General features: G+C 50.2%; 8 protein-coding genes, 1 long non-coding RNA gene and 2 other non-coding genes across 37 annotated transcripts in view; 4 read left to right on the forward strand and 7 right to left on the reverse strand.

Annotated features, from left to right (window-relative positions):
- Positions 1–2176: 2176 nt before the first annotated feature.
- Positions 2177–2340, reverse strand: LOC116657699. The gene has a single exon (XR_004312895.1). It is a non-coding gene; the product is annotated as a U1 spliceosomal RNA (small nuclear RNA).
- Positions 2341–4689: 2349 nt separating this feature from the next.
- On the forward strand, positions 4690–25917 carry STX1B (syntaxin 1B). 3 transcript variants are annotated; one of them, XR_004312683.1, is made up of 11 exons: positions 4690–4979; positions 13060–13134; positions 13333–13432; positions 13524–13598; positions 16189–16262; positions 16643–16751; positions 16944–17017; positions 18904–19041; positions 19142–19252; positions 19506–19887; positions 20449–22894. XR_004312683.1 is itself a non-coding variant. In XM_006181495.2 (10 exons), the coding sequence occupies exons 1-10, from the start codon at positions 4950–4952 to the stop codon at positions 19584–19586; spliced, it is 867 nt and encodes a 288-aa protein (XP_006181557.1). In that variant the 5' UTR covers positions 4690–4949; the 3' UTR covers positions 19587–22894. The 3 variants fall into 3 exon arrangements, 2 of the variants coding, with proteins under 2 accessions (XP_006181557.1, XP_032316310.1); XM_006181495.2 differs by having other exon boundaries at positions 19506–22894; XM_032460419.1 differs by lacking the exons at positions 19506–19887; positions 20449–22894 and adding an exon at positions 25802–25917 and having other exon boundaries at positions 4691–4979.
- On the reverse strand, positions 23003–26896 carry HSD3B7 (hydroxy-delta-5-steroid dehydrogenase, 3 beta- and steroid delta-isomerase 7). Of its 3 annotated transcripts, XM_014556561.2 has the most exons (8): positions 26389–26434; positions 26224–26285; positions 25857–26028; positions 25482–25637; positions 25068–25176; positions 24890–24989; positions 24537–24699; positions 23003–24052 (listed from the first exon to the last, which is right to left on the reverse strand). In XM_014556561.2, exons 3-8 carry the CDS (start codon positions 26020–26022, stop codon positions 23637–23639), a joined length of 1110 nt encoding a protein of 369 aa, XP_014412047.1. In that variant the 5' UTR covers positions 26023–26028; positions 26224–26285; positions 26389–26434; the 3' UTR covers positions 23003–23636. The 3 variants fall into 3 exon arrangements, with proteins under 3 accessions (XP_014412047.1, XP_006181556.2, XP_014412048.1); XM_006181494.3 differs by lacking the exon at positions 26224–26285 and having other exon boundaries at positions 26389–26896; XM_014556562.2 differs by lacking the exons at positions 24537–24699; positions 26224–26285 and having other exon boundaries at positions 23865–24052; positions 26389–26896.
- Positions 26897–27036: 140 nt separating this feature from the next.
- On the reverse strand, positions 27037–48383 carry SETD1A (SET domain containing 1A, histone lysine methyltransferase). 4 transcript variants are annotated; one of them, XM_032460407.1, is made up of 19 exons: positions 48365–48383; positions 47452–47616; positions 47138–47233; positions 45102–45372; positions 43892–44013; positions 43443–43672; positions 42309–43155; positions 41366–42151; positions 40668–40844; positions 40441–40528; positions 40002–40159; positions 39758–39845; positions 37609–37947; positions 30823–31872; positions 30230–30402; positions 30026–30136; positions 29739–29858; positions 27951–28088; positions 27037–27863 (listed from the first exon to the last, which is right to left on the reverse strand). In XM_032460407.1, exons 2-19 carry the CDS (start codon positions 47599–47601, stop codon positions 27690–27692), a joined length of 5118 nt encoding a protein of 1705 aa, XP_032316298.1. In that variant the 5' UTR covers positions 47602–47616; positions 48365–48383; the 3' UTR covers positions 27037–27689. The 4 variants fall into 4 exon arrangements, with proteins under 4 accessions (XP_032316298.1, XP_032316296.1, XP_032316299.1 ...); XM_032460405.1 differs by lacking the exon at positions 48365–48383 and adding an exon at positions 48193–48321; XM_032460408.1 differs by lacking the exon at positions 48365–48383 and adding an exon at positions 48193–48320 and having other exon boundaries at positions 37609–37893.
- Positions 32593–32665, forward strand: TRNAP-AGG. Its single transcript has one exon. It is a non-coding gene; the product is annotated as a tRNA-Pro (tRNA).
- Positions 48384–50540: 2157 nt separating the features above from the next.
- Positions 50541–55939, reverse strand: ORAI3 (ORAI calcium release-activated calcium modulator 3). The gene is made up of 2 exons (XM_032460418.1): positions 55121–55939; positions 50541–52006 (listed from the first exon to the last, which is right to left on the reverse strand). Exons 1-2 carry the CDS (start codon positions 55346–55348, stop codon positions 51347–51349), a joined length of 888 nt encoding a protein of 295 aa, XP_032316309.1. The 5' UTR covers positions 55349–55939; the 3' UTR covers positions 50541–51346.
- A 1281-nt stretch (positions 55940–57220) lies between these two features.
- FBXL19 (F-box and leucine rich repeat protein 19) lies at positions 57221–78078 on the reverse strand. Of its 7 annotated transcripts, XM_032460411.1 has the most exons (12): positions 77976–78078; positions 77525–77694; positions 73643–73843; positions 72103–72246; positions 71895–71981; positions 71585–71803; positions 70894–71055; positions 69241–69752; positions 62761–62924; positions 62506–62667; positions 57904–58122; positions 57221–57795 (listed from the first exon to the last, which is right to left on the reverse strand). In XM_032460411.1, exons 3-12 carry the CDS (start codon positions 73817–73819, stop codon positions 57617–57619), a joined length of 2025 nt encoding a protein of 674 aa, XP_032316302.1. In that variant the 5' UTR covers positions 73820–73843; positions 77525–77694; positions 77976–78078; the 3' UTR covers positions 57221–57616. The 7 variants fall into 7 exon arrangements, with proteins under 7 accessions (XP_032316302.1, XP_032316301.1, XP_032316304.1 ...); XM_032460410.1 differs by lacking the exons at positions 77525–77694; positions 77976–78078 and adding an exon at positions 75114–76008; XM_032460413.1 differs by lacking the exons at positions 77525–77694; positions 77976–78078 and adding an exon at positions 74803–75083 and having other exon boundaries at positions 70892–71055; positions 71797–71803.
- A 19823-nt stretch (positions 78079–97901) lies between these two features.
- LOC116657651 (cardiotrophin-2-like) lies at positions 97902–101855 on the forward strand. Its single transcript, XM_032461062.1, has 3 exons — positions 97902–97917; positions 99687–99823; positions 101397–101855. The coding sequence occupies exons 1-3, from the start codon at positions 97902–97904 to the stop codon at positions 101853–101855; spliced, it is 612 nt and encodes a 203-aa protein (XP_032316953.1).
- Positions 101856–102628: 773 nt separating this feature from the next.
- On the reverse strand, positions 102629–108054 carry LOC102510683 (cardiotrophin-1). Of its 14 annotated transcripts, none has more exons than XM_032460420.1 (3): positions 107451–108054; positions 105430–105548; positions 102629–103828 (listed from the first exon to the last, which is right to left on the reverse strand). In XM_032460420.1, the coding sequence occupies exons 1-3, from the start codon at positions 107533–107535 to the stop codon at positions 103217–103219; spliced, it is 816 nt and encodes a 271-aa protein (XP_032316311.1). In that variant the 5' UTR covers positions 107536–108054; the 3' UTR covers positions 102629–103216. The 14 variants fall into 14 exon arrangements, with proteins under 14 accessions (XP_032316311.1, XP_032316312.1, XP_032316317.1 ...); XM_032460421.1 differs by lacking the exon at positions 107451–108054 and adding an exon at positions 106704–106802; XM_032460426.1 differs by lacking the exon at positions 107451–108054 and adding an exon at positions 106704–106801 and having other exon boundaries at positions 102629–103687.
- A 1104-nt stretch (positions 108055–109158) lies between these two features.
- Positions 109159–112981, forward strand: BCL7C (BAF chromatin remodeling complex subunit BCL7C). The gene is made up of 6 exons (XM_032460436.1): positions 109159–109478; positions 110006–110084; positions 110402–110510; positions 110604–110765; positions 112150–112235; positions 112786–112981. The coding sequence occupies exons 1-6, from the start codon at positions 109387–109389 to the stop codon at positions 112909–112911; spliced, it is 654 nt and encodes a 217-aa protein (XP_032316327.1). The 5' UTR covers positions 109159–109386; the 3' UTR covers positions 112912–112981.
- Positions 112982–137074: 24093 nt separating this feature from the next.
- The window catches only part of LOC116657556, a 6476-nt gene continuing 5953 nt past the window's right edge, over positions 137075–137597 (reverse strand). The window contains exon 3 of the long non-coding RNA XR_004312684.1: positions 137075–137597. This exon is cut by the window's right edge and continues 950 nt beyond it. This is a non-coding gene — a long non-coding RNA (uncharacterized LOC116657556).

A 137597-nucleotide genomic window follows, 5' to 3' on the forward strand; every position in this document is an offset into this window, starting at 1 on the left:
AGGGGTGCATATTATAGCCCATTTTTCAGATTTGGAAACTAGGGCTTAGAGAAGTTAGGTAACTGGCTCCATGGGGACAGGCTGCTCTTTGCTCTGCTCTCCACTGTGTCTCTAGCCACAGAATGTAGTCCTTTCACAAAGAGTAGGGCCTCAAGAAATTCCGGTTAATGGATGAATAGGTCAAATGGGTATTCATTCTTTTGTTCCTAAGCACAGCAGGTGTGATACGTCCTGTGCCAGGTACCATAGCAGAGCAAAGATTAATCAGATAGGATCCTTGAATATGAGGCACTCAGAGCCCAACAGATTAACCAGCTGTGTGTACATTTTGCCACCTGAAGCACTGAGGCTTCCTTGAAGGGCAGGTGCTCTGGGAAGTAACCCAGACCTACAGCAAAAGTAAACCTTTGTTTATTAAGTCACTGAGATTTGGGGGATGTTTGTTATGTAGCATAACCTAGCATTAGCCTTGGCTAGCTGATATTCCATGGTTCTCAAACTTGACTGAAAATAAGAATTGCCAGAGGTAACTGCTAAAAACCCAGATTCCTGGGCCCCAACCCGGATCTACTGACTTAGAATTTCCAGGGAAGAGACCTGTATATTTAATAGGCTTGCCCTCCAGCTTCGGGAGGGTCAAGAAAGACTCCTGTGGCTAAACTTGGAATGGAAGAGTAGGAACTGGGCTTGGGGATGGGAGAGGGAAGGGTATTCCAAGGCTCAGGAACAACATGAGAAAAGGCATGGATTGGGGAATTGCAGGGACTGGCTTGGGACTAGGTATGTGGGGGATGGTGGTATGTGCTAAAGTGGGAAGTCAGGTTAGGAAGCCTGGGCTTTATCTCATTGGCAATGGGGAATTGGAGTGGTTTTCTGAGCAGGAGCTGGCTTTGTTATATTGATGGTCCAGGTGATCCACCTCCCAGGGTTACTGAGTGGACTTTTAAGTGATCATAGATGTGTTGAGTTCAAATCACTGCCCCATGAGAGGAATTACCGTTGTTATCACATGGCGTGTATTTGTGACCGTCCTTAGAGCCGCAACCAGATTTGAGTTATGCGTCTTTCACTCATTCATTCATTCAACAAATATTTATTGAGCACCTACTATGTGACAGGTGCCATAGTGCCACTGGAGAACCAGCAAGAGACAAAACAAGCAAAATTCCCTGCCTTCAAGTCCTGAACAGACATTGTTCCAAAGAGGACATGTAGAAGGCCAACAGGCCCATGAAAAGATGCTCAGCATTGCAAATCAAAACCACAATCACCTCACTCCTGACAGAATGACCATCATCCAAAAGAACGCAAGTAACAAATGTTGACAAGGATGTGGAGAAACGGGAACCCTTGTACGCTGTTGATGGGAATGTAAATTGGTACAGTCACTGAGGAAAACAGTATGGAGGTTTCACAAAACACTAAAAATAGAACTACCATACAACCAGGAATTCCGTTCCTGGGTATATACCTAAAAAAAACAAAAACACTAATTCAAAAAGATACATGTACCCCAATGTTTATAGCAGCATTATCTGCAATTGCCAAGATATGGAAACAACTTAATTGTCCATCAACAGATGAAGGGATTAAGAAGATGTGATCTATATGAACAATGGAATATTACTCAGCCATAAAAAGAATGAAATTTTGCCATTTGCAACAACATGGATGGACTTGGAGGGTATTACGCTAAGTGAAATACATCAGACATGGAAAGACAAATACTATATAATATCACTTCTATATGTAATCTAAAAAATACAACAAACTAGTGAATATAACAAAAAAGAAACAGAATCACAGATATAAAGGACAAACCAGTGGGGAGAGGGAAGTGGGGAGGGGCAATATAGGGGTAGGGGATTAAGATGTACAAACTATTATGTATAAAATAAGCTACTAAGATATACTGTACAACACAGGGAATATAGCCAATATTTTAGAGTAACTATAAATAGAGTACAACCTTTAAAAAATTGTAAATCATTTAAGTGTACACTTGTAACTTATATAATACTGTACATCAATTATATTTCAATTTAAAAAATCCCTGCCTTCATGGAACTTACTTTCTTTGTCTTAATGCCTGGGTAAAGGTGTGAGGGAAGATGCCATGCATTAATTCAGCTCTTCACTCAGATTATTATTATTTTTAATTAAAAAAAATTTTTTTCTGGGGAAAGCTCGAACACAGTCCTCCACTATCACAAATTATACAGCTGAGCTTCCCACGTTTGGGGAAATCGCAGGGTTCAGCACATCCAGAGCACAATGGGTAAGCCTCGCCCTGGGAAAACCACCTTCCTGATCATGGCATCTCCCCTGCCAGGCAAGTATTTCACTCAGATTTTAGTGAGCGTCTACTTTGTGCCTCACCCATGTTGGTTGCTGGGGAGAAGCAGAAATGAGTCATTCCCAGGCTGTTCTAGTGTGGAAGTAGAATGAGCCCACACCGCATGAGGCTGTCTGCCTGGACCACTGTGACAGGCTTGAACTGGGCCTTGAAGGATGAGAAGTCTGTCTATCAAGGAAAGGGCAAAACAGCGTACCAGGCAGAGGAAACAACGCAGTGAAAGGCTCCAAGCTGTTCAGGGTCTATGATTCCTTGGTGTTGTTAAAGCGTGGGGTCCACAGAACAAGAAGGAAAGTGATAGGAGAGATGAGGTGATGGGGCTGCGGACCAAATGCTATTGAGTGTGATCCAGGAGGCTGAAGCAGGGTGGCTTTGTTAATGTGGGGGGTTGACGTTATCTTATTTGTTTGGTGGGCAATCACACTAACATCTGGGGAGAAAACTGGACATGAAGGAAAATGGCTGCAGGCGGGAAGACCCAAAAGAAGGCTGTCAAAACAGAATTCATCCTGATTAGGAGGGGAGTTCTGGTGCCCCTGAAGGTCCAGTTATGCTCCATCCCGCCCCTAATGCCCACCCCTCCTGCTGGTCCAGGTGAAAGCTCATGAGAGTCTAGACTGACCAGAGGTGGTGGGGATGAGGAGACCCAGGAGACAGCTCTGGGTTTGGCAGTTGAGGGAGGAGCTAGAACATTGTGGTTTTATAAGAATGGGCTTTCTAATCAAAAGATGCAGGCAAGAGTCCCAGCCCTGACCTTTACTTTGTTTAAGCAGGCCAAGTCTGTTTCCTGATCTGGACACTTGGGATAATAACAGTAGCTGCTGTGAGGTTGGGAGGATTATGGGAGCTACTCAGTGAAGCACCTGGGAATTGGTGGATGCTCAGAGCATGGTAGCATTAATTGGATGGGGGAGAGAACCAAGGACAGCTTTCTGTCTGCTTTGGGTGACTGGGTGGAGGAACATGCCACCTCTGATGGAAAGCACAGAAGGGGCACTTTGGGGGGAAACGAGGCCACCACAGTCTTGGAGGTCAACGTCAAAGCCCCGCTCACTCACGGCAGCGATGGATCCCCATGTCTCTGATTGCATCGTTTGTCTCTGTTCTTGGGACCCAGCTCAGTGCTTGGGCACATAGTAGGAGCAGGACCTGGCTTGCAGGTATAGATGTGGCTATTGAACGTATGCACAGCTGAACCCAGGGAGGTGAGAGGATAAAGAAAGAAGAGAACCCGGGATGGGGTCCAGGAAACCCTGACGCTGAGGGAATGTGAGAAAGGAGGGGGTCTGGAAGGAGGCTGGCTGATGACATTCAGAGTTTGGAGAGGGAAGGAATGGGAGACAGGAGTCAGGTGGGAGCCAAGGAGAGGAGGATTTCAAGAAGAGAGGTCATCAGGGTCACATATCGCTGCAAGATCATGGAGGATAAGGCCGGACGAGTGCTCGATGGATTTGGCATAGAAGAGGTCATTGGGTAACTTGGCAAAAGCAGGTTCAAGGCCTGTTGGAGGCCAAAGCCCCCATGGCAGGGGTAGAGGAGTTGATGTGATGTTAAGACGTGGAGATGGGGAGAGGAGGGGTGGACATTAAGGAAAGGGATGCAGAGAAATTGGACCCTCAGGGGTACCAGAACTCCCCTCCCAATCAGGACGAATTCTGTTTTAAGTCAGAGCCATGGAAAGATAGGCCAGGAGGTCTCCGGAGGTGGTGAGCACCCTGTCTCTGGAGGCAGAGGAGCAGAGCTCTGAGACCCATGCTGTCCAGGGACCCTCACACTGAGAGTGGGGAAGGCTGTGTTAAAAAACAAGCTCCATGGCCTTCTCAGCCAGACTTGGCTGATTCCTTGCATCACAAAAGAGGGTCACTTTTGCTATTTCTAGTGTCCAAAGAGCCTCCTGCAGAGACCCACACACAGAGGTGGTCGTGCACAGACTCACACAGATACTCTCAAACACAAAATATAAAATCTATCTATATCTCCTGGTGTAAAGGGATCCACAGCACCTCTCCTCGGGATATTTCCTTAGTTCATTCCCTTACCCCTTCTTTCTACCATTCCACCGCCACCCCCACCCCGCACCAGCATCTCTGTGCCTCCAGCCGCATCTCCTCTGTCTCTCCGCAACTCTCCCTGCTTCTCTGGCCCTGCCCTTCCCCACCCAGCTCTAGGCCTCTCCAGTCCCCCTCCCTCCTGGGTCCCCCTCCCCGGACTACAACCCCCAGGCGCCCCCAGCCCGGGGCGCTGCGCATGCCCCCTGCTCCCCGCCCCCTCCCGGTTCCCCCCTCCCTCCCTTCCTCCTTACCTCCCTCCGCCCCCCTCCCCCGCGCTTCAGCTCCCGCATCCCTCCATCCAAGCCTGTGCCGCAGCCGCATCGCCACCGCAGCCCCGGCAGAGCCGAGCCCGGCCCAGGCCCCTGCCCCTGCCCGGCCCTCGGCCCGTCGCCCCCGGCCCCGCTCCCTCCCGCGGGCCCCCTCCAACGGCACCGGTGCCCCCCGGCGCCCCCAGACTCCAGCCTCCAGCACCGAGGCAGGAGGCAGGGAGCAGCAGCAGAGGCAGGAGAAACAGGAGGAGGAGGAGGAGGAGCCGTCGCAGGATGAAGGATCGGACTCAAGAGCTGCGGAGTGTGAGCTTGGGGGTGGAAGAAATGGGGGGGCGGGACCCCAATATTTGGGGAGCGCATGGGGATGAAGTGGAGGAGGTGCTGGGACATGGGGGCAAAAGCTGACTGGAGGTTGGTGGCAGGGGCACCCCAACATGTGAAGGCACCTGATGTCTCCAGTGAACCTGCATTTTAGGGACAGGGGCTAGAAAGGGTGGGAGGCCATTAAGACACAAGGGGGCAGGAGAGGTCCCAGGGGCCCTGGACACCCCACATTCCCGGGAGGGCCCTAGGGTCTAACTTGGGGATGGGAGAGAGTAAGTGTGAGGAGAGAATTGGAGGGTACTGTCATCCGCTGGGCAGATTTGCGAATTAGGAGGATGTGAGCTACTGGGCCAGGCTGAGCCTAGTGGGACCCAGATTTGGGAGATGGTGTGGGGAAGGACAGGTTGGGACTGAAATGCCAACACCTGGCAGTGAATGAAGTGTGTGTGTGTGTGTGTGTGTGTGTGTGTGTTGCTCTCCATGGGGAGGGGGCATCTCTCAGAGACCCAGTGGGAAGGGGTGGTCTCAGGAGACAGCCAGAGGGCCAGGGCCTGAGATAGGGTGATCCCAGAGGTGGGAGATGGGGCTGTGGAGGAGACCGAGAGGAGGTTCACACACAGGGCCACGGAATTGGGTTGTATGACATGGACTGTGCTCTGCTGGGGGGAACTGGGGCACCCTGCACGGTCAGGGGCAGGCTGACAGGAGCCCCTGGTCTGCAGGCCGGAAGAGGCCTGGCTCCAGGAGTCCAGCCAGGCAGTTAGTTGTGTTTGGGTGACGGGGGAGGAGGGTGGCACTGGTGTCTGCAGTGAAGGCTGCCATTTGGAGAGGCTGGGGAGTGGGGGCCTGATAAGAGTGGTTTCTGGGGTTTCTGTGGAAGGATGCTGGAGGGGTGGGAGAAATGACCTGGGGCCCAAGGAGGCAGAGCTGACAGCCTGCTGTGTGCTCAGAGCCTGTGGTGTTATGTTAATAAAATCCTAGCCCCAGCTGATGTGGCCTAATGCACTTGACCAGATGCCTGTGGGTCATTACCCTGGTGGTTGTTATCCCATTTGACAGATGAGGAAACTGAGGTTCTGAGATGGGCAGGAACTTGCTCAAGGTCACCACGCAAGTGGGTGGGAGGATCAGACTGGAATCTGGGTTTCCCGTCTACCAAGTTGACATGTGTCTCCACTTTTTTAGTCTTTGAAAGACCAGTCTCAACACTGGGGGGGGGGAATCTCTGTCTTTGGGGAGTCCCTGGGATTTGGGGGTGGGGAACCAGGTTACAAAAGACAAGAGGAAGGGGCTTGGAGGCCAGTGACTGTTGTCTCTGGGAGGGATGGGCTAGCATGTGGGAAGGAAGGAGGAACTAGTGATTGAGGGCGGGAATGTTGAAGATTTCGTTTTTTTAATTAAACTTTTACTAAATACACAGGCATCAGGAAAACGACACTTACAAAAATACCCAACACACGTGTGCCAGACACTGTTCTAAGTGTTTTATATGTATTCGTTCACTCACAGCAACCCTAGGAGACTGGTACTACTATTCCCCCACTTTATAGGTAAGGAAACTGAGGCCCAGAGAGGTTAAGTAACTTGACTGAAGTCACAGAGCTAATTAAAGGCAGTCTGGCAGGCTGGCTTCAGCACGGATGCTCTAAACTGCCCTTCTCTCATGATGCCATTTTCATCCAAAGCAGGCTGCTATCCGAAGTCTCATTAGACCCTTACCTGGTCAGGTAGGTAGGCTGAGAGACTACTTCATTTTATAGTGAAGGAAACTGAGGCCCAGGGTAGTTAAAACTTGACCAAAATCACACAGCTAGGAAGTGAGGAGTCCAGGTTTGAACCCAGATCCGCTGCCGCCAAGACTATGCCATGGCTCTAAAACCCAGAGAAGTAGAGAGTGGGTTGAGGTGAGGTGGTGGTGGAATTTCTGTGTGATGAGAAGCGGGGGAGGGAAAAGGCAAAGGCAGGAGTGCAAGCAAGGCCGGGCATGGGGCCTTCGTTGGAGTGGGTCAGGGACCCTCCTGCTCAGGGTGAGGAATCCTGCCTGCTGGGGGCAGCCGGTGGGGGAGGTGGGAGGTGGTGTGGAGGGATGAAGGGGGCTGGGTGCCTGCTGATGGCTCTGATGTTAGTCATGGTTCAGGGAAACTGGAGATTTGGGAGGGCACGTATGGGGTGGAAAAAGGCTGCCAGGTGCCAGGAGTGCAAGGGTCACCCAACCAGAGTTGAGAACGAGGAGGCTGGGAGGCAGAGGGACTCAGCAGGGTGTGGGAGGCCTGGGAAAGGGGTCTTGGAGAGGCAGAGAGGGATGGAAGGGCAGTGATGGGAGGGGATGTCAGCCCGGGGGCCTGATTATCTTTTTCAACAGTACTTTTGAGGTCCCAAGGGGTTCTTAGGTCTGTTCATCACATAGCAGTCAAGGGCACAGATTTGGGAGTCAGACTGTCTGGATTCAAATCCTAGCTTTGTCACTTCCTGTGTGACCTTGGGTAAGTTGCTTAACCTTTCTGGTCCTCATGTTCTTCATGTGTAAAGTAGGAGTAATAATGGGTCCTGCTTTGGAGGCTTGTCCTGAGGACTGAAATGATGCCAGAAGCGCCTAGAAGGAGGCCGAGTGCACAGCAATGCTCCGTGAGCATTTGTTATTCCACAGCGGACTTGTTCATTTCTCTTGAGCCTCACATCAGCCCCCTGAGATGGACAGGATGTGACCCCTGATTTATTTTGGACTAAACTGAAGGCCAGGGCGGGAACCTGACTTGCCCAAGGTCATACAGCTATTAATGGCAGAGCCAGGGTGGAACCAGGGTTTTCTGTTTCCAGTTTACCAAGCACCTTCGGCGCTGGGCTGGAGCAGAGGCTGTGGCAGGGAGTTAATGAGCTGGATGGTTGTCCCAGGGTCCAAGGAGTGGGGCCAGGGATGGGGCTGAAGAGGGGTAGAGGGAGAGCAAGTGAGGTGGAGAGGAAGGTTGCGGGGAGAGGGGACGCATTGTGGGCTGGAGCCCGTGAGGCAGCTGTGGGGTGGGAGGGGGTGTGGGGGCTGGATGGGGAGATTGGGAAATGGGCGAGGGGGAGGCCTGAGGTGAGAGAGGCTGGAATTTGAGGGCAGGTGGAAATGGGAGCTGTTCTAGGACAAATCATGCACCCTGAGGGCAGGGGCTGGGTCCAACGTATAGCACTTAGGTATTGGGGCACAGTAGGTGCTTTGGAAATGCAGACCTGATGTAACAGAAGGGAAAAGTAGCCCAGGGTTCAAGAGAGTGGGCAGGGATCAAGAGAACCCTGGGTGATGGAGTGCTGTACCCCAGCTGCGCGGGCTTGTTTCTGCCACTCGAACACACCAAGCTCACCCTGCCTGAGGGCCTTGGCACTTGCTGGACCCTCTGAATGCAAGGTCCTCCCTGACCGGCCAGTCGAGCACCACCCCCGATGCCTTCTTCTCTCTATCACATCTCCTCCTTCATCTCCCTCCTGCTATGTAGCACCAACTGAAGTTGTCTTGTTCGTTTTGCACTGTCTGTCTCCCTCCCCTGGAATGTCAGCCCCTGGAAGGAAGGCCCTCTCCCTGTCTTGTTCATCACTGTATTCTCAGCAGCACTCAGAAGAGAACTTGACAGAGATCACACATATTTGTTAGGTGAATGAAGAACTCGGTGGGGCAGAGGGAGGATGAGGAAGGGAGTAGGTGGGGAAGGCGGGGAAGGCGGAGGAGAGAGGTTGGGGTGGAAGGCTGGGCTGGATGCTGGGAGCAAGCCGAGGTCCAGGTCAGGGAGACAGATGGACTGAAGCAGGGGGGTGCGGTGGAGAGAGACTGCTGCCTCTAGATCAAAGGATGCTTGTATCTCTGAGAAGCAGGTGTGAGCACATGTGTGTTGTGTGCTTGGGCATACATGTGTGTTTACATGCACACACAGACACACTCTGACTTTTCTATCATCCAGTTTCAGTCTCTTTCCACCTCTAGGTTTTTTTTTTTTTATTCAATAATTTACTGGGAATTGAACCCAGGACATTGTGCATGCTAAGCATGTGCTCTAACACTGAGCTATACCCTCCCCCGCTTCCACCTCTGTTTTAATCACCCTCTGGTTGTCTCTTTGGTGGACTTACTGGCTCACATTGCCCCTCTCCTCCCATCCACGCATCTGTCCCTGTTGTCTCCCCACCACCGACACACACATGAGTGCCCTTGGTGTCCCTCATGGAGAAAGATTGAAGCTAGAGGCTTAGATCTGATAACCCCTCTCCCCAGGACAGTTCCAGAAGGTTGCCAGGGCGGAGGCACTCTCACATTTAATCCTGTCAAACGCTTGAGGAGTTGGTGAGCCATAAAGAGCAGAGTACCTGGGTCTCTAGCCAGGCTCTGCCCTGTCAGCACACCGTCAGCTGTATGATCTCGGGCAAATGACTGAATCTCTCTCTGCCTCATCTGTCAAATGGAAATAAGAATGGTATCGACTTCATGGAGTGGCCATAGGATTAAACAAGAAATGCGAGGCACTTGTAACAGGGCCCAACTCCCGGTCATTAGGACCATGTGTCAAGTGTACATAATTCTTATTGTCTTCACTTTGCACATGAGGAAACAGGCTTGAGCCGTCCATGAGGTGGATGGGGGCACATTTGATCATCTTGTTGGAGGGAGTCTGCTTTCTTTCAGGCTGGCCGACTCCTTTCGGAAATGGAGGCTGTGCACATTTAAACACTCACACCTCAGAGCAGGGAGGGCCCCTCATTTCACAGAGAAACCGGGGCCCAGAGAGGGGCTGAGATTTGCCTAGAATCACACAGCAAGTCAAATGGAGGCTGAAATGCCTGCCTTCCGGTCTGGGCTCTTCCTACAGCCTGGCATCTCTTAGTAGTTTTCCGTCCTGGCTGCTGGAGTTCAGTGGTACTGAGGACAAAGCAGAGCGAACTCTTTGGGGGCCAGGAAGGAATAAAGGGACAGGAGGGGAAGAGCCTGAGATTTAGCACTGGATAGTTTAGGTCCCACCTCTGGCCTTATTTGCTGTGCAGCCTTAGGCAGGTCAGGCAACCTCTCTGAGCCTGTTTCCTCATCTGTAACATGGTAGGGCCACCGGGTAATAGTCAGCCCTCACCGAGCACTTATTCTCTCTGACAGCATCAGGCGTTTTTCCAGCCTGGTCTCATTGCCTCCTCCTGCCCACCAGTTAGGGACTTTATTGCTATTCAGCAAATGCAGAGACTGAGTCTCAGAAGGAAGAAGGTGTGTGGCCTTCTAGCTGCTGACCTGTGCAAGCTCTTTAACCTCTTTGTGACTTAGTCTCCCCATTTTTAAAAGGGGGCTATTGTAAGAACGAAATGGATCAATGAATGTGGTATGCATTGAACCCTACCCAGCAAGTTATAAAATGCTATGCAAATGTTCGCCATAATTATAATTATGTTGACCAATGACCGTTACAGAGTTTAATGAAGATTAAATGAGATAAAAAGAATGCAAGACCTACGCCAAAGGTGCTTTCAAATGCTCGTACTTTGCGAGGTTTTCAAAGGCGCAGAGCATCTCTGGGATTGGGCCTTGTCTGGAGGGGACCTGAGAGGGGAAATCGCTGGTGGCAGCTTTGCTGGTAGGAGGCTGCCTGGTCTCAAGCTTCAGAAAGGGCTATGGGAGGAGGCATGTCTTAGACGCCTCTGCTTTCCCAGCTCCCGTCAGCCTGGGTGCCTTCAGCAAGTCCCTTTCCTCTTCCCCCTCTGACCTCCTGTTCCCTCGTCTGTGAAATGGGGACATCTCTTCTCAAGGATCAGAAGGGATTATAGACGTAGAAGTGTTTGTAAACTGTAGTAGATTCTAGCTCTCAGATGTCTGTAATCATTATGCCAAATAAGTCATCCTCAGGCCCTCTACCTTTCTTCCTCTCTCAAGGGCAAGTAAACAGGCAGCCAAGGATGCTTCAGGGCAGAGACAGGGATCTGGTCCTGGGACCCCAGGAGAGAGAAAGAAGTGAGACTTCAGGAAGTCTTTAAAGACAGCGTGGGGAAGGGAAAGAGAACAGGAAATTTCCCAGACACCTGGGCCAGTGAGAGGCCCCACAACATGTGGGCAGCTGGGCTGAGGGCCGAGTGCTTGCAGAGAAGGGACAGAGGAATGGCTTTTGGCTCTAGGAGAAGGGGACCTGGTCGGGCAGCTGGCTTTTGAGGATGAAACATCATGAGAGGCTGGTGGGTCCTTGGAGATGAGCCAAGCATCCCAGAGCCTTTTGGAGACAAGGTCTATTGGTGTAGTTCCGGGTCAGGTGGAGGCTTGAGAAGCCAGAAATCTCATCAGGACCCCCAAGCACCCCCTGGGGTCACCCCTCCTTCTGGGGGCAACTGTGGACAGAGATGGAGGAGCCTCCCTTTCCTGGGAGATATTTGGAGATTAAATGTAAGTGCTGAGCATGAACCCAACTTGGTGCGGGGTGCATCACCTGTGGGGAGGACCCCTGGGGTCCATCTGAGAGGGGCTCAGTGAGGGAGTTGGGGTGCCTTCGAGAGGGTCCAGCTGGACATCTCTGGGCTTGCAGCTCTCCCCAGTGCTGTCGGGGCCCTCTGATTCCAAGTCACCTGGCTGTCTAGATCACATCTAGGTCCCATCTGGCTCTGTCTCGGTTCGATCTGAGCTGTCTGTGATCTGTCTGCACTGAGTCTGGTTGGGTCTGAGCTGTCTGGTTTTTGTCAGGCCCTGTCTGCGATCTGCTCGGACCCTGTCGAGGTCCCATGTGAGCTCTTCTCTTTAGATCCCAACTGGCAACCCCACCAGTAGACGCTGTTTGGATCCTGTCTGGATCTCATGCAGGCTCTGATTGTGAGATTCTGCCTGAGTTTTGGCTAGGTTTGGTTTTTTTCTGGAAATCAGGGTGAACTCTGTTTAAACTTCCTTTGATGCTGATTAGGGCTCCCGATGTAATTAAGCTTGATGCGCTCAGCTTTTGCCCTCAGACTCCTGTCCTGAGCTAAGAAGGATCTTGAGTCGGAGTGTGGAGCACGGGGGAGCCCTCCCTGCCCCACTTCCCTCTTTCCCAGCTCCGAGTGAGTGTGCAAACCTGAGGCTCAGAGAGGCTGGGAGAACAGCCCCAGAGGGCCCTCCCGAATGTCCCCGGGGGGCAGGTGCACCTCTGTGTGTCCACCTGTGTCAGCAGGCAGCTTTGCGGTGGGTCTGTGTGCGGGTGAATGTCAGCAAAGCAGTGTGTCTCCGTGTGGGTGTCAGTGGGCCTATTTCTGTGTGCCTTGGGTGTCAGCCCTTCTGTCTATGTCACTGGTCTGTCTGGTGGCGGCGGTGGCGGTGAGGGTGGGTAAATCCCTTTGTGTCTCTGAGCCCCGGGGGTGGAGGGCTGAGCAGCTGCAGGTTGCAACTGGGAAATCCAAGCAAGTGAGAGTAGGTGGGTGTGAAATTGGAAGAGGCTGGATGAAAGCAAGTGAATATACAGAGGAGAGTCTTCGGGCGGGGTGGGGGGCTGAAAGTGGGTGGGAGGAGGGAGGGCGGGGTGCTGCCTGTGTTTCTCATCCAGCCCTCCCCGGGCCTGACTGTGCTTGCTTAACTTGGCGCCTGCCGCTGGCAGTGAAGTGACCTTGTACAGGGTCGGGCTAGTCGGCTAGTCAGCTTGGAGGCTGGAGGGGAAGAGAAGGGGGCCAAGTGAGGCCCAGCAGGAGTGGCAGGGGGATGGTGGAGGGGGTCAGGCTCCTGGCGCTCCATTCCAGACCCCTTCTTGCAGCCTCAAGCCAGTTACTGTGAGTCTGACATTTGGCTGGTTGTGACAGTATCGAAATACTTGCACACTGCTTGGTTCAAGCAGCTGTCCAGAGCGCCACCCGCCTCTAGGGTGACTGCACTCACACGATCACTTCTACCCCTGAAAGTGTGTCTTTGGCTAATTCCCTTCAAGGTGTCCTTTGGGCCGTCAGCAACCCAGCCTCTGGGACCCTGTGCCCGAGATATCCAGTATTCGTTCTAACTGCTTGATGCTCTGGCCCCCTGCATGTGACCCCTCCCAGGACCCCTGCTCCGAGCCTAGAGCTAGGAGCATGAGGACTGCTCACAGACGCTGCCTTCCTTTCCTTCCAGGCGAAAGACAGCGATGATGAGGAGGAGGTGGTCCATGTGGATCGGGACCACTTCATGGATGAGTTCTTTGAACAGGTAACAGAACCTGACCCCCAGCCAACAACATCCTACTCCCTGGCTCCCCCACCCCCACCCAATCTCTTCTCCTCCATCCCCTTGGCCTTTTACCAACCCCTCTGGGTCTGGCCCATTTCCCTGAACCCTGACTGAGCCCCCTGAATCCCTTTGTCTGGCCCGACGACTTGGCTGGGTATAGCCGATTTGCTGCCCCAGGTGGAAGAGATCCGGGGCTGCATCGAGAAGCTGTCAGAGGATGTGGAGCAAGTGAAAAAGCAACACAGTGCCATCCTGGCTGCCCCCAACCCAGATGAGAGTAAGTGTTGCTGCTGGGCGGCCGTGGGCTGAGGGGAGAGGGGTTCTGGGGTCCCAGCCAGGCGTCTCACTTGCCTTGACCCTCCCCTCAGAGACCAAACAGGAGCTGGAGGACCTCACCGCAGACATCAAGAAGACGGCCAACAAGGTTCGATCCAAGTTGAAAGGTGAGGAATGCCATTCCCTGACTGAGGAGGGAAAAAAAAATCTGCGCTCCATTGGACTAAACAGGCCTTTCTATGAGAAATATCTCCAAACTTCCAGGAGCCAGATTCCTGAACAGTGAGAAAGTATAAAACCCAAGATTTCCCAACTTGCTTCAGATTCCTCAGAGAAAGATATGTACATGACAGGAAAATGAGGGAGAGGAAGCTTTCCGTCCGAACTGCATCTGAGCTCTGCTGGTTCCATCAGCGTGAAGGTCCACCAAGGAAAATACAGTCTTCCAGGTGGCTGTAGTTTCACAGAGGCCTTGTTTCTCCAGAACAGGTGCTGGGCATAGCGCTAAGCACCCAGTAGGTGGGCTCAGCAAATGCTTCTGAATTGGTATCCTTAGCTCAGGACAGATTGGACTGTGTGGCTGACATCAGGGGCTGGCAAGCTTTCAGGAGGGACTTGCCAAATGCTCATGTATTCACTCTAATTTAAGGACTTGGGTGCTGGTAATAACCACCTTCCCCCAAAGCATTGTGGGTTGGGAACCTCCCTGTCTGCTGGTGCCAGGGGACTAGCAGTGTTACCATGATGCTAATTGTATGCTCATGGTAATTCTGCATCAGAAAACATTTGCCGAGCATCTACTCTGTCTGAGAAACATTGCTGGGCTTTGGGGAAAAGGAGTCATGTCAGATGCCTGGCCTTGAGCATAATAACCTTGGTCCAGGGAGTTGAGGACGGGGACTCCAGGCCCTTCTGGACTCAACAGGAGGCCATGTGTGAGCCTCCGGTGCTGATCTGTAAGCCCTTTGCACTCAGGAGAGTGTGCTGGAAAGCAGAATGATCTAAACTGGGAACACATTAATCCAGGCAGAGGGAGTCCACTTCCATCATCAACTCATCCCGGACAAGTCCCTATCCTCAGCTTCCTCATCCGTACAGTAAGAACTGAAGTGACTTCAAAGCTGGCTTTTTTTTTTTTTTCCTTCAGTAGGAAAATCTTTTTTTTCCCCAAGTGAAATCTTACCCAAAATTCCAATATATAGAACACATAAAAGTCAGGCTGTTCTGGTTGAACTGGGGTTGGGAGACCGGGTCCTACCTGCCTGGCCTCCTCTTCACTCCAGGCAACAGCCCCTGAGGTTCAGTCTCAGAAGCAGGATTCCATGGAACACCATTTAAAGATCCCTGGGCTCAGTGATTTCTTTGAGCCCGTGGAGCCCCGACCTTAACACTCTCTGACCCTGAGAGGGGGTGGTGGGTGTAGCTCAGTGGTAGAGCACATGCTTAGCAGGTCCTGGGTTCAATCCCCAGTACCTCCATTAAAGAAATATATATAAATTATGTAACGGGGGAAAAAGCCCCTGAGGAGGGCTGTATGGTTTAGAGTCTGGGAATATACCAAGAAAGAAGCTAGGAAAAGCGGCAATGGCGTAGAGAAGCTGAGCTCCAGAGAAAGAGACAAGACTGGCTTCCCTATCTTCCTCCAGCGAGGTGGTGCCCCGAGCTCTCGCTTTGTGCATGACCCTGAATGAGTTGTTTTACCCATTTCCATCTAAGTTTCTAGTCTGAAACATGGGCTGAACTCCCAGGACTGCTGTAAGAAGTCAACCAGACCCTGTCAAGGATCCCTTCCTCCAGGGCTTGGCCCCAGCCCCAAGTCTGACAATAGGGTCCCAGTCTGGCCAGAGATTCTGACATCCCTGGGTGTGTGTTCCTGGGCTTATCCAGTAGCAGCAGGGCCAGAGCTGTCACTCAATCACTGGCCCACCATTGCTGGCAGGGGAGCGTTGGGGTGCCAGCGAGCCCCACACCTCCACCGCTGCCAGCAGAATGGAGAAGCAATGTTCTCAGGAACAGCCTGGAGGCCCTTCCAGGGCTGAGAGGGCCTGGTGATTCATCCCTGCTGCATTTTCCGGGCACAGTAGATCTTATCCTCAAGCTCTTTTTTTTTTTTTTTTTTTTTAATCTGAAGAAGTGTGGGTAGTGCATGATCTAGAAGCAGGAATCCCAGTTAAGCTGTGTGCTTTTCCAGAACATCCTCTAGACATGGGAATTCCTGGGACAGGGATCACCTTGTAAGGTAGGGTGGGAGAGCAATTTTCTCTGTTGGAACATCCATCCACTTACTACAGAATTTTCCAAGGAAAGGGTGTCCACTAGAACCTTACCCACCTGAAAGTTCTTGCCTTCCACCAGAAAAATCCCAGGGTGGGTTCCTGCTCCTTTCCAGAGGCTGTAGGAAGTAGAGAGTACCCCACATGTTGGGGATATGAACTGGGTGGTTGGGAAGGAGTTATGGCTGTGGGACTTTCCAAGACCCAATCCTTCCACCTAGCCCCCTTCTGTCCGGTACCGACTGACCCTCAATCTCCCTTCCTACCTGCCTTCCAGATCTCCTCAAATAGTCCCTTTACCTGCTGACCGCGTCCCCCTCACCCCGCCCCACCATTCCTGGAGTCTGCTGTCTGCCGTCCCCTGGGTGTAACATCGGTTCATGGGCCTGGTACTTGCCTCGGGGTGTCAACCCTTCCTACGTCCCAGACCCCCGCCCCACATGCCTCGGGTCCCCCACCCTTCATTGCATCCTCTCTCCCACAGCGATCGAGCAAAGCATTGAACAGGAGGAGGGACTGAATCGTTCCTCTGCAGACCTGCGCATCCGCAAGACCCAGGTAGGAGGCAGAGGTCAGGCACCATCGGGGTCGGACCGGGACCAGAAGCCCTGTCTTTTGGGGGTGGGCAGGGCAGAGCGGGCACAAACGTGGGGCACAGCTAAGGAGGAGCCTGGACAGGAGCGGGGCTTTGAGTGGGGGCTTTGGACAGGGCTACAGTGGAGGGTGGAACCCGGCCACATCTCAGTGTCCTAGCCGGGCCTTGGCTGATTTGGGCGTAGGATAAGGGCCTGGGGGTATGGGACTGCACACTTGTGAGGGGTTGGGATCGTGGCACAAGCTGAAGAAGGGGCCGTAGGCTAACTCAGTCCCTCCTGCCCACTACATCCCTCCACGGTCTCTTTTCCCTGCCTCCTGATGTGTCTGTACCCCGACCCTAGCACTCCACACTCTCCCGGAAGTTCGTGGAAGTAATGACTGAATATAACGCGACCCAGTCCAAGTACCGGGACCGCTGCAAGGACCGGATCCAGCGGCAGCTGGAGATCAGTGCGTGTGACACCCCTCCCCCCAAACTCCTGAGACCCGCCCCGTACTCCTTCCAGACCCTTCTTCTCCATGGAGGGGACGCCTGGCCTGGGGCTGGACGGGAGGGTGGGCTCCCAGGTCCCTGCCACATCCCACCACTTTAGGCACCCAGGTTGGTCCAGTCCCTGAGCAGGGAGTCCTTTCTCTCAACAGCCGGAAGGACCACGACCAACGAAGAACTGGAAGACATGCTGGAGAGTGGGAAGTTGGCCATCTTCACGGATGATGTGAGCCCCGCATGGGGGTGGGGGCTGTTTTTGGAAAGCATTTGCCTCTCTTCCCCAAGCTTGGGCTGAACTCAAGGTCCTAAGTCCGCCCTGGAATAACAAGCCCTCAAAGGTCTGGACCCAGAACTGGGGAATTCCATGCGGGCAGAGCAGGAAGGTACCCTTATAAAAAATGGCAAACAGGAGGGTGTCAGGCACTGTTCTAAGCACAGTACATATTTACATTTACCTGCTAAACTCATTTAGGCCTCACGTCAAGCCTTTGAGGGAGCCGCATTTCCCAGATGAGGAAATCTGACCCAAAGAGATTAAGTTACTTGCCGAAGTCACACAGCCACGGGCAGCGCCATTCAGGACTCTTCAGCACTAAGATACAATATTCTCTACTGAAACGAGTCATTTCACCAAATGACTAATTTGCCTACATTTTGAAGATTTGAAAACAAAAACACTTTTAGTTTTGCTGAAGTTTTGCACCCTGCCCTGCCCTTGTCATCTTGTATGTGAAATAGATGGGCTTTCCCCAACCGTAGTTCTTCTTTCTCTTCACTGACTTTTGCCCTGGCCTGACTAGTTCTGTCTTTCTGCTCTGGTGGCAGAATGACTCTGGTTATGGTTTCTAGACCAGGATTAAAGTATGTTCAGTGACTGTCTAGCAGTTTTCAGCGAACTGTTATTTAGAGAACTGATCTTTGTTAAATTAGCTTTGAGCAAATTGATAATGGGCCAGTTAGGCTGGCGCCCTCCCAAACAGTTCTGCCCAGGCTGTCTCCGTCTATCTCTCTGTCTGAGAATGGAGGGAAGCCTGGTGAGTGGTTCTAAGGGGATACAGCTGACCCTTGCCAATTAACTCACCATCATTGCAATGGAAATCCATCATCACAATGCAGGGTGGTTGGTATCCTGCCTGAGTGCTGAACAAGATGCAGCCAGGCCCTAAGGTAGTAACTTCTAGAGTCAGGGAAGGCGTCCTGGGGGAATTGAGCTGTGTGCCTTAAGAGACAAGGAGCATTTGGACATGGGGAGGTGGGCAAAAGGACATTCCAGACAAAGGGGACAGACTGGACAAAGACAGGGCGAGTGGACCACTTGCCCAAGAGCCACTGGATGATTTGGACTGTTTTATGATTTGGGGAGATAAGGACAGAAAGGGAGACAGGGCCTTGACTGCTAAGGTCCAGGTATGTAGCCTGTGGGTAGCGGGGAGCCCTGGAAGGTTTTAGAGTAGAAGAGTGGCTTGATGTGGTCTAAACAGTGAGTGGTTTGGAAAGTAAGTGGTCTGGCTTTTGTGGGAAAGAGGTACCTGATTGTGGGTTGGAGCCTCCCTTTCACTGATTCCTGAGGGCTGCCATGTATTTCCTTATTATTTCTCCCTGACCCATGTCATGGGGGATCCAGGAGATTTGTGGGTACACTGCCTTCTCCTGTGGGCTTCCTTTTCTGCTCAATCCTCTCCCTTTGCTGTGTCCCCTTCTGTTATCCTGTCTTTGACCAGATGGCGGCTCCCAATACTGGTGGGGGTTCAGGCCCCCTGTCTCCCTTCCCAGGGTTTCTCTGCTGTGTGTGGCAGAGGCAGCCCTGGGCCAAGATGGTGGGCCCAGGACAAGTTTTACTTCTCGTAGTTTAGCAAACTTCTCTGCTTCCTGTGTGCCAGGTACTAGTCTAATCTACACACATTCACTCAATCTTCACACAACCAGGTGGACATTGTTAGTATCCACATTTTCCACGTGGGGAAACTGAAGCCCAGAGAGGTTAAGTAATTTGCCCGTGGTTACAGCTAGTAGATGCCAGCCAGATTCGAACCCTGACACTGGCTGCAGAATCTAAATTCTTCTGGGAGCAAAGGGTGGTCTGCAGCTCTCTCCCTGCCCCCATCGCCCTAGATCAAAATGGACTCACAGATGACGAAGCAGGCATTGAACGAGATCGAGACGAGGCACAACGAGATCATCAAACTGGAAACCAGCATCCGCGAGCTGCACGACATGTTTGTGGACATGGCCATGCTCGTGGAGAGCCAGGTACCGCCTCTGCCCCAGCACTCGGGGGCCCCGCCCAGGTCCCCAGGACCCCCTCTTCCAGTCCAGCCCTCACCCCATCCTGGGCACATCTCCTCTGCAGGGCGAAATGATCGACCGCATTGAGTACAACGTGGAACATTCCGTGGACTACGTGGAGCGAGCCGTGTCCGACACCAAGAAAGCTGTGAAATATCAGAGCAAGGCCCGGAGGGTGAGCCGGGGCGGGCGGGCCTGCGGAGCAGGTGGGCTGGAGCCGAGCGGGCGGGGCTGGGCTCAGGCCAGGGCTGAGGTGAGTGATGAAATCCCGTGAGAGGCCTTATCTCACATTCTGACCTCTTCCTTTTTCTGTTTTCTCTCCCCTCTTCTTTTTCCTCACACCCTCCTCCCCCATCTGTCTGTCGGTGTGTCTGTCTCTTTCTGTCTCTGTCTCTCTCTTCCCTCCCTGTCGCCCTTCCTGCCTGCAGAAGAAAATCATGATCATCATTTGCTGTGTGGTGCTGGGGGTGGTCTTGGCGTCATCCATTGGGGGGACGCTGGGCTTGTAGGCCCCCCACCCCTGTCCCTCCCAGACCCTTCCCCCACCACATTGGGAGCAATACCCCCACCATCCCTTCACTCCATCCCCTGCTCCAGGCTCACCCTCAAGACAGACCCAGGCAGCCCCCCCCTTCACCTCCCCTATCAGACCCTGGAGTCCCTGGACCTCCCCCGCCATGGACCACCCTCGCCCCCGCACGTAGATAGCAGCAGGCGTGATCACACATGCACACCAACATGCATGCCGCCGGCACATGCTCGAGACGTGTGGACACCCCAGCGTGTGTGTGTGTGTGTGTGTGTGTGTGTGTAGAAGCACCAAGTCACTCTTCCTGACCCCCACCTCAAGTCTGTGTGTTGTCTGAGCTTTCCTCCTTCACCTGGGTTGTTGTGTAGACTGTGGCCAGGTGTAACACAGCAGCCCACCAAGCCCCGCTCTGTCTTCTGTGAATAGTGGTGTGTGTGTGTATACGTCTGTGTGTGGGTGTGGCCACAGATCTGTGGACAGTTTGTGTAGATGGAATTTTTGTGTTTGAGTGTTTAAATCCACTGCAACAGCCCTTCCTCCCATGACACCCACCCCCCTACCCCGTGTCTGCTGCCAAGTGGGGCAGGTTGTGAGTGTATAGATGCTCACACTCACTTTCCCAGAGGATCCAGGTGGGCCCAAGTCCTCACAGGCCACGGAGGACACCTTAGTGCAATGTAGAACAAACCCTTCTGGCTTAGTCATCCCCGCGGCCGGCGTGTGTCCTGGGGAGCGCATGTGTGTGCGTGTGGAGTTCAGCCACGGCGAGTGGAAGCACACTTGTGTGAATAACTGGCTTGGCCTGTATGTCCATGTGTATTTCCCAGCAGGTGATGCGAGAGGCGTGTGTGTGTGTGTGTGTGTGTGTGTGTGTGTGTGTCTCGAGGATGTGCCTGGCGTGTCAGTAAGTCTTCTCCTGAGGCAGCGCTCGTTGTGCACTGGACACCTGTCTGGGGTGGGCACAGAAATGTATGTTTCTGTGCTATCTCGAGTACACCTGCACCGATCTGTGTGTGTGTAGGACTTGTACGTTGTGTGTTTCTGCCCCCTGTATAGGATATGCACATACTCATTTACCTGTAAGGACGAGTACCCCAGCCAGGTTTGTTTCTCCAGATTATTTGTCCCCTCCGTCTCTCCCCAGAGCTGCTGACCACTATCTAGAGTGGCCACACACTGCTACGTCAACAATTGTGCCACGGAGCTTTCTGCCCTGTGTGGTCTGAGCCCCTGTGCACACATGCCCAGATGCTTATTTTCCTCTGTCTCTGCCAGAGGGTAGGCCTGCCCCTGTGGAAGCTGGGACACCTTTGTGTGCTCCTACCTGCCACGGTGGCCGAGGCCACACCCAGGCACACACATGAAGGAGGAGCAAGGCGCATGCTCACCCCGCAGGGTGTGGGTACAGGCCTGCACATGGATGCCTCCTGGGAGGGCTTTTTGCGGGCAAGTTACTGATAAGGGGAAATGTTTAAGGCTGCCCCAGGCAGATTGGAAATGAGGGCATTCTTGAGCAGTAACTTCAGAACTGGGAGAGGCCAGTGATGGTCCCCACCACCCCATCTGATACTCTGGGCTCTGCCTCAGGGACCTTGGGTTTGGGGAACTGTTTATTTCAGACGTGCTGGAGTGGGCTGCGTCCTAGGGCCCAGGCTCCTGCTGAAATACTGGCAATAGCTGTTCCCCAGCAGGGTGAGACTGAAGGTGGGACACAGGCCTGGGTTTCTGATGGTGAGGAAGGGGTCAGCTGCTCCCTCGCTGTGTAGACAACACGTGCATGGGTAGGTTTGTGCATTTGGTGGCTGGGGGGAGGTAGTCAGGCAAAGGACAGTGTTAGAAGCCTTTCAGTCTATTGGCCCAGGAACGTGGACCCACATGTGCAGGATTGAACATGCAAGTACAGGAATGCACCCTGCCCTGGGGTCAGGCATACGTGTGCACAGGATGGAGGACTTTGGTGTGAGTGCAGATCATCTCCTGGAGGGTCCCAGGTCCCTCTTCATGTGAAGCATGTGTGTGTGTGAATGAGAGAAAGACAGTGCAAATGTGACTTTCAGAACATAATCCCCCGCCTTCCCCACAGCTCAGCTAGCCAGCCTCTGCCCTGCCTGGCTGGGCCCTGCCTGTGTGTGGCCAATACATGTATGTAACCCCTAAGGTAGGCTCTCCTGAGGAGGGGAGCCTGCCTGTCCATTCCCAGAATGCCCTTCGTCAGGGCTGGAAATTTGCCCCCGTGTCTGACTGCAGCCCTCCTGCTCCCACTCAGGCTTCTTTGGGGACGTCAGAGCAGGCCCCAGCACCCCCCAACCCCACCCTTTTTCCTTCCTGCTGCCCAGGCAGGATACCCTTTCAGGCCAGGTGTTTCCGGAACTCCCACAGCCTTGGGGCCACAAGGAGAAGGGTGGAGCCATGGCTGGAGTGATGCTGTTGCCTCCTTGAGTGATTTTAGGCCTGTAGCTGTCCATCTCTGGGTCTCAGTTGGACCAGAGAATCCCTGAGGGTCTGTTCTGCCTCAGCTTCTATAAGTCCCACACATCATACGATGTGTTTGCTTGTTGGCTGCTGTGTCTGTGTGTGTCCTGGAATGTTGTCTGGGGGCTGGTGTCTTTCACACGTTCTCAGACAAGTGTGTGCTGCCCACCCGCCACGCACCTACAACCATCAAGCCCCTGTGTGCCCCGCAGGTGGTCCCGGGCTTGGCCAGGGCTCCGTGCTTCCCCTTCCCCTTCCTCCCTTGCCCTGCCTCTCACGAAGCACACTGCGTGTCCATCCCATGTGCCTGTGGGTTGATGCACGCTCTTGCCACGCCTTGAGCGTGTGTACATGATGTGTTCTATGCATTCACCCTGCCCCGCACCCCCAGCCTGCCCCGCAGAGGACAAGATGGGTGGCCCCCGGCTCCCTCCCCCCAATCCCGCCTGCTGTGCAGTCATGTGCGTTGGCGTGTGTTTGTGTCGCTGGCGTGTCACGTGATATAGCCGTGTTTGCTGACATGAGCCCCTGCCCCTTCTGTTTCTCCGTTGGTTTCTAGAGCTCTTTCCCTCTCCTCCCTAGAGGGGACAGGACTCCTGGGGCCTGGCTGGGGGCCCAGAGCCAGGCCACCCTCTCCTGTTAGCCCTCAGAGTCCCATTTCTCTTTATTGGTGACCAAGTTGCAAATGGATAAAACACAGAAAAATTCTGCCCCGCCCCCCACCCTGCATGTCCTGTCCCCAGAGCCCCCCACCCCTATCCCGGGCCGGGTTGGGCCCCGTGGGACGGGAGAAATAGCAACCAATCCAACAGCGGGCATGCTGTGTGCTCACTTCCTTCTGTCCCCGACCCGGGACTGGCGCCGTGGGGAGAGGGATGTGGTGGGTGGTGGGTGGGGGAGCTGGACAGGAGGATGGACACAGGCTTGGAGAAGAGTTTTAATGCGGGGCTTGGCAGGTACAGCATTACTGGGGCATCTGTGGGCAGAGATCTAACGATACTGCAGGCGCTGATTCAGGTAGAGGAGTGGGAAGAAGTGAAAGTAAACAGGTTTCCTCGGGCTTCATTGAAGAGAATCAAAAGATAAGTGTCTAAAGGCAATACATGTTTTTAAATAGGGGGAATATGACCCCCAAGGATGGACAGAGGTGGTAGGAGGAACCAGGAAGCATCTTCACTCTGAATCCAGGACTGAGAATCACATGGGGACATCAGAAGGCCAGCATGAGGCCTGTGGAACTTCTACCCACTCATGTTCTGCTTGAAAAGCCAGAAATGGGGTGGGGCTGTTGAGCATCAAGGGAATCAGACCCTCGCCAACCTGCCGCCAGGCCTGGGTTGAGAGTGAAAGTATGCCTGCCACCAAGCCCTGCCCTAGATCTTAGGGGGGTCAGGTCAGAGACTCAAGGCTCACTGGATTAAAATGTGGAGAGCCCTAGAACAGCCAGTCTGGCACCAGACCCCTCCTCCAGCTCTAGAATGCAGCCTTCCCTCCCCATCCAGGGTCTGAGGGCTCTGGATGAATGTGCTATGCTGGGCTCCAGGCCCCAGCTCCACCGTCACTGGGCTGAGCCCTCCATGGCCTGTACCCAGCGGATGGTGCGGGTCCGGCTCTCCTCCCAGGAGAACAGGGGCTCGTAGCCAAAATGGCGCTGAGCCTTGTCGGTGCTGACGGTGAAGGTGGTGTTGGCCACAGCCAGCGTGTAGGGGTTGAGCAGGGGCGCGTAGAGCAGCAGCGGCCGCAGCAGCCACTGCAGCAGGGCATTGAGAGCAGCCAGAAGCACCAGCAGCCAGTAGGGCAATAGCGGGCGGGCGCCCACCAGCCGCAGTCCACAGGGGCCCAGGAACTCCATGTTGAAGTCCTCGTAGCTCTTGTAGGGGGAGTTGTCATAGCAGAAGTAGACCTGGCCACCCATCAGTGCAGCTCGATGCTCTAGCTCCCGGGCCACCAGCACGTGCATCCAGGCCACGTTGCCTGTGGGGGAGGGGAGCAGGGCAGGATATGCCCGAGTGCCCTTGTCACCGTGTGATGCTGCTCGCTCCCAGGCTGGCGCAAGGACAAGCTACCCCTCTTTGGGTCCATGTAGGTGCTGCCCGTATGACTACAGGCCCTGGTGAAGGCCCCTCCCAGGCCCCTGTAGTCACTTGTCCCCCTGGGCCAGCCTGTGTGGATGCCAGTCCTTTTGCTCCTGGGCAGATGCTCCCCATCTCCTCTCCTGAGAAGATGCTGTTCCCATAACTGAAATCCTTTCCTCAGCCCATGACATATTTTTTATGTCAGCCTTCGCAGTTTGCATGGGTCCTGTTTCCTGTGCAGACAATGTCCGCATATCATAGGTTGCTCTGGCCCAACTATAGACCATCCTTTTTTAGCCAGAGTACACAACAACCCCCCCTCCCCGAACCACATAGGTCCTGCCCCGTTCTGAGCCTCCCGCACTGCCTAGCCCGGGCCTCACCCACGTAGACCCGGCCGTGCTCCACAGAGGCTGGGATGGCCCGGAAGAGCCGACCGCCTAGGCGCAGGCCCTGATGGTAGAAGTCCCTCATGATCTGGTGGCCTTCACCGTAGATGCCGGTGGGACGCAGGGCACATGTCACTAGGGGCAGCCCCCCTCGGACCTGGGGGCAAAAGGCAAGCACTGCTGAGACCTAGGGCCCCCGGGCCTGCCCTCTGCCCTGGCCTCCTCAAGCTGGAGATGGAAGGGAAGTGCCCAGGGCAGGAGGCAGAGGAGCCCGCAGGCCCCAGCTCTACCTCTGCCTGGCAGTCCTTTCCACCCCGTCTCCTACATTTCATCTTCCCCGGCCTCACCTTCCTTCCGTTGGCTTCTAGGACCAGCCGCTCAGCTAGGGCCTTGCTGCAAGGATAGGGGTGTCTGTGTGCTGCTTCATATGGGGTATTCTCATTTCCCCTAGTGGAGAGAGAGGGAAGAGTCTTAATGCTGAGGCGAGATGGGGCCCTTGGAGTATTGGGGGAAACCTCAGCTCACCTGTAGAAGGGCTGGCCTTTGACGTTGGGCCCCACAACTTCCATGCTGCTTGTGTAGACCAGGAAGCGTGTTCCACTCTGTACACAAGCCTCAATCACATTTTGTGTGCCTGGGGGAGGTGTTGGGTGAGGGGGTGGAACTGTCCAAGCTGAAGCTTCCTCCCGCTCTGCATCTTTCCCCTCCCTATCCCAAAGCTATGAAGGCATGTGCCTTCCTTCCCCAGACCCAGGGAAAACCATAGCAGGTCAGTGAGGGCTGGCCTGTCATGACAGGGGCAGGAGTGTCCACAGGCCAGCTTGTCAAAGGAGAATCAGAGGTCAGGGTCAAAGAGAGGGCAGGGGACAAATAGCCAGGATCAGGCCATGTGCCAGGGAGTACTGAGTAGTTGGTCAGAACAGGTGGGGAGCGTCTCACCCTGCACGTTGACCTCATGGATGGTCTCAGGACTGGCTCTCCCGAACACGTCCACCAGCCCAGCTGTGTGGATGACCACATGGGCTCCAGCCACAGCTGCTGCCACCTCATGGGCCTGGGTCACGTCCCCCTGGATGGCAGTCACCTGCACGGGCCCTGGGAGCAGGTAGGGGCCACCAGAAGCATTATCAGAGCTGAGGCCTCTGGACAGCTGCTGGGTTTAGCCCACACCCTCAGGAGCCACATGTTCCCAATGTGACTCATCCATTCCCATCCATTTGCACTGGAGAACATAACAGGCATCATCTTTTCCACCACAGTGAAGGGATCCACACCCTCCACCCAATCCTCCCCGACTCAGTCCCCACCAGTCACCTGTCTTCAGCTCCTCCAGCCAGGGATCCAGGTGGAGGTCAAAGATGCGCAGCTCACAGAGCCGGGGTTCCTGCTGCAGCAGCATGCGGACCACATGCTCCCCCAGGAAGCCACAGCCACCTGTGACCAGGTACACCAGCTTCTGGGCCTGTGCAGAGTCTGCCATGCCCGGCTGGGGAAAGAGACCCTGGCTCAACTGGGCTGCCTGCCACCCCTGCCCCAGCGGCAGCAGCCCACCTGTTACTCCTAGAAGGGGCCTCTGGCTTAGTGGAATGGAGCAGGGACACAGGGGCCAGAGCTGTTTACAGAGGCTGAAGCTGTGGGCGCAGCAGGCTACCTGCCCTCTGACCCTGCCAACTGCAGTTACCAAGACAAGGGGGAGGGCTCGGCCTGCTGGAAAGGCTCAGGGTTTGAGGTGGAGGGGAGATTCTGAAACAAAAAGAACAAGGGAGCTGGAGAGACAGGGTAGGAGGGTAGGAAGGGCTGGGACTGGGGGAAAGGACCCCTGGACCCTGGCATCACCTCTGCCTACCTGCAGCCACCGTCTGAGGGTGCCCAAACTGGCCGTCTTCTCTCGTCCCCTGGGCCAGCAGGCCAGCAATACACCATCCCCTTCCGCTTGCTCCTCCTCCCTCCTGGCCCATTCCAGGAACAGAGAGCAGCCCAGCCTCCACCTCTCCAGCCCCCACTCTCTTGCCACAGGGCACCCTCTGGTGGCTACTCTGCGCTGCACTGGCATCTGGTTCCAGCGAAGAACTTGGGGAAGGGGGATGGGGAAGGCAAAACCTGCTGGGTGGGCGCCGAGAAGGGGTTTCAGCTGCAGGTTGGAGCAGGCAGGGTGACCTCACTCCCAGTACATGACGTCAGTCTTTCCCTCTTGCTGGAGTTCCCAGGAGGCCAGAAGCCCAGCAGCAGCTGTGGTTCTGGGAAGGGAAAGGAGGCCTGACCTTGGCCCTGCTCTGGCTGGCCTTGGCAGGGGATTTCTGGATGGCTGTTCCAGCCTATCAGATGGCCGGGAGTGATGGAGGCCGAGTCTGCAGGTCTGGGCTCTTGCCCAAAAGCCCCTCTACCCATCCCAAACTTCGGGCCACCTATTTCCCCTTCTCTTCACTTGCCCCACCTTCTGTCCTTGTCAACCCTCATCCCACCATACTTTTCCCCAAAGATACTGACCAAGCACTTTTGTACAATAAAGTTTAATCACAATTATAAAAATGTGGCATTGGGTTTGCGCTATTAACATATGTACAGTCCAGCCCAACAGGAAGGGCCCGCCCCCCCACTGTCCCGGCCTGGCAGAGCCAGAGCTTCCAGACACCAGGGTGGGAGGGCGACCCACAGGGTCTGGCAGGAACAGAAGATGAGGCAGGGTTCCAGGCACGGAGTCCCCAGGACTGAGGGCGCAGGGCCCCCCTACGGGGAGAACATGGCCACTGCCCCTAGAGACCCCTAAACTGGGGAGGGGTGCACGCAGGGCACAAAGGGAAGTCCCCATTAACACAAAGCAAGGGGGCTCTTCAGCGCCCCCAAGAACAGGATCTGTACAAGCCGGCACCCCAGGTTTCCACAGGAAACAGCTGCTGGCAGCTACAAAACATTTACAGCTTCTTCTCCGCAAAGAAAAAAAAAATCGGGATGGGTAGGCAGGGGCACGAGGGGAAGCAGAAGTTGCCTCAAGGGACTGAGGCTCCCTCGCTGGGCCTGGGGCCCCCCAACCCCACATTCAGAGATGGGGCGTGTGGCCCCTGCTGAGCCCACTAAGGCTGGGTGGGCTGGGGAGCTCAGGGCACCAAGGGGAATAAATAGGGGTGGGGGCACCAGTCCTGCCCCACCTCAGTTGAGGGAGCCGCGGCAGCTCTCGGTGCCGCACAGACACGGGATCTTGTTGTCCTCCAGCGGGAACTTGTAGTCGTAGGTGATCTCCTCATCCACGCCAATGGGCTGCTTGGAGTAGATCACGATCTTCTTCTGGGACTCGATGGTGATCACCTTGGCGTAGCAGTTGGGCTGCAAGATGAGGGTCCAGGGCCATGTGAGTGGCAGCGGCCCCTAGGCCCCCGCCCCACCCCTGGCCCGGCCCGGCCCCTCACGCACCGTGCAGCAGTGGTTGATGAACCTTGCCAGGTTACCACACTTGGTGGCATCGATGATGGTGTCGTGGTCCACCCGGAACAGGTAGCTGCTGCCAATGCCCTCCTGCACATAGCGCTTCTCCCGCATGTCGGCCACCATCTAACAGGACAGGGTGCAATGATCAGGGAGCTGCCCCTTAGCTTCCTGCTGGACCAGGCCTGACCCCACCGGCCCCTGTGATGGGGGGTCCTGACAGTCTCCCAGCCACCACCCCAGGGGCCACATGGCCTGTCTTGGATCTGCAGCTCTCCCTCTGGCACCCACCACCCCAAGACTCTGACTCACCTGACTTTGCTTCCAGGACTCCCCTCTTGCAGCCACCTCCCTAAATCTTTGGCTGCCATTCTGACAAAGTCACCCAGAGAGGACCCCAGGGAAATCTGAAGTGGTCACTGGGCAGGAGAAGCAGCCACTGGCTCCTCCTGGAGTGTCTCCTGACCCACGGTGGAGCCCCAGACTGCTGGGTGCTAGGGCAGCTACTGAGATGATAATGGCCATTTCATGAACTGAACCCCTTCTCCGGGACCATCTCTCCAAAACAGGCATCCATGGCTGCCGCTGTCCACCTCAGGGCCTACATTCTTGTGTGAGAAGGAGCAACTCATTTCCCAGAAAACAGGACGATAAACCCTCTGCACCCTCCCTGGGTGAACTCACTCTATTCCAGGGCTTCAACTGCCAGCTAAGTGGTGAGGACTCCTCCCAAACTTCCATCTCCAGCCAAAATCCACCTCAGTGGAGCTGCGGGACGTCATCCTCTAGATGTCCCCCGGGCACTGCAACTTCACATGTCCCAACCAGAGCTCATCTTGACCACACATCCGCTCCTCCTCCTCACTCCCCATCTCACTGGCAGCCCTACATACTCCGAGCTGCTAAAGGCGGCGCCCCGAGAAACAGTCTGGCCTCGGCCCTTGCCCTCACTCTCCAGAGCCAACTCATTGCCTGGTCCTGCCAGCCACCTTGGACCCGGACTCCACTGTTACCCTGGACCCACCGCCTAGCCCAGGCCACCCGCCTTTGGCCAGGATCTGTGCAACAGCCCCCACACCCCGACCCCGGCTCGTCTTGGCCTCTAGTTCTCTCTTCACACTGCAGCCAGAGGGAGCTTATTAACCTCCAAAGTCCTCTCCTGCTTAACGCTTTGTAGCGAGTTTCCTCCTCTCATCTCAGTCTAAATTTACTAACGTGGCTCCCAAGCTCTGTGGGCCTCCATCGGCCCCTCTGGCCTCACGTTGCTGCCTCTGGCCCTAGTTTTTCCAACTAGCCATGCTGACCTCCCTGCCCTCCTAAGACCATTCTGCCTCCAGGCCTTTGTACATGCTCTCCCACAACAGGGAGCACCCTTCCCCTCACCTGAGCCTGTGAGTTCCTCATTATCCTTCAGCTGCTGGTTTAAACACTACTGTGCTCCCACTGCCCCCACCTCCCTAGACATCCCCTTTCATATCAACCAAACACCATTTTTTATTGTAGTTACTTGTTCAAAACCTGTCCTGTCCACTAAACTGTGAGGTCCTTAAAGGTAGAGATGTTACTGGTCTTGTTTCTTGCTGGATCATTAACATTTAGCTTACCAGTACCCATTACTAGTTGTTGAAGGAAGGAAGGGAGGAAAAAAAAACGGCAGGTCTCACTGGCTAAGCCTTAGAGCGGGCAGGGAGTGCGGGGTTTCACCAGAGGGTCAGGAAGTTCTCACGTCAGCATCCCGTGCTGCCGCCAGTTCAGGGCCTGGGTGTGGAGCCTCACCTGGCGGATGTTCTGGCCCACGTATTCGATGACCATCTCGTCAGCTGCAATGGGTTCCATGGCAAACAGGCCCCACTCGTGGATACGGCTCCGGCCGAATCGGAGCTTCTTCTTCCGGAACTAGAGGGTGGAAGGCAGACTGTGCTGCTGGACGCCCCCTCAGCCTCTTTGCCTTTCCTTGGACCTCCAGGGCTGGAGGGTGTTCTGGCCACTCAACCCAGCCCCACCCGTAGGGGGATCCACGATGCTGCCTTCCCACTGCTCCCTCCTCAGTCCCCACTCTTCACCTTGAGCTGGTTTAACTTTAGCAGATCGCTGTCCATGATGGCCGAGGTGCCGATGGCGCTCAGCAGCCGCCGCTGCTCGGACCGGCGCTCCGAAAGCACCCGGTTAGTCCCCTGTGAGAAGTAGGCAATAGAAGATGTTAAGTGATGGGAGAACTGATGAGAAGAAGATGCCATCAGTGGGCAGGTACCAAGGAGGAGCCTCACCTGAGTGTCCGCTCCTTCCAGCTGCCGGGCCGAGACGGGGCACACATCCAGGTACCTGTCCTTCTCCTTCTTGCTGATGGGGTAATAGCCTTCACTGCGGGCTGAGCCTGTCTGGTGCTCGCGGGGCCCGTCCTGGGGCCGCCGCTTGCGCTTTGGAGTGCTCAGGTTGGTGAGTGCAGGGTGTTAAGGAAGAGAATAGGGTCCTCATGGGCCAAATCCCTGAGGCTCCGCTCCCCTCTGCCCCCTAGTCCAGTCCAAGGACAGGGCAACTGACCTTAGCTGGAGGTCCTGAGCATACTCAGTGTGAGAACAGAAAGATGGAGGGAAATAGGTCTGCCCACCGTTTTTGCCAAAAACACCTCGGGAAGCAGAAAAGAGGCACCAGGCAGAGAGAAAGGGAGGCTTGGCAGTCAGAGGAGAAATACCCATGCTGAACATGGCAAAGAGAACTGGATAGGGAAGGATATAAACGCACACCCTAGGAATGATCTCAGGAGAACAGTGCCTGGCTGTGCGATCCCAGGGAAGCCCACCTACAGCCCCTTGGCCTGTCTCCCTGTCCTGAGAAGACCAGCCCCTCCGGCTCAGGATATTGGTGTGATGGACCCAGTGGGTGTCGTTAAGCCAGTCAGCCCCGCTCGTCTGCTGCAGCAATCGCTCATACGTGAGCCGCAGGTAGCTCATGTCCTCCAAGTCCAGGCCTGAGTTCCAAATGTCATACAGGATGGTCATCTGCTCAAACTCGCTGCGGGGCTCGAAGGTGGGCGGCGGCGGCGGTGGTGGGGGTGGGGGCGGCCGCCGGCGCCGGGCGTGGGAACGGAGGCTACGCCGCCGGACGGCACCCTCGCCATCGCTGCTGCTGCTGCTGCTGCTCTCCGAGGACTCCGACTCCTCCTCTTCCTCCTCCTCCTCCTCCCCCTCCTCTTGCTGCTGCTGCTGCTGCTGCTGCTGCTTTGGCTCCTCCGCCTCGGCCACTACCACCTCAGGGGCCTCCAAGACCTCGTCTGCCGGGGAGCTGAAGAGGGCTGCAGGGGCAGGAACTGGCTCCAGGGGCCGAGGGGCCAGGGTGGAGGGCGGCGGTTTGATGGCTAGGGCGTAGTTGTGCTCCAGGAGGATGTGGCTGAGAAGGGGGCTCGGGCGGTCTGACTCGTCCACTGTCTCTGTGGCCTCCAAGTCGTCACTGGGTGGCAGGGAAGGCAGCCCGCGCCGGGCTGGGGTCAGGGCCAGGTCGGCTAGCACCGCCAGGTCCACTTCTGTCCCTGGCTCAGCCTCTTCTTCCTCAGTGGAGCGGCCTCGGCTTCCAGCGCGGCTCCGACCTCCTCGGGACACTTCCTCAGGCCAACTCTTGACCAGTGACGCATGGTCCAGGGGCAGGTTGCGAATGGTCCGCTCCAGGCCCCGGGGGACTTTGCGGGAGGTGGGGCCCGGAGACTTGACCTGCGGTGGGGCAGCAGGGGGAGGCTCTGGGGCTGGCACCTCCTCCACGGCAGAAAAGGAGACGGTTTTCCGGCGTTTCTTGGGTGGGGGCAGGAGGGGGATGGGAGAGGAGGGGCGCTCGTCGGGGCGGGGAGCAGGGGCCGGGGGTCCAGCCGGTGGCTCAGGGGGAGGCTGGGGCACACTGGGAGGCAGTTCCTCAGTAGAACCTGGGGAAGGAAGCACACAGGTAAAGGGAGAGGGTCAGCTTCTTGGCCTAAAGTCATCAGACTGAGATTCATTATGGGCAGGAACCTCGCCAGCCTCCCTGGGGAGTCCACACCCCAGATGCACTCACTCCTCAGCCTCCGACAGACACTCCTGCTTGCTGGGGAACACACCGCCTGCCTCTTACACCTGCCATGTCCTCAGCACTACAGGCTCCCTTGACAGAATGGGATTTCACATTTGCTCATTCATACCTTCGACAAGCATTTACTGAGCACTAACTATGTGTCAAGGATCAGAAAAACACGTTGAACAGACACCTTCAAAGCCCTCAGAGAACTTACAGTCCAAGCAAGATGATTACACAAAACGAATGTGCAGCCTGAACTCTGAAGGGTGGGGTGGGGGCTCTAAGGAAACAAACATTTGGTCTCTAACCTTTTTATCAAGACTGGTGGTGACAGAACCACATCCACCAACCAGGCAGAGACAAGGCAACTTTTTGCCTCCTGCATTTTACAATGAGGATACAGTTAGCCATTTTTGAATTAAAGTATCCATTATCTCAACTATAAATAACATTCTTTGCTTAGCAAGGTGAAACAGATACAATGTAAGGAACTGAATCTTTGTATTAAAATATTTTACAGAATTGCACTGGGGATTTGCCCAAGTGAGAAAGAGGTCAGGAAGTCTCCCCTCAAGAAGCTGAAGGTGGGGCCGGGGGTATAGCTCAAGTGGTAGAGTGCATGCTTAGGATGCATGAGGTCCTAGGTTCAATCCCCAGTACCTCCTCTAAGAATAAATCAATTAATAAACCTAAACATCTCCCCAGCAAAAAAAAAAAAAAAAAGCAGCAGCTGAAGGTGAAGCTGAGGTCCCAAGGATGAGGGGTGGGCTGTGGAGCAGGCAGTGCTGTCTCTCCCTAGCTAACAGGGCCAGGGAGCACATCCTCCCTCTGTGGTGACCCCCAAGTCTGCTGCTGAGTCTGGGGGGGGGGGGGTCTGAACACTGCTCAAGACATACAGAGCCCTTTCCTTGTCCTGCAGAACTGACCATCCAGATGAGGCTAGTCCATGGCCTCACCCTCTCACCCTTTTAGCCACTCACACAGGCATGGTCTTTGAGGCCCCTGGCCCTGTGCTCACACGGTGCCCTTCGTTTGGAATGCCTCTCTCCTCTCTCCCATCCAAAAAGCTCACATGGACCTTTTAGACCCAACTCAATGCCACCACCTTTGTGAAGGCTTCCCCATTTTCCTCAGACGTTGGTAGTATCTTCCTTTCAGAATCAAAAGGCTAGTGGTTCTCAACTGCCAATCTTCAGATTGGCTGCAGCAGGTTAACAGCTAATATTTTGTGCCAAGTACCAATCCAAGCCTTTTACACAAAGTAAGTACTCATTTAATTCTCACAACCACCCTATGAGGTGAGTACTACTATTAACCTCATCTTACAGATAAGGAAGTCGAGGCAGAGAGAGGCTGATAACCCAAAGTCACACAGCTAGCAGATGACGGAACAGGCTTGGGGCAGCCTGTGTTGAGTTCGGGGTCTTACCGACTACCCCAAGTGGCTCTGGACCTTCTGCACTGAGACTGAGAGGCTTCACACCCGGCCCTACCACTCATGAGCACCAGGCCTGGCCCGAGCAGGCAGTGAGTAACATGCATCCACTGCCTTAACTGACATGCCCTCAGCCTCCTGTCCCCTGAGGCTCTGGACACCACCTGGGGTCTCAGCCAGGAGTAACCCACGCTCAAGCTAGTGAGCCTCGGCATGCCGGTCCCTGTTCCTCCAGTTTCTATGACTCCTCTCACCTCTTCTCCACTCCAGCATTTTGGGGCAGCCTTCTCCTCTGACCCATCCTCCCAACCTAGCTCACTGCGCCTTCTGGAAGCCTGGCTCCTGAGGAGAACAAATTCCCCTCCTGACTCAGCTTCTTCCCACAGATTTCCCTTTTGCTCCCCATCCTGAAGGAAAGCTGGTCATACCTTTCATTTATGGAGATAACTTTCAGGGGACCTGACCAGTCTATACAACTCCCAGAAGCCACCGTTTCTACTCCGTGACTTATCCCCCTCCCCCATTAACTGATGGCCACCTGACCCAAGCCAGCCCGAGAAACTTCCCTGAGGATAAGGATCTAAGGTAGGAGTGGGTCTGTCTGTGAGGGTGGCCATCTTCTGTAGAAATGGAGAAGCAGAGAAAGACCATTTGCAGAAAGACAGGAATGAACCAGACAGGAAGACAGAAGAAAAGCAAATCCTGAAGGTGTCCAGACCCTTGTCTTTGGGATCCTCCAGACAAGCCCTCTCCCAGGCTCCTGCGACTGGGTCACCCAGGCCTCCTTGGTAGCTCATTCTCTAAAAACCAAGGGGTCCACCTTAATCGTCCTCTCCTCTCCCACCTCTGCCATCTAGCTGGGCATCCCACCTGTTCACCAGATTCTCACATTCACTCATCTTCAGCTACCCTCCACCAGTGACACACATGACCTTGTCACGCCTCCTCCACCCTGGACAGTGACACTCCGACCTCTACCTTCCGACCACAATTCCCCAGGTCCCTTCAGTTCACCCCACTGCACCTGTTCAATTTCCCAACATCTATCACCCTCCCCCTAAATTAACTTCTTTGTCATTCCCAGACCATAGAGGCCCTCACTTCGTCTTCTCCTTTTTTTTTTCTTCTTTACATTTTCCAGGTGATTTTACTTATTTATTTATTTTAGGGTTTTTTTTTCGGGGGGGGGTGTAATTAGGTTTATTTATTTATTTTTTTGGAGGCAGTACTGGGGACTGAACCCAGGACCTTGTGCATGCTAAGTATGTGCTCTACCACTTGAGCTATACCCTCCCCCATCCTCTCCTTTCACAGTACTTTCCACAGTCTTCCATCACATCCACTCTGGAGACCCCTAAACCTGAATCCACCCAACTACCTGCCTTCTCTCCTCCTTCACCTCAAACCCCAGCTTAAGCAGGGCTTCTGAGTTGCTGGCCATCCTAGTCAGCTGTCATTCTCACTCCCCACCCTCCTCACCTTCCAAGGCTCCTACTCCACCCATTCCTCTCATGCTCAGAAATTTCCTGCCTCCCTACTGCAGAGAGAAAAAGGAAGCCTTCAGGCTGAAACCCCACGTCTCCTTGCCTCCCCACTTACAGAGAGATCTGCATTTAATCTAGACAGTCCATCTCCTCACCTCCCCAGGTGCGCCACTCCAGCAAGTATTCCTCTCCCCTGGTCCAGCTACCTGCTCCCTCTTTCCTTCAGTGCATGAACATGCTCACCTACTTTGAAAAGCTAACCCTCCTCCAACCCTGCATTTTCTTGCTGTCTCTCCACTTCCAGCTGGGTAACCTTGAGCATCTCACTAAGCCTCAAATTCCTCATCTGTAAAATGGGAGTAGTAGGGATGCTGTGAGGAATAACTGAGAAACTGAAATTTGCAATGTGCTAGACATAGAGCCTGGCACAAGCAATCTACTCAATAAATGTAACTAACATTATTAATAACCACCCCTCAATTCTCTTCTTTCACAAGAGTAGCCTACCCTTCCAAAAGACTGGTTATCGGTCACCTGCCCTCACTCTTTAAGACCTCCTAACTTGAGCCACACTACTGAAACTGGTAAGGTCACCAGTAACCTCCTAACTAACAAATCCAACAGACACTTTCTCTATTGTGGCCCTCTGAGAAAGACCATTCCCAAGCTCCCTGGTTTCTTCCCCACGTCTCTGATCACTCCTTTTCAGCCTCCTCTGGCTCCATTTTGCCCACCTACCTCTTATAAGACTGTAAGGCTCTGCCCCCTTCTCTCATTCCATCATCCTTCCATTCCGTACATCCATCTAAAGTATACAAGTATATTCACACCCACAGTTTCAAATATCTAACACATTTCCAGTCTACTGTTCTTTCTAGAGCTCCACAGCTATGGATCAAACTACCTACTAAATGCTTCTACTTGGAGATTCCAGAGACACATCAAACTCAACCCCAATTAAATGCATCAGCCTTCTTCCTAATTCTGGTTCGCCTCCTTGAGTTTCCTTTCTTGGTAAGTAGTTTAACCAAGTAGTTCTGTCTCCTAAATTTCTCTTAAATCCTCATCCCCACTTCTACTCCCACCACCTCACTGCAACCTCCCTGCTTTGGTTCATGCCCTTGCTTACCTGCATCCCTTCAAACCTTCTCACGGGTCACCCCACCTCCCTCCTCACCTCTTCCAAATCCCTCCCCACCTCCAGCCAGAATGACCCTTCTGAAATGCAAAACTGGTCACATCCCACTTTTTCTTCCTACCCTACAGAGAATGAGAGAGTACTACAACTGATGCCCCCTGTCCTGAGACCCCACTGGCTCTTCTACCACCAATGGACTTCAGAGAGGCTGGGAGAAGCATCTTAGGATTAATGAGCCTCAACTCCTCCTCTCATGGGGCCTGGACAAGAAGAGAGTGCACAAGCACTAGGAGGTCTTCCTGTGGTTCTGCCTATCTCAGCCACAGATTCTCAATAATGTTCAAGAGCGAGATCTTTGGAAGGCCACATGCATCTCTGAAGCATAACTTGAAAACTGAGTTAATTCCAACCCAAGAGCATACTACTCCAAGTTACCACCATCGCTTGCCTTACTTACTGCAATAGCCTCTTACTCTCCTCTCCCTGCATAAACTCTGGTCCCTCTCCAAGTTTTCTCTGCACTGCATCTTTTCAAAACACAAACACAAACACAATCACGTCATTCCTCTGACGGCATTCTACTGGCCTCAAGATAAAGCTCAAATTCCTAACGTGGCCTACTCGTTTTGCATGGTCCAGCCTTTGCGCCTCTCTCCAGTTTAGGCCTCCCCGGCTCCCGCTCACCCTCAACTCTCCAGAAGGTTAGCTTTCCTTTATGTCTGCCAATATGCCATGGCCTCTGCATGAGGGCCTTTGCGCATGCTAATCATACCCTCTCCTGCTTGTTTTGCCTTGATTTCAGCCCAAAGGTGGTAACCAGAGATTTCCCCTGAGATGTGCTCCGGTTCTCAGGGTACCCTGTACTCTCTTTCGTGGCACTTACCAAGTCTGTAGTCACAGATTTTCCTAAGTATCATCTTAAGTAGAGACTAAACTTTCTCTCCTCACAGACCATAAGCTTCACGAGGGTGAAAACAGTGCCTCCTGTGCATACCATTGTATCCCTTGTACCCACTGCAAGGACTCGATAACTAAGTATCTACTGCCTGAACAGTTCACTCAGCAGGATAAATTATGTACAATGTATTATGTACGTATGTTATGATATAAAATAACTGAACGTACAAATCTACAAAGGAAAGCAAAGATAGAATTAAGTTCTGAGTTTATGTTGCTAATAGTTACTATGTATCCAATTCGTCCATGTAATCACCTTCAGGTATACACTACACATTAAAGAACAGGCTAAAAGAAAAATTAGGAGAAACTAATTAAATTGGGAGTTTTCTCCTTAACTTATTTGGGAAGAGACCGTTCTATTTTACTTCAGTAGCCAAACACCAAGGTCTGGCTCTGAAAACTGTTTACAGCATCATAGTTTTGAGCATGTTTAGGCCATAAATGTCTCCAAGGGATAAGTGACAGGAGAAAGTGACTTCCGTCCAACTCTGTATGTTTTCCAACATAGTCACACACTTGTATACTGTCGACCCCACTGTTCCCATGGATACAGACACACAAAGACCAAAACAACAGCTCTACACTACCTACCTGCAGGTCTTGCTGGAGACTTCTGTTCAGGGAGAGGTGTGACTGGGGAGTCTGCAACCTGTTCTGGCTCGGGCTCCTCCGCAGGTGCTGGCTGGGGCACGGGGACATCTCGGGGGGGCGATGATGCTGAGGGTATGGTTGCTGGCTGCTCCTCTTCCTCTTCTTCCTCAGAGGAGGACTCAGATGATGATGAGGACGATGAGGACGATGAGGAGGAAGATGAGGAAGATGAGGAGCTGGATGAGCTGCTGCTCTCGGAGTCCGACGTGCTATCATTCTCACCATCTGAGTCAGCATACAGAGAACATTTGGAGGACGAATCGCTTTCCTCGTCCTCGCCTGGAAATCCAGAAGGGGCAATCAGGCGAGGTGGGAAGACCCCTCACTTGGTCAAGCTGTGGGCTCATTCACTGACTCACTACTAGGGATACATTAGGCTCTGCACTAGGTGCTGGGGATTCCTCGCTTCAAGGAGGTGGAGAAGCATGTAATTTGTCCAGAGTGTGATAAACCTCAGTATGAAGGGCTAGGGGAGCAGGCAAAAGGAAGCCCTGGATTCTGCCTGGAGGATCAAGCCAGGAAAGACATCCCTGTGAAGATGCCTGTCAACAAGGACAAGACGGAGTTCACTGAGCAGACACAGGGGCTAAGTGGAGACATCAAAGGTAAGTGAAGATGATGCCCTTAGGGACTGGCAAGCAGTCTGCTCTAATCACTGAAGGAAGCTTTTCTCAAAATGTGCCTTATAGACACTGCCTGGACAATGGTCTCTGAAAAAGGATTCCAGAGTAAATAAGCTTAGGTAATGTTACATGTCTACACCTCCAGGAGTGGTAATACACTAGATGGGCTCTAAGGAACTAAGAATTTTAGTCTTTAAGGAACATAACTGAGTAAATTAGAACAGAAGGTGATGTGGCAGGGAGGAGTGTGGAGAATGGCAGGATGAAGCTGAGCAGATAAGAAGGAGTGAGATCACAAATGGCCTGAAGCATCAGGCTGAGGAGTTAGAAAAGAACAGGGAGCCAGGAAGAGGCTTTATGGAGGGAAGTAACAGGGTCAGGTGTGCATTTTAGGAAGGTTAATTCCATCAGCAAGTTGGAAAATGGATTGAAATGGATAGGGAAGGATGGAAACAGACAGGGAAATAAGTCAAAACTGCTGCAGATTGTAAGTAAGAATGAGAGGAGAGCAGGAACAAGGGAGGTGACAAATTCAAGAAACAGAGGCAGTAAAACTGACAGAAACTGGTGACCAAGTGGATGTGTAGGGGTCTGCACCCTCTCACTCTTAGCAGATGATCTTGCCCTCTGATTACCTGAAAGACTCTCAGATCATTGTCCTCATGATCTTGGCCTCTGTTGAAATGGCACCTCTCAGAGGCACTCCCTCACCATCAGACAGAACACAGTCAATCTTTCCCCAGTTCCCCAGCCCAGTCACTCCCTACCCCACTAACCTATTTTATCTTCTTCAAAGCAAGTACCTCTATGTGAAGTGCTACAATCTGTTCACTTATTTTCAACTCCCGTCCTCCCCTTTGACTGATCGCAAGCTCTACCAGAGCAGGAATCACATCTGTCCTGGTCACTAATGTGTCTGTAACACCTAGAATGGTGCCTGGCACAGAGGAGGGGCTCAATATATATTTCTGAACAAATGAATGAAAAGAGAGACTAAACCATGTGCCCAAGCCTCATTATATGTGGAGGAACAGACAGGTGTTCAACTGAAGACAGAGTTGTGTCCAGTGACAGCAACTGCAGGGAGGGGAAGAAGGTACAGCTCAGTGGCTGGGCCTTAAAGGAAGAACCGTGCTCAAAGGGGGAAAGGCAGAGCCTGGCAGCATCAGGGGCAGTAGGAAAATGCAGACTGCTTATCTCAAGGACTTGGGAAAATAAATAGGCTCTCCTGGGTTGTCTGCTGGGGAGAGAGCATTTCAGTTGCAGAGGTAAGCAGAAGGGAGCGTTCTGGATCTTATTTACAGTGGGCCAACGGTTCCAAAGAATGGGCTTAAAAGACAAGTACTTTGGGGGAAGGCAAAGATGGCCAATCAATCCAGCAGGAAGGTTACGTGGGCTCAGAAAAGGGCTATGGGTGGCTGAATCCCTTCTTCCCCAGAATTCTGTTGTACACTGTGCGTGCTTACCATCTGATGCCTCTGTATCCTTCTTCGCAGCATCCATGGCTTCCTCACGCTCTTCATCTTCCTCATCTTCCTCTTCATCCTCCTCATCCTTAAGGAAAGGGACAAATGGGAATTAACAGGAAAAGGACGATGCGTCCTCCAGGAGGTATTATTACTTGGGCTCCAGCCCAGAGAAAAGCTAACTACGGGGACAAGAACTCAAGCCGTAAGCTCTTGGCAGGGACCAGGTGCCTTGGCCCCTCACCTTCTCTGAGGAGGACTCCTGGGATGCCTCCTCCCCCTCACTGTCCAGAGCAAAGGACTTGCGGTGCTTGCCCTGGGTCTTGCTTCGCTCTTCATCTCGCTTTGGGGGCTTGGTCCCCGGACGTCCTGGCTCTCCAACCTCCTTCTCACGCTCAGCGTCTAGGCCCAGATGAGTAGTAGTCAGTGTAATTTACCATCAGCCACAATTACCATTGCTCTATTCTGTGTGCACACCAGACACAAGAACCACAGCTAAAATCCAGGGACAGACCTACCTGAAGCTTCTCACATCTCAGAACTGCTTTATTTTAACCATTTCAAATTTCCACTTGGCTCCTTGCCCTCAAGACACTTTCACCCCTCGTCCCTGCCTCCTCCTTTCCTATCAGAATCTAAGTAGCCTTCTGTCCCCTTTCTCCTTCACCTGACCTCCCACTCACCATCTTCATCTTCTTCAGCTGGAGTAGAGGGCCGGGGCCTCTTTTCCTCACTGGCCTCTGAAATTTCCGAAGGCTCTTTCCGCTTTACCTGGGAAATGGGAAGAGATAGAGCCCATTCAGAATCCAAACACTCATGGTTCCCAACCACCCTTACCCCAAGGCAGGGGGCCCCCCTTTACCCCTCTTCCCTCCCAACTAGAACTAGGTAAGATCAGAATTCTGGGTACCTTGAAGGAAGGCAGCCGCAGGGCCCCTCGCAGCCCTGACCCAAAGGCGAAGGCTTCGATGCCGGTGGTACCCCCGCTCTTGGCCCAGTCCACGAGGGACAGCAGGCCTGGCTCTTTAAGCTTTGTCTTCTCTTTATCCTCCTCCTTGGCTTGCTGTTTAGCTGCATTCTGGAATGGCTGCAGGCAGTATGGGGACTGAGCCCCAGAACCCAGGCGCTCCCTCCTGCCTCCTGCCTGAGAACTACTCCCAGGCCCCAGGAATACAGAAATGCATCTACTCACTTCTCCATTTGACACACATCTATGCCACACCTCCCTTGCACCAGCCCCTACACACGCATTTCTCAAAAGTCCACTCATTAAGTCCTTCAACTTTATGAAGCTGCTACTATTCCTGCTCTACTAATGAAGACACTAGACATTGAAGCCCAGAGAGATTTAAGGGCTCTGTCCACTACAAGTAAGCAGTGGAGCCAGGACAAAGGTCTTCTGACTCTCGGGCTCACACTTTTTCTACTGTTCTGTGTGCCCCCTAACTCCCCTGTCCAACTGTGTCCCACCTCGTGTCCACAGACTCTCTCTCCACTTGCCTTGATCATCTCTCTTCTCTATTCTGAACTGTGCAGCCTGAAGAAGCTGGAGGCCTATATCCTCCAATGGAGCCCCAGGCCTTCCCAGTCCCAGGCACTGGCCCTCACCTTGGCCTTCTCTTCCTTGCTCTCCCACCACTGATCAAAGGCTCCAAAGGCCACATTCTCCACCATCTTGCGGTTGAGGTCTCGCTGCATGATGCTCTTCATCTCTTGGACGAGGGTGGCCAGCACACGACCCACAGTGCCTGCTGATGGTAGGGTCTTGCCCTCTGCCAGCTCTGCTTCCTCCCTGGGAGGCAGCCGGGCCTCTTCTCCTGAGACTGAGGAGGAGGGCAGGGGCTCGGCTGCCATGGGCAAAGGCAGGTGATAGGCCTCCCGGGAGTATGCCCCTCGGCCTTCTTGCCCTTGTGTGTACAGAGCATACGGTAAGCCATAGGCTGCCTCTTGGTGGGGCGGGAATGGGAGAAAGGCCTCCCCAAAAGCCCCACCGGGGGGACCAGCTGAGGCAGCAGTCAATCCTTTGCCCTGCCGCAGCTGGTGGAGCCGAGTTAACATCTGGGTCTGCATCTGGAAGGACATGGGCATCCCTCCCCACTGAGCCCCAAGTCGATCCATGAGCTCTAGGGAGTTCACAAAGTCATAGATGTGGGGAGGGGGTGGAGGAGGTGGGGGGTACTCAGGGGGCGGTGGCCCATCAGGTCGGGGTGGGAGGAGGTAGGCAGGCTGGTGGGGAGGATAACCAAGGGGAAGGGAAGCCAGGTACGGCGGAGGAGGGGGAGGAGGAGGAGGAGGGGGTGGAGGTTGCTGGGGCGGTGTTGGGGCCGGAGGGGGTGAGCCGCCCCTGTCATCGTCGGAGATTTCCATGTCCTCTCCAGAAGAGCATGGAGAAGCCTGTAGGGGTGCAGAGGATGGTCACAGAAAGCTGCTGCCTGCTCCTTGGGCTTTTCCTCAAATCTCTGTTCTCTTGCCTAGTTCCCTTCCTTCTCTCCCTAGGCCCAACCCTGCCTCCCGGATCCCAGGCACCTCCGCCAGCTGAGCCCAACCTCACCTGGTTCTGTCCGTTGGCCTTGGGCGACTCCCGGGTAGCCCCCGGTTCCCCACTCCCCGTAGGTGCCACATCCTCAAAATTTGCTGGGGCTGGAGGGGGTGTGCAAGGCCCGTGACCTGACCCAGAAGGCACCTCACTCCCTGTGTCTCTAACCCCAGGGCCTGTGGTGCTGTTCTCTTCCTCTTCCTCAGTGTCAGAGGCCAGGAAAGAAAACTTGGAGCGCTGCTCCTTCAACAACATCTCAATGCGGGAATCCAGGCTGCTGTGTTGAGCGAAGGGCACACTCTCATTGGTGGTCTCTGGGGCTGGAGAGCCAGAACGAGCAGGTGAGGCTGGGCGAGGGGAGGTGCGGGCTTCTTCTCTCTCAGGACTGGGCCCCCCACCACCCCCACCTCCACCAGGTTCTGGAGGCTCTGGGGGTGGAGCTTCTGAGGCAGGAGGCCGATAGTCCTGGTCAGCAGGCCGGCTGGGCTCAGGGGGCAAGTAGGAGGTATAGGAAGGTGGGAAGCGTTCGGCTGTATTTTCAGCAAAAGGTGCCCCAGGAGGCTCCTCCCGAGTTGCCCGGCGGGGTGGGTAGGAAGCATGACGTTGGTAGCGATTCCAGCTTTCATAATATGCTGGGTAGTTTGAGTCAGAACCACGAAAATGAGAGGCCGAGGAAGAGGAGGAGGACGAGGAGGACGAGGAGGAAGAGGAAGAAGAGGACGATGCGGCGGTGGCTGCAGTGGTAGCGGAGATGGCTGCAGAGGTGGTCGTGGGGGCCGAAGATGCAGAGAAGTGGCGGCGGGAGAAGGAATCTTGGTAGCTGTTCTCTGATCGCCGGGGCTTAAAGGAGGTGGAAGTGGTGCTGGAAGAAACGTGCAGGGGTTAGCTGCGTTCAGCTCTGTATGACCAAACCCCACTGTCCCGGTTGTCCATACCCAAAGACCCTCTACACTGTTCCCAAAGGAAGATTTAAGTGCTGTTGCGTTCCTAGCTAGAGACTAAATTCCCTGAGGACAGGGCTTTGTTGGCTGAATCCACAGAGAAACTAGGACAAATTACTCCCAACTCCCTCTTAGAGACACTCTGGGCTGCTTCTTCCCAGTGGCAACTCTCAGAATCTGGGGGTCCCAGAGGGTGCTTATGCTGTACCTGCTGGAGTAGGCAGAGTCCTGAGAGTAGGGGGTGCTGCCCCGAGATGTGTAGGGGGTTCCTTGGGAGGACTGAGGGGTGAACTGGCCGAAGGAAGAGGGGGTGTCTTGTCGGCCGCTGGAGAAGCTTGTGTCCTGGGAGCAGGGGGTGCCATTGCCAGGAGTGCCCACTGCAGCAGTGCCTGATGGGAAGGCAGCTGTGTCGGAGGAGGAGCGGCGGCGGGATTCAGTCTGGAGAGAGAGTGAAGCAGGGAGGAAAGAGATCAAGCACTATTTGACAATGTGCCCTTCCCAAACTAAGAATTCCAATTCTCCATCTTTTGAAAGCACCTAACATCTTTTTCTTGGCTCTTCCTATACTTAACAGTGAGTTCAGAACCTCCCAGACTACTGCTGGCATCCAAGCACTGGCCCACATGGCTAGGGCTACGGCAACCACAAGCTTCTCACCGTCTCAGTGGCTGCACCAGAGCCTTGGAACTTCTCACTCAGGGCCTTGCCCCCAGTGGGCACCGTCTGAGGGGTGTAGGAGCCATTGACTATTAGTTCATAGTACTTCATTCGTTGTTGTCCTGGAGGGAGGGAAATGGAAACCAACAGAGTCAGATGGAGGAAACAACACCTTTCTGATTTGCTATTCCCATTTCATTCAGGCCTCAAGTTTCCTAAGATTTCTTAGAAACCTGGGTTTGGGGTTTTCAGTTCTTCCACTTATCTCTATCTAATAACTACTACAAACCACAGACTGGACGACACTTCACAGTCCACAAATCACTTCCAATGTGTGTTACTGTGTTGAATGATCACTGGGAGAGAGAAACACCAGTACCCCTATTTTACAGTCTTAAAAGAAAATTCATCTGCACAAAGTCACAAAGTTGGTCGGTGGTAAAAGCAGAATTCAAACTCAGGTCATCTGATGCTAGATCTCACCACGGTCTTTATCCTATAAACTTATGTTGCAAAATGGCAGCCTGAAGGCTAAATCCAGCCCCCCATCGTGTTTTTTTGCGTTTGCCCCATACAATCACTTAAAATATTGAGAAGGAAGGGGGAGGAATGCAAGATTTAAAGCCCATGAGATTTCACACAAGAACCTAGATTTCCAGCTTAAAAAATAAATTATCCGTCAATACTAGTCATCATTGCCACTTACAAATTGGCTAATGCCAACTAACAGCTGCCTCCCTTAAATGGCACTAGACAGTATGCCATGGCCCCCACCTCTCCCTACCGCTCCTTGACACAAAAGCCCAGACTGTTCACTCACCTATACAGGTCCCAAATTCTTGACACAAAATTTCAAAACCCAAAAAACTCAAAATCCAGTGTTTTTGGAAATTTGGTGTCAAAACCTGACCTGAGGCTATTTACTATAGTTTTCATTCATCTTACCTAGTACGACCTTTCACACATTTTCTTACAAGCACAGTCATACACCAGACCACAGGGTGCTGCCCTAACCCAGCCAGAGATAATACACAAAAACTCACATATATGCCATAATCCCTCTGTAAAATTCTGAAGTCTAAAACACAATCTGGCCCAAAAGTTTCAAATGAAAAATCATAAACCTGACCCCTTGCCTGACCCCAACAGGCATTTGCGTGTACCATCTCTGCCTGAACCCAACCTCAGGCAGCAGGAAGGGAGCTCTCACCTTTGATGTCGAGCTGGGCATGAATAATGTTGCCCATGACAGAGGTAAGGTGGAGGTTTTTCACTGTTTCCTTGGCTCCCCGAGTGCTGGTGAAGAGCACACGGGCCAGGCCCAGGTGCTTGCGAGTGCGAGGGTGAAGAAGGATCTCTACCTCTTCCACCTCGCCATACTTTCGGCACATGTCCTTCAGGAAGGTCTCCCGCACGTTATCATTCAGCCTTGCGAAAGTCACTTCTTTCAGTGGGATCTGTCCAATATAGAACTCATCCAGCTGCAGAAGAGACAGGAGTTAAGCCTTGGGCCTCAATACTGATCACTGCTCCTTTGCCCTCTAGGAAACTTCAGAAGATCCATGAGGCCAAGAGAGAGAGAACTAGGAAACTAAGAGGGAAGGGAAGTGGGAAGGGGCTCCCAACAAGGGATACATTAGTCTTGACCCTTCTCTTCTCTAAAGTCTTCTCACCACAGGACAATGGCAAGAACCAGGAAAATAAATGTACAAACTGAAGACTAAACATACATGGAAGGAACTAGTTATGTGAAAGTAACTCACTACCTCAGCTTTTACTAAGTGATTACCATGGCCTGGGCATTAGGAATACAAAGATAGAAAAAAAAGGATTCTGATTCAGAAAAGCAGAGAAAACAAACAGACACACACACACACAATCACAACATGACACAAGTGTCAGCAAAGGTGCAGACAGGGTTCCTGGGAGCCCAGAAAAGGAAATCTTTGTTCAGAGTGGAGGCAAGAAAGAATTCATAAAGATGGTGTCATTCGTACTGGGCTTTTCAGATAAACAAGAGTTCACCAAAAATGACAGGACCCATAAGGCACAGAACTCTTAAATAACTTGGCATTGCCTGGAACATACAAAGCGCTCGGTAGGAAGAAAGACACATGTGCAATATCAAAGCAGATGAGGCTTGGCCAAATGAATAATCATACTTGTCAATGCACAAAAACGTGGACTTGTCAACAGAAGTAAGGTAAGAGAACAGTAAAACCAAAGAGACAAATGACAGCAATAAAACAGAGAAAAGCATGGAGGCAAGAAAACCAGGGGAAATGAATACAAGAGTCTGTATTAAAGGAATGGCAACAAAAATAGAAAAACCAAGGTAAAAGAAGAAACATGTTTATAAAAAAGATTCAGCACAATTTGGTGACAGATAAAAGAGAAGAATCACAGGATGACTCCCAAGTATCTAGTTTGTGCTGCTGAGTAGATGGTGCTGTCATTCATCAGTAGAAGGAAAATAGAAAAGAGAGCAGGATTAAGGGGGTGAACATAATTGTTTTACATCTCTCAAACTTGAGGTTTCTGGATGGAGCCATCCCTCCATGAGGCATGTTAAGTCTAGAGTTCAAGAGACTGATCTTGGCTGGGAACAGAGATTTCAAAGCCACCAACATTTCAGTAACAAAGTTGTGGAGCAGAAAGAGACTGTTCAGGAAAAGTGTATGAAGTGAAAAAAGAGGAGTGAGGGAACCAAACAAATGACTTATTCAAAAAGGAAGAATACAGAATTAATGAAGGAAACTAAGAACCACTAGTTTTCCAGGTCCAGTCCAAGGCCTGATGAGTATCCTGCCCAGTCAGGGACATAGGAATCCTCTAAGGACACAAGATGGAGGAGGGACGAGGAACAGCAGACCCCCAGGGATGTTGTCACTGTATCCAGTGGCCTTGTCATTCCCCTTAATTGAGAAACTGGGGTAACATACAGGGCACTGTTTTGCTGCATGCTGTCTAGAAGCACATGGTGATAGGTGTAGTAGGTAGACCTGTCTTCGTCCTTCAAAAAGTTAACACCCCTGCTTGAGACACTTCACCTATACCTTTTTAGAAGATAAACATCCCTCCTGTCCAGAACAAACTCAGTCTCACAGACTCAGAAATTATTAGATCTGGCTGTGATCGTTTCATTGGAAAACCCCCTTTTATTAGGCTACAATAAGACTAGACTGCAAGGACCAATCCTTCACACTCTCCAAGGGCCACCACACCAAGAGACCAGCAGACACGTACCTTAAACTTAGGGACTGGGAGGGAAAATTCTCTGTTTTTGGACCTGACGTGGCAACGGGGGTCTTGGAGGTCTTCGACTGGAATATACTTTGAGTCCTAGGAAAAAAGCAGGAACAGAAAGATAGTTCAAGAAGAACCACATCGTTGAGCTCTAGAGCCCCTTTGGAGACCCATCAGCAAAAGAGCGGGATGCTGGTTGCCCACTTTAAAGGAGGCAGGCTATGCGTATGGGAGTTCTTGGTGGTGAACGGAGGTAACAGAGAAGAATCGGGCCTGAGTTCCCTAGATGGCAAGGAAAGGCCTGGGGCACTCACGTTGACACTGAAGTGGATTCCATCGTATCTGTACACCTTTTGAGAAGGCCTGCGTAAGGCAGGGTCCAAGGCAGGATCCACGATGAGCTTGTAGTTCCGCCACTGGAAGCTCGGGGCTTTCTGCCCATCTCCCCCACCTTCCTGATCCATCTTTGCTCATTTACACTGTTAAGAAAGAGGGATACGTAAGGGGGTTCAGGACTTAGGCCTGACTCCCTTGCTGCCCCTCACCGACTAGCCCTGACTCCAGGTTCTCTCATCACCCCAGTTTCCACACCTCACCATGACCCATGGCTCCCCTAGATTTCCCAAGTACCTTCTTTCACCACAACACCCCATTCTCTCTCTACCTCCCAACTCTCCCCTCAGGCCCCCAGGCCCATCTCGCGCCCCCTTACCTTCCCGCTCTCCCTAGCGCGCGCCCCACTTGGCCTCGGCGCAAGACCCCTCCCCCGCCCCCTGGCAGGCCCCGCCCCCTCCCGCCTCCTCACCGGCCAGCGGCCCGGGCCAAGCCCGGCTCCCGCTCCCACACACCCGCTCCGGTCCCCGCGCCCCGATCGTCCAGCCAAGAGGTGGCACCTCTTCGGGGCGTTGGAAACACCGCGAGACCGAGCCCGAGACCCGGCTTCGGCCCCGAATCCGAGCGGGGGGTGGGGGGAACGCGCGCCGCTGCCCTCTCCTCCCGCCCCGGCGCGTTCTGCCCCCCCCATCTCCGCGCACGCGCGGCGCGGCCCCACTCACCCGCTCGTGGCGAGCGGCTCCCCCTCCCCCCACCCCGCGCGGCACCTCAGCGGCGCGAGGCGGCGGCGGCGGCGGCGGCGACAGCGCGAGACCCGGCCCCGCAGCGGTGGCGGCGGCGGCGCCCCCCCACCACCACCACCTCCCCGGCGCGCGCACCAAACACCACCGCCACCTGCGCGAGGCCCAGCGGGCACAGCGTCTATATTCGCACTTTCGCCACGGGCACAGCCGGGAGACCCACGGGGCCTAGGATGACGGCTTCGCCTCGGCCGGCGCCCTATAAAGCTCAAGAGTTGCGGCCCAGGAAGCCTGGAGATTGGCCGCATCCCCCGGAGAGTGGGCTTCACCACGACTATCCAGCTGCTCTGGCCTAGGGTCCTTGACGAATCGGCGGCGACGAAAGCAACGACTAATCCCTGAGGAAAAGGGGGCGGGGCGGAGGGGAGGAGGCCAGCCAGAGCTCGGGAGATTTGAGTGGCGCGTTGAACAGACGCAGATTCGTCAGGCGGGCGGGGCGAATCAGTGGACAGGATGCGAGCTTCTTTGCTCCTCTTTCCTGCCCCTTCCTCAGGAGGCCAAAGGTCTAAGAGGCTGCAGATTCGCCACAAGTCCTGGCCTCAGCTGTTGCCTCCCTTCACCCGCCTTGGTGGAGTCAAGAAAATAATGCCTGGTTAGCCAAGCCCTTTTGGCAGAGTCGGCTACTTTTCCTGGCTCTATCTTACTAGCACAACTCAGAGGACTGTTCAGTTCCGACCCAGGGGGAATAGCTACAGAGTCCGATGAGAATTTTCGGCCGAGTATAGAGCGGCCAAAGTGATTCTGAAAAGGAGCCGGCCTAGCGAATCTGCGAATTCTTTTATGGGCGGGGCCAAGGCGCTGCGCGCAGAGGGCGTGGTCAGAGTGTGCAGAGCCCGGCGTCGCGGGGGCGCTTCCTGTAGGACCCACCGAAACCCGGGCGGGCTGGGAGGGGCCCCCGGGAGGTGGAAAAATACTATCAATAACCGTGACTCAGGCTGTTTGGCTACGCACATAATGCCGGGAGCATTTTCCTCCCGTTATCCACTTTGGGCCTCTAGTTGTTTAAGATGCCCATTTGACAGATGGGGAGACTGAGGCCCCCAGAGGGTGCGGCCTTTTGCCCTTACTGGCCTACCATTTAGTGATTAAATCTTAGTCTGTCTTAAAGCTATGCCACAAGCCTGGTGGGTCCTCAAGGCCCTTGAACCTGTCCTCTTAAAAAATGATAAACTAGATCGTACTTGAATTAGGGTGGACGGGTCGATTCCACAGGCACCATGGTCCCGGTGGTGTTTTTTGGCTGCGCAACCCCTGTCCCTCCTCGCTAACGCAGTCCTGCCGCTCGAGGGCAGCACCAGCCCAGTTTTAAACGGGGCCCTGAGACTGCGATCTCCCTGAGGCCGGGCACCCTTCTACTCACACTTGGACACAGTCATCCTAGTCTCTGGATAACAGCAGTCCCAGGAGGCCCCTCTGCCTGAACTGAAGATGCCCTGGGTTCCAGACATCAGTCCTCGATGTATGACCTTGGGCAAGTCATTGACCTCTTAAACCTTAAGATTCTTTTTAAATGGATATTAATTACTGTCATGCAGGACTATTGTAGGGATTAAAACAATGTGGGGAGAGGCCCTTGAGACCTAGTTCATGTAAATTTACAATTTTAAGTAATAGGAAAAGAGGGATTGGTTCAAAAAGTATCCTTCTGAGAGAGGAATAGGACCCTTTACAATTTTGAGGAAAATGAGGCTGAAAAATAAATTTACAATAGAAGCATGAGTGATGAGATAGATACCTTTCTCTCATCCCAGTTGAAATATACTGCTTCCTGTTCTCAAACAGAAAGATTCCCAGTGTGATGGTAAAGGTAGTCCAAGTTTTCACTGACTAGCTGGGTGGTTTTGGGTAAGATCCTCAGCCTTCTTAGGCCAAAGGTTCCTTATCTCTGAAATGGTACCGATAAATACTTGTCTCCTGATGTGATTGTTAAATAAGTTAAGTGGGTTAAATAAGATTACCCATGAGAAGCCTCTAGTACGTAGTAATCACTCAAGGAAGAAACTTACACTAAAGAAACTTATACTAAAATCCTCAGTGGAAGAGAGAGACCCAGGAACAAGAATGCAAAAGCCTTTAGCCTTAGAATAACTCAGTCTCCACATTCAGAAGCTACTGGCCCCTGTCAGCACCAGAAGGGGGTCATACCTGGAACCCACTCTCCTCCACCCCTGTCCTACTCCCAGGTACACTTGCCTCCACTTGAACTCTTAGAAACAAGTCACCTGTTCCCAAGGAGGTCTCCCCTCTCCCCATTCACAGCCACAGGGACATGTGTGAAACACAATTTATTATACAAAACCAGGTACATCAAAAATTCAGTGTCAGAATAGCTCTGCATTCCAAGGGCTATGGACTGGACCTTCTCCCTTAAGACCTTCTCACCCCAACCCCTGCTATGGAGTCAGGCTGCTATGCCCCAGCCCTGGACCAGGAGAGTGAGAACCAGATATAGAAGGATAAGTGTCGGTCTAGGGCAGTGGGGCAGGCACTTGAACCTCCTCCAAATAGGGAGGCTCGTCCTTGGAAAGCCTGGACCCATGCCTGGGGTAGAAACACCCAAAGCCCTCTCTATGGAAACCAAAGCAAGTGTGTGGAACCCATCAAAATCTGAGAATGGGGAAAAGCTTCCAAAAAAAAGAAAAAAAAAAACCAACCATAAAATAGATTCAACAAAAGTAAGGACTGGCTGCCTTCTGCGGCAGCTGGGTGGATACGTAACCTTATGACCTCCACATCCTGTATAGGAACAAGTGGATAAGGGTCAGCACCAAAGGTCTGACCAGGGTCTCCCTGCTGCCCCTCTACCTACCGCATGAGGCTTGGACTGAGGATGTTTTCGTGCTCCTCCTAGCCCAGGTGTAGGGTAGAACTTATAAAAGCCATGGGACAAGGAAAATCCCTGGGAATGTGGGAGCTGCCCCAAGGCCCAGCCCCAAAGGACCTTGAAGGCAGGAATCTGTTCTCCACCTTAGTGACCACAGAAAGCGGCTCCAAGCAGGGAGTGGGGTCTGTAGACCTGAGGCCTCTGGCCGAGCCCTGAGGGAGGCAGTGTTCGCAGCTGTGGCTAACACCAGCCTCACACAGCCTGCAGCTCCCCCTGCAGGCGACTCAGCTCCTCCAGCTCTTGCTTGTGGCGGTCTGTCTTGTGTGCCACCAAGGAACGGTAAAAATGCAAGGCAAAGGCCACAAACACAAGCCCTACTGGTACCATGATTGCTGTGGAGGCCATGGCTGCTTGCCAGCCTGGTCCGTGGGCCCCACCACCGCCACATACTTGCTGAGGTGGGCAGGCCCTAGGTGGCTCAGCCTGTGAGGGGGCTACAGAAGCAGAGGATGGCTTCGAAACTGGACTAAGGGAGGTGGCCACTGGTGGCAGAGTCCCAGGCACCTGGGAGACAGGTACCATGGGGGCCGATGTGTCCAAGGGAGCCCCGATGGGCACAAATTTGACCCAGCCAACCAGGACAACTTCAGCGAGGAAGAGGAAGGTGCCCAAGGCAGTGGAGAAGCCCCAGGCCAGCTCCACGTAGCGGTGGAGTCGCTGGTGTGGAGACTGGTGGACAGAGTTGAGGTTGTGGATGTTGCTAACGGCTTCAATGTGAGGCAGCAGACACGTGGAGACCATGAGTGCAAAGAGGTGCACAGCCACTAGCACGGTGGTGCAGGCACTAAAGGCCACCAGTAGCCCCGGCGGGTATTCGTGGTTGCTCTCCAGCTGTACCTCTACCATGGCGACCTGTGGAGATAAGAGGGGATGAATTGAGTGCCCATAACCTCAACAGCAGAGGGTTTTTTTGCCTGTTGGTATACATCACTGATGTATCCCTAAGACTAGAACGGTGCTTGGCAGAAATAAAGCACCAAGTCTTAGTTGAGTGAATGAATCGGAAGGCTTGGTAAGGCTCTGTCCTGTTATGGACCTCAGTTTCCCCACTTGGCTATCGAGAGGGCTGGAAGGCTTTCTGATGATTTTTTTTTATTGAAGTATAGTCAATTTACAATGTTTATTAATTTCTGGTGTACAGCATAGTGATTCAGTTGTATTCCTTTTCATGTTCTTTTTCATTATAGGCTATTACAAGGTATTGAATATAGGTGCTATACAGTAAGACCTTGTTGTTGGATCTGTGTTTCTGACAGTCTTATCTCATTATAACATAGGGGTTAAAAAAGATTCTGGAGTGGGGCAGTCTGGGTTCATTTTCAGCTGTGTAATCTTGAGCAAGTGGTTTAGTTCTCTCTGTGCCTCAATTTCCTCATCTGGAAAAATAAAGATTGGTAACAGCACCTACCTGACTTACTGGGTTGTTGTGAAAATTTAATGAGATAATATCCGTCAAGTGATAAGAATAACATGAGGCCCAGAATATGTTCAGGTGTTTGCTGTTACTATTAGAGTTAATGCTAAAGTCCAAGGCCAGAGTTTGCAAATTGGCACACCAAGAATCCAAGCCAGCTTGCAAACATGTTTTGCATGGCTCGGACAGTGTGTATTTTAAAGAATTAAGTTGCCAATTTCTAAAACTCGAGATGTCATATAAATATCCCTATTTCCAGAGCCTCTTGAAAATGTGGAAGATCTAGTTATGCCAAGCCCACATTCTCGCATGGCAGCTCTCAGCTAGAGTCATGAGTCATAGCTGCTCCCTTTGGATAGGTCATGGGGGTCTCTTGATAGCCACAGTCCCCACCCAGCCGACTTGGCATCCATACTGCCTGTGTGGCCTTTGCAAACATCTGAGTTGATGATCCTGTCCTAGGCTTGTATAAATTTAGACTCTAGAGGCGGACTGCCTAAATTCAATCCTGCCACTTACTTGCTGTGGAACCTTGGGCAGGTGTCTTAATATCCCTGATCCTCAGTTTTCTCATCTGTAAAATGGTCACAGTAGTCGTACCTGCTTCATAGGATAAAAGAAAGATGATATACAGGAAAGCCTTAGCATAGTGCCTGGTACTTAGTGATAGTTCAATATAATTTGTATAATGTTATTCTAACCCAGGCCACCTGGATTCCAGAATCTGGATCTTTCCCCATGCCTGGTTCTTGCAGGATCCGTTAGATTGCTTTGGGGCTGGGGGAAGGAGGAAGGTACAGAGCTGGGGCAGGGGTGTAGGTAGTAGTGGTAAGAGGCAAGGCTGAGTATTTTGGGAAATTGGGCCATGGCGGGTGTTAGCAGATGTTTTCTACCGACAGGGATCTGGGCCACGCCTAGTCCTGGTTTCTTCCAGAGTCTGACCCGGTCTTGCTGTCCTCTGGCAGGACTGGGGCCAGTCCTGCCCCCAGAACTTACTCATCTGGCCTCTTGATCCTGCAGAGATCCTGGCCCTTAAGCTGTCACCCCAGCAACCTGCAAGTTGGGCAGCAGGCCCAATTGTCCCCTTGGGAACAGGCTGGACCATGGAGGGGTGGGGGTGGGGCACCTCCCTCAGCTAGGTCCACAGGGCTGCTCCCTTCCCTCTGCAGTCTGTACAGGTGAAGGAGGAGCCAGCTCCCTGTCCTGAGATGACACCACATCAAGAAGGGTGCGCTGGCCTGTGGATCCCACATAGAAAACCATAGACCTAGGTTGACCCTTAGGTATAGAAACTTTCCCTCTCTTCATTCAAATACAGAGGCTGTGGCACAGAGAGGGTCAGGGACTAACCCAAACCACCTAGTGCTATGCCCCCTTTTATCCCCATCTTGATATGCTCCTCATGTTTCTATGAGGACCTCCCTCCAGCCCATTTTCTCCTTTTTCCTATTATGACAATGGGAAACTCTGGACCAGCAGTTCAGCAGCTCTGGGTCCTAGTTCATCCTATATCCTTCATCTGCTGAGTGTTCTTGGCAGAGCCACTGCCCCTTTCTGGGCCTTGGTTTCCATGAATGTCCAATTAACAGGTAGTCTGAGCCATCCCTGTTGTATGTCTTGCTCTGACATGCTTGGATCTAGCGTTTGATGACAAGAATCAGCTCATCTTGGGGTGGGTACTTGGCAGGCTACGGAGGGCACACCCTCCATGATCTCACAATTTCCCACTGGCCTGTGAGGGGGTGGAAGCCTGTCCAGGGTCACACAGCTGACCACAAGCAGGAAGGATCCAGGACTTATGTCTGCTGACTCCTCCTCACCCTGGGACCTCCCTCAGTCCCACTTCCTATGAGGCCCCTGCTGGACCGTTAGCTGACATCATCTGCCCACACTTGGAGTTTATCATCTCCAGAATCAATTATCATCTTCCTAAACAGCTTCTTCCCCTAGGGACTCCCTCACAGGCATCCTCTCTCGTCAAATCTTTCCTGGGCTACACTAAGCACTCTGTGTCTGCTGGGGCTTGGCCACCCTCCTTGGCACAGGCCCACCTTCTGTTGGATGACCACTCTATCCAATTTATACTCTCAACTCCCCATCCTACCCTGCCCCCTAGCCCTATTATACAGCCCCCATCCAGCTCCTATTTGCTTTTGAACGTCTCCTGGGGATCTGGTAACCACTTCTGCTGGACTATGCTCCTTTTGGACCTCTGCTCTATCCCTGCAAATGTATCCACCTTAGTGATTTGTCTTCCCCCATGACATGTGTCCCCCATGAAACCCTTAGGATTTATTTATCCTCCCTATGGCCCAGATTATGCTGGGTGCCTGTTCTCTCACTCACTCTCTCTCTCTCTCTCACACACACACACACACACACTTATTTGTGTAAGTCCCTTGGGACCTTGTTTGTGCCCCTCCTTAACCTCTTAAAAACCGGTCTTTCCCTTCCCTCTGCCCTGTCTCCCTTGGGTACCCGTTCACTTCGCCCACGACCTGTGCCCCCCATGTGCTTCACCCCCACCCCGTGCGCCCCTTCCCTCCCCTCACCATGGCGAAGCCCGAGAGCAGGGCAGACGTGCGGCTGGAGGCTTTGAGCTTGGCCCGGCTGAGGTAGAGGCGGCGCCAGCTGAGCGCCCGCAGCGAGTGCTGACTGGCCCCCATGAGGTCCAAGTAGCCGCGGTGCACGAACTCCCGGTACGTGGCCGAGCCCGCGGGGCTCTCGGCCTCCGGGTTCAGCGGGGCCTGTTCGCCCGCGTCCCCCTCGCCGCCCTTCATCCTGGGGGTCGCGGCACCAGGCGGGCTGGCCGGTCAAGGCGGGGCGGAATCGCCTCGGGGACCCCAGCTGGGCCGTTCCAGGCCGGAGTAAGACCCCATGCCCCGGCGGGGTGAGCGGGGATGTGGGCGGCGAGCGCCCAGGAAGAGGTGGCCCGGGCGGAGCAGGAAGAGCAAGCGTCTGTGGGGAGCCCTAGGGGCTGAAGCAGGACAGCCGAGGCCGAAACAGGAACTGGGGCGGAGGCGGAGCTGGAGCGGCCACATGATGGGGTGGAGCCGGGGGACCGTCGGCAGAGATCCCAAGGGACCCTCACCCTAGTCTCCCTAGAATGTCATCTAGGCGCCCAAGCCCCGCAGAGATGAACGCCCAGCCCTGGCCAGTGACTGGGAGTTCCTGGGCCCTGGACCACTCAAGTACACCTGGACACCTCCAAAGTCCATACTCCAAACCCTACCTAAACAGTGAACTCAAGGAAGTGAGCCCATCCATCTGTAGGAACCACAGGGGGGCCCTGCAACCTCACTTTCGAGAAGCCTAGTAGGACCTAGTTACCCTCGATCCACCCAAACAGCACTCCCACCTCCGTCTTCGCCCAAAGCCCCAAAGGTTTAACACTTCGGTCATCCCCACCCTACCCCCACATCCCCTACGCCGAAGACAGACACACGAACTCAGCGGCCCCGGCTGGAAGATTTTGAGTTTTATAGCAAACCGTATTGTACAGACCTGGGGCCCAGGGGCCCAGCCCGGCTGGGTCCCCCACTTGCCCCTCGCCGGGCTGCCTCATCCTCCTCCCCCAAGCGGCCCCATCCTCAAGCCTTTCGCGATCCCCAGGACCCCACCCCTCTGGCCTTTGGTCCGCCCAGTCCCTCCCCCCACCCTCGCACCTCCCTGTTACCTGAGGTATGTGGATAGAGTTCCCCCCCTCCCCTACATGGTACAACCTGGCTCCCCAGGGAGGCCTGGGCTGAGGAGCGGGACCTGGCCCCAACTCCTCCTCCTGACTCCCAAATCCCGCCCCCGCAGTGGAGGAAGGGGCCGGGGAGGGCCAACAGTCTGTTACTAAGTTCCCATAGCAACTAAGAGGGGCCATTTCCAGCCTTAGCAATGGCTTTGGGAGGTGTCCATTGGCTGCTAATTCCATGGCAACCAGGAGTGGCAGTTCCCTGGGCAAATGGGATACAAGTTTCCATGACGATGAAAGAGTGGGTTAGCCAAGCTGGAGGAGTCCCATCTTCCCCATCATTGGGCTGACACCCCCCCCCCACCCCACCTCAGGTCAGGAGGGGTGGAGCTGCTCAATACAGTAAAGCAAGAGAGAGCCTGGGGGTGGGTGGTACAGTCCAAACTGGGTGCCCACCGGTCCAGTCTCAGTCCAAGCTGGTCCCGTCCCCTCACGCTCCGGCTCCCCCAGGTCCGAGGTTACCCCGGTTCAAGTAACACTTCAGTACAGATGAATGTTCAAGTATAGTGCGGGGAGGCAGGTAGGGGGCTGGGGTACCCCTCACCACTCCCCAGGGCCGCGATGAACAGCAGGTAGGCCCGCAGCCCCCACTCCTCACAATAGCTGCCATTGTCAGTGACATTTCAAGGAGTCAGGGTTGGGGGGAAGGAACTGAAATCTGGGGAGGGAGTAAGGAAGAGGAGTGACCCCAAGAGGGTACTACCGCCCCCACACCTGCTCTTGCTCCCCACCCCTCACTCAGCCCTGGCTTTCCCCTAGTTCCCCGAGTCCCCTCATCTCTGACACCTGGATCCCCAACTGCTCCTCTGGTTTCCCTTTTTGGCCCCCCACCCCACCCACCCCAACTCCAAGTATCTGGTCTTTGTTCCCTGAACCCTTGGTGGTTTGATTTCTGCCCACCCTCCCACCCCCTAGCTCATCCTCTACCTCCCCCAGCCCTCTGGGTCCCAGTATCCTGTGTGCAGATACCCTTTCCCCATTCTCCCTCCCTCAAATTTGCACCTCAACCCCCCTCCCACCATCCCTTTGGCTCAGCACCCCCAGTACCTCTGACCCACTCCCCCCAGGGGATGGACAATGAAGCAGGTGGAAGGGGGAGGGGATGGGAAAGAGAGACCCCCAGAGATATCAGTGCAGGGGGCAGAGAAGGGGAGGCTGGCTCGAGTCTCTGGGCAGAAATCCTAAGTCATAAAACTCAGGAATCCCAAGTCATGAGGTGGGTAACCTGGCCTCCCGGCAGGGGTGAAATGAAGGCCTGAGGTCCAGGCTCCTGATGAGTCCTGGGGGAGGGTGGGGGGGCACCCAACTAGCTGTCCTTGAGAAGTAGCTTCTCCTCTGGGCAGCGGAAGGGGCCAGGGGGCCCGGCAGCTGCCAGCCGGGCACAAGCTTCAGGTGAGAGCTGGCGGCAGGAGCGTAGATCTAGGCGGCGTAGGCGCGGGCAGCGGCGGAACAGCGGGAGGCAGTGGTCCGTGAGGCGGTGGCAACCTGGGGATGGGGTAAGGGGAGCTGAGACCAGGAATGTGGGTGGGAGGTAGGCACTGACTACGGAGACCAAGAGGCTAGCAGGATGGACAGACTTGGGACCATGCTTACCAGCGAGATTGAGGTGGACCAGGGTCTCTCGGAGAGGGGAGGTGGGGGCCGTGAGGAGGTGGACGCTGGGATCCCCAACGTGGGCGCAGTGGCTCAGGTCCAGGGCGCTCAGCTGGGGTGCATGGCGCAGAAGGAGCCGCAAGGAGGCATCCGTCAGCTCCAGGCCTGCCAGGCGCAGCTCTGCTACTCCCTGCAGCCGCCCTCGGCTCTCCGTTTGCCCTGGGCAGGCAGAGAAGAGGTCGGCACTCCAGCTGCTCCCATCCCCGCACCAGCTGTCTCATCACACATTCGTCACCACTCCCTAAACCTGCTGCCACTATAACGAAGCCTCGACTTGCATTCTCTGCGTGGCCTGTGGCTTGTTCTCCCCAAACCCCACACAACCTGACCTTATCTCATCTGTCCATTGCTCACACTGCCTCCTCAGGGAGGCCTTCCATGATTACTCCGTTTGAAGCTGTAACATTCCACATACCCAAGCCCCTTCCCACCATTTTTTCCCTTTTTCCTCACCATCTGACACATTACTTTTTTTTTTTTTTCTCTCACTAGAATATCAGTTTCATGAAGGCAAGAATTTTTGTCTGTCTTGTTCTCGCTCTATGCCCAGCAATTGGGACAAAGGTGCTCAAGATACAGTGACTCTTGGATCCTAATCCAAACAGTTCAATTATAAAATTAAACTATGGGAAAACTGAGGAAATTTAAACATTAACTTCATATTAGATCATATAAAGAAATTTTGTTAATATTTTTAGATGTGACAATGGTTTGGCGTTTATATTTTTTAAAAGGAGGGGGCAAGTCATTATCTGATCTCTGAAGTTTTTATGGATAAAATGGTATAACATCTGGGATTTGCATTAAAATAATGAAATGGGAAAAACAAAGATATAGTCATTCATTCAACAAATGACATCCCTAACCAGACTGCCATCCCAGTAGGCTCCTCTCCCACATCCCACTCCTTCCATGATTAGGAAAGTTCCCATCTGGCTCCCTTTCTCTCCATCCCCTGGTCACCACTGGGTCAGTATCACTCTTGATTGAACTCCTGCCCCAGCAGCCTCACTCACTCGGGTCTCTCCTCTTTTTCCTGGCATCCTAAGAGAGCCATTCTCAAACCCAAATGTGACCACATCCCTCCTCTGCTAAAAACTCTCTGAGGACACCTCAGAGAAGTCCGATTTTCTTGGTAGAACAACCCAGTTCCCACAAAGTCTTGCCCCTGTCTCTGAACTCCTCTCCCTCACTCCCAAACACTTGGGCCAAACTCCACAGGCAACCCTGTCCTGAGAGACTCTGCCTGTGACCACCGGTGCTCAATCCCCTGCCTGGCCAGGGTCCCTGGCTTTCAGGTCTGAGCTCAGAGGCCTCCTCTTCCTCCATCTCTGGGGAAGAAGAGCTCCCACCTTTCAGCACTGTGGTTTGTGTAACTAAATGCCTATGATGTAGCAGCAGCCCCTGAGTGAGTGCTCACAGTGGGCCAAGCACCGGCTGAGTAGCTGCTTGCCCCTCAGCCAGTGGCTATTCAACTAGAGGGGCTTCTGCAACCCCCTGGGGAGCTGGTTAAAATGAACTGCTGGCCCCACCCCCAGAGTTAGACAGGGCCTGAGTTTATTCTCCTAACAAGTTCTCCAGTGATGTGGACACTGCTGGTCCAGAGACCACACTTTAAGAATCACAGCTTTGGGAGACAAGTTCTCTGATCACCATTCCTATTTACAGATCAGAAAACTGAGGCTTAAATCATCAAGAAATCTAGCCAGGATCACATGACTATGAATTAACAGAGCCAGGACACAATGTCTTGTGACTCTAAGTCCTAACTCTTACCACAATGCTATCTGCTTCCCAGGCACCAGCCTAGCCTCTAGATAAACTAGATTAGATGTCACCAAGTCATGGAACTAACCTACATAAGTTTTATAGAGTCTGCATAGTGCTACAAATTTTTTTCATGAATAATGTTACAAAAAAGGACTTTTTTAATAAAGAAATTTAAATATGGAGGTTTTCCTTGAAAAACTGTACAATCTGGCATCACCTGGCAATGCTGCCAAAGCCGGGTGGCAAGGTGTACCTGCTAATGTCCCGCACCAAGCCCACCACTTCTGTAATCTCCCAGGCCACCTCTGTGGGCACCTGCCTTGGCAAGCTCTGAATTTTGTCCCTCTTTTTTTCCTTTTGAGCAGCTAAGAGCCTGGAGAGGGGATGTATCTACCAATGCCCTCCACCCTGGACCACAGCTAAAAGAGGGGGAAAGAGAGGTCACTTGTGGCTTGGGCAGGAGAAGTGGGCATCAGCAAGGATTTCACTGAGGAGGGCCTGCGAGGATTTGAACGTGCAGAGGAGGAGCGCGGAAGGGAAGAGTAGCCAGGCAGAGGACAGCAGGGGAGAAAGCAAGGAAGTAGGCAAACTTTCAGTTTTGCTCCAGGAATGCTGCACAAAGCCAGGGAGTCAAGATGATAAAGGTGGGTGTAGAGTCCCAGTGAGCACATTGGGCCTTGAGGGCCTGGAAGGCTGATCTTTGCAAGCTCCTGATGAAGGGGCTTAGACTGAACTGAACTCAGGCAGAAGGAGATGGAGCCAGTCTGCCAGCCAAGCAGCACCTTCTCACCTCATGGCATGTGCCAGTCCCAGTGCTCAGTATGAGTGGGCAATGAGTGCATGCTCTGGTCTGGCTCTGCTTGTGTGACTTGCAGAAGTCACTCAACCCCTCTAGACCTCTGGGGCCTCATCCAGAAAATGGGAAGAATCCTAGTTCCTTCTCTACCCCACCTTCCAAGACTGCTGTGGAGGGGGATGGGGTAGGAAGACAGGAGCTATGAAAGAGAGCTATGAAGCAAGGTGCTGGGGTGGACAGTCCTTGCCCTCACAGAGCACAAGAAGCTTCTGGGAGGAAATGGATTTTAATCAAATCACTTCACAATTGTACAGCGACATGCTGGGAGGGAACTGCTCTCTGGAAGAGGGACTCTAATCTCAATGGGGGAGAAGATCATGGAGGGCTTCTAGAAGGAAGTGGCATTTACGCTGAGGCCTGAAGGGTCATTAGGTATTCATTATATGAAGAAGAGAGCATTCCATGAAAGAGGAGTGGGCAAAGGTCTTAGGGCTAGAGGAAACTTGGCAAGGAGTATGAAGTGGCTGAAATGGAAGGACAGCATAGGTCAGTGGAAGCCAGACCAGGCCTTATCGATAAAATACTGATCTTTACCTAAGGAGCACCAGGGAGCAATGAGAACGAGTGTGGAGCACAGAGGTGACATGGACAGATCTGCCCACTGGATAGTTCCCCTGGCTTCATTATGGAGAACAGACTGGTGGGGGCCAGAGAAGATGCTGTGAGCATCCCATCTCCTGGTGAGAGCCAGACAAGGACCACCAGGCCTCAGTACCCCTACTCCACACCTCCATATGACCCCCCCAAGGGACCAGGCTGGTGCTCACCTGACCAGCCTCAGTTGCCAGTGTCCCCCTCTGCCAATATGGGAGCCACGCCCCACAAAACTGTTCATTCTTGCCTCACACTCCCTGGGAAAATCCTGTCCCTTTCAGGACTCAGTTGAAAGAGCACCCCCTCCAGGTGGGCTTCTCTCACTGCCCTCCTGCCCCTACTCTCCCCTCAACCACAGCCCTTCTCATGCCATAACCTTCTACTTCGGAGTCTCTTGCATGACTGGGGTTCCACCAGGGTGAGGAATGGGGCTGATTCAGTTTGAGGTCTCCGGGGCCCCACACAGGGTGGGGCCCATAGTATGTGTGCAGCAATAAAGCTGACGTTACCTGGCAGGGTACCTGGGCCTGACTAGGGGGAAGAGGTGGCTAGTCTGAGTTGGGAATGAAACCACCATCTCCCCACAACCTTCCACGTCAACTGGCTCCCTCCATCTGCTCTGCTCCCTCAGGAAAATCCTTAACCTTTTACTGTAGAGCAAGGGGACCCAGGGGCCAAATGTATTATTATTGCTCAGTCATATTTTTGCTGCGTTCACACATGAATTTTAAAAGAATCTGAGGGGAGAACTCAGTGGTAGAGTGCATGCTTAGCATGCACGAGGTCCTGGGTTCGATCCCCAGTACTGCCACATGCAAGTGAATAAATAAATAAATAGATAAATAAACCTATTTATCCCCCTTCCCCAGCAAGAAAATAAATAAATAAGTAAAAGATATGAATTCACTGCCATCATTTAAAAACCAGGCTATGTCACAGAAAATCCGTATTTCCGGCTCCTTTTGACATGGAACTGACTAGCTACACTGGGCCACACTCTTTCACAGCAGTTACCGCTGCTCCCTTTGGAGAATGCTCTCCAGTAGTGCCCACCGCACACAGAGACCTCACTCAGAATCCCCTGGCTTCTCTCAGAATTCAGTGTCATCCTCCTCATCCCATTCCCTCAGCTCCTATGGCAGGGCCCACAGCAGGGGACTGAATCAGTGAATAATGGCCAAGCAACGCCTTTCTATTCAAATTCATGTGCTCTATCCTTTCTTCAAATCCTTTAACACCCAGCATGAGTCAGAAGAGAACTTGGAGGCCTCATACCCTAACCTATCCAACCCCTTCTACAAATGGGCTAACAGAGTCTGTACCTGGTTTGGTGTCTGGCGGAGGCAGCAGCAGCTCGCGGAGCTGGGAGTCTTTAACATCCTCGATCCAGCGGAGGTCCAGAAGCCGCAGGGCCGGCAGTGGGGCAGAGCCCAGGGCAGAGACAGAGAGCCAGGAGCAGCCAGAGAGCACCAGCTCCTGCAGGCCTGGGGAGGGGTGGGTTGGGAAATGTGCTAGGAAGGCTCGGTCCCAGATTTGTCCTTCTCCTCACCCTGTCCCGCCTCACCACCCAGCACTACCTTGCAGTCGGTTCAGAAGCCACATGAGCTGCTTCTTGGAGACACCTGTCCAGCTGAGGTCCAGGGCTCGAGGCTGGCGTCGAACCACACCACTAAGCATGGGCGGGGTCAGTGACTTCCGACGGCTCAGGTCCATTCGTGGCCACAGACGCTTGTCGTAGCACCTGCCGGCCACAAGGGGGAGACAGAGACCTCAGTCCTCAGCTCTCAGGGAGCCTATAAGCCTCCCCACACTCATCGGTTCACCCCAGCTCTCTTTTGGTCCATACAAGACCAAGGTGGGTGAGGAGGAAGCCCCAGGACCCAGGCCAAGAGCACTGGGTTTGAGGCTAAGCTCCAGCACTAACTGGATGTGGGACCTTGGGCAAGTCCATTTCTCTCTGATTATTACATGAAGATGATAGCCCAGTCTCGGCCTGTCTATAGGGTTGCCATAAGATCAAATAGGGTCATTGTAGTCGGCAGGCATTATAGCTTCTAAAGCTCTCTGCCAAAGACATACACACACCCCTACACATTGTATCTGAGGGAGTGACAAATGGATCTGAAGCACCTTGGGCTTCTCGCTAAGTTACGGTGGCTGTGGGCACTTACCTCCTCTACCAATTTCTGCCCCATCCTGACGACCAGCTGCCCAAGGCTTGACTGACAGCCCTCAATCCTCTTTGACTACTGTGTTCCTCCAACTAGAAGGTAGACTCCACAAAGGCAGCTCTGGCTTCTTCCCCTCAGCATCCCCAGTGCCCAGCACCATGCCAGGTGCATGGTATGTGACTTGTTGCACATCTCTCAAATGAATGGATGATGCCAAGCCAGTGTGAACCACTCAAAGCATCCAAGGAGCACCCCCTACATCACACCTAACTTATGGCTTTTCATATTCACTCACTTAATGCTTAGGGAAGGCCTAGAAGGTCCCAGGTATTGAAACTACAAAGATGAATGAGACCTGAACCAAGTTAACGGGTTTCCTGATTCCAGCATTTTTGAGAGCCATGACTAGTCTGGAGAAAAGATCCCCAAACTTATTGTACCAAGGAATATTTCCTCATCTCTCCCAAGGTCATCTACTAATACTTTGTGGGACACTAAAGTTCCTGAAGACTCAGTCTGAAAAGTCTCTTCTAGTGCAGTGGTCCAAAGGCATGGAGGAAATTCCCACTGGGCTGGATGAACTGTGTCAGCAGCAGCAGGGGTGGGGAGCGATCCAGGAAGCTGTATCTTACCTCCCTCCCACCCCTCATTCTGAAGGCTTTCCCTTCAAGAAGCCCTGGGCTTGGAGCAGTGATCCCCAAACTCCAGTCATTTCCTCTCCACTTACCTGCAGAACATGACTTTATCTTTAAATTGATCCCCTCTTTGCACTTAAAACCAGTATTGTTTTACATAAATGTGTTAACCTTAGAAATGAACACAATAAAACCAGAGCAGGGTTATTAAATTCCAGCCAGGTGCTGTTGTGGCTTTAGGCTACCATCTAAAGACTATTTTTGTTAAACACGGAGTTAAGTATCAGAAAGGTGTTAAAGATATAATAGCACCCAATGGAGACACTTCCATTTCAAAACTAATAGAAGAATTAAGCCATGTTTTTGTGCCACTTACAACTGCCAGGCACACTCCGGAACTCCTGGATGACATTTTAGGGAAAGCTGGAAGCACAGACACTAAGGCTTCAATCTGAACAACTCCACCCCTCTGTCCCACCTGCCACTTCCTACCACTTTCCCCTCTTCTGGCACTCTAGCCTCTCCCTCTCCTGGTTCCATTCACTCAAATCACTCCAATTCTAAAAAGGAAAAGAAAAAAAAAAACAAGAACAAACTACCTTCAACCCATCTTCTGCCCCCAGGTCCTGCCCCTTTTCTCCTTCCACTCAGTGAAATCCTGCTCCATCCAAAATCTCTCCCTGTTCACTCCTACCCAGTCTTCAGTTCTATTTCAACTGCTGCCACCACCTTGAAGCCCTCCTGGATCGACCATGGGTATAAAGTAACCCTTTCCCCTGAGGGTACACAGGCCACCAACTGTTTCTGTATCATACGCCACAAGAGCCAGGCCAAACCACCTGCCTGCCTATAGAGACACGCTGTCTGGTGCCAACACACTTTGGCACATGTGCACCTCTGCTGGAAATGCCAACCAACCCAGATCCTTCAGGGCTCAGCTCCAGTGCCTACTCTTCCAGGAAGTCTCTCCTGACTTTTCTTGGCTGGAGTTAATTTGTCACTTCCCCTTGGATGACCAGGATACTGGGTTTAAACCTCAGAGTAACAGCCAACAGTCACCGAGGGCCCTATTGATACTATGTGTCCAGGCATGGGGCAATCAAAAGTCAGGGGAGAGAAAGCCAAGTCTATAGTACCTGAGGTGACAAGGGACGTGATAAGAGTCAAAGAGAGGACTTGGGTGGGGAGCTTCTCAGGGAGATGATGCCTGATCTGAGACTTTAAGGGAAGCAGTAGTTATTCTGGTGAGGGCAGGGAAGAAGATGCTGTGAGTTCCAGGTGGGGAAGAGCCAGTGTCCAGCCCAGGGAACAGAGAGCAAATGGAGAGCTCTGAGGACCTCAGGCAGCAGGAACAAAGGGCAATTCATAATCTCATCTTAATAATGTGAATGATGACGGTGACTCCAGCACTAATAACTCGTATTTACTAAGGGTTTACTATGTGCCGCTACCGTTCTATGCATTAAGCATTTAACCTCACAACAGCCCTAGGAGGTAAACACTATTATCATCATCTCCTCTTTAGAGTTAAGGAAAATCAGGCCCAGGGAGGTTAAGAGACTTACACCAGGTTCATACCTATTACACGGCAGTGGAGCCAGGTCATAAAACAAGCAGGTCTGGATCGAGAGCCTGAACCCTTAAGTGGGGAAGAGGCAAGGATGAAACTACAGAGAGGCCCAGGAGGACCGGGCTGCCAGGCTGTTCTGTCGTGGGCGCAGAACCCAGAGGTGGGGAGTGTGAGCTGTGGGGCTCTAAATCCCAGCTCTGCCACCTCTGTGTTTTGAGTGACCTTAGGCAAGTCACTTGCTCTTTCTGGGCTTCCATTTCCCTAACCTTAAAGTGCGGTAAAGGCAGCACTTATTTCAAGGTTTGCTGCAAAAAATGGAGGAAGATAGTACAGGGGAAGTGTTTAGTGCAGTCGCTGTTCGTGTCTAAACATCCATTAGGACCATGAAAGTTCACTGTGAGGATGACAGGGAGCCATGGGTGGGTTCTTTCCAGACCAAGGAATGACACTAAGGCAAGAGGCCAGAAGTCCGAGGCCAAGGCATCCATCCCCCAGAAGAGGCAGAGCCTGATGTCTAGGTTCCCTACCCTTGACTCCAGACACCCCTGACCAAGTCAGCACCCTACTAAGCCCACCTCCAAATTCCTAAATTCACGTCCTAAACCTCCCTCTGGCAGAGGCCCTCTGGGGACATGGAGACGGACAAACCACCACCTGTAAGGAATTCACAGCCTTCTGGGCCCCAACCAAAGCCAGATCCTCCCTCTCAGCTCTCTGGGCTCCCAGATGCCACCACTGTCCTCCAATCTGTCCATCTCTAAACCTTTACTCCCAGTCCCAACTGGCCTAGACCCTGGGTTCTAGTCTCTTCCTTGTCCACGCCCTCCAAAGTCCCAACCTTCTTCCCTGCAACTCAGCACCTCCCCCAGGTCTTGTCAGCCCACCCTCTCTCCCCTTGCTCTGGCCCATCACTTTGCCTCCTTTTCCAAGAGAAGATGGAAGCCACCAGACAGGAAAGCCTGCAACTCCCTGCTCTCCTACCTACAAATTTCTGTCCTGCGCCATGCTCAACTCTTTCCATGCTCCATCCTGATTTTCTCACTTTCTTTCATTCATTCATTCATTTGACAAGTGTTTTTTTAGCACTTGCTGTATGCCAGGTATCAGAGAAACTAGGGACACAGCAGAGAATAAACAGATCAAGTTCAAACTCAACTCCAGGTGACCTGGCTCCTGTGCCCTCGCCCCCATGTAGCACAGCCACAGATATCAAGGCCTCCTTGTGGCAAAATCCAGCTGCCACTTCTGGTCGCTGACCTCCCATGACTTCTTGCCAACACCCGACACTGTTCATCATTCACTCCTTCCTCAACCTCTCTCCTTCAGGACTCACTCATGCCCTCGATCGCCTCCAAGTCTCTGGCTGTTCCTTGCCTAACCTACAGATGCTGACACCCTGATTTCTGCCCTCTCCCTTAAAGCTGCTACCTATAGGGTGAAAACTCCCAAACGTGGATCTCTCTCTTAAGCATCCGACCTCTACCTCCAGCTGCTCTCCTCTTAGCTCCCAACTGGCCCCACAGCCTCTCAAACCAAACAGGGTGATTCTGAGCACCTTGGCTGCCCCTCCTCCGAATCCCCAAGCTTGGGCCATGACACTGCTGTCTACCCAGGCTCATGGACTAGAAACTCTGCTTAGAGTCATCCTGCTGTCCCCACAGCCATGTGTCACCAAATCCAAGCCATTCTGCTTCTTTCAAAATCCTCAACCCCAGCCCCTCCTCTCCATCACACTGCCCCTGCTTCTGAGCCTGGGCTGACAGAGCCCCTGACTGGTCCTACTGTGACCCTCACAAACCCTTGCTCTGCCCTACCCTCACCCTTCTCACCAAAAGCCACCATTTTATTAAGTGTAAATACCCTTCAGGCACTGTGCTGTGTTTTGTGAGAATCACCTCATTTCATCCCTACAAGGTACTGACATGAACGTAGACTACAGATGAGAAAACTGAATCCTTGACAGTTACAGCTCTCCACCCATGGCCACACACCAGGAAGTGCAGGAGTCCCAGCTGATGAAACCCATGGGTGCCAGACTCCGGGGCCCAAGCTGGAAACCACTGTCCAGTCCAGCTTCTCTGCTTTGGCCACCTCCTGTCACAAGTCTCTCCTTGAGACAGAAGTGAGGTCCTTTTCAGGTCTGGATCCCACGTGCCAAGCACAGGGCTGGCGCTGATGAAGAGGCCTCAGCCAACATTTCCTCCGCTACAGCACATGCTGTAACGATTTGCTGCTATACTACAGGTTGACTGGGAGCCCTTCCAGGGCACAGACCTGTATTCTGAGGGTGTAAAAGTATGTGCTTTCAGTGTTTGTCACTGAGTGAGTTGCAATGATTACTGTTAGGGCACTGAGTAGTTTCTATTTCCTAGGTACTGTCCTCAATTCTTTAGGTATATTAGCTTACAAAAACACAACAAATGAAATGCCCTGGTTCTCCTATTTTAACAGATGAAGAAAATGAGGCACAGAGAAGTTAAGAAACTAGCCCAATGGCACACAGCTCATCAGAGGAATAATAAGATTCAACTCTGGGTAGTTTACCTCCAGAGCCTGCCTTCCCATCCTCTGAGCTCTACAGCTTCCACAGAGACTAGAAAGTGTGAACTAGAAATCCTTAGGAAAAGGACTGGGGTTTGAGTTCAGCCACCAAAGTGCACTGCGACTTCAGGTGTCCCTCATGCCCTCACAGGGCTGCTATTATGAGAAACAAATCAGCTAATGCTTGCAAAGTTCCCAACAGGATGCCTGGCCCTCAGTAAGTGCCTGCGAAAGAGCCTGAATTTACTTATTTCATGTTTTCTGAGCACCTGCACTGCCCCTTGTCCCATGCTGGGAACATGAAGATAAAACAGACACAATATCTGTTCCAAACAGTTTCATGGGAACATGACAAAGAATAAACAAATGAAGGCTTGTCAACATGCAGAGAGCCTCTATGTGCTATTTTGGGTTTGGGGGAGGTAGGGGACAATGTCGCAGGAGTTTGATGTGTGTGTGTTGGAGGGGGTTGTCCGGGGCAGGACCAGAGAGAAAGGCCAGGGTTTGGGAGGACAACCAACATTTCTGGAGAAACAAGATTCAGGAAGCAGCGAGGAGATGGGGGCAGGAAAGGCAGAGGGTGCTGGTGGTGGCTCTGGGCCATGAAGAACTTCGGAGTAGAATCAGGAGGCCCAAGTATGACTGCCTCTGGGAGGACAGTGTCCCTCAACAAAGGGCTCTCTTATTTGTAAGTGGGACCAATAATAAGACTGTCCCCAGGAGAGGGGGTGTGAAAAGCAAGTGAGATGACACTCGTACAGCAGTGAGCACTATGCCTTGGCACACGTTAAACACTTGTAAGTCACAGTTATTAAGAGGAAAGGTTCTGGAACCAGAAGGCCTGGGTTCAAATTCCTGGTTCTACAGCTTCCTCTCCACATGACCTTGACCTCAGCTTCATCTGAAAAAGGGGATAACAGTACCTACCTCACCAAGCTGTTGGGAGGGTTCAGAGAGCTCCTAAATGAAAAGCAGCCTGTGCACAGTCAACTTGGAAGTATCACACTATGGTATGTGCATCCTAAAGAAGTATTATCAGTACAAGAAAAAGGCCCAGAGAGGCTGAGGGATCTGTTGCAGGTCACACAGCAAGTGAGGAGAGTGTCAGCAATGGAACCCAGGCCCGTCCAGGCCACTCACCAGCGGCTCCAAGTCCGGCAGACACGCATGCAAATGCATAGCTCTCGGGGCCCGAGGTGCTGGAAGACACGAAGCCAGGCGGCCCGGGGCAGGGGGTGGTCGGATCCAGCAGCCAAAGGCAGCGTGTCGGGCTCAGGGCTTCGAGGTGGGGGCCGGACGACATGCCGCTCCAGCTGTGGGGGCCGGGGTGGTGGGGCGGGGCCCAGGGGCCAGCTGAGGAGGGGCCCCCCACTGCCGGGGCGCACAGCCCGCCGCCCCCCGCGGTTCTCCTTCTCGCCCGAGCTGCCCCGGGCAGGGCGTCGCCCATTCCGGGCCTCGCCAGGAGCCTCATCCTCACTCAGCGATGTGCCTGAGGAGTCCGAGTCCGAGTCTGAGTCCGATGAGGACGAGGACGTGTCAGGCACCCGCTCCAGCAGCTGGCACATCCGCTTGAAACGCTCTAGCTTCTCCCTCTGTGGTGATGGAGACGGCACCGCCGGGCCCTCAGCAGAGGCCAAAGGCGGCTTTGGTTTCTGCGGAGAGATACAGAGACTGTTCTAAGGCCTGGCACACGCTTTCCCACCCCCCTACCCCTGAGGAGTCACCAGGGGATGAAGAGCCCAAGGGACAGTCCTGAGTTCCAGCCCTGGTTCTGCTCCTGAGTGATGTGCGGCCAGCCAAGTCTGGATGCACCAATCTGGACTTCACTTTCCTTATCTGTCACATGAAGGCACTGATCCAAAGAATTAAAAGCCTTATGGGTTTCAACCGCTTATGAGTTTCCAAAAGCAGTGAGGTATGGAGAACAGTGAGAGATCTAGTTTGGAGTATTGGCTTGGCTCTCAATTTTCCATGTGAACTTGGGAAGCCCCTGCCTCGTCATCTACAACATGGAACCCTGGGCTAGACAATTCCAAGTGTCTAATCAATGATGTAAGAGTAACAGTGGTTGTCAGGCCCCAGGTGGAGTCTCCCATTCTCGCTGACTCATGACATCCTTGCAGTGGTTGGAGTGGCAACTTGAGCCATTCTTTTAGACATAAGGAAACTGAGGCTCAGAGAGATTGTGGAATTTGCCCAAGGTTGCAAACTGACAAAGACAGAGGCAGGATTTGAATGCAATCAGGCAGACCCTTGTATTCAGTGTGCCAGTGCAAAATGACATCTGAAATTCTAGCTTTGCTGTGTGACTTTAGGCAAGTCTTTACATCTCTCTGGGCCTTATTTTCCTCAAATCTAGTAAATTTTAAGTTTACAAAGCTCGTTCCCTTTCATTAAACAGTTTTGTGGCATAAGTGGGGTAAGGGAGGCAGTATCGTCTCCATTTCACTGATGAAGAAACTGAGACTCAGGGCAGCTGAGAAGCTGCCAAGACCAAACAGGGAGTCAGCAGTTGAACAGGGATTTGAACTTAGTTCTTTCCCCTTCAAGGTTTGGAAAGATGAAGCACATGGGTCAGATGATACTCCCAAGGGCTCTTGCGAAGTTTGGGGCCCTTGTGGCCTGGCCCCAACTGGCTCTACCCCTCCAATCCTCCCAGGGGCCCAAATGCCCATTGTGGCCAAGTGGGGCTGGAGCAGGACAAGGTAGGCAGGAAGGGACAGATTTCTGTCTCCAGGGTAAAGGGTGGGGCAAGGAAAGGTGGGAGTGGGAGGGAGGAGGTCCCCGGCACACCTCCCAGTTCTCGGGAGGGAGCCCAGGGTGGCAGGACGAGAAAGCCTGGCTCGGATTCAGAACCCTGGGGGGCAGAAGGCCAGGGCCGCCTGGGTCCGATCCTCGGAGGAGGCAGGCGTCTCCACCCACCTTCTTCAGGTGCCTCTCTCGGCCTCCTTTCACCTACCAGGGCAAGAAGAAGACATGGGGAAAGGGAGAGACGCCATTAGCCCCTCATTGTCCACAAAACTAAGATCTACGCTCTCCTCTTAGACTACAAGTCCCAGAAGCCCCCATCTCAGGGAGAACTCTGAGCATGCTCACCTTGCAACTAGTGTCTTGGCTCACTGAGCATGCTCTCATCTCTTTCTTCGCCCTCAGGCCCTTTCCAGCCCCTCCTTCCTCCTCTGCAGCAGCTAATTTGAGCATTCTCTCTCTCTCTCTCTCTCTCTCTATCTCTCTCTCTCTCTCTCTCTCTCTCTTTCCTCCCTAGAGCACCCAAAGCCTCCCGGTCCAATGCCAGCTGCCTCTCACCTGTACCTCTCCTCCACACTGAGCATCCTCCCAAACTCCTTAACTACATCTCCCAACAACCCCTGGGGGAAACCCATGAAGCACTACCTCCCAGGTCCCCCCACCCCAACACACAAAATAGGACTACAGCTCCCAGAAACCCTTAGGCTGGACCTAGTGAGCATGCTCCCTGGCTCACCTTTTTCCTTGGGGTAGGGGGCTCATTCCCTGCCTCCCTCTCCTTTCTTTTGGGGGGCCCAGGCACGTCCTCTGGGGGGGGCCCAGCAGGTAAGGGACCCTTGCGCCTGGGTGGGGGTGGTGGAAGTGGCGGCTCCTCCGTCAGCTTCCATCCACTCCCCAGGCTGGCGCCCTCCTCGCCGTTGTCAGCCCTGCGACGGCCTGGTCCCTCACCTGAATCCTGGGGAGATGTTAGCTGGGGGTGAGGTTCTGCACAGATTTCCGACTCCCACCTACCCAGAGCCCAGCCCCCAGCCAAGCCGCTGCCCTACCTTGCTGGTCCGGCCTTCCTGGGTGCAGCGAGGGCACTCCCAGCAGTTGGGGATCTCTGCATTGATGACACCCTCAGCTTTCCCCATCTGTAGGCAGACGGCAGAGAGTGGATGTTGGGTGCCAGCAAACCCAGAGACAGCATACCCCACCTGCTTGCTCCCTGACAATATGCCCCACCCCAATCTCCAGGGTCCCCAGGGCCATCACCTTCAGGCAGCCAGGGTGGACGATCTCGTTGCAGATTGTACACTCCATGAGGCTCAAACCAAATTTCTCTTCCTCTCCCTCCACTGTGTCCTCCTTCCCAGCCTCCCCACACAAGAGGCACACAGCTGTGTGTGGGAGCACGGGCTGTTGGGGGAGAGGAGGGATCAGGGACCCCAAAAGCAAGCAACAGGAGAAAGACCCTTCCTTCGGGGGACCCTGACCAGCTGCTGCATGAGGTTCAGAATCCATGGGCCACGCTGGGTCAAATTCTGAATTTGCTCCTTTTGGCAATATGGCCTTGAACGACTGACTTAACCTCCTATGTCTCTCTCTCCATCTGTAAAATGGGGCTAGAAATTTTTTTCTTGCAGGACTGTTGTAGGAAGGAGATGATGAGAAACAGGTATTTGATACATAGTTATAGTTATCTCTGTTGTGATTGTCCTATCTGGATCCAGGGCCTGTGTGACCCTGAAATTGTAGCCGGCTTTGGGAAGGGAGAGAGATTACAAGAAAACATGACAATAACACTCAGAGGGCTGGAGGAAACGTTGGCAGCACAGCAGCTTGGGGTGATTCTGAGTTTGCTCAATGAGCAGCACAAGGGTTGCAGTGAACCCCACAATGAACTCGGTTTTGGCAAGACCCCTGGGAACACTAAAGGCATCCAGCTGGTCTTAGGGGAAGGAGAGCAGCCTTCAGACAATGTGACTTTGAGAAAGTCAGTGGTAAAATTAAGTCGTATAAGGGATGCTGAAGGTTGTGAGGCAGGCTCAAGGAAGCAGCAAGTAGGGAAGGAAGGAAAGAAAGTGAACTAAGGGTTGGGGGACAAAAGAAGAGAAGGGCTGTGTAGTAAAGAGACCAATCAGGAAAGAGTGGCTGCAGGAAGAAAGGGAGGTAGTGGCACGAGGAGGGGATGCAGGATACAGCTCACCCCTCATGGCTTCTGGGGAAGGACCACTCTCTGGTGCCCCAGGATGCTCAAGGGTTGAGGAAAGTGGGAAGAAACCCATGTTTCTTAGCTACCTACTGTGTGTTCGGCCTTGTCACAGATACATTCATAGCCACGCTGGTTTGCTATACAACTCAGCAAAGGAAACATTTCACAAAAAAGGTACCGAGGTTCAAAGGGATTTGCTCAAGGTCACACAGCGCGTAAGACTGGCCTCAAATCCAAGACCATTCTGACAGGTAAGAAGGAAGCCAAAGACTAAGACCTATTCACAGGGCCAGCTCTGGGGAGGGGTACGAGAGGCCTAGAGCCTTCCATGGGTCTGGGCCTCTGACAGCTGGGAGAAGTATGAAGGTGAGCAGTGGGACAGAGCCTTCTAGGCACCCGAACATCCACCCAGGCTTGAAGCTGAGGACAAGTGGGCCTGATGGACATCTGAACAAAACCAGTGAATGAACGAGTGTACAAGCAGCAACTTAACAGCACATTCTAGAGAGTCACCACCAGTCACCCAGAAAGGTGCTGGGGCCAGCGGGGAAGGGTGCCCGGAGCCCCGGGTGTGCCTGCAGCGGTGGGGGCAGCACTCACGGCAGTGCACTGCCGGAGCAGGCACGACTGCTTCATGCGCCCGGGCCCCCCGAACTTCTTCATGTCTCGGCAGAAGTGGCAGTCCCCGCACTCAGTTCGCACACAGGCCCGGCAGCGGCGGCAGCGGGTTCGGCGTCGGCGCGCTCCGGCCCCCGGCCCCCGGCTGCTCGACGACATTGGGGGCGTCAGCAACGCCGAGGGCTGTGGGTGAAGGGTGGCAAGGTCAGGGGGGCCCACTGGGGCCCTGGCCTGGGACACTTCTGGCAGCTCCCCCAGGGCAGCAGGAGCTTGGCTTCCTACTGAGGGAGATAAGGAACGAGGAGGTCCCCCCTCCTGCACGGGGTGAGGGGAACTGCTCCCTCTACTCAAGGCCTCTCTCTCTGAAACAGTTCCCCTGGCTCCTCTGGGAACCCAGAGAACTGGCTTCCTGATCTCACTCCTCCCCTAACACTTCTTCAGAGTCCCCTCGTCTAGCCCATGGAGGACGAAGGGACACTGGGGTGGGTGGCACAGGCCCCCTCCACTAACATCCCCACAGCAAAGCTCCTTGGAAAGCCAGGGTCTCCTTGTCTGTAGAGTTACCTTAGAGAGGTCCCAGCTCTTACCCATCCAAATGTGCTCCATCCCATGCTCTCTGCAACCTAAAATGCTCTAGGTTTACCTCCCAGATACCACTAGATTCCTGGGTGGACACTCCACACCTTTGTTATTCTCACCTTTCCTTCTCTCACAAACAACTAACACATAACCTCTCTGTCCCGACCCAATCCCTAAAGATTTACTGGGCTGCCCAAGTTCCCAAGATTCTGAGACCCTCCCTGAGATGCTGCTTCAGAGTCCCTCCTTGGCCCAAAACCTCAACTCCTTTGCTCCCCAGAGCTCCCTCTGCTCCAAGATGCCCTCCTCTTGGATCTATTGGTCTACCTGGGCAATCTCCCGGATTCCCTGGGATTCTAGAATCCAGCCTGACATCTCCACAGAACTCAAGATGGGTTCAGTCCTACATGTGCACCCTCCCCCTGCCCCTCAGCTTCCCAGGCTGCTTTCCATCCCTAATTGTCTAGAATCCCTTGGGCTCCCCTTCCCATGGAAACCAGATCCTCCAAGATCCCATACAGACTCAGCAGGCCTGGAGGGTCTCTTCACCGCCAGAGTCTTACCCCAGCTTCCCCCTTTCCAGGGACTTCCAGACCCATCCATGTGGGGAAGGGGCCCACCAGCGCTCCAGGGGAGGGGCCTTGGAGGGCGGCGACTGCAGGCAGGGATGGGGGTCTGCAAGGGGAAGCAGGGTCTAGGAAGGAAGGCCAGTTCCCCAGGGTTGAGAGGTAACAGGAAGGAGGGCTGAAGAGGAGTTTGGAGCAAAGAGAGGGTGAGGCTGGGGCCGGGTAAGGTAAAGAGAAGCCGGGCTAAGGATGAATGGGAGTGGGAGCTGCCCAGGTCTGGAGGGTGAGGAGGAGCCGCATGAACCCACCTCACACGTGTCCCGGGAGCCATCTCTCCCTTCTCGGCAGCTCCCGGCGGGTCGGCGGCCATCGGCGGCGGGGGGGCCGGGCGGCGCGGGGCGCGGAACACTCAGAACGCCGGGGTCCACGGCCCCCCGAGGGCGCTCGGCCCCTCCCTCCGGCGGAGGCCGGGACGGCGGCGAGTGGAGATGGGGGGCGCCGGGGGCGAGGCCCTCCCACGGGCTGCGGCGCGGCCCTTCCAGGGGGAGGTCCTGCTCTGGGGGGCTCAGTCCCTCAGCCCCCCCAGGCCAACGGGGGCTCCTCGGGCGCAGGGTGCACAGCTTCTGACCGGGCCCCACTCAGTCCGGGGGTCCGAGTCCCAGCTCCCCTCCCCCCCGTCCTGCCTCTCCCCAGCGCCCCCGGCCCTTTAACTGGCCCCTTCCCGGCCCCCCACTGCCCAGGGGTCCAGGGCCAGGCCTGGGCCCCCCACCGTTTCCGGGGTTCAAGCCCCGCCCACCGCCGGTTCCCGGGGAGGGGGGGGTCGCTGTAACCTGCCCCCCTCCCCTGGGCCCGTCCCTGGTCTGCGGCCCCCTGCCCTACAGCTACGGGGCGGGGGGGGGGGGGGAGTAAAGGAAGCTGCTCCGGCCCCGCCCCCCCAGCCTGCGCGCACCCCCGCCCTCTCCCCCTCCCCCCAGCGCGCGACCCTCCGGAGATAGGGATTTAAATAAAATTTGAATAAATCCCCTTGCTCAAGCAGGAGGGTGGAAGGAAAGGATGTAAGGGGGCAGGGAAAGGGGGAGGGGGCAATTGGGGTGCCTCAGCCCCCCTGGTCCCCTGGCCCCGCGGTGCTTCGGCCCGGGGCCCTGGCCGCCTCTCTCATCCCTCCTGAGCTCCTTCCTCCTTCCTCCTCTCTTCCCCCTCCCCTCCCCTCCCTCCTCCTTCCCTCCTCCTCCTCCTCCTCTTTACTCCCTCCTTCTCCCAAAGGAACCCCGCCCCCTGCCCCCTCCTTCCCCCACCACCTCCACTTTCCAGGACGAACACGCGCAGCGCACGACGGAAGTCGTAGTCCCGCGGACGCTGATGCCACCGTGGGAACAACGGGACATTGGGGCCAGCAGGGACTACAAACAAGATGGCGGAGGAAGTGCCAAGCCGGGAGCCGAGGATGCCGGGAGTTATAGTCCGGTCGCCCCAAGGCTCCCCGATGCAGAGTATAGAGGAACGGGAACGATGACTACAAGCAAGATGGCCCTCTCCCCCGACCCAACCTCCTTCCCAGGCACTCACACGCCCTCATGTCCACAACCCTCCGCGTGTGTGGTACCTGACGGGAGTCGCAGTCCATCTGCTGCCTTCCCGCTGCCATTTCTACTCGTCAGGAACAATGGAAAGGTGAAAAGGAAAGAGGACTACAAGCAAGATGGAGAAAGAGGGACGGACACCTGACTAGACAGTCGATCTTATGAGGTGCGATGGGAATAGTAGTTTTCTAGCCTTCTAGCGTTCCTTAAGAATGGCGGAACCAGGAGACTAAGGAGACTACCATAAAGATGGCAGGCTACCTTGCCTCTCCCCTTCGCCTCATTCTACTACCTTGGGCACCTCGCCCGCCTGTAATATCGAAATCCCTCTTCTAGTGGCGCAGAGCCTGACGGGAGTTGCAGTCTCCCCAGCTCCCCTCTATTATCTTCAGTCGAAACAATGGAAGGGGAAAGGGGCGGGGACTACCAGCAAAGATGGCGGCAGAAAGAACGGGGAGACGGCGACCTGGGATTTGTAGTCCATTCGCTAAGGCTACTCCATCCGGAAACGGGGGAAGGACTACAGTAAAGATGGCGGCCTACCACTCGCCCTCTGCTCCAGTGCCTGCTGGGGAACGTAGTCCTTTCCTTATCTCTACAGAGAAAGGAGTAGGCTGTTGAAATGTGTATCACCGCGGACACACCAAATTGAGAGCTGACGGAAACGAAGTCTCTTTCCTTTTCTCCCCGCCACCCTCTTCTGAACGACCTGCTGGGAAATGTAGTCTCATGACTTCACGCTCTAGTGGAAGGGGAGAATTTATGTCACCAGCGGGGATCAATGCGGGTGAGGGAGAAAGACGTCCGGGAGATCCAGGAATATATAATATCCGCCTCCCCGTATGGCGAGGACTTCATCTTTCAGGGGAAGGCTCTTAAAGGAAAGTAACAGTAATCAGTATTGTCGCGACAAGGGAGGTATGGTTCTTGCCGAAAGTACCGTCACGCTGTTGTCCCTTGGAAAGCTTCGGCGCCTCACACCCGAAGCTTGTTCCCCCAAACCTCGGAGAATCGATACCTTCCACGTCGTGAGAGCTCCAGGGAAAAGGCTCTGGAGTCATACAAAATCCCCGCCCCTCCTTGGGAAGTCACCAAACCTCGGTTTTTCTCATCTGAAAAATGGGGATAATGATACCTACCTCAAAGCAGAGTTAGGAGTGTTAAGACAATGTTCACGAAAATGCCCAGCTCAGGGCCTGACACAGGGCACGTGTAGGTAGTTCCTTTTTCGAGGTCCCTTCCAGCCCAGCTGTTATGGGATCCCAGGAATCCATCATGCCGGAAGGAGTTGGCTCCTGTGAGAAGAAAACTGTGGCAGGCTGTCTATCCCATCTTGAGCCGCACCCCCTCCTCCCCGTCCCGTTCTCATCTGGGCCCTCCTGTGTCCACTACCCAGTACTACTCCCAGGGGGCGCCCCTCCTCCATTTGACTGAGGTCCTACAAACTGGCCAGATTCCTCAACCTGAAGTTGTGGGCGCTGCAAATCTCCCAGCCTCAACTCCAGTCTTGAATGCTCCGCCACCCCCACCCTCTAGATACTTCATCTGCCAAAGCAAATGGGACTGCTTCCTACTTCTGTGTTTTCTTACCTGCCCTCTTGATCTTCCCCTCTGCCTGGAAAACTACTCACTTTTGACCCCAAGGCAGACCCCTTTGCTTCCCCCTTTCTTCAGTGTTTGAGAGGAGAGGGTTAGAGGGCCCTGCGGAAGACTTGGTGGGTGTGGATCGTCTGTTAGGGAAGTTAATGCTGGCCAGTGTGATGTGATGTCCTAAATTTGCAGGGACTGGCCTCTGGCTGAACTGCGGCTCCTTCTAGTTCACAATATATCAGTTAAGAAATCCACGGCTCCCAGAATTGTGTCCTCTACATCCTCACTGCTTTAGTTTTGGCTTGCATGATTGCCTCAGGGCTGTCTTGAGTTGTTACCTCTGTCTTCCCCTCTCTCCTTCCCACTGCTGCACCCAATTAACTTTATCCTTCAGGTCTCTGTCCCACTGAAGCCTTCATGTATGTAATTCCCAGATGAGATTCATCTGACTCTTCCCCTAGATGATAAGCTTTATGAAGCGTCTACCTGATATGTTATGTGCTTTCAGCATCTCATTTGATCCTCATAAGAATCCTATGAGATAGAATCCCATTTCATAGATGAGGAAACTCAGAATGGATGAATAGTAGATAGAGCCAGAATTCAAACCCAAGATTCCAGAGCTCACCCTTGGAACAACTGCAGCGTCCACAAACTGATCAAATCCAGCCCACGTGGGTGTTAAGTTTGGCATGGCAACAATAAGTTTCTACTTTCACTTGAAATCCAGAAATCTGGCAACAATGAGTCTGCATTCCTTGAACAAGAAACAGCTGGAGCTGCCCCTTTCGGTTAAGACAGGTACTCACCAGATCAACACAGTCCCCATTCGGCTTGCTTCAGTCATAAGCACTGTTGGCCCCACTTCATTACCCGAGACATGAACATCAGCCTACTGAGTGTCAAGATCTTTTCTTACACTGTGTTTTCTTACACCTCACTGCCAGGTACCGTGCTTGCGCCCACAGCTGGGTAGTTAGGGAGCTGGCAGAGTGAGACTGCATATAGAGATACAGAAAAACATTTACTTTTTACTTTATAACCTGCTCTACAGTTGGAAATTTTTACCATGAGCAGATATGATTTATATATATTTTAAACATGAGCAGAAAATACTATAATCCTGCCATGTTGAATTAAAATATAAAGACAACAGTCAGACCTTCTCAGACATAAGTGAACTCAAGGAATACAGCACCCACGGGCCCCTTTTCATTTGTTCAAAAATAATGTTTGTCTTCTGTCCTAAGGCATTTTATTTAAGAAACTTTGGAGGGATGGCTTAAGACCCCTTAGTGTCAGGTGGTTCCTATGTGAGGCCATGGGGCTGCAGACCACTTTCAGAAACAGGTGGAACCATTCAGTCTCCAGTGGGTTGATGCTAAAAAGGAATGGAGGGCACCTGTCTGCTTTCAGAACTATCTGCAGCCTTGGGCTGAGCGCACTGAATTCAGGAGCTGGAGCAGCCCATTTTTCTTGAACTTCCTTTTCAGCAGTGGCTGCTCCTCCTTCTCCATCTCTTCTGATCCCTGCAGAAGTTCAGAACTTCTATATCAGCCAGAGTAGGCTAAGTTATGCCGCAGTAACAAATAACACCCAAGTTTTGGCGGCTTACGACAACAAAGATCTGTTTCTCACCCACGCTGCATGTCTAGTGTTGGTCGATGGAGGGAGATCTGCTCATTCTAGTCACTCAAGGATTAAGGCTGAGGGAAGAGGCTCCATCTGGATATGAGCTTAATCACCATCCAATCATGGGTGGATAGATGGAGGAGGACTTGGTGAAATGTACACTGGTTTTTATAGCTTCTGCCCAGAAGTGACATAGGACAGTTGTGCTCACATTGTATTAACTAGTCCATAGGCTTCCCTAACTTCAAAGGGGGCAGAGACGGGAACTCCTTCCGCCTTCTCACTGAATACCTGTGAACATCCCTAATGACAAGCACAGCTTCCTATGGGTCCTAGGGGAAGGTATTGCCACCATATAGAGGATTTTCTGGGCAAGCACTGACTACAAGACACACACTGAGTATGGAGATTCCTCAGAAGACTAGGAATAGACTTATCATATGACCCAATAGTCCCACTCCTGGGCATATATCTGGAAGGAACCCTACTTCAGAAAGACACCTGCACCCCAATGTTCATAGCAGCACTATTTACAATAGCCAAGACATGGAAACAGCCTAAATGTCCATCAACAGACGACTGGAAAAAGAAGATATGGCATATTTATACAATGGAATACTATTCAGCCATAAAAACTGACAACATAACGCCATTGCAGCAACATGGATGTTCCTGGAGAGTGTCATTCTAAGTGAAGTAGGCCAGAAGGAGAGAGAAAAATGCCATGTGAGATTGCTCATATGTGGAATCTAAAAAAAAAAAAAAAACAGAGGCAGAATCATAGACATTGAGTACAGGCTTATGGTTGCCAGGGGGGCCGAGGGTGGGAAGGGACAGACTGGGATTTCAAAATGTAGAATAGATAAACAAGATTATACTGTATAGCACAGGGAAATATATACAAGATCTTGTGTTAGCTCACAGTTAAAAAAAAAAAGTGACAATGAATATACGTATGTTCACATGTAGCTGAAAAATTGTGCTCTACCCTGGAATTTGACACAACATTGTAAAATGACTATAACTCAATAGAAAGATGTTAAAAAAAAAAAAAAAACACATGCACTGAGTGAGCTCTTTTGTTATCACTTGGGATGGCAACATACACATAAAGTAGAGAGGAGTTTGATTCACACTGAACTGTGGTGGGCAAGTGAATAGAATAGGCAGAGGTGAGAGGTTGATGGTCACCCCAGGATCAGTAAACACAAAAAGCAAGGCCTGCACAAAGCTAGATCTGGCTAGTGAAGATGACAGAAGTGAAACATTCAGCAAGCGGGGTGGCTTCAGTTGACCACAGAACTCTTCAATAGTGCTCACTGGCCAGTGTCCCTGGAGGATCTCACGTCAGAGGTAGCTGAGTTTCTACTGTCCATCAGTGTTGCCGGTGGAAACTTCTCCCTGACAGTCTCCAAATTTATCATGTAGATAATCTCACGTTTCTTTTCAGAGATGTACCCTTCCGTTTGGGAGCCAGGATCAGTGCTCTAAGTGGGTTCCTGCAGCCTGCACTCTGGACATTGTAAAACTTTCCCTTTTTAAGATGGTAAATTGTAAGGGCTTTTTGGTGTGTTGGTTTTTTGTTGTTGCTGGTTATTTTTTTTTAACCACAATTAAAACTTTAAAATTTTTTGTAAATTTCCTCTTAAGTTACTACAGGAACTAGGAACAACACAGAGGACTCCTCTCTAGGTAGAATGGAAAGGGCATGATCTTTTTCTTGAAAAAGCTATTTGAGGATAAAATTTAGCTAACTAAGAGATGAGTTAAAATAAAAGGATTGTTGGATACCATTGAAAGTATTTAAATATTGATCTAAGACTGAACAATAAAGGAAATCAGGGCTGCAGAATAGAGTATAAATGTTACAAATATTGTAAAATAAAAATAATAATACAACCCACAGAAAATGATGTAGGGAAAGAAAGTGAGAGAAATACTAGAAATTAACTGGGAGTAGCTAATGCCGCTAGTCAGCTAGCAGCTTCTTCTAAAACGTAATTAATAGATAATGAGTCTATCCTTTCTGTTTTTCAGAATCTTCTTTCCTTAACCTTAAAGGAACACTATATGAAAAAATGTCATTTGTGCTGTACACCAGAATCTAACACAACATTGTAAACCAACTACACTTCAATTTTTAAAAATTTAGAAGTTTAAATAATGAATGTCATTTGTAGTAAAGAAACATTTCTCTGAAGTTCATTCTTTCAGTTACACTTCTATTCCTTTTCCTTCTGTGTAAGTCAAATAAATTAAATATAATGTTTTTGTTTTGAAATAGGACATATAGTATGAATGGATTGTTACAAATGTTTTTCTTTATTTACCCATAAGATGTCAGAATGATGTTCACCAAATGTTAATGCAGTAATGACTACTTTTGGGTGGTGAAATAGGGTGGTTTATCGGTTTTTTTCTTTGTTGCTTTCTGGTTTGCTTGAATTTTTATAATGAATAGGTATCATTTTAACAAAAATTATAATGTCATTAGTCTTAAATGTATATATTTAAAAAAATTTTTTTAAAAACCTGGGGGGGGAAAGGAATTAGGTTTATTTATTTATGTTAATGGGGATACTGAGGATTGAACCCATGACCTCATGCATGCAAACTTGCACTCTACCACTGAGCTGTACCCATCCCCCAAAATGTATATTTTAAAGAATGTAGTTGCAGACTTGACTAGACATTTCTCCAAAGAAGATCTACAAATGGGCAATAAGCACATGACAAGATGTTAAACATCATTAGTCATTAGGAAATGCAAATCAAAACCACAATGAGATACCACTTCACACCCCTTAGGATGGTTATTATTTAAAAACAAACAAACAACAGAAAATAAGAAGCATTGATGAGGATGTGGAGAAATTAGAATCCTGTGTGTTTCTGATGGAAATGTAAAATAGTGCAGCTGCAGTGGACCACAGTGTGGAGGGCCCTCAAAAAAATTAAACGTTAATTTAATGTGTAATTAATTATTTAATCAAACAGAATTATTATATGGCTTAGCAATTCTATTCTGGGTATATACCCAAAAGAACTGAAAGGAGAAACTTGAACAGATATTTGTACACCCCTGTTCATAGCAGCATATTCACAATAGCCAAAAGCTAGAAGCAAACTGTGTCCATTGATGATGAATGGATCAATAAAATAATTCATCATTATCCCATGATGAATGCGATACACTGTATGGAGATATCCCCTTCCGTCTGAGAGCCAGATCAATGCTCTAAGTGCATTCCTGCACCAAGGGCTTTGTATCCCATACATTTGTACAATGGGATATCATTCAAAAGAAATGAAACTCTCATACATGCTACAACATGGATGAACCCTGAAAACAGTATGCTAAGTGAAACTAGTCAGACACAAAGGACAAATACTGGATGATTCCACTGATATGAGGTCCCTCGAATAGTCAAGTTCACAGAGACAGAAAGTGGAATTATGTTTACCAGGGCCCAGGGGAAGGGGAATGGGGAGTTAGTGTTTACTGGGTACAGAGTTTCAATTTGGGAAGATTAAAAAGTTCTGGAGACAGATATTGGTGATGATTGCACAACAGTATGATTATACTTAATGCCACTGAACTATACACTTAAAAATGATTAAAATGGTGAATTTTACATTATGTATGTTTACCACAGCAAAACACTCTACTGTAAGAATGGAGGGAGGGGGAAATAATGTAATTGCAACAAGCTTTCTAGTTTAGAATGGATATGGAAGATGTGAGTTTGAATTATGCAATGAAGTCAGAATATTACCTGGAAATTTTTAAAATTTATATTCCAGTCACTTTTCACTTTCTTGTAAAAATAGACTATCTAGATATAATTGTGGTTTTTAAAACAAACAACTAGTATGAAATGATTTTGAGCAAAATTGTTTTAAAAAAAAGCAAGATGTAGAATAGTGTGTGTGGTTTGCTACTGTTTGTTTTAAAAAGTCAACAAACAAACATACATATTTCATCCCATATATGGAAAACATCCATGAAAGTATTCAGAAGAAGCAAGTAGCCATGGTTGCCTCCAGGGAGGGGAACTGAGAGCCTGGGGAATAGAAGTGGGAGGAAACCCTTTCACTGAACAGATGCCTTTTTGGCCCTTTTGAATATTGAACCAGACAAATGACTGCATTACCTTTGGAAAGAATTGCACACAATTATAAAGAGTCAAATGATGTTAAAAGATTTCTGGAAAATTCTGATATACATATCTGGTTGGTTGAGGACCACTACCACTAGATTGAATAAATGGGTGTTAAGCACCTCTTGTATGCCAAGCCCCTTGCTAGGCAGCTATGATGCAAAATTCCTGACCTAGTCCAGAACGACGAGGGAGCCTTAGGCCTTTGCCTACTTAGAGATGAGGGTTTGGGACTTAGTCTCCCTATAGTGTAGGCTCTGTAAGACAGTGGCCTCCTATACATTACTGCATCCTTCCAAAACTCTAGAGAGCTCTGAATCCTCATGTAAAATTTCCACCAGCTGCTACTAGGCCTCCTGCCTTCATTCCCTTTGTGAAATGGACCCTACTTCCCCACCCCTCTAGGCCCAGGGCAGCCCCTCAACTCCAGCCAGTCCTACATAGCTTTTAGGAACCCCTGAGGGGTTAGAGTTCTGCTGCCCAAAGCTCTCTCTTCTACAAGAATGACCTGAGTTCCACTTGCTTGGTTAAACAAGGGTCAGGGGTCAGCTGCCTCCCATAACTGACTGCCTCCCAAGCTTGATTCTATCCTTCCTCTATTCTTTTTCTTTCCTTTTCATATTTATGGTTATCTTTCCCCACCTGAAATGTTTTTTTCTCTTGTTATTTTCTTCTCTAAGAATTAAAATACAGTCAATAAACAACAGCTTTAAAATTTGTATATTCTTTCAAATTTCAGTGTGTGATTTTTTTAGCTTCATTCACTTTTTAAAAAACTTACTTACTTCTTTAAGCTTTTTTGGGGGGGTAGGTAACTAGGTTTATTTATTTATTTACTTAACTTCGTTTTTTTTTTTGTTTTTTTTTTTAATGGAGGTGCTAGGGATTGAACCCAGGACCTCATGCACGCTAACCACACTCTACCACTGAGTTATACCCTCCCCCCTCACTTTTTTAACTATGATGGAAAATGTGTATAAAAGTAGAACAGTATAATGAACCCTCATATTCTTGTAAACATAACCCATGTCAACATTTATCAACATGTGATAAACCCAGTTTCACCTATATCTCCGTTCTTCCCATCTTCCCCTCCCCCATTATATTATTTTAAAGCAAATCCCAGACACCATAGCAATTTATTTGTAAAATTCTTTACGATTTACCCAAGATGGAAGGAATCTTTTTTTTTTTTAACATAACCACAGGATATTTGTCGCATCTAAATAAATTATGGTAATGCCTTAGTATTATCCAATACATAGTCCATGTTCAAATTTCCTGGATTGTCTCATAAATGTCTCTATAGTAGGTTTATTGAAATCAGAACCCAAACCAGGTCCACACATTGCTTTTGGCTGTTGAAGTAGGCATCTTCTGAAGTGGCTCCAAATGACCCCTGCCTCCTGATATTCCCCTCCTCTCTTGGTGTAAGCTGGAACTAGTGATTTGCTTTATAATGAATTGGTAAGTGATGGGATTTCACTTCCGAGACAAGGCTATAAAAGACTGTCACCTCCATCTTCTTTGTCTCTCTCTGGATCTTCTCGGCTCCTCTGATGAAGTGAGATGCCACGTTGTGAACTGCCCAGTGGAAAGGACCACAAGGCAAGGACCTGAGGGTAGCCTCCAGCTAACATCCAGGGAAGGGAAGGACAGAGGTCCACAGACCAACAATCCTCCAGGAACTGAATCCTGCCAATGCCACGTGAGTCAACTTGGGTGCAGATTCTCCTACCCCTTGAGACGACTGCAGCCCTGACCTTGACTGCAGCCGGTGAGAGCCTTTCAGCCCAGACCCCTGACCCACAGAAACTGATATACTACATGTTATTTTTAAACTGCTAGGTCTTCAAGTAACTTATTACACAGCAATGATAACTAATCCTGTTGTTATGCCTCCAAAATTGCTAATCTACAGCAGTTCCCCCACTTTTGTTTCTCTCTCACCAGGCTTGGTTGGGTGTGGAAGATAGAGCTGTGTGTATTATTCAGTGTCCCTCAAAGAATGGCCAGCATTCCCTGGGAGAGAGGGTAGGGAAGGCCATACTAAAAATGCAAATGTTTGGGCTCCTTGGGACCTACTGAATGTCTGCGTGGGGACCAGGAATGTGTAATTTCTAAGAGTATCCCAGGGGACTGTTTTTTCCACTGAAGTTTAGAATCAGATAGACTCGGTTTGGAGACCTGGCTTTACCTCTAGCTGTGGGGCATTGTGTGACCTCACCTCTTTGAGCCTCAGTTTTCTCATCTGCAAGATATTCTCATAGTATTTACTTTGCAGGAGGTTGTGCCTAGCTGCTCCCTTTCCCACTCTCTTGATCCATGGATTCTCTCTCTTTTGAGCGAGAGAAAGGGAGTGAGTGGGTTGTCAGTAGAGTTGAGGGGTAACTGGGCCTAGGGTTGGTTTCACAGGAATCCTCACACACACTCAGTGTTGCTAGTAAACATGTACACTTCAAGTCCTCACACCAGAGTGGCAAATTGGTTTTCCAGTTTGATGTAGTCCAGGATAGGGATTCCTGACCAAGTGACTGGGGAAATAAATGTTCTCAGAAGGAGAGTGGGGTCCTCAGGACAGGGCAGTGAGGAAAAGCTGAGCAGGTGGTCTTAGCTGGTTATGAGCTTCGCCCTAGAGAAAGCTCTGGAGCCCAAAGTGTACTACCAAGTTAGTTCCACCTGGAGGCAAGGGATCTGTCTGTCTTTTATACATCTGGCCTGTCACTGGCCAAGTTCAGCCAAGAGGAGGCCTGCTGGGCAGTTCTCCAGAGGTGGGGACAGGTGGGGGATAGGTGTACTGTTGGTAAAGGGATCTGGGTGGGGCACTGAGAGGGTGCACTACAGTTCACCTTTGCACCCTTCAGATCTACTTGCTTCTCCTACTAAGTTTACTCCATCCAGGTACAGCTTCCCCAGGATTCTGATTGATCTGATCGGAATTTCTGGATAAACTCTCAGAAGAGGAGAATTAGTTCTAGAGATTTAACTGACACTTATCACCTCTTTCTTCTCCCATCCACTCCTTCTAGCCCTCCCCCTTCCCTTCTGCTCCTGGCTTCAGCTAGTATTTCTGCTGGTCTCAATGGTCTGTCTGGTGAGTTGCCTCTTGCCCTCATCTCTGAAGGGTTCAAGCCCCAGTTAACAGGCCCTATCAGACCATAGTACTTGCCCATGTACAAATAAAACTCAGCATGGGTGTCTGGAGATGTCCCAGTGGGTCACCTGAAGGCTAAACATATTCCTGCCGCCCATTACATAGTAGTCCTGCTTCCAGTGACGACGGTCTATTACCCCCACCAGCACGGCACATCTTTTCTTTGTCTGGTGGTCTATTGGCAGGAGACCAAAGTGATCAAGTGGTAGGTGTAGCTTAAAATCCAATGGGACTCTTGCTGTGTCCCCTTGTAGAAATGTCCCTCCTCACTCTGGGAATCAGGATCTCTAGACCCACAGGGCCTAAAGTTGGGGGACTGCAAGCATGAATTCTCCAAGGAGGTCACTGGAAGTGATGGTAAGTGGGGCCACGCTTGCTTCTACTCCTTGGTTCCCAGACTCATTTACCTATGATTGAAACAGCAGGTGGTGGGGATCCTCCCTAAATTGTTTAAAATTTTAGAGACCTCTTGTCTTAAACTTTTTTTTTTGAGAGCTCTTGTCTTAAACTATTGCATCCATTTTAATATGTGGAAGCTCCCAAAGGCCTCATTCCAAAATAGCTTCATTTGAAAGATTTGTTGTAGATTTGCTTTTTAGTTTTCTATACTATTTCTTTTTTTTTTTTTTTTAATTTTTTAAAGTTATTTATTTGCTTATTGAGGGGGAAGTAATTAGGTTTATTTATTTTTAATGGAGGTACCAGGGATTGAACCCAGGATGTCATGCATGCTAAGCAGGCACTCTCCGACTGAGCTATACCCTGCCCCCCATACTATGTATTTCATGAACATAAAATCTATGGCTGCATGTGAAAAGTATCAGATATTTTTCATAACTGTTTTGTATACATTTGACCTCTAGTACGTACATTTTCAGTCAATATGATGCAATTCATTTGATAATCATTGATCAAGTAACTACTATATTATTGTAGAAGGCTAATGAAATAATATAAAAGGTACTTAAAACTTTAACTACTGCTCCCCTCTATGCTTTAGTTGAGTGCTCATCCTAGTAATCTTCTCAAATGCCTTTCTCCTTAGAAGGCACTATTAAATGGGACCATGTAAGGTTGTAGGCAAGTCAGATCAAAGGCCTGAATTGAGGGTCATAGTCAGAGAACTTCTTAAACCCAGAGATGATCCTCAAAAGTGTTTGTAAATGACCAAACAGGGGGGCCACTGGTCTGACTAAATTGATCGATCATAGCTAATATTCAGAGACTGACAGGAATTTCTCCCCTGAACTAAATGAGGGCAAGTAGAACTTCCAACATAGGTAAATGGGTGTGTCAGTCCTTTGATATCATTGAGATGGCCACCCAAATCTTGAGGGAAATAAAGTCCTTGTTTTGTAAACATACTTATTGCAGGACCAGAGGTGTGGCTCCAGAAATAATCCACAACTCACCAAAACCTCCCCTGCTTGTCTTAAGAGACTTGCAAGCATTGAGGGAAAAATAAAAAACAAAAAAGCCTTAAGGGAATGAAGTCATCATCCTAGGTAACTTGCCTTTCTATGACTTTGAAATGCAAATATTCTACCTGGTCTTCTCCAAGAACCATTATATCAGCCATTTTTTTAAAATGCAAATTTGAGAAAGGGTAGTGACTTGTCAAGGACAGATGGAAATCTTAAATATCTTCCATAGAAGTTAGTAAAAATGTTTAACCATCTAGATAGGTGACCTTGACTTGTTCCATTTGCCAGAAACCCAATTTGAATCCAACAACTTTTGTAACAGATGGATTTTATATTGTTGTACCTGATTCGTGGTGAAATTTTGAAACGAGAATTATGAGGTATCTGCCTGTTTGTACGTATTTACACGTGTGTTGTAGTTGTATAGTACTGCCAAAATTAATTTGTAAAAGAGCTCTATTTAATTGGCTTAAAGGAGATTAAGTGCTTATATAAATACTCAGAATTTTAAAGAAAATTGGCCATAGTAAATTTCAGATTCACGTGATCTGTGAAATATTCAGTACTGAATTGATGTCTGGTATTGAAGCTAGATTAAACTTGTTGGTTTGATTAATATAAGCATGTCTTTAGAGTCACAAATGTTGAGTAAAACTTCTGTTGTACCTATGTGTACTAGAGGTCAAAAAGACCTTATTATCTGTTGCAAATTTTTCAGTAAGAAAATTAACTTGGTATAATGAAATTCTTATAAGAAATTAAATAGAAATGAGATAAAGAGCTTTGGGGTCAACTATTTAAGAATAATTATCTCAGGAATGTCCACTCAAAAATTATCTCTCCAGGTATTTGGTAACTTGAAATTTTAAAATTGTGCGAAGTTAAGTTAAATGATGGAGGTTTATTAAATGGCTAGGTCATTTCCAGATAAAATAAGATATTGAAATATTAATTACTGAAACATTAATTGGCTTCCCTTTGCAGAAAAACTAAAGGTATTTAGGACTATTGATGAATATATTTAGTGCCAAAATGGAATATTTCCTATAAAAAAGCACATGGTTTTTAGAAATTATTATTGGTATTTATGTTTGCCAGTCTACAGAATGCTAACATAAAAGACAGTTCATAATTGCTTACTTCTCAAAGTTTTCACTAGAAATTAAGGCTTTTAAGGGTTAAAAATTACAATATAGGTAATTAAAGCTACTAAAATAATAAGGGTAACATTTTGGGATGCCAGGAAAGTAGGATGTGTGCTTCAGTAAAAGAAAATGAGGAATGGAATTGTGAAGGAAAAGCCTGGCTGGTCTAACAAGATAACTCACAAGTCTAGGAATGTGAAGGAGAGGCTGGGCTGGGCTAACAAGATAACTCACAAATCTAAGTATCCGAATACTGATCTGAGTTCTGCTGGACTAACTTGTAAATCTAAGTTAATTAGTGTTGGTTTGCTGTTTATTTTTTTTTTCACTAGCCAGCTGGATTTTCAAAGATGTATATCTGGCTTTGGAATGTTGGTTTGCTGCCTCCCTGCCTCCACTTTTGTGATAATGATGCTGCTAAAGCTGTTCCATGCCTATTGGCCGAATACCCCAAGCTTGTACTTTGCCTATGAAACCTCTTGCACACATCTTGGAGGTGCTCAGAGCTTCAGAGCAGAAGCCCCTCTGAGCCCTCCGGCGTAATACATCTGAGTACTTCAACCCTCCGAGTGGTGCTTGTTTCTTGGCTAGCCTGTCGTTTCCGTAACAGAATTGCATTTTGTTAAGGGAGAAAATAGGTTTGTCCTATAGTTGATAGTTTCTGGATGGAAAAAAAATAAGGGACAAACTGATACGGATACATAAAGTGATGGAAGTTTTGGTGGAAGTGGAACCCTGGGGAAAGAGCTTTGTGCATGATCAGGATTGGTTACATTTAGATTGATTTAAATAAGTAAATGTATTTGGTTGTTAAAAGTAAGCTAACACAAAGCTGGAATTTGATTCTCTGTTTAAAGGACACAGTTTTCTTAAAATGTTAACGTGCTTTCAGTAACAGATTGTAAAGTTTCTTTACCTTTTGAGTGACCTGTTCTGTATTTGCCTTTGAATTATTTTATTATTATTTTGGCTTAATGAATAAGTATTGTTTCTTAGTGACCTGTGATCTTATCTGAGCAAGTGTTTTGAAACCTGCCAAGTATCTAATTTTAATTGAAGTTCTTTTGACTTCCAGCTAATTTTGGGATGCTTCAGAAGGCCCCTGAAACATCCCAAAGAGAAATTTCAAACCAGTTAGTTTCATTTGCTATGTTAAATTACGTGGGAATTATTGTGCAGTGAGTAATCTTAAGTTATGTTTCATGGGAAAATGTTATGGAAACTCTATGGAACTCCTAAAAATCTGGTATATCCTGGTAAAACACTATCAGTCATAATTCTAGTTATTATCTTAAAATGTTATATGTCAAAACAGTAACACAGTTTCTTATCAATTATTTTGTAATCAGGTTTTTAACTACCTTCTTAAATCTTTTGTCATCCATAGGCAGTTACGATTTTACTCTGTTGCCTTTGAAAAATGCTTTCTCTTCAGGAGGATTTATAGAAAGGACTTTTTGACAAATACAGGTTTGTGAAAACCTGTACTTTTTTTTTTCCTGGCCTTTTGGGAATTCAGTCTGAGACTCCTTCTGAGGAATTCCAACACAGCCAATTTTAAAAAGTCTCTAAGATCAATAAATCAGGCTTACAAAGAAATTAGTCTTGACTTGGCTGTGTTTGGTGGAGATAAGGTGAATTTTAGAGAGAAATATTATGTTACAGTATATATTAAATTCTAGTTTGGTTAATTGAAGACTGTATTTATGAAAGTTATTGTGTTAGCCACACTTTTCCCCTGATGTTCAGGGTGAAAAGAAAATTATCTAGTGGAGTTACCACAGAGTGTAACTCCTCATAGCGTATTATTGCTTGCTTTAGGTTTGATGCTAAAAGCACATGTGCAATGTTTGTGACAATTGGGTATAATCGATAAAATGATCCCCATTAATATACTTCTGAGCCTGTTCATGAGATCTGATTAGTTTCCCCAAGCGTGGATACCTAGGCAAATATAAAGGAGGACTAGCACCGAGGGACGTGATCTGAACCTGAAGCAAGCAGCTAAAACACCCCGGCATCAAGGGACAGATATGTTGATCATCAGTGCTTTCTATTGAAATATTTGCAATCAAAAGGAGAAAAATCTGCACACACTAGTATGGGGAAGTCATTCTGGCTTATACATGATTTAACTTCAACTTTACTGACCAAAGCAGCCTGTTTTGTGGCCCTTCGAACATGCATTGAACATCTGCTTTGGCCTTTGAGGAGGACAATGCACTTGAAAGTCAGAAAGGAGTAACTGTAGTTCAGAAATCCAAGGTAAAACTAGGTGGACATAGTGGATGTGATTTTAGACAAGTTTCTAGACAAATGGATACCTGGCCACAAGTCTCCACAAATCACCAGGTCCAGATTCATTATCCTGAATTTCTCAGGGAATGAGATCTATTTTGTAATTAAAGTTCAGGTTGTCACTCCAACTACCTCTAATTGGGTCTGTCGCACCAAAATGGCAGATCACAAGATTGAGACCTTAATCATACTAGATTCGGATCCAGGACTTGGAACTCAGGAATATTTTCAATTCCGTGTCCATTCCTCAAGTTGAAGCAGGACTACACCCCATTTCAGCAGGAAGTAGACAGAGCGGTCATCATCCCATTCCCTCAGAGCTGGGAAAAAACTGAAAGAGAAATGGGAACTGAAACCAAGTACCTCTGCTGAGTTTATGATTAACCTCTCTATCCAAAATGCTATTCCCTGTTCTCAAGATTGAGGAGTATCAAAGAAAAGGGAGATTGAAACGGCTGGACCCTGGGGGTTCTCCCTGGTACAAATCCTTTCCGTGACCCAGTTTCTGTTTTGTAAGAAATATGCTTCATTCAGCCTCCTTGACCTTCCCTGAGTTCCAAAGGGCAGATTCAAACAGTTGCTAATCAGGGAAGGGAGGGGATGCAGAGACCTGGGAGGAATTGTCAATTAACGATAATGTAGCCTTAAGGCAGGGTCCTGGTCCCTCCTCAGGGCATATGCATAACAATTCTTTGAGTTCTTCTGTAGGAACTAAGGCCCCCACCCATGTGGAAGTTGGCAACTTCAGGCTGAGCACAAGATTCCTGGAACACCGCCCTGTTAACCTCACCACCAACCAATCAGAAGAAAGTTACACACCCTGCTGCCCTCACCCCGAGGTTTGTCTAGAAAAACTTCCTCCAAAACCACTGGGGATTTGGGGTTTTTCAAACACAAGCTGCCCATCCTTTCTTGGCCCTGCAATAAACCTTTCTCTGCTCCACACTCTGATGATTCAGTTTGTTTGGCCTCACTATGCATCAGCCATATGAACTTCTGTTCGGTAATATGTCTGGGTCCCAGCAGCATGAATTAGCCATTGGTTTAAGGTGTGTACCTCATCCTGAAGAATGGTGCTGTATTCTTCCCACGCTGGCATCTCAGCCGTGCCTTCCAAAGGCAGTACAGCATCCTAAGAGGCCATCAGCATCAGTGTGTCCACCACCACATTTCCATTGCTGTCAAGTGGGTGCCTCAGTCCAGTCCGAGGGAGGAGGCAGCTGGGAGTCATTAGCAGCCAATACTCACACCAGCTGGGAGATGGGCGCACTACCAGTAAAGGGGATCTGGGTGGGACACCACCTGTATTCACTACAGGATTTAATTGAAATTTTCCATGTAATTTTCCAGCTGTCCCAATACCTTTTAAAATGTTAAAATAAATAGTTTATCCTTATTCTTCTTTGTATGAAATGTCCCTTTTATCACATCCCAAATTCCTGTCTACATGGCTCTATTCCTGGTCTTTCTCTTCTGTTCCACTGACCTACCTGTTCAGTTCTGCATCTCTGGCACTCAGTGTTTAGTATAGTTTTAGGGTCATTTTTGTTCCTTGGTAGGTCTACTCATCTGATTAGACTGTGTTCATGTGTCACGTCGCTTGGGAAGTTTGGGTCACGCAGTGGGAATTCAGTATGAAATTGTGAACGGAGGACAGGCTTCCTGGTTTTTCTCCACTTCCTCCCGATTTTAAAACCAACACCCCATTCTCCCATCCAACTCTGCTCCTGGTCTGTGCTCTTCCTCTTCCTCTTCCTCTGGCCCTTCTCATCAAGCCCAGGGCTTCTCAGGAAGCAGAGGCAAAGCTTGGCTGGATTCCAGAGGGTGCCAAGGACTGGACTGGGACGGGGTTAGGACATATACACAGAGCATGCTGGCTCAGTGGCTCCCACTTGGTCACCGTGGTGTCCAACCATTGTCTTCCTGCATGGGGACAGATGGTGGTGCAGACTCTGGGACACTAAAAGAGCTATGTTTGGGGATGACAGGGAACAGCCTGGACAGCGGAGCCAGTCCCCTGAGTTCAAGACCTCTAAAGTTCATTCTCTGTGTAATCTTGGTAAGTCACCAAACCTCTCTGAACCTCATCTGTGAAAATGGGAAGAATAATAAAACCTACTTCCCAGGGTCATTACAAGGATTACATGAGATAATATCTATATATAAAGTGACTGATAACATAATAGAGGCTAAAAAATATGATTCTTTTCCTCCCTCTGCATTTCATCTGTGAAATGGTGATGACAGCCCCTTATCAGTTTCCTTGAAGGGAACCCAGGGTGACAAGGGCTGTGGAAAGGGCTCATAGGCTGGAAAGTGTCGAACCCCAGAGACTAGAGCCGGTGATAAAGGTAAAGAGCCCTGGCTCCAGAGCTTGGGTTCAAACCGTAGTAGTTGCTCCCTACTAGTTGTGTAACCCTGAACTAATCACTTAACCTTGCTGTGCCTCAATTTCCTCATCTGTAAAATGGGAAAACAGTACTATCCATCCCATGGGGTTTTGTAAAGGAAATATGAGTTATTACACAGTTATTACGCAGGCCCTTAGGCAGCGCTGGAGAAATGTTAGTGATGATATTGATAAATAAGTTTGAGCCGCAAGGCTGTGCCTCCCAGGAGGGCAGGATGCCCCTAAATCGGGTTCACCACCCCCCAGCCTCTGGAACAGTGCTGCAGAGGCTCAGGGAATCAATAAAAATTGGGCTATGCTGCTCATCCTGCTGGTCCTTACATTGAGGGCTTCTCTTCCACACGCCCTCACTGCCCAATCAGCCCTCCTCCCCGTCACTGACATGGGCACACCTTGAGATCAGGTGCAGACCAGACTCCTTGGCCTGGCTTGCAGAGCCCCCGTCTTCCTTCACCCATCACTCACTGAGGTGTCTCCTTTGAGGGTGGCCTGGGGCTAGGGCTGTAGAGATGACAAGTCCCTGTCCCCTGTCGTGTAGGGAGAGAGTCAAGGAAACTGAGAATTACAATGCAGGGTGATCGGTAGGCAGAGAGGGGAGTTAAGGGGCTGCCAGAATCCTGAGGGGGCAGAGGAGACAAAGTTTCCCCGAGGAGGTAAAACCCAAGTTGAAGGTTAAAGTATGAGAGAGATTGTGTCAAGTGAAGGGGGAGCAGGAGCACTTTCTATGCAGGGACAGTGATAGGAGGGGCTGGTGCTGAGCAGGCATGAGGAGTAGGTTTCGTGGCTGAGATAGAAGGTGGGGAAAAGCAAGACGTGCGGTGCAAGGCTGTGCAGGGAATGGGTTATTGAAGGCCTTGAAAGCTGGGCTACAGAGTTGGTACTTCATCCAGAGGGCGCTGGGGAGTCAAGGAAAGGTGGGGGGGGGGATGGCGAGAGGGGATAAGGCGACCCTTGCTCTTCCCCTTCTTGTCATACCTCACCAACAACCAATCTCTTTGTCTACTGCCCTTGTTTGTTCCTGAAACCTGCCAAGCATGCTCCCACCTCAGGGCCATTGCACTTGCTGTTCTCTTTGCCTGGAGAGGTAAAGATGAAGATTTGCAGTCAGGGGTGGGTGGGAATGGGATTTGGCTTAATATTGGGGTCAGGGTGGGGATCTGGCTTGGAGTTCTTGTTTGTTTGTTCTGAATGGGCCTCATTATATGACCTGCAGGATGACATTAGGGTCATGCTTGAGTGTGCTGGTGGATGGACAACAGATCTCTTGGGAGCAGTAGTGTGGTTGGTGGGGATTGGGCTCCAAGCATGGGGTGGTGGGGAACTGACGTTTTTGCCATCGGTTGGGGGCATTATGTAACATTGAGGCAAAGCTTGAGGGGCCCAGAAGGGGCTTCATAGCAGGGGCCAAGGCACTAGGTGGGTGAAGTCAGCAAGAGCCTAGGAGGTGGAAATGATTATTCCAGTTTCCAGATGAGGAAACAAACTGAGGCTCAGGGAGGTTCGGTAATTCTAAGTTGCTAGGATTTCCCAGGCATCAGCTTCTGGTGAGACCAAAACAGAGATGGAGACAGGTGGGCTGCAAGGTGGGGCAGGGCGGGGTGGCAGAACTAATGATCTCTGCCAAGACAGACACCTTGGTCAAATGGAGCTGGGTCTGTGATAGGGGCCAGTTCCTCCAGCTGTGAAGGGCAGCTGGGGGTCCAGAGAGAGAGAAAGTGAAGTCCCTAAGAGGAGTGGAAGGTGGTGGGGTTGGGTGAGGGCGAGCCCGCCCTCTGGGGTGAGGCTCAGCCCCACGTACGCTGTCCACACGTGAATAGCACCAGATCAAGTATCTGCCTCCTTCTTTCCATCCTCTGCTCCTGCCCTCCTCCTCCTCTTCCTCCTCCTCCTCCACTACCTGGTCTGGCCCACGCCTCAGTGCGCCACCTCAATGAGCCTGGTCTAATCCCCTGACATCACCACCTGCCCAGCACAGGCCCTGCCTGGCAACCCTGGCAGCCCCTGGCCTTGGAGACCCAGTTTAGGATTCCCCACCGCAGAATCCATCTTTCCCTCAACGTCTTCCCTCCTTCAGCTCACAGTTCAGATCGGGGACACCCCAGATCCAGTCCCGAGCTGGGGGGCAGGAGTCTAGGATCTGTCCTGGCCTGGCTGTGTGACTCCAGGTAAGTAGCTGCCCCTCTGGGCCTCAGGCGCCTTATCTAAGTCTCCTCTACCCCCAGCTAGTCACATTAACCTGTTTTGGCTTCTTCTCAGCACCTTGTAACTTTAGGAAATTTTGTTTTTTTAATCTGTTCACATGTTTCTTGCTGGTCTCCCCACTAGACTGTGTGCCCCTATTCACCCCCATCCCAGCACACAGCAGGGCCTCCACTGATAACTGCTGACTGAATGTGGACATGGGTGAATGAATGAACAGATTGTAGCTCCTGCCTTAGCAGGAAGGGTGTGTTCCTTCTCCCTCCACACCAGCCCCAGTGTGGGTGAGGGGGGAGGTAGAGCTGTATTCTAGCCCCGAACTGGATGGAAGCAAAGTGGGGCGTCTGGCTGACCTCTGACTCAGCAGGTGGGCAGGGGCTGAGAACTGAATCTCCCTTAAGGAGAGATTGGGAAAGGTCTGGAGAAGGACTATGACGCTGGACCTATCTCTCTGTCCTTCCCCTCTGTCACAAGGCTTCCCCAGGGGTAGGGTGGGGTGGAGTAGGGTGGGGGAGAGGGCCTCAGGTATGTGTCTGTGTGTCCCTGTGTACTGTACCTGGGCAGAAAACCTCTGCTGGCCTAAGATCTTGCAGGACAGCAAGGTCATGGCTAGATTTCAGGACTCCTCACCTCCAGCTGCACGTATCTGCACATGCATGGGCATGTGTGTGTGTACACGCCATGTGTGTACGTGTTTGTTCCGAGCATGTGCCTCTGGTGGGGCCTCCAGTGGAGCATCTGGGTGTGGCTGGGTGTTCATGTGCATCTGCAGGGACACATGTGCACTCGTCTGTTTGGCTCTCCCCGACGTAGTGTGTGGTACCACACGGGTGTAGGCATGTCCACTAGAGTGTCAGCTCCACGAGGGCAGGGATTCGTGTCTGACTTGTTCCCTCCCCTATCCCAGCACCCAGAACAGGGATCAGCACACTACAGGGGTCAATATATACTTGACTGAATGAATGGATGAACGTGTGTGCACATGTCTGGTGTGTGCCCACTTGCCAACTCGTGTGTAGACGTGCACATGCTCCTGTGTCTAAGGGTGCACCTGGGTGTGGGTGATGTCGCTCACACACCACCCTTCCTGTCCTTTTCCAAACTCCTTTGGAGCCAGGGCCCAATGCCTGGGTCCCTGTGGGGCGGAGCAGGGGGCCGCCTCCTCACGGGAAACTGGATCCCAGGACGTGCAGAGCAGCAGGGAGCAGGGCGGCCCCTTTGTCCCCCGATAATCCCCTCCCTGCCTTGCCCCCTTCCTCCCAGCAACCAGGGTTTAAGGTCGAGTTTGGGGGCTGAAGGGGACTAGGATGTCACCTTCCCAACCTCTCACCTTCCTCTGGGGCATCTGCACCTTCCCCACCCCACCCCCAGGGTATGATTCCTTCCCTCCCTGGTGGACAGCCCTAGTGCTCAGCTCCAGGTATAAAGCCACCTGAGTGGGTGGGAGGACAGGTGCCCCAGAACTACCCAGAGGCTGCCGAGAGGAAGGAGTGAAGACGAGAGCATGAGCTGCCAGCTAGGTGAGTGACGGGGGCAAGGCACCAGGGTCCTGAGACCAGCAGGTGAGGGGGGACTGCCCGGGCCCTCTGGCCCGTCTGACTCGTGTGCCTGGCTGTTTTTGCATCTGCTGAGAACCTCCAAAGCCTTACACACAGAAGGCTTCATTTATCATTCATTCATTCATTCATTCATTCAAGAAATAATTATTGAGTGCTTATTATGTGCTAGGTAGTATTCTAAGTATCTGGGAACACGGTAGTAAATGGAGATTTCATTCTGCAGCCAATACATGTAATAAATAAGGAAATTATAATTCCAGTGTAACAGAAGGTGACGTGTGATCCAAGTTTGTTGAATGAATGAATGAAAGGGCCTTCACCTTCCGGGAATTCAGAAATGTAGACAGGGAAGCAAAGGAGGCCATCCTGGTTTCCCTCTTGTCTCTATCACTGCTGGTGACCTTAGGTAATTCCCCTCCTCTCTGAGCCTCACACCGTTGGTGGGAAGGTAAACTGGGCCTGACTTTTGAGAAGACAATTTGGCAGCATTTACTCAAATTTAAAATGAACATCCCTCCCAGCAGATATTCCCACTTTCAGCAGTGCCCAAAGAGGCTGGGATAAGGATGTTCATGACAGCATCCATTCATTCAACAAATATTTATTGAGCTCAGCTAGGTGCTGGGGAAGCAGCAGTGAATGAAGCAGGTGAGGTTTCCTCTTTCCTAGAGCCAACATTCTAAGGCGAGAGACAGCCACAAGCAAGTAGCCAAATAAATAAGGTAGCTGCAAACAGCAGGAGGCTCTGAAGACTGTGCAGCGGGGAGAGGGAAGGGCTTTTGAGCTGAGGCCTGAAGAACCAGAAGGAGCCAGCCTTGAGAAAGTGTGGGGGTGATCCTGCCAGAGCCCAGCAAGGGCGAAGCCTGAGTTGGGGATGCTTCAGGATGCTTCAGATGCCTCAGAGCCCACACTGGCTTTCACCGTGTTAGGTGGGAGCCATGGGGAGGTTTGGGTAGAGGAGGGACCTAGCTGGACTTGGGGAGCTGCGAGGTGGCGGAGGGAGGCAAGAGAGGAGGCAGAGACCCCAGGGGAGGTTACGGTAACGTCCAGGCAGGAAGTGCCGGTAGCAGTCGGAGGAGGAGAGTAGTTGGATTTTGGATACATCTTTTCAAACTTTAAAGTATAAGGGGGGTAGGGGGTACAGCTCAGTGGCAGAGCATATGCTTTTTATTATAACTAGCAAAAAGTATAGGGAAAGGGGACAAGTCTTGAGCTCAATGAATTTTCACAAGGTCAACATATCCTTATCATAAGTGCTCAGATCAAGAAACATAGACCTCTTGGTCACCTTTAAAGGACAGAGCCAACAGAATCTACTGTAGGTTGAATTTGGAGAAAAGGAGAGAATGAGGCATCCAAGAGGACCCCATGGTTTTGACCTGAGCACCTGAACATAGACGTGCTCTTTCCTGAGGTGGGGAAGTCTGCGGGGCAGGGGGCAGGGAAGAGGGGATCTAGATCTGAGCATTGGATATTTTGAATTTGAGATGCTTACTAATATCCAATGGAAAATGTCAAGTGGGAAGTTGAATATGTGGGTCTGGGGTTCAGGGGAATGTTCTGGGCTGGAAATAATCTCCTTACAGAGTGGTTCTGCCCTGACTCGGACACACAAGATCGTTCGTTGTAGGCCACAAAGGTTGTACCCATTCGAGAAGCTGTTTTGACAAATGAATGAATTGGCAGGCGAAGACGGGGCCTTAGTGCTGACCTCTGATTTCTTTTGCCAGCCATCCTCTGCCTGCTGACCCTGCTGCTGCCACCCCTCAGTCGGGGGGCCCCCATGTCCCCAGCTGAGCGCATCACTCAAGCCTACAACCTGGCGCTTTCCATGCAGGAGAATATGTCAACACTGCTGCAGACTTACGTGAGTGACATGCGCAGGGGATGAGGGGAGAGGGCGCTGCCCTTCTGGCCCAGCCCTGGGTAGGGGAAGCACAGAAAGGCCAGAAGGCTCCTCCGTGGGTCCAGGTACAGGGGCTCTGCCAACTAGAGACACACCCACAAGAACGCTGTCACTGATGGCTGGGTGACCTTGGGCAAGTCATTCCTTCTCTCCGGACTCAGCTTCCTCATCTGCCAAATAGGATGGTGAGCCTGCCTTGGCTGACCTCTCAGGACTGGTAGAAGATTCAAAGGAAGCACACAGAGGCAAGGGCTTGATGGGGTCATGGTTCTTTCCACAACCATATCTGTGCTTTCTTGAGCCCTATGCCATGCTGGGAACTCTATCCTCATTATTTTACTGATTCCTCAAATAGTTCTGTGAGGTGGAATTATCACCCATTTTATAGATAAGGAAACTGAGTTTTAGAGAAGGTGGATAATTTGCCTGAGATCACAAAACTCTAGAAGTTCAAACTGGCAGCCTGCTGGCTGGGTCTGACCCACAGGTGTTTTCTGTTTGGGCCATGCAGTCAAGTTTTGAGTATGAATGTCTGTCAAAAAACAGGCATGGGGATCTTGTTGGCCTCCAGCCCCTCTCCATGTTTGTCCTACCTTCTTCCCAAGTGACCTGATCTACCTGGTCCCTGGAGGCCCCAGTTCGTGACTCTTCTACTGTACTATATTCTACGTCCATGTGAAGTTACTTAATCTAGTTTCTAGTCCATATCTGCCACCAGTCCCTGGGTTTCTTTGGGCACCCTGAGCCTCAGTTTCCCCACTTGTAAGATTGGGTGGAGGACTAGGTGATCTGTCAGTTAGGGGTTTTATCAGTGTACACTAAAATTCTGTGCATCTAGGTTTGTGGAGGTGAGAATTTGAATGGAGAAGTCACTCAACTAAACTCAATAATACTAAGAATTATTTATTAATGATTATAATAAAGTGAACAGGGGGAGGATATAGCTCAAGTGGTAGAGTGTGTGCTTAGCATGCACAAGGTCTTGGGTTTGATCCCCGGTACCTCCTCTAATAACAAATAAATAAAATAAATTACCTCCCCCCAATTTTTTTTTAAATAATAAAATGAACAAACACAAACCACTAAATGCCATAAATAAAAAGGAAACAGGGATGTAAATTGTCAAGAATATATTGTCAATAATGTATTTAGATTGAAAATGTTGTCCTGAGTAATATAATCATAGTGTTCATGATATAAATACAAATATATCATTAGTGAATGGTATTAGTGCCCTTATTGTATGTCAGGTGCCCTGCTAAGTGCTTTATATAAATTACTTCTTACCATCTTCACTGTAACAGTGCCACGTGGGAATTACTGAAGCTGCGATTCAAAGTCGCACAACTCGTATGCAGAAGCAGCCGAGATGGAACCTAACAGAGCCCAGGCTCTGTGCTAGAACATTCCACCAACTCCCTGAGAGGCAGGGAATGGCAACTGGGAAGATGCCAGTCTCATGGGAGACAGTCAGGGGAGCCCCAGGACAGCCTTTCAGTCCTCTCACTCCTATTTGTCTCTGTCCCTCATGCAGCTCCAGGCTCAAGGCAGCCCCTTTAGTGACCCTGGTTTCTCAGCCCCAGAGCTCCAGCTCAGCAGTCTGCCTCCTGCTGACATCTCCTTCAAGACCTGGAATGCCCTGGATGATGGGGAGCGTCTGAGCCGTGTCCAAGGGGCCTTCCTGGCCTTGACCCAGCACCTCCAGCTCGTGGGGGACGACCAAAGAGACCTGAACCCTGACAATCCCATCCTGCTGGCTCAGCTCAGGGATGCAAGGCTTAGGGCCCAAGGCATGCTGGGCAACGTGGCTGCCATCATGACTGCCCTGGGTCTGCCCAACCCCCGAGCAGAGGATACTCTTGGACTTGTTCCCTTTGGGGCCTCGGCTTTCGAGCGGAAATGTCGAGGCTACATAGTAATCCGGGAATATGGCCACTGGACAGACCGAGCTGTGAGAGACTTGGCTCTGTTCAAGGCCAAATACCCTTCATAAAGGAGGTGGGACTTCGGGTCAGAGGCTGCAACACTTCCCCTTTCACAATGGTTTCTTTTCTGCCTTGCTTCTTGGGTAGTAAGGAGACACATCTCGTTTAGCAGACAGGGCTTCTGTGATATGGATTTGGGAACATCTCCTGGGAACTAGGCCTCAAGTCCCTATTGCCTGGGCCTTCCTGCCTAGGTCCTATGGCCTCCCTTCCAGATCTGGGTGGCATTCTATGGATATCATCTCATGGATTACCAGTCCAGTGGCACTGGTTATCCACTTCCTGGGTGGAAATAACTATCTCTTTGAAGAGGCTTCACCTCCCACTCTACAGGGAGAGTAAAGTTGGTCTCCTCCCTGGGCTCTCCCCGAGATCTTCCCCTTCATGTAACTTTGTGGAAGTCCAGGGGCTCTCTCCTGTCTACCTCACTTGCTATATGAAGATGTGGGCTTTCTAAGCAAACAGGCCTCCCTTCTTGTGGAAGTTCATTTCCTCCCCTAGTCTACCTCTCTGACTGTGGCCACTGTTCCAACTTCCCATCTTAAGGTGTTTCACTTCCTAATCAATGGATGTCAAATTCTTGAAAAACTAAGGACTCATGTCACATGTTTCCTGCTGGGACCCATCCACTTCTATTCTGTGCTGACAGATTGCTTCCCTGGCCTGGGGCTCTCACGAACCTCCTATCTGTACTGTGGCTTTTGGAGATGTCTGCGGGACCAAGTTGTACCCCAAGGATCCTATTCTCCTTAAACGTGTCTCCCCATTTTCAACAACTATATACTGGTAACTTTAGTGTTCTTTTTATTTTTAAACATTTTGTTTACAAAAATTAACTTATTCTCAGAAATAAAACTCTTTAAGAAGTTGACTTTTTCTCTCCGCAGACCTGACTTGAAGGGAAGGGAAGGTGCAGGGTTAGGGCAGAGGAAGGGGAAGGAGAAGGACTTCAAAGGGATGGAGGCAGGGCCCAAGGGATGGGATGGGGAGGGGGAGAGCAGCAGGTGGAGTGATGCTGGGGGAAGATCGCTGAAATTTGTCTGGAGTAGCCCTCCCACCACAGGGCAAGCAGGCATGTCCCTGGCCAAGAAAGGACAGACAGGGATAGAAGGAAACAGAGTGACAGGTGCCCCCTACTTGAGATGAGAAGAGATGGGGAGAGGGGAGAGAAAGAGATTCACAAAGAGGCAGGCCCAAGCGATGGAGAAAAAGAGGGAGGAAGCAAGGGGACGATGGACATAGTAAGTCACAAGCAGACAAGCAGGTCCCAGAGAGAAAAAGAAATCAAGAGCGTACAAAGCAAACAGAGATGGAGACAGTCTGAGAACACAGACGAAGAGGCAGAGAGATGGAGAAGGCCGAGGAGCACTCAGGCCGGGCCCCCGGGCGCCAGCTGGCCCAGGTCGGCCTCCGTGCGGCTCACCCACTCGAGGTAGAGGCTGCACACGCGGAGCCCCAGCACCTTGGCCGGGAAGACACCCCCGGTGGCGGCGGCGGCGATGGCGGCGGCGGCGGCGGTGGCGGGCTCGGCCCGGGGCCCGCCGGTCTCGGCGCCCAGAGCGCCCAGCACGGCCTCCACGGCGGCGCCCAGGGCGCGGGCCTGGCGCGCCGCGTCCTCCAGGCGCCGCAGCAGGCGCGCCGCCCGCGGGTTCAGCTCGGCCTGGCGGCGGCGCACGACGTCCAGTAGCGGGGGCAGCACGGCCAGCGCCGCCGCGTCCAGCCGCAGGCGCTCGGGCACCGGCAGGCCAGCGTGGCCCGGGGCCGGGGCGCTCAGACCCGCCACCGGCGGCCGCGGGGGCGAGAAGCCGGGCAGCCCGAAGGGGTCTCCCTGGTGCTGCACCTGCGGAGACGCGGCAGTCAGGGCGGCTTCCGGAGGCGCGACGGCAGCGCGACTCATCCGCTGGGAACTCAGCCCTCCACCCCTCTCCTGGGGTCTCAGTTTCCCCATCTCGCAAGTGGCACACTCCTGCCAACAGAGCGGCTGTGTTTGAGATCATACAAAATAACAAAAAACACCGTGAGCTTTACCCCAGTGCCTTTGTTTCCTCATCTCCACAATGGAGATGGTAACAGTATCAACATCATAAGGTAGTCATGAGTATGTTAAAGAATGACTCAGTAAATATTAGCTCTTTTATTATTACTTCTATTTTATAGACCCAGATTCAACTCTTGCCTCCACCACTTCTAGCTGTGCAGTTTGGCACAAAACCATTTCCTTCTCTGAGCCTCAGTGGTCTCTGTAAGACAGAGGAACCATTCCCTGTCCTGCCTTCCTACCAAGGACCTGCTGAGAATCAGAAGATGTAGGGTCTGTTTCATTCCCTCCACCCAGCTTCCCTCACCTCTGCACCTGCCTGCCACGCAGCAGGGACTCAATGAATAACTGCCATGTGAGTGAACAAATGAAAAGATAAAGGTGATTTGTAATTTGTAAAGATGTTGTAACAATACCATTTATCCTTTGCTAACATCTTGCTTCTGGTTCAGGCATTGTGCTTGCTGCTTTAAACACACTATTCCTAATCTTTCCAACAATGGGTGTGATGATGATTTTGTAAATGAGGATATTGGGACTGACTTGCTCTAGGTCATCCATCTAGGAAGGGGCAGAAGCTGGGATCTGAACCAAAGTTGGTAGGACTACAAAGCTGGTTTTATTATCCTATTGCTATCATAATTGTTACATTATTATTTTTAATTTTTTTTAATTAAAAATTTTTTTTAATTCTTTGTGGGGGAGAGGTAATTAGATTTACTTATTTATTTCTAGAGGAGGTACTGGGGATTGAACCCAAGATCTTGTGTATGCTAAGCCAGCACTCTACCACTTGAGCTATACCCTCCCCCCAATGTTATCATTATTGCCCAAGGTCACAACAAGTTGGCAGGCCTACAGTCTAATTCAAAACTACACCCTCCCACCATTACACCAGACTAATTTAGGGAACTATCTTCTTTACTTGGTCAGGGTCCTCTGTCCAACCAAAGATGTTGACAGATCCCTCTTCTCTGTAAAAGTGCCCTTTTGTGGGGTGTGTATAGCTCAGTGGTAGAGGACGTGCTTAGCATGCACAAGGTCCTAGGTTTAATCCCCAGTACCTCCATTAAAAAGAAAAAAAAGTGCCATCTTGGGATGGCATTTTTACCCCTAGACTCAAACCCCTTCTTGGCCTCTCTGCATAACATAGGTAAGAGTCCACAGCTCATCTTGTTCAACAGCCTCCTTTTATACCTGGGGAGACCCAGGCCCATGAAGGTGAGATGATAAGATCACACAGTGCCTAGAACCTAGGTTTCCTGACTCCCAAACTACAGTTCTCTTCACTGTCTCAGGTTGCCTCTGTCTAAAATCACCAAGGAGGGAGCCTCCAAGCTGAAGCAAACGGAGGAGCATTTGGGGCACAGAAGGGGTCCTCCTCCAATCTGCTATGTGGCCAGGGGCCAGTTACTGACCCCTCTTGGGAGCCCCAATTTCTACAGCTGGGAAGTGAAGCTGAGAAAATGGATGATCAAGGACAAGGTGATCTATACTTCCCCCTTCCCCAGGCCCCTGGTACCCACACCCCAATCCCCACTCACATATTCCTGGAGCAGCTGTTCAGCATATTTGGTGAGGAGGCGGGCAAGGCTGTGTGTCTGTTGGATCTTGGCCTCCAAGTGGGGAAGGGGTGAAACTGAGGAGTCAGCCTGGGGGTCTTCTGGTGGGAAAAGGGGGGAGGAATGAGGGTACCCAACCCCCTGCTTCATGACTACTTCTTTCAGCCTGGCTCTTCCTGAACCCAGAAGCTCCACTCTGAATTTTCCAACTTTTTAGCCAGGCAGGCTCTGTCCCATTTAACTGAGGGAAAATGTGAGGCACCAGACATTTGCCAAACGGTTGTTCTACCTGAAATGTGTTCCCTGTCCCCAAGTCACTGCTGAAATCCTACTAAAGCCAAATTCAAACACTGCCACCTCAGTGCAGCCTCCAGATTCACCCCCTCCTTTAAATTAACTTCTTCCTTCTACTGAAGGTCATTTGTTCACACTTCCAAGGTGGTTCTTTTACTGGCTGTTTATGTGAATCTGCCTCAACCTGGGAGCCTTTTGAGGGTAGGGCTCACATCGTTCTGTACCTCAGTGATTGTTGGTGGAATTCAGCATCCTTGAAGCACAGAACTTCTAACTGAAGTGAACCTTAAGTCCATTTTACAGACTGGGAGACTGATGGCCCTTCCGTGCAACGCGCTGTACTGGGCACCGGGCAGCATCAGCGATCAGCCACCGGACCCCTCCAGCACAAACTAGAGGGTGGCGCCCGGGGAGGAGGACTACATATCCCGACAAGCCAGCGCACGTGCCCAGGGCATGCTGGGAAATGTAGTCCCGGCCCGGCAACTCCCGCCCCGCCCCCGGGCGGACTTTGCCCCGCGGGTCCCTATCCTTAACAGCCTCGACTTTCGTCTCCTGTTGTCAATCACCCGCTCCTGTGTCCCAAAGACTTCCTCCTCTAACTTTACCTCTCCCTCTGGCTCCCAGCTCTGATTCTTTCCCGATACTCAGAGAAGATCACGGCGTCCAGCCCCAGCTATGACCTCAATCCTCCCCCAGGGTATACTCGAACCGGCGGTCTAACTCGTGAGCCCAAGTTCCTGAAGACATAGCCCCAGGCCTCCTCTAAATTCGGGCGCTTGTCCCTTCCCACAGCTCACCCACAACTCACCCGCTCGTTACCTGACACCGGGGCCCTGCTCTCCCTGCTGAGGCCGCTCCCTTCCCGAACCTAAGGGTGGTGGGGACCCAGACCCCAGCTTCCAGCCCTTCTGACCCCTGCTCCCTTCCGGCACTCGGCATCCGGCCCTACAGCCCCTTACCCAGACTTCCCTCCCTCCGGCTCATGCTGGCCCCTGGCTGATCCCGGTTGCCTCCACGCCCCCCTTCGGAGGGGGAGAAGGGGGAAAAGGGTAGAGGCGTGGCCCGGTCGTAGCCAATCAGGGCTCAGACCCCAAACACTCTACCCCCCCGTCCCCCCTCCCCTTGCAGCCCCAGGCGGGATTCCTTGGCCCTGAGCTCAGCTCCCTGCTCGCCTGGCCTAGTCCGGAAGGGGGCCTGAGGGGCGCGGCAGGTTGTGTGCAGGGTGGACTTGGGACATCTAGGCTTGGGGTGCCGGGGCCTGGGAGGCAGTCCTGAGTCCCGCTGGGAGGAGAAGGCTCACGCTCCGACCTGGAGGAAGTCTTGGCGCCAGAGCTGCTTTTTTGAGGAAGTTTGAGGGGGGTAGGAGAGGGTGCAGCTGGCAGGACTGGAATGTGCGGGCCCTTCTTGGCTGGGGAGGGAGAGCGGGGTGCGTGAGAGGCCGAGATGGGCGCCCTCAGGCTTGGGCCACACCTGCCAACACATACCTCCTGGCCCATCTCAAATGCCTTCTGCCCTCGTCGTTCTTATAGTCATACCTACTAGGAGGGAGCCACCACCTCACCTCACCTCACCTTACCAGACCTAGTAAGAGAACCGTTCCTCTGACACACCTACATATACTGAAGGGTTAAGATCTTCATTCTCACACAGGAACAAGCTTCAGAGACAGGTACAGGGAGTCATACCCACACGTCAACCCGACTGACCTGGTGCAGACAAACCTGAACAGTTACCACAAATGGTTCCCAAGCACCACTCTGTCCTGGGCTCTGGGGCCCACAGATGATCCATTCTTGGTCTCTGACCCACTGAGGAACTCACAGTCTGATGGGGAGACCATAGACAACACAGGTAATGGGGTTTGTGAGAGAAGAAACTGGGAAGGAGGCCTGTATGTCCATGAGGATATTGCCATGAGCAGACAACAACCAGAAGAAAGGAAGAGATTAACTGGCAGAGAGGACAGCAGGTGCAACTGTTGGGAGGGGCCACATCACACACTTATTAACAGTGACTATTCCTGGGTATTTACTGTGTGCAAGGCACTAAGAGTTATACACATATTAACTCACTCCCATGTTATAGTTGAGGAAATAGTTATCAGTGACTTGTCCAAGGTCACTGGATAAGCAGAGCTGGGATTTTACCCCAGAATTCTGGCTCCAGAAATGCTGTCATAACCACTTTCCTATAGTTTAACCCCCCTGGACATGGTCACACCAAAACACACAAACACAATAGCTACATCCTTGAAATACGCACACACATGGCCACACAAATTTAGAATGTCGTATCTGCTGGCAAACACAGCCTCAAACAAAATTGACCAAGACACACTCATTTTAAGCTAACTTTTCATTGAAGTAAAATATATGTAGGGAAAAGTGCACACATCCTAAGTGTACAGCTGGATGAATTTTTCAAGAATGAATATGCCCTGGGAACCAGCACCAGATTAAGAAACAGAATATGATCAGTTCCCAGAGCTCCCTCTCAGCCCCTCCCAGTCCCAAGGGTGACCACTATCCTGATTTCTCTCACTATTAATTGATTTTGTCTGTTTTGAACTTCATATGAATGGAATCACATGGTGTGTACGCCTGTATGTGACTTCTGTCCTGAGACTTGTCCCTGTTGTTGAGTGTAGCAGGACATCCCTCTCCTTGTTGTGTCCTCCATGGTGTGAACAGGCTACAGTTCATTTTCCACTCTCCTGTCCATGGGTTGTTTCCAGCCTGAGGCTATTATGAATAGCACTATTAATATTCCAGTACAGGCCCCTTGGTGCTCATACCCACGCATTTCTTTTGGGTGTTAACGACCTCGGAATAAAACTGCTGGATCTTAAGGTTGCATTTGTTCGGTTTCATTAGAAAACCTCCAGTTTTCCAAAGTGTCTCTACCAATTTACACTCCTCCAGAAATATGAGCGGTCTAGTTGCTACTTCTTCACCTCCACTTGGTTAAGGTCCGTCATTCTCATTTTAGCCATTCTTTTGGATAGAGAGCCACTCATATTTGCAGTGTCTGGCATTTAATTGGCACTTAGTTAATAGACGGTTGAATGAATGGATGAAGGGATAGTTGGACAGTGTAGAACCAGACAGCCTAGTGAGGAACAGAGACACACACACACACACACACACACACACACACACACACACACACACACACACACACACACACACACACACACACCCCCACCCCCTCAGCGCGCAGAGGTCTCACACTGGAATACATACCCTCTCGCGCCCCCTGGCGCCCAAGTGGTCTGAACGCACGGCCGCAGCCCCGCCGCGCGCGTCCAGTCGCGGAGCTGCCGCCAACCTTCCTCCCGGTGGCGGGCAGGGGGCGCTGCGCGTCTGGGCGCCCCGAGGGGGCGGGCCCAGTCGGGGCGGGGCCGGCCGGCTTCCAGGCCTGGGCTCTGGCCGCCCGCGCCGCCCGGCCGCTCCGGAGACTGGCCGGGGCGGGGCGCGGCGGCAGGAAGCGGGGCGGGGACTCGCGGAGGCGTTGGGGATCGAGGGAGGGCGCGGCCAACTCCCGGAGGGACGACAGGCCAGGCCGGGAGAGCGGCGCCCCGGCCTGGCGCCGAGCCTGAGCCCGCCGGACGGGAGGCTCGGCCTCGGCCCCAGCCCCGCCAGCATGGCCGGCCGGACCGTGCGGGCCGAGACCCGGAGCCGGGCCAAGGATGACATCAAGAAGGTGATGGCGACCATCGAGAAGGTCCGGAGATGGTGAGCGCTGCCTCGGGGCCAGGGACGGGACACGGCGGGCCACTGCTCCCCCAGATACGTCTACCTTTTCTTCGTCAGCTGTGGTCCCCAGGTGTTAGGTGTGCCCCCAGCTGCGCCCCGGATCTGCAGGGCTCTCTCTTCTGGCTACATCCTAGGGTCCACAAAGCGTGTTCCCCAGCCCTGCCCTCCCGGAGCTGAAGCCCCCATTTTGCCCCGCCCCCTGAAGCTTTGAAGCTTTGACACTCCTCCCTCAAGTGTGCCCCGGGATCTTCATTGCCATGGTCCCCAGCCAGGCTCACAGTCGTGCTTTCGATGTATATACCCCAGGTTTCTGCAGAGCTGCTACCCCAAACCATACTTTCTAGAGGTATGCCCATCCATGCCCTTGGTCTGCAGTGTTTCTCCCATTAGCAAAACTGCCCCTTCCCTCGTGCTTCACCCCCACTTCTACAGGTTTCCCCAGTTGTATCCAGTTTCTGGGGTGGCTCTCTCCTCAGGCCTGACTCAGTCCGCCCACCTTCCCACAGGGAGAAGCGCTGGGTGACTGTGGGCGACACTTCCCTTCGTATCTTCAAGTGGGTGCCAGTGGTGGACCCTCAGGAGGAGGTGAGCAAGCTCCCCCACATTAGGCCCTGCATCTGTGCCACTCAGGCAAGCCCCTCCCCACCTTGCCTCCACCTCCAGTCCCTACTCAAGACCTGGAGTGCAGCGGCCCACACAACGTTAACAATTATTTGCAACTCCGCCTCTTCCTTTTCCCCCACCACCAAACACACAGCCCCTCAAGACCTAACCCAGCGTGCACAACCTGTCACCTTATGCAGGGCCTTTTGCTTTCTGTGCCTCAGTTTCCTTCTTTGTACAGTGGGGCTTTACAAGCGAACTAGAATGCAGACTCTGACCCTTAGCCCTCTAACCCCCAGGAGCGTCGGAGGGCAGGTGGCGGGACAGAGAGATCCCGAGGCCGGGAGCGGAGGGGCAGGGGTGCCAGTCCCCGAGGGGGTGGCCCTCTCATCCTGCTGGATCTCAATGGTATGTAGGGATGCTGGGATTTGGGGGGCTGTGAGGATTGAGGGAGGGGACTGGGGGCCTCAGGCCCAACCCTTTTGGCTTTTGCTCCCACAGATGAGAACAGTAACCAGAGCTTCCATTCGGAAGGCTCCCTGCAAAAGGGCACAGAGCCCAGCCCTGGGGGCACCCCCCAGCCCAGCCGCCCTGTGTCACCTGCTGGACCACCAGAAGGGGTCCCAGAGGATGCTCAGCCCCCACAGCTGGGCCAGGAGAGAGGTAGGACCAGGTGCCTCCCATGAGCCCGCTCCTCTGAGTTTTGTCCTCTCCAAAGCTGAAGCCACTAGCTTACCCCTCTTTCTGCTCCCCATCCTGTGTTGTCTCCTTGGGAACTCTTCCCTGAGTCCTGTGGAAAGTCACCGCCCCTCCTCTAGGGGCTGTCTTTCTCCTTCTTCTAGCTTCTTGGGTCTGTAGATGACTTTGCACTGTCTGAGATTTTCATGTAAATTTAGCCATTTACCAGTTAAATATCTTTCTCTCCCACTCCCACCTCATATCAGCTTCCTGAATGTTGGGCCTATGTTGATCTTGTTTATTACTGTATCCTTGGAACACCATGGGACACATAGTAGGTGCTCAGTAAATATTTGTTGAGGAATAAATCATTGTGATAATCAGAAGTGATTAATTTAAAAAGTGATTAATAATAAGTGATAATAACAGCTAATACTTATTGAGCTCTTATTGTGAGCCAGGCACCCTTCTAAGCACTTTACGTGTTTTATCTCATTTACTTCTCACTACAACCCTATACGGGTTATGATCTCCATTTATAGATGAGAAACCGAAACCCGGAGAGGTTAAGTAAGTTGCCCAAGCTCACCCAGCTAGTGAGCCAGGATCTTGAGCGTGAGTCCTCCTCAGCTCCTCTTTCTTCCCATATAGTCAGTCTCTGGTCAGATCCACCTCCCAGGTGTGTCTGCTTTCCTCTCCCTCCCCCGGCTCTGTCAGCTCTCTTACCTGCACCTGGTTCCAGCCTTCTCGCAGGTCTCTCTCCTCCAGTTGCACCCACACAACTACCAGAGCACAAGTTTGATGGGTCATTTTCCTGTCTCAAAGCCTTCAGTGGCTCCCTCTGACTTTTGACTCCCTCAGCTTGGCTTGGTACACACGTTTGTACTTTTATCAAAATAAAAAACAATGATTGGCATTTATCAAGCACTTACTGTGTGCCAGATGCTGTACTAACGGCTTTTCCTGTGTGAGCTCATTTAATTCTTACAACAGTCTCACATAGTAATTACTGTAATTGTCCCCATTTTATGGATGGGAAAACAGACTTAGAGAAATTCAGTCACTTTTCCAAGGTCAGGATTTGAACCCAGGCAGTCCAGCCCCAGAATCTGCACTTGCTAAGCATATGTTCCCTCTGCCTGAAGTGTGCTCCGCCTCCCCACTTGTCTACCTGATCGAATCTACTCACCCATCAAGCCCCTACCTGAATGTCCTTCCTGTGGTTTCTTCCTGGGCTGCAGCCAGGTGTCCGGCTCCCTCCACAGTGCTCCCACAGGCTGTGGGCTTATGTGTTTGGTGTTTGTTTCCCTCCTGGTCTGCTATGTATGGAGTAGGTGCTCAGGGAATGTCTGTTAACTTGATGTTCCAGATCCTGGGGGCATATCTGCAGGCGGCACGGATGAGCCCCCAATGCTGACCAAGGAGGAGCCTGTTCCGGAATTGCTGGAGGCTGAGGTGAGAGAGGACAGAGGGCTGGATTCCCAGGTCTTGGAGGGAACGGGAGTTCTGGGGTAGCCAAAGGCTTGGGGGCTGCACTCTTGAGGTCCAAGTGGGAAATGTAGACCTTGGACACAGCTGAAGTCTTATAGGATGGGTTCTTGGGACTAAAAAGAAAAGGGTGTTTTAGAAACAAAGTCTTGCAGGCTGGATCGGGGCTGATTTAAGACCATTAAAAGCCTGAAAAGATCATGGTGCTCCTCCAAGTATTTTTTTTTTAAATCCTAAATTATGTAATTAGCTTAAGAAAGTCCCTCACAGACTTCTGACTTTTTCCACAAGGACTACCTTGATGCAGTCTCCAGAAATATCAAATATCAACTTCTTTCCCCCAAACAGTGTTGTTGTTTCTGGCGCCCTACATCATCTGTGTTCTGGGGCCCTGGCCCTGGGCTAGACTCCCAGGTCTGGGAGGGGAGTAGAGTGGAGGCTTTGGAGAAGGCAGAGGCTAGGAGGCTGCACTCCTGGGTTTGGGTGGAGCTCACGCCTGTCCACCCTTCCTCTCCAGGCCCCTGAAGCTTACCCCGTCTTTGAGCCAGTGCCACCTGTCCCTGAGGCAGCCCAGGGTGATACAGAGGACTCGGAGGGCGCCCCCCCACTCAAGCGCATCTGCCCAAATGCCCCTGACCCCTGAGAAGCCGGCCTGCCTGTCTTGTCGCCCCAGGGGCCCCTTTGGCTTTTTACAAATAAAGACCCTTTTATAATTTTGTGTCATGTCGTTTCCCCATCAGGGCTGGGAGGGTCTTTGGAGACAGTTTTGTCTCATGCTCCATTTCTCAGATGGGGTCACTGAGGCTCTAAGAGGACCTACCTATAGTCACACCATGAGTCAGACATGGAATGGGGGTTTGAGCCAGGACCCTGCTCCCCAGTACTCCCTCTACCCTGTCCTCCTTACCTTTGACCCTTCCTAAACTTCAGTCCTCCTCCTCTAGGAATCCCAGGACCCCTCTTCTTTCTGCTCAGCCCTCCCCTGGGCCCAGCAATTACCAGAGCTCTGGGCAGCTGGGCCCATGATTCCCACATGTACACAGGAACACGGAGGCCCAGAGGGACTTTGGGGCCTGGGATGATCTAATCTGTTCTCTGCCCTCAGGAAGCTACAGCATCGTGCCTCCCTGCCTCTGCTTAGCCATTCCTCCACTGGCACCCCTGCCTGCCTTTCTGGTTGAATCTTACTTGTCCTCAGCTTAATGACTACCTCCTCCAGGAAGCCTTCCCTGACTGCAGGCTCAGTCGGTTTCCCTCCTTTTGGACTCACACAACCCTGTGTGCTTCTTTCCCTTTGTCTCAGCATTTATCAGGCTGTTTGGGGATGACTGGTTTGTGTGTCTGTCTTGTGCACTAAACTGTGGGCTCCTGAGAGCAGAACTTGGTCTCAGCTTTGCCTGGTACCACACTAGGTATAAAGCAGTCCTAGCAACTGTTTGGTAAATGAATGAATTAATGAATGGGCTAAGGGTCTCCAGGAAGGCTTCTCGGAGGAGGTGGCACATGAGGTTGACTCTTGAGACATGAACCTCAGTGTGGTAGCTCTGAAGTCAGAGGTCCTGGTTCAAGTCCTGGCTCTGTTACTCACTAGCTGTGTGGCTCTATGCCGGCCATTTCCCCTCTCAGAGCCTTAGTTTGTTCATCTGAGCAGTGGCAGCATCTGCCCCAGTGGTTTGTGGGAACCTTTAAACAGTATAAGGTACTTTCACTCTGGCCTGCAAGAGAGTCAGAGTCCAGTGTATTAGCCTTATTTTTATTTTTAACAGAAGAAGAGACTGAGGTTCAGAGGACCAAATTGAAACTTTAAAGAACTTTTTAAAAATTTAAGGGTATTTCCTGCTAACAGCTGCAGTAGTAATATTTGAGCCAGGGCTGGCCAGGGAAGCCACATGTGCAGCGATGTGGTATATTCGTTTCTTGTTGCTGCTGTAACAAATTACCACAATTTTAGTGACTTACTGTTCTGGAGGTCAGAACTCCAAACTTAGTCTCAGTGGGCTAAAGTAAAAGTATCAGCAGGGCTGGTTCCTTCCAGACGCTGTAGCGAGGAGTCTGTTTCCCTGCCTTTTCCAGCTTCTGCAGACCACCTGTGTTCCTTGGCTTGTGGCCCCTTCTTCAATCTTCAAATCCAGGAGTGTAGCTTCATCCAAACTCCCTTTCTGTCTCTGCTTCCATCCTTACGTCTTCTCTGACTCTCCTGCCTCCCTGTATTAAGGACCCTTGTGATTACATTGGACCCACCTGGTTAATCTAGGCTGCTCTTCCCATCTCGAGTCTTAATTTAATCACATCAGCAGAATTTACAGGTTCTAGGGACAGGCGTGGACATCTTTGGAGGGCCATTATTCATCTTCACCACATCTCAGCCATTTTCTGGGTGTGTGGGTCATCTCATTATCCCAATGAGTCACCCCATGTGGTGACGAGCATGCTCTGTAAAATGTAAAGTGCTTTGTATATATCAGTAGTACAGTGTTAAGGCCTAGAATTCAGGCTCTGGGTTTGAATCTCAGCATCTTCATTCACTCACTGTGTGGCTTTGAGCAAGTGACTTAACCTCACTGTGCCTCAGTTTTCTCATCTGTAAAATGGAGGTGTTAGTAGTATCAGCCTGGTGAGACCACTGTGAGGATTAAATGAGACAGTACATGGAGACCAAGTACCTTCGCTTGGTACATAGTAAGTGCTCACTAAATAGTGGTTGCTTTTTCCTATTACCCTGTTTTACAGATGAGGATATTAGGGTGTAGGGGTAGAGGCCAGAGACTCACCTGTCAGCCCTCAAGACTGGGGAGGAAGAGTCCAATTCTGAGTAGACTTGAAAGGCTAAAGTCTTCCCCATTCCTGTCCCTCCCCTGGCCCAAGGCCTCAGTCCCCAAGCATCTGTCCCTTAGCCCAAGCCTGCCCTCATCCCTTCTGTGATCTGGTTTAAAAACTGCCTCTTCCACAGCCACATCCCTGACTGTCACCTTGCCATTCCCTCCCCACACCCTCCCAACGTCCATACTCTCTTTTTGGAAATTCTTCACCCTTGGCTCTCGGGCCCTGGCTTCAGCACTCCCCTAGTCTCTTCCCCTTTGTCACTCTCTTCTTTTCCTGATCCTTTAAATATCTCTTCTCTGGGCTAGCTGTTCTCTCCATCAACATTCTCCCTGCTAGGTCCTACCTGCCCCTCGAATTAATGGCTCCCATGTCTCTGTCTCCAAGTTCTGCCTCCTACCTCCAGACTCAGAGCCAAATGCCTTCACAACATCTCCACTGGGATGTCCCGCAGATCCTCAGCATCCTCCTCCTAACTGTTCCCAGCATCCCCTCTGATTTTTTCCAGAAATGGCCCACAATCTCAGGAGCAGCCTAATATGGGACCACCAGAAGTCAGAGTCAACATGCCATCAGCCACCCTATCCCACTGAGTCCCAGTCCTAAGTAGCCCTCCCATCTGCCCCTTTCTTAGGGCCCCACTGTTTTGCTGGGTGCCTCCCAGTGAGTCTCCCTGCTTCACTCTTGCCCATCCTCAATCCATTGTCCACCCAGCAGCTGGGTAGTCTCAGAACCCGAATCTGCCCATGACACTGCTGAGGGTTAAAACCCTCCAGTTCCCTCATCACCTGTAGGATGGACTCACACTCTGCCTCTTCCCCCACCCGTGCACAGCTACCCTCGGAACTGCTTATAATCGCCCCCAGACACCCTCTGCTCTTTCGCACCTCTACGGCTTTGCTCTTGTCGTTTGCTTGGCCAGAAGTGCCTTTCTCATCCCTCTTAATCTGGGAGATGTCTTCTTGTTTTCCTAACCTCAGCTTCCTGGTGTGGCCTTCTCTCCTGTCCTTACGCCCTGCCCCCTCCTCTGCTGTTTCTCGGCACATCGGCTATTCCTTGTGATGGTCTGTGTTGGCTTCTGTCTGCAGCACCAGCCCACGAGCTCCACGAAGGCAGGGAAATTCCTTTATTCGTCACTGCATGTGTTTATTGTGTATTTACTGTTTTCTGGGTGCTATTCGGAGCCCTGGGATACAGCATAAGCAAGATAGAAAAAAAATCCTTGCCGTCATGGAGCTTACCTTCAGTACATTATATCATATGTAGGAAGTTATAAGTACTTTGGAAAAAAACAGAGTAAGGGAGGTGGGGAAAGATAAGATTGTGATTTTAAATAGGGAGGTCTGGGAGGCCTGACTGAGGAGACATTTGAGGAAAAGCTTGAAGGAGCTGAGGGAGAGAGTCATGAGATATCTGGGCGAAGGGCATTCCAGGAAGAAGCTATGGCCAGTGCAAAGGCCCTGGGGGGGAGCATGCCAGGAAATGAGATCAGTGCCTCTGGAACAGAGGGAGGGAGTGACACAGCAGTGGGAGGTCAGGTCAGGTCAGGTGGGGCCTCAGGCAGGGCAGGCACATAACCTGTCACTCAAACCTGGAGAATAAAAAGAGGACATATTAATAATTATGCCCAGATAACAGGTAACCTGGGGTAACCGGGATGTGTGGTTGTCCTGCTTGGAGGCCACTGTCAGGACTGTGGCCTTTATTCTGGGTGAGATGAAGAGCTATTGAAGTGGTGTCAGCAGAGGAGTAACATGATCAGACTTAGAGGGTTTTTTTTTCTTTATATTTTATTATAAAGAATTTTAAAGTTTGCAGCAAAGTTGGAAGAATTGTACAGGTAACACTGATATACCTACCACCTAGACTCTATAACATTTTACTGTATTTGCTTTATCACATATCCATCTATCTATCAGTCTTTCTTATATTCTTGATACATTTTGAAATAAGTTGCAGACAGTGGTATATTTCTTAACACTTCAGCATGCACATCGTTAACTAGAGTCCAGTATTTATTTACAGGTTTTCTTTTCCTTTGAGGCAAACTAGCCACATAGCAAAATGCACAGGTGTTAACTGTGATTCAGGGAGTTTCAACAAATGCATAATCTACATAATGCAAGCCCTTATCAACTACATCACTATGTCCCTGGAAAGTTTCCTGCTGCCCCTTCCCTGTCCCCAACTCCCAAGAGGCAGCACTGCTCTGATTTTATTTTTGATTAGGTTAACCTGATCTTGCTCTTCACATGCATGGAATTACACAGTATGTACTCCTTTGCATCTGTTTTCTTTCACTCAGCAGAATGTTTCTGAGAGGCATCCACACTGTTCCTTTCTGTTGCTGGGTTATACGCCATAGGCTTGGCTTTGACTAGGATTGCTCTGCTGGGTAGGGAACAGATGAGTCCAAGTCTTCTCCCTGTTTCTAGCTCCCTGTACAAGCCTGTCAAGCCTGGGGCTCAGAGCCCTGGATGAGTTCACTCCAGGGAGATGGATAACCTTTTCTCAGGGAACTTTCTAGAATGTAAAGTCTATGGCATCGTTCCCCAGAAATCTGGGGAGACAGAACTATATCAGCAGTAGGATCATAAGTGGCCCAGCTTTCTGGTTTGCCCAGGACTTTCCTAGTGTTGGCCCTTCAAGTCCCATTCCCAGGAATCCCTCAGTCCTGGGCAAACTGGGATAGTTGGTCACCACAGCAGGATCCCACCACTGCCTGGGGCCCTAACCTCCAAACTGGTCTGCTGCTCTTGTGCTCTAAAACTTCCCATGGCTCCCCATGGCTTTGCCTGGCAACCCAAAGGATGTACTCGGCCTACAGCAGTGGTTCTCAAACTTTGCTGCACATTGGAACTACGTGGGAAATTTTTTGTTGTTAATGGAGGTTCTGGGGATTGAACCCAGGACCTCATGCATGCTGAGCATGTGCTCTACCAATGAGCTATACCTCCCCTACCCAGGTGGGAAGAAATTTAACTTGATATATGATAGTTCAATAAGTTTGTTTATTTATTCATTCATTCATTTTTACCAGAGGTTTCTTCTAATTGAAGTACAGTTGATTTACCACCTGAGAAATTTTGATGCCTAGCTTCCTCAGAGATTTTAATTGGTATAGGATGTGACTTGGGCACTGAAACTTTTGAAAGCTCCCCAGGTGATGCTAATATGCTACGAAGTTTGGGAACCATTGGCCTATAGATATGGCTTGCTTGGCTTACAGTGGTGTTGAATGTTTTGCCAACCTTTACAATGAAGTGATTTCATGTGAAAATCTGGACTCTCAGCTACCTTTGACAAAGCAGAAGTTCTGAGACAGTGAGTCTGCTACCAAGCGTGGTCATCACAGAGGGGCATGGGGCATTGGCCGCCCCTGGAGACAGAGCGTGTGCTGTGCAGACCCCGCAGCCCCCACTGCCCCTCCACGTCTCACTCCTCTTATTCATGTTCATTTACACAGCCTACAGGCTCAGGTATGAGCTCTCCAGCCTGGTCCCCGCTCACCTCCTCAGCCTCTTCACTTATCCTTCTAGTATGCTCTATGCTTTAGCCACATGTCTGCCTTTGTCCATGCAGTTCTCCCACCAAACTCCTGATCTCGGAAGACAAGGCCCTGCTCAGTTTGGCTCCTGCCCACCTCTTGCTCCTCTCCCCTGAGTTCACTACCGTCTAACCCTTGGGAACTCTGAACACACTGCAGCTGGCCAACATAGTTTCCATCTTAGCCCTTGCTGCTCCCTCTGCCTGGGAAACTTTTCCCTTCCTCTTTCTTCCTGACCAGTGCCTACTTATCTTTTAGGCTCTGGCTTAGATCTCACCTCCTTCAGAAAGGTTCCCTGATCCTCAGACTAGGTCAGGCTCCAGGTTAGTCACTGTACTTCCTCTTTCACTTGACATCTCACTTCCCCTGGTAGCATAAGGCCATGTTGTCTGTTGTAGGGCCTCATCTAGTGCCTGGTAAGTAGTAGGTGTTTGTTAATGATAGTGAATGAAAGAACATCTCCCTTTCTCCACTGGCAAATCCTACTCCTTTTCCTGTGACATTTCTACTATAGCATAAAACTCTGTTCTCCTGGAGACCCAAAACCTCACTGAGGTCAGGTGATCCACAGAGTTTTAGCTCAGGTCCTTCTCACAGTGGGCTCAGTGGGTCCCCAAACCCATCCTGAGGTTCTTTCAGAATGCGTATCTGGAATAGGCAGACAGGGCAACAAGCAGAATTCCCACATCAGTTGAAGGAAGTGCTGTGATTGGTTGGTGAACCAAGGGCCCCACAGAGGGCAAGTGCAAGGGTAGAGCACAGTAACTTACCTTCCATTCCCTTAAATGTGTCTATTGGCAATGGCTTTTCTGTCTCTCCCCTCCTTTGTTCCTCCGGTCAGCTCTGAGATGCAGCTGTGGTGTAGTGAAAGGTCAGGATGCAGGTAGGAATGGAGGTATTTCAGATCAATTGATTTGGGCTAACTGCATGATCTTTAGCAAGTCATTTCCCTGGCCAGACCTTAGTTGCCTCATCTGAAACATGGAGCCAATATGATCTTTTCCCCAACTTTGGGGTCATCTGTCGTTGAACCATGTTAGGAAGAGAGTGAACCAAGTGCAGAACATGCAGCTGAGAAGCTGTACGTAAACCGAGTTTTTGCAAAGAGAGTATTTCCAACTTTTAATTGTTTAAATCACCGGTAGGATTGCAGGTACTCTAGGAAGTTTAGGGCATGCAGTGCCAAAGAAAAGGAAGTAAAAGTCCCTCAGATGAGGATTTACTGTCATATATTAAGATATTGTGAGGGAGCTGGAGAGAGGCGGCTGGGATCAATGAAACAGCGCAAAATGGGGCGCCGGGGCTCTGGTTCAGCTGCCGTGTGACTTCAGTCGCCTCGTCTGTAGAATTGGATCCACAGGCCCTGCTCCCCTCACAGCCTTTGGTGAAGCCTCTCGGAAACAAAGGAGGGCAGCGCGCCTCGGAAACGGTGGAGTGCGTGGAAAGCGCGTCACAGCGTCGGAAGGGTTAAGGGCACCGAGCGTCGCGCTGGGCGTCCTAGAGAGGCTGCGGGCGGACTTCCGGCAAGGGCGTTTGGGCGTGGTTTTCCCGCAGGCAGCGGGGCACCGGTGGAGGGCTGCGCCGCCGCCAAGGCTTTGCCTACTCTGTGGTGGCAGATCAGGGTTATCTAGGCAAGGCCCTGCCCACGTGTCCCCTTTCCCCGAGTTCCGGACCAGCACTTATGACCGTGGGTAGCATCAGAGCCCCTCTGGGTCTTTGGCCTCTGGGACTAGCCGATCACGGTCGGTTTCTTCGAATTACTTGCCCCTGGGAATTCACTGTATCCCCATTATACATCCCAGGAAACTGAGACCAAGCAAGAGGAAGTGACTTTGGAATGGCAAAGGCATGCTTTCTCACCAGCGTATCTAGTCTGGGCCGAGTCATAGTTCAAAGCCACGTCCGTTGATTCCTGGCGCTGCTGCTCCGGTACATACATATCCTTCCCTTACTACCACCTCAGGAATGGGTGCTATTGGCCACATTTGACAAGTAAGAAAAGTGAGGCTCAGGGCAATTTTCTCCAGTTATGAGGCAGAACAGTGGTTAAGTAGGGAGGGTTATAAACCAGGTTTGTCCAACTTGGCTGGCAGATCTGTTTGAGGGTATATTAGCTAACACTGAGTGCTTACGACTGAAACCTTTCATAAAGGGGCAAAAGCTTACCACCGGGAGATGATGGGGCGTGGGGTGGGATGCTCATCGACCTGGCTAAGTTAAATAATAGTGGTCTTGGTGTCTTTGCATCGTTCTGTTTAAGGAGAAAAAATTTTAAGTTTTAACAGCTTTCTCTCTTTTTAATAACAGCTTTTATTGAGATACAGTTCATATGCCATGCAAGTCACCCATTTAAAGTGTACAATTCAGTGGTTCTTAGTATATTCACAGAGTTGTGCAACTATTACCACAGTCAACTTTAGAACATTTTCTTCACCTTCAAACCATACCCATGAGCCTTCATTTCCATTCTCTACCTCTGCACTCCAGCCCAAGGCTATCACTAACCTACTTCTGTCTCTATAGATTTGCCTATTATGGACATTTCATATATGGTGGTATGTGACCTTTTATGGCTGAGATAATCTTTTTTTGGTGGGGAGTAGGTAATTAGGTTTGTTTATTTACTTTTAGAGGAGGTACTGGGGGTTGAACCCAGGATCTCTGTGCATGCTAAACATGGGCTCTACCACTTGAGCTATATATCCTCCCCCACAAGATAACCTCTTTTTTAATGACAAAGTCCAAGCCTTGAGGTCAGAGCTTTGGCCTGTAACCATACCCAGCTAGAACTGAACAGCGTTGTTTTGATTTTGTTGTATTTTTTTTACCACTCTAGGATAAAGGATAAGTATTTCCTGTTTATGGTAGTGATATAGTTTCCTTCTTCAATAAAATGTGTTTCCATAAAAAAAGTTGATTTTTAAAAATTCTTATTTTTTATTGAAGTATAGTCAATTTACAATGTTAGTTTCAGGTGTACAGCAAAGCAATTCAGTTATACATACATTTTTTTTCAGATTTTTTTCCATTATAGCTCATTATAAGAAATTGAATATAGTTTCCTGTGCCATACAATAGGTCATTATTGTTTATTTATTTTATATGTAGTAGTGTGTATCTGTTAATCCCAAACTCCTAAGCCCTCCCCATACCCCCCCCAACCTGGTAACCACAGTTTATTTTCTATGTCTGTGAGTCTATTTCTGGTTTCTGAATAAAATCTGTATTCTTTTATATTCCACATATAAGTGATATGTCTTTCTCTGACTTCATTTAATATGATAATCCCTAGATTCATCCATGTTTCTGAAAATTATATTATTTCAGTCTTTTTTATGGCTGAGTAATATTCCATTGTATACATATACCACATCTTTATCCATTCATCTGTCAATGGACATTTAGGTTGTTTCCATGTCTTGGCTATTGGAAATAGTGCTGCTGTGAACATTGGTGTGTGTGTCTTTTTGAATTATAGTTTTATCCAAATATATGACCAGGAGTGGGATTGCTGGATCATATGGTAAGTCTATTTTTAGTTTTTTAGGGAACCTCCATACTGTCCTTCATAGTGGCTGCACCAATTTACATTCCCATCAATAGTGTAGGAGGTTTCCTTTTTCTTCACACCTTCTGCAGCATTTATTATTTGTAGACTTTAATGATGTCATTCTGACTGGTGTGAGGTGATACTTCATTGTAGTTTTGATTTGCATTTCTCCAATAATTAGCGAAACTGAGCATCTTTTCATGTGCCTGTTGGCCATCTGGATGTCTTCTTTGGAGAAATGTCTCTTTAGGTCTTCTGCTCGTTTTTTGATTGGGTTGCTTTTTTTTTTTTTTAATTAAGCTGTATGAGCTGTTTGTATATTTTGGAAATTAGTCCCTTGTCGGTTGCATCATTTGCAAATATTTTCTCCCATTCTGTAGGCTGTCTTTTTGTTTTGTTGATGATATCCTGAGCTGTGCAAAAGCTTTTAAGTTTAATTAGGTCCCATTTGTTTATTTTTGCTTTTATTTCCATTACTCCAGGAGCTGGTTCAAAAAAAATATTGCTGTGATTTATGTCAGAGAGTGCTCTGCCTATGTTTTCCTCTAGGAGTTTTATAGTATCTGGTCTTACATTTAGGTCTTTAATCCATTTTGAGTTTATTTTTGTATATGGCATTAGAGATTGTTTTAATTCCATTCTTTTACATGTAGCTGTCCAGTTTTCCCAGAACCTCTTATTCAAAAGACTGTCTTTTCTCCATTGTATATTCTTGCCTCCTTTGTCATAGATTAATTGACTGTAAGTGCATGGGTTTATTCTAGGAAAAAAGTTGATATTTATAAAGGACAAGATTAAGCAAATAGTAGTAGAGGTGGTATACAAATATGTCTGAAGTTTGGGAAGATGGGATGTGAATGAAGTTTGGAAAACGCTATGTTGTCTGATTTGAGGCTCTCCAGGACATTGTTGGAAGATCACCCTATTATTCCACTGCACTCTTCTAACAATTCCTAAGAGGAAGTGCATTATTTTACTGATGAAGAAACAGATATAGAAAAGTTAAGTATGGTAACTTATCAAAGGTCACACAGCTGGTGACAGAACCTAGACCTAACCTAAGATCTAATTCCAAAGACCACCTACTAACCAAGTCTTGAAGTAAAACTGAGGGTGACAAATGGACTAGCAGGCTTGAGAGAGGACTGTAGCCACTAGACAAAAAGATGTGGGGACCAGGCTGGTTAAGTTGTTTGGGATACCCTTTCAAACAAATATATATATATATATATATTTTTTTAATTGATGTATAGTTGGTTTACAATGTTGTGTTAATTTCTGGTGTACAGCATAGTGATTCAGTTATGTTGGGGTACACGGCGGGCTGGTGCGCAGATGGTAAAAGAATTTAATGAAGACAAAGTTTAAAAAACAAAGGAAAGTTTAATAGATGGGCTGCTACAGGCAACAGCGGGCCACACAGATGAGAGGTGCCTGTGTGAGCACAGAGGGTGAAGGTGCAGGGTCTTTAATTGGGGGGAAGGAGCCGTGAACACAAGGGGTAGGGGGCTGCGTGATCAGTTCCTGCACAGCTACCTGATTGGTTGTGAGGTAAGACTTGTCAGGGGCTATTCTGAGTAATGGGATTTACGACTCTGATAAGGACAGGATATGCAGGGATGCCTGCCCACCTACGGTACTACGAGATTAGCCATTTCCTGGGGGCGGTTAGTTTTGTTTTTGTAAACACACATCCTGGGAAGATGTTTTTTATCCTGACGTGGGGAGTTAGGGTTAAGGGTGCCAGTCAGCTCCAGGCACATGGAGAGCCCTGTAGTTGGGGGTTTTTTGGCTTTAGAGAAACTTTAGAGAGCACCAGCCAGCTCCACAACTTGTACACGTGTGTATATATTCCTTTTCGTATTCTTTTTCATTATAGGCTATTACAAGGTAGCAATGGTCAAATTTTTTTATAAAACAACTTAATTTCTGACTCTGAACAGAAATCCCATCTCAGTTACTGTTGAGGCTTTCTTCCTCTCTCAAGGGCATACCAGAATCCAAGAGGTGTTGCCCGGTAACCAAGGGTTGTGTGTGTTTGTGTGTGTGTGAGATGCACATGCTTGAGCGTGTGTGTGTTGCTGCCATGGAAAGTCTAATCTCTAGTTCATCTTAGTTGCTGTTGGCATCACTATCCAAGCCCAGAGTGGTCCCTTAAAGTTCATGGCTTCTGCTCCATCCCACATGTGGGACACCAGAATCTAGGGCTGGCTGAGATTCCTCGTATGAAGGAGCCCATGATTCCTGGAATATCAGGCATCCATCTGCTCTCAAGATGGCTAGCTTCATAGACCATGGCCTTGGGGCATGTGCCAGGACTCCCTGTCTCCCCTTCCAGGCTTGGGGACATTTCCATCCCCTGTCACCACCTCCACCAAGGCCCTCTTGTCTCCTACCCTCCAACCCTTCTTATTCCACTTCATAGTCTTTCACTGTGGCATTTAATAGCACATGCAATTCAGAGCCCATTTCCGTTAAAACTAGTTTTCTTTTCCTCAAAGGCAGAGATCGCTTAATTTTTAAACCTTAACCTAAAAAATGTAGCATGTAGAAGACAAACAAGGTTGGGGGGCGTATAGCTTAGTGGTAGAGCATGTGCTTAGCATGCACGAGGTCCTGGGTTCAGTCCCTAGTACCTCCATTAAAAAAGAAAGGAAGAAAGAAATGTAATTTCCCCCCTCCCCAAACAAACAAACAAACAAAAAAGAAGACAAACAGACTTGGTCCTCCCCTCACACAGCTGTGCAATTCAGCTTGGACCCAAACTTGAAGTTAACCACACTTATCTTCCTTCAAAGGCAATTAGGGTCCATTGTTATTCAACTTGAGTGAGTCTTAACCCTGACTCCAAGCAACTTAGATCTAAGAGTAATTTGGGGCCGTATAAAACAAAATAGCTAACACTAAGCCAGGTAATATTCTAAGAACTTGACATGCATAATCTCCCAATAATCATGTCAACAACTCTGTGAGGTAAGTACTATTATGTCCATTTTATAGATGGGAAAACTGAGGCACAGAGCTGTTTAAGTCACTTACTTGTCCAGGTCCCACAGTTAGTACATAGTAGGGGCAGATTTGAGTCCACATAGTCTGATTTCAGAGTATATGATCTCAAATAAAGAACACCCACTCTGAAGTCAGACTATCTCCTCCATCATTTACAGCAATATTTTAGTGTTCCCTATATATTGGCACCCTCCTGAAGCAGTTTGTAGCTACTTGGGAAGCAGAACTGAGGACTCTCCACCCCAAAGAGGAGTCTAAGCACCTGGAACCTGGATCTCCCACTCAGGACATCTTTCTCCCTCCCAGCTCCTGCCTCTCTGTGCACAGGTTAACTAAGAGTTGTTCCACTAAACACAAACTGCTACTCTGAGTTACCATGTGTCCACATTAGGCTAGGTACAGTTATCATTTCTCTGTTCTTTGCTACAGCCCAGCAAGGAATTATCCCTATTTTACAGATAAGTAAGCTGAGGTTTACGAAGGGGAAGTGACTCGCCCAGGTCACAGCACTAGTGAATGGAGCCCCAAGGATTGGAGCCCCTATCCATCCCCCAGCCTCCTGCTCCAGAGTTGAGAGTCACCTAAATGAGTTCCTGGGGGATGATGACTGGCTGTGGTTCCCAGGCAAGTTTCTCACCCTCTCTGGCTCCGTTTCCTTATCTGAAAAATCTTTTCTTCCCCATCTTTCTCCCCAACTTTCTAATGAAAGCAGGCTTTTTTTTTTTTTCAGTTTCAAAATTAAACTTGAAGACCACTGTAAAGAGGGTGTTCATATAAAGAGAGGAGTCTCACTCCTTTTTGGGGGGCGGGGAGCGTTACATGCTCTAAGGAGACATTTTCTGCCAAAGCTTCTAGAGCAACAAGTGGGCTGAGGGGCTTGGAGTTTTGGGGAAAATAGATGGGAATCCTTGAGCCTCGCGGGGAACAAGGACGTGGTGGTAACAATGGCTCCCATTGACTGGGTCTTCGTAAGGTGCCCACCCTAGGCTAAGTGCTGTACATACGGGTATGTGTACTGTGTGTGTTTACACATGCAGACACACATTAGAGTGTCTGACTGTCATGTTTTTATCCACTGCCCTACTCTACTCCTCTGGATTTTGAGAGGGGAGTTTTCTTAGCGATCACCTTACCACACCTCCTAATTTATAGGTGAGGAATCATTTCTGTTAATTCAGTCGTGGAGTTCTGCTTCATACTGGGCCCCATGTTGAGCTCTTAGAAAAGACAGAAAAGACCAATTCAAAGTGTTCACAATGGGAATCTCTGGGTAGTAGGAATATAGTGTTAACTCTTATTTTTGCGTATCTGTGTTCCTGTACTTTCTACTGTGTGCATGATACTACTTTTATAATAAAATAAAAATCAGTTCCCTTCTCTCACATTGTGCCTCTACTTGTACAGTACTCTTTCTCCAACTTAAATGATTATATACTTCAAAACCCCCAGGTTGGGAGAAATTTCAGTTCAGGAATTCAAGACCTTGTTCTAAAGAGGTGTCCCCTTAATTCAAGGGGCAGGTGCCTCTGCAGTTCCTTCTGAGCAAATGTCATGACTCCCTGCTTTCCTCTTCTCAAACCCCCGATGGGCCCAAGGATTGGCATCTGACCCCAACTTCCCATAGCAGGGATTCTCAGTGGGGCCTGAGTATTCAGAAAGATCTGGGGCAAAGTTGATTGTCACAATATCTAAGGATGCACAGGCATGCAGTTAGCAGGCAGCAGACATAGCAGAGGTCATGCCCAGAATGCCAGTGGACTCCTGTAGGCTGGCCTGGTGGCCTGGGAGGTGTTTGGGCCTGGAAATACTGCCTAACTGGCTGGCTGTCCAGCTGATCAGATCTAATCTTTTGGAAAGTTTGAAAGCCAGACCCAGAAAAAGTGCACTGAAACAGCAGAGACCATAAGAACCCTTATCAGTAGTCTGCGTGGTAGGGTCACTGTGCTGGGAGTGACTGTGCCTCTTGTAAGGAGCAAGGTGTTCCAGAGTCCCCATGAGTTCCATGGGTCTCAAAGGGTGTGACCAATATCCCAGGTGTCTGTGAGGCTCCACCATAAGCACTCTGCAGCCAGATGGGATATATAAATGTAGGAGAAATCCTACACATTGTTTTCCTTTTACTGAAAGTCATCAAATAACGCAATAAGTGACATTTTAAATAATTTAAAACTACTTCCTCTGTTAATAGGTATTCTACATAACCTTCCTTTTTTGTGTGTTATTTTATAAAACTTTATTTGTTTTAGTTTTCTTCTGCCCTTCCTTATTTTCTTGAAATGTTTTAGGATTTTTTATCCAAGAGTTATTTTGGGATGTTTGTTGCTTTTTGGGGAGGGTGGGAGGTGTGCCAGGTAGATAATTAGGTTTATTAATTTACTTTTAATGGAGGTACTGGGGATTGAACCCAGGACCAGGTGTATGGTCCCACTCTACCACTGAGCTATACCCTCCCACCTTTGCTGCCTTTTTAATTTTACAACTCCAAGTCCTGAGGTCATGACAAGGAATGATTTGAAATTTATATAACCTGGACCTGAAATCCTCAGTGTTGCCTATAAGTTGAACAGAAAGAAGTAAATTCACATAGTTAAAGAGTTTTGGATAAGTAGACTTTGTGATTGGGGAAGGATTATACCCCTGAACAACTCCTAACTAAATATTTTGTTCAATTTATAATTATTAATTACAATAGTTAATGGCTCAGAGAGGGAAAGCAATTGCTCATAGTCACACAGGAAGTTAGTGCAAAGCTAGAACTGCAACTTTGGTTCCTTATCTTCAAGCTCAGTGCTCTTTCCATTAGTTCCCTCTCCATGACTGTTGACTCACAAAGCCATGGCCAATGAGAAAACTGTGCGGGTTAGTTTGAGAGTGAAGCTGAGAAGAAAACGAAGATGAAGCAGTGGTCATAACAGGAAGGCACAATTTTAAAATCTTTTCTGTTGTTCTCATATCAGTATTCTATTGTTGTAGCAAATTACCACAAATTCAGTGGCTCAGAACAACAGAGATTTATTATCTTATAATTCTGTAGGTCAGAAATCCAACATGGGTCTCACTGGGCTAAAACCAAGGTGTAGGGGGAGCAGAGTATAGCTCAGTGGTAGAGTGCGTGCTTAGCATGCACGAGGTCCTGGGTTCAATCCCCAGTACCTCCATCAAATAAATAAATAAACAAACAAGCCTAATTACCTCCCCCCTCAAAAAAAAAAAAATCAAGGTGTAGGGAGGGCTGTGAGGCTCTAGGGGAGACTCCATTTCCTTGCCTTTTCCAGCAACTTCTGGAGGGACTCCAGATTCCTTGGTTCGTGGTCCCCTTCCTCCACCTTCTGAGCAACAGTGTCACCTTTCTCTGACCATTCTTCCACAGTTACATCTCCCTCTGCTCAGAACCAGAACAAGTTTCCCAATTTTAAGGACTCGTGTGATTCTGCTGGACCCCTGGATAATCCAGGATAAACTCCGGGTCCCAAGGTCTTTAATTTAATCACCTCTGCAATGTCCCTTCTGCCACGAAATGTAACAGATTCACAGGTTCTGGGGATTAGGGTGTGGACATTTTAGGACATCAGAGCGAGGGCCATTATTCTGCCTATCAGAGTTACAAAATACCATCCACATGTGTAGACATTCAAAGAGAAATAGATTTGTGATATTATAAAACAAAATACTCTTATAACCACCATCCCAAACCAGAAATAAACTTTTTTGCCAGAATCTTGGCAAAAGCCCTCCCCTCAATCTTGTTTTTTGTTTGCATTTGCCTAAAAATTATTGTCCATTTATTTGAAACATTTTTGTCACATTATTGTATGTGTTTCCTATAAATTGCTTATAGCTAGATTTAAAAGTCACTTAGTCTGACAGGTTCCGTCTTATAATAGGTTAATCATCCTGTTCGGATTTATTGTAATAACCAATATACTTTTTTCTTTCTCCTTTATTTTACATTTACTATTTATTTTTCATTAATGTTTTCTTATTTGCTTTTTTTTTTTTATTTTTAACTTTTATCGACTTGGTAAAGTTTCTATTTATTACTATCCACCCTCCCCCTTTATTAAGCTGTGCTTATCTTTTCTTTTGGTGGTGGGTAATTAGGTTTACTTATTTATTTCTTTTTAGAGGAGGTATTGGGGATTGAACCCAGGATCTTGTGGATGCTAAGCATACGCTCTATACCCTCCCCCATCTTTTCTTTCCTACCAATCATAATTATTCTTAGATTGTTATCAGTACATGGTGATAATCCTATTCCTTCACCAAAATGTTTTACTTGCCTACTCCCTCACAACCTCCTGAAAGATGATACCTTTAGAATGCTTTTAACTTCCCCACTCTCCCCATTCCTGGAGTTTTACTAAGCTTACAGGGTTTTTTGTTTTTGTTGTTGTTCTAGTGTATTACTAGGTTTTCCATTCATGTTCATCACTTCTGCAGAAGAATCCTTACTTAACATTTAAAGCACAAATTCCCAGTCTATCTCCTACTATCTAAACCAAATTAAATATTATTGCAATATTGCAAGATTCATTGCTCACCTCTGCTCCCCTGTCTCTTCATCTTCCACTATCATGAGCTCTTTAGTCACTGTTGAGAGGAGTTCCTTAGTACTTCCCTGAGATCGGGCACGCACAGGGGCCAGGCACTGAATTGCGTATGCCAGAAGATGTCTTTCTTTTGCCCTGGTTGAGAAGTGACACAATGGCTGGTTTTGATTCTTGGAGAATCAAAGGAGGGAGCATTCCTTTTCTCTTAGTGGCTGTGTTCTACTATCTCCTAGCTTACAGGATTGCAGGTGCGTGGGGTTAAACTAGTCCAATTCTTGTTCCTTTATAAGTAACCTAGTCTTTCTGTCTGGAAGCTTGCAAAAATTTTTTTCTATCTCTGAAATTCAGGAATTTCATCAGATATGTCTAGATGCTTATCTTTATTCATGTGAGTCCTTTAATCTTTAGACTCAAATTTCTCTCTCCACCTGTTACTTTTCTTTTGGAACTCCTATTATTCATGTGTTACATCGTCTGGATTTGTCCTTCAAATTTACTTTTCATAGTATGACTTCCTTTCCCTTATATTTTTGACGTGTTGTAAAATTGCCTCCTGTATTTCTGAGTGTCTCATTAGTGACTATGCCGATTACCAAGTATGTCTATTTTAATGATAAATTCAGGCATTGAAGAAGTAACTACAGTTATTTCTGAAGTACAGAAATAAATGCAGGCCTGCTGAACTGGCCTAGAGTTAAGATTCCATCTATCACCTGGCTGCTGTAAGCCCCTATTGATTGGTGGGCCATTTTGGGTCCCCAGGAATGCATCTATTAGGGCCAATGTCTAATAACCCATGAAAGGTCTGCATATTTCCTTTCCCCAATGCACAAAAAGTAAATGGCCACAGGTCCCTTTAGGGAAGGCTTAGAGGATGATTTATGATGAGTTCTTGCAGCAATGGTGCAGGGTCCTTCCTCAAGAAGCTTCAGCATCACCTCCAATTAAGGGGCTCTGGGTCTATGATTGACTTGGGTCTGGGAACTAGTGAGAGGCTATGATTCTCTGAGACAACTCAAGTCAGAATTTTGGCTACCAGCCCTACAGTTTCTCCGGTTGTGTAGATCAAGCAGAAGAGAAACACTTCCAGAATGGTGTGAGTAAGGACCTCTGAAAATTCACTTCTCCATAAAAACAACAAGAACTCTTGCGAAAATGGTGAAAATAAGCTTTTTCAGAACTCTGAAAATTAGCTAAAGGCTATGTACCATCCAGGGAGCATTTAGTCAAGAAAAATAGCTGTGTCTTAGTGGGAACAGTGAACTTTGTGGAGTTTTAACTTGCTCTAGTCCCATTCTCCTCTCCCCAGGTCCACAGAAACCTTGTAAAATAAAAGCCTCATAACTGAAGAAGTTGTGAAAACCAGTGCTTACGAGGGGGAAGAACAGGTTTGAATCTCTACAATAGCTCCATTCCCAGAGGAGTGTCGCTATTTGGTAGCTCTCTGCAAAGCTCTATTCCCAGGATTTGTCTCTATTTGATCTGACTTAGAACTCTCCCTATGCTAACAGCCATATCCCTAGGGATATGTTGAACGCTCCCTAGTTGAAAACAATCAGTGGCAATTGTTTAATATCACAGCTGCCTGGGTTGGTGATACCAGCTGGAAGTAACAAGAGGCTAGACCAAAACCAAACCAAAACAAACCCAAAAAAACTTAAAAAGAAAAACTAGGGAGTGAAATAGTCATAGAAGACTTTGAAAAGTTCTGATACATTCCTCGGAATCCAGAGAAGGTCACAAGCATGCATGTCCAGGAAAGACCTGAGAAGACCCTAACCTCTCACCTCGAGTTGACCTTGATGCTCTCTGCAAGCAGGAAGTGGAAGTTAAAGCAGTGTTGTGCACGCGCACACACACACGTGCACACATGCACAGAGCCCCTCAGAAAAGGCTAGGAAATGTACTGGTTAAAGGAAATCTCTGTCCAGTCATTAGCTGACCACTAAGCAGGCTAATTGAGCACAGACTTCAATGGCCATGCACAAAGAGTACAGTCTTTACAGAGTTAGTCTAGGAAAGTTCCTAAACAAATGGCAGCAATAACAACAACAAAGCCTAAGGAGGGGTGGAATCTGGTTTTCTGAGTTGTCACATTATAATATTTAAGATGTCACTGTCAAAAACAACAAAATTATGAGACATGCAAAGAAACAGGAAAGTATGGCCCATCCAAAAGGAAAAAAAAATGACTCAAAGAAACTGTGCTTGAGGAAGTTACCAAAGTCTTTAAATCAGCTATTATAAATATATTCAAACAACTAAAGGGAAACCAATGTCCAAAGAATCAAAAGAAAGTACAAGAAAGATGTTTCACCAAATGTAGAATATTAATAAACACAGAAATTTTATATTTATGTTAAAAATGTTCACACACATACATGTATATCAAATAGAAATTCTGGGGCTCAATAAGGACAAAAGTACAATAAAGGAAATGAAAAATTCACTAACAGGGCTTAATATCAGATTTGACTTGACAGAAGAAAGAATGAACACACCTGAAGACAGATCAGTGGAGATTACTCAGTCTGAGGAATAAAAAGAAAAAAGAATGAAGAAAAATGAATAGCGCCCCCAGAGACCCGTGGGACACCATCAAGTGTGCTGATATACATATAATGAGAGTCCCAGAAGGAGAGAAGAGAAAGGGGCAGAAACAATATTTGAAGAAACAGTTTTCCCAAATTTGATTTTTAAAAAGTAATGTATACATCCAAGAAGCTCAAAGTAGGATAAACTGAAAGAGATTCACATCTGGACATATCATAATCAAACTGTTGAAAGACAGAATACTGAAAACAGCAAGAGAAAAAGAAAATAATCATGTAGAAGAAATCTTCTGTAAGATGACTAGCTAACTTCTTATCAGAAACTATGGAGGCCAAAAGGCAGTGAGATATTCAAAGTGCTGAAAAAACAAAACTATCAACCAAGGAATCTATATCTAGCAAAACAATCCTTCAAAAAGTAAAGGAGAAAGAAATAAAAGTAAAGGAGAAATTAAGACATTTTCAGATAAACAAAAATGGAGAGAGTTTGTTCCTAGCAAACCTGCCCTACAAGAAATACAGAGGGAGTCCTTAAGGGTGACATGAAAAGACTAGACGGTAACTCAAATCCACATGAAGAAATAAAGAACATCAATAAAGTACATAGAAAAGAGAGTATAAATATATTTTGTTTATAATTTTTATTTTATATGTTTTAAAGACAACTGCAAAAAGCAATAATTGTAATACTGTTTATGGGCTTATAATAAATAAAGATGTAACTTGCATGACAAGAATAACACAAAGGAAGAATGAGAGAAGGGAGCTATATAGGAGCAAGTTTTTATATACTACTGAAATTAAGTTGGCATTAACATGAACTAGATTGTTTTCACTATGTTAATTGTAATTCCCAGGGAAACTACTAAAAAAGTAACTCAAATAGAATAAAAGAAACAACAACGAAATTAAAATGGAATGCTACAAAGTATTTAACACAAAAGAAAGCAGTAGTGGAGAAATGGACAAAAAAGAAAATACATATAAATGACAAATAGCAAAGTGTTAAGTGTAAATCCTATCTATTAGCAATTACATTAAATGTAAATGGACTAAACACTGCAGTCAAAAGATAATTGGCAGAATGGATTTTAAAAACCCAGCCTGATCCAACTACATGCTGTCTTTATGATCAGTGACATAAGTAGGTTGAAAGTAAAGGATAGAAAAAGATATGCTACTGCAAAAGTAACTGTAAGAGATGAGGAGTGGCTATATTAATTACCAGACAAAACAGAATTTAAGACAAAATTCATTACTAGAGACAAAAGACATTTTTTCCTCTCCCCTTAGTGGAGGCACTGGGGATTGAACCCAGGACCTAGTACATACCAAGCATGTTCTCTACCACTGAGCTATACCCTCCACCCGAAAGACATTTTATAATGATAAAAATGTTGATCCATCTAGAAGACATAATTATAAACACACGTATACCTAAAAACAACCCCAAAGTACATGAAAGAAAAACTGATGGAATTAAGGGGAGAAATAGACAGTGAAGCAACAATAGTTGGAGACGTCAATACTGTACTTTCAATAGTGGATGAAATAACTAGACAGAAGATCAAGAAGGAAACAAATCCAACAATAGTGGTGGAGCTTTCCCATCTATTTCATTCCTAGGGACATTGTGATCAATTACCATTGCCAACGACCTCTGCTAGCGAAGAAACCAGATTGCCTGGTGGTTCCTGCTGCCCTGTGCAGTTGATGTATCCACCTTGTCTAGATCCCATCATACCCACTGAGGTCAGGGAATCCAAATAAATGGTGATATCCCCTACAGCCGTACCTGGCCTACAAAGGAGAATAACCAGAGAGATCTTCAAGGGTGGAGGTGCTCCCTTCCATGTCTTAGCAAAGGAAGTGTCTTCTGGGTCTTCTCACAGAATATAGTTGACAGATTACATATGATAAATCCAGTCTACCACCCTAAGCCTTTGGATTCCCTCTTCTATGTATTGCCAAGAAAACTCTGGCATCCTAACTTCACTAATTATATACCACTATCAAATCCAAATCTCACTCAACTAACCAAGTAGTGCCAAATTCAGGTGCATGAGTTAGCACATTTAAATCTGGAATCTTTAGTAAATACACCTGTACAGATTAATTTGGCCCTATCTAGTGTTATATTCTACCCTCATTGATCTAATACCCTTAGAATCCATTCTCACACACTCCCTAGGTTTCTGCCAACATATTAGCCACATATTGCAATTCTTTTGATGTGTAAGATATTTCTTCCTGGATCATGGTGTGTACCTGTCCCCCTGAAGTGAGTGTTGAGATCTGACCTTAGTTAAAGGCTTAGAGGCAGCAGGGTGAATTTTGAGTAGAATAAGCAACCTGCTTCAAGGCATTTGCCCCAGATGAGGTTATTACAGGGTTTTCAGACAGAGAAAAACTAGCCTTTTTAGATACAGGAGAGCAAGCTACTTCCACTGGCAAGAGAGACTCAGGATGACTTGGGAGTTCCATATTGCCTGCTTCTTCTGATTCCAACCTGATGCACCATTCAGATTTCTGAACCGTATTCTTTCCTGATCAATGCCCTAGTTTTCCCATGACAAATTTGGTAAGACTGAATTCAACTGTCATTATAAATCAGCAACTACGCAATTAAATTTTGTGTTGACGTTTAGCGATGTCAGCCGTGAGTCTACAATAAGTAAAAGATTGTTTTAGGACTGTTATGAAAGCATCCTGGTTCTCAGATTTTGACTTGTGCTGGGAGTTAATAGAACTGAATTTGTCATTTTCTCTCTGTAATCACTCAAGTGCCCTGCAAAGAATCCATGCTACACCACAGTCATTAGTCATTACTATTGCCATAGGAGTCAAGGGTAGCAGCCATTTGGGCTCCCAAGGCATCTGCTTCAGTTGGCACCTCATCACAATTAGCCACAGGTGACAGTTTGATTAACTGTGATGCCACTGCATACCATGGATTGCTGGCATTCCATTACAACCATTGGCTAGGAGTTCAGTACTGTGCTCAAACTCAAGGGTGTGACCATATAAATTGCAAAATTCCATCTTTGTGGGTCTTTCTCCTGGATCTTACTCCAGTACCAATTATTATTTCAGTCAAGGTGCACCCAGGGGACAGAAGCCACAATGGGAAAGTTTAACAAAGAATTATTAATAGGAATTGACACAACATTGTGAACTAACTATACTTCAATAAAAAATATATATGTACCCCAAAAAAGCAAAAATAAATAAAACCTTAAAAAAGGAATTATTAATAGGGGATTAGAATAATAGGGAAATGGTTAATGAAAGCCAAAGACAGTTCTAAAGAACACCAGAGTAGTAGGGGAGGGTACAGCTCAAGTGGTAGAGCGCTTGCACGAGGTCCTGGGTTCAATCCCCAGTACCTCCTCTAAAAATAAATAAGTAAACCTAATTACCTCCCTTCCCTCCCCCCCCAAAATAAAATAAAATAAATTAATTTTTGAAAAAAAAGAACACCGAAGTAGAGGTATTAAGATCAGCTACTATCCCTTGGACTGAGATGGAGAGCCCAAGGAAGAGTCCTCTCCCACCAGGCTGAGAGCCAGATTTCATTTGAAAGGGCATGGCAGAGAAGTCACTGACTGCCTCACCAGTGGGACTTCCTAGAAATATGCCCTCTGGGGGGTCAGGTGAAGCTGCTAATCACTGAGCACTGCTGGAACCAAGACTGTAGGAAGTGTTCTTTATAGGAACCCAGTGCTCGAGAGAGCTTTGTCAGTACAAGGATCAAGCACTGTGAAAAGTCATGCCATTACGGAGTCAAGGGCTGGAGCGCGCACACTCAGAGCCCAATGCTGGCGAAAGCTGCACCAATAAAGGAATCAAGCACTGTTGACATTAGAGAAAGTGCACTTGGTAAGAGCACAGTGCTGGAGAAAACCAGACTGCTACCGAAGTCAAGTGTTGGAGAAAGCTTGCTCGGCAGGAGATCAGTGTTAGGGAAAGCTGCATGAGGGTTAAGACTGGTGGTGTGCAAAAGGCATCCAAGTGTCAGGAGTCCACTCAATGCAAAGGCAGCGTGTGGTCTGGGGTTTGTGGTGTCCACATGGTGGTAGAGAGGGTGTGGCAAGGTGGCTACCAGCTGGGGGCTGTGAGCTCCTCAGAGGACTTCTCTCTCACACACAGTCTGAGTCAGGGAACCACCGGATGTGCCCAGGTACATGTACCACTGCAAAATTGTGCAAGAGCAAGAAAAATGAACCTCAGGAAGACCATAATCGGGAAGAGCAGCTCCTTCCTCTTTCAACGTCCCTCGAGCGCCCTCTACTGACAAAAGTGTAGCATCACACTCAATGCAAGGAGAAACGCAGAGCGGACACTAGAACCTGAATTTGGAGCTGAGAGACAGTAAACTGAAAACCGTCGTAGTGGCAGAATCCCCATCTAGGCTCTCTGACCCACAGACTTGGGACCAACATGGCAGGAAGGGCTAAGTGAAAGCCCCTGGAACTTGCCTCTCCCTACAAAGACAACACACCAGTAAAAAAAAATACCACACCCCTGGGAGAGGTGCAGAGATTCATGCCACCACTTCAGTGAGGTTTCTGGGCATTCCGAGGCCTAGAGCACGGAACATAAAGATATGTCCTCCAAGGTGAAAGGCAAGTTGCATCTCATACAACCTGCTCCCTCCAAAAGAGGAACAATGCTTGGTAGCCCTATTTGGATTTTGGAGGCAGTGTATCTCATCAATAGGGTCACCAGTGAGGTACCAGTTTTGAGAGGGACCAGAGCAAGAGAAGGCTCTGTGACATGTTCAGGCTGCAGCACAGCTGCCCTGTCTGTTGGTACCGACGGTCCAGCGGAGCCAGTGACAGGCTAGCAAGCACCAAGAGCAGAATCAAAGCACAGACCCAGAGAATTTTTAGGCTCTTTTCTATAGACAACTATTCTACTTTTGAGAAACAGCTTCTGGCTTGCTGTTGGAACTTAGGGACTGAACACCTAACCAGGGGACATCCGGTGACCATGCAATCTGAGCTTCTCATCACGAATGGGGCGTTTTCTGACCAACCCATCCCCAAGATGGGGTGTGCACAGCGGCGATCTGTCATCACCCGATATAAGAGAGCAGGCTTGGAAAGGCCCAGAAGATACAAGCCATTTACAGGAGCAGGTGGCTCTGGTTGCACGGTCTTCTTTCCCTCAGTCACTTGCTATGGCCACCTGGGGGTGTCCCTTACACCCAGCTGACTGATGAAGACTCACACCTGTGAACAGGTGAGTCTGTCTGACAGGCTGTTATGTCCTGGCCGTGGGCCCTGGTGAACCCGAAGG

Source organism: Camelus ferus, chromosome 18 (assembly GCF_009834535.1).
Source record: "Camelus ferus isolate YT-003-E chromosome 18, BCGSAC_Cfer_1.0, whole genome shotgun sequence".
Classification (NCBI taxonomy): domain Eukaryota; kingdom Metazoa; phylum Chordata; class Mammalia; order Artiodactyla; family Camelidae; genus Camelus; species Camelus ferus.

Coding starts and splice junctions, on each gene's coding strand:
- STX1B (XM_006181495.2), top strand. CDS start 4,950: ATGAAGGATCGGACTCAAGAGCTGCGGAGT. Junction 13,135..13,332: donor TGGATGAGTTCTTTGAACAG/GTAACAGAACCT, acceptor TTGCTGCCCCAG/GTGGAAGAGATCCGGGGCTG. Junction 19,042..19,141: donor CCATGCTCGTGGAGAGCCAG/GTACCGCCTCTG, acceptor TCTCCTCTGCAG/GGCGAAATGATCGACCGCAT.
- HSD3B7 (XM_006181494.3), bottom strand. CDS start 26,595: ATGCCAGTGCAGCGCAGAGTAGCCACCAGAGGGTGCCCTGTGGCAAGA. Junction 24,990..25,067: donor AAAGGCCAGCCCTTCTACAG/GTGAGCTGAGGT, acceptor TCTCTCCACTAG/GGGAAATGAGAATACCCCAT. Junction 24,053..24,536: donor GCACGGCCGGGTCTACGTGG/GTGAGGCCCGGG, acceptor CCTCCCCCACAG/GCAACGTGGCCTGGATGCAC.
- SETD1A (XM_032460407.1), bottom strand. CDS start 47,601: ATGGATCAGGAAGGTGGGGGAGATGGGCAGAAAGCCCCGAGCTTCCAG. Junction 45,373..47,137: donor TCCCAGTCCCTAAGTTTAAG/GTACGTGTCTGC, acceptor TCTCTTCTGCAG/CTGGATGAGTTCTATATTGG. Junction 31,873..37,608: donor GTCTCCAGCAAGACCTGCAG/GTAGGTAGTGTA, acceptor TTCCTTCCCCAG/GTTCTACTGAGGAACTGCCT.
- ORAI3 (XM_032460418.1), bottom strand. CDS start 55,348: ATGAAGGGCGGCGAGGGGGACGCGGGCGAACAGGCCCCGCTGAACCCG. Junction 52,007..55,120: donor TGCTCTCGGGCTTCGCCATG/GTGAGGGGAGGG, acceptor TTATCTCCACAG/GTCGCCATGGTAGAGGTACA.
- FBXL19 (XM_032460409.1), bottom strand. CDS start 74,838: ATGGGTCTGGAAGTCCCTGGAAAGGGGGAAGCTGGG. Junction 71,056..71,584: donor CCCCTACCCCAAGGAAAAAG/GTGAGCCAGGGA, acceptor TTGCCCTGGTAG/GTGAAAGGAGGCCGAGAGAG. Junction 69,753..70,893: donor TCCCTCCCGAGAACTGGGAG/GTGTGCCGGGGA, acceptor ATCTCTCCGCAG/AAACCAAAGCCGCCTTTGGC.
- LOC116657651 (XM_032461062.1), top strand. Junction 99,824..101,396: donor CAACACTGCTGCAGACTTAC/GTGAGTGACATG, acceptor TCCCTCATGCAG/CTCCAGGCTCAAGGCAGCCC.
- LOC102510683 (XM_032460420.1), bottom strand. CDS start 107,535: ATGGATCATCTGTGGGCCCCAGAGCCCAGGACAGAGTGGTGCTTGGGA. Junction 105,549..107,450: donor TTCAGGTTTGTCTGCACCAG/GTCAGTCGGGTT, acceptor TTTTCCCACCAG/AAGACCCCCAGGCTGACTCC. Junction 103,829..105,429: donor AACAGCTGCTCCAGGAATAT/GTGAGTGGGGAT, acceptor TCTCAAACACAG/CCGCTCTGTTGGCAGGAGTG.
- BCL7C (XM_032460436.1), top strand. CDS start 109,387: ATGGCCGGCCGGACCGTGCGGGCCGAGACCCGGAGCCGGGCCAAGGAT. Junction 110,511..110,603: donor CATCCTGCTGGATCTCAATG/GTATGTAGGGAT, acceptor TTGCTCCCACAG/ATGAGAACAGTAACCAGAGC. Junction 110,766..112,149: donor ACAGCTGGGCCAGGAGAGAG/GTAGGACCAGGT, acceptor TTGATGTTCCAG/ATCCTGGGGGCATATCTGCA.